General features: G+C 30.2%; 20 protein-coding genes across 28 annotated transcripts in view; 9 read left to right on the top strand and 11 right to left on the bottom strand.

Moving 5' to 3' along the window:
* LOC124926517 (ACT domain-containing protein ACR4-like) overlaps positions 1 to 478 on the bottom strand; it is a 2,903-nt gene extending 2,425 nt beyond the window's left edge. Inside the window, exon 1 of one of the 2 annotated variants that reach the window (XM_047466759.1) lies at positions 331 to 478. The gene's annotated coding sequence lies outside the window, so the exon portion shown is untranslated. Of the gene's footprint in view, positions 18 to 330 lie in introns of those variants that run through there. The other variant, XM_047466758.1, reaches the window with a different exon arrangement.
* An 8,473-nt stretch (positions 479 to 8,951) lies between these two features.
* LOC124926619 (translin-associated protein X) lies at positions 8,952 to 13,100 on the bottom strand. 2 transcript variants are annotated; one of them, XM_047466881.1, is made up of 7 exons: positions 12,960 to 13,100; positions 12,795 to 12,875; positions 10,226 to 10,305; positions 9,882 to 10,023; positions 9,656 to 9,808; positions 9,358 to 9,559; positions 8,952 to 9,280 (listed from the first exon to the last, which is right to left on the bottom strand). In XM_047466881.1, exons 2-7 carry the CDS (start codon positions 12,858 to 12,860, stop codon positions 9,180 to 9,182), a joined length of 744 nt encoding a protein of 247 aa, XP_047322837.1. In that variant the 5' UTR covers positions 12,861 to 12,875; positions 12,960 to 13,100; the 3' UTR covers positions 8,952 to 9,179. The 2 variants fall into 2 exon arrangements, with proteins under 2 accessions (XP_047322837.1, XP_047322836.1); XM_047466880.1 differs by having other exon boundaries at positions 12,795 to 12,880; positions 12,960 to 13,099.
* Positions 13,101 to 16,193: 3,093 nt separating this feature from the next.
* LOC124927282 lies at positions 16,194 to 20,102 on the top strand. The gene is made up of 5 exons (XM_047467674.1): positions 16,194 to 16,680; positions 17,518 to 17,617; positions 17,902 to 18,808; positions 19,312 to 19,682; positions 19,767 to 20,102. The coding sequence occupies exons 2-5, from the start codon at positions 17,553 to 17,555 to the stop codon at positions 19,873 to 19,875; spliced, it is 1,452 nt and encodes a 483-aa protein (XP_047323630.1). The 5' UTR covers positions 16,194 to 16,680; positions 17,518 to 17,552; the 3' UTR covers positions 19,876 to 20,102.
* A 2,930-nt stretch (positions 20,103 to 23,032) lies between these two features.
* LOC124928231 (phosphatidylinositol 4-kinase gamma 7-like) lies at positions 23,033 to 25,848 on the top strand. Its single transcript, XM_047468764.1, has 2 exons — positions 23,033 to 23,218; positions 23,502 to 25,848. Exon 2 carries the CDS (start codon positions 23,621 to 23,623, stop codon positions 25,523 to 25,525), a length of 1,905 nt encoding a protein of 634 aa, XP_047324720.1. The 5' UTR covers positions 23,033 to 23,218; positions 23,502 to 23,620; the 3' UTR covers positions 25,526 to 25,848.
* Positions 25,849 to 25,994: 146 nt separating this feature from the next.
* LOC124928232 (thioredoxin-like protein AAED1, chloroplastic) lies at positions 25,995 to 28,052 on the top strand. Its single transcript, XM_047468765.1, has 4 exons — positions 25,995 to 26,527; positions 26,605 to 27,203; positions 27,278 to 27,386; positions 27,452 to 28,052. Exons 1-4 carry the CDS (start codon positions 26,375 to 26,377, stop codon positions 27,791 to 27,793), a joined length of 1,203 nt encoding a protein of 400 aa, XP_047324721.1. The 5' UTR covers positions 25,995 to 26,374; the 3' UTR covers positions 27,794 to 28,052.
* A 5,102-nt stretch (positions 28,053 to 33,154) lies between these two features.
* LOC124924081 (WPP domain-interacting tail-anchored protein 2) lies at positions 33,155 to 35,708 on the top strand. 2 transcript variants are annotated; one of them, XM_047464132.1, is made up of 4 exons: positions 33,155 to 33,322; positions 33,545 to 35,073; positions 35,153 to 35,242; positions 35,330 to 35,708. In XM_047464132.1, the coding sequence occupies exons 1-4, from the start codon at positions 33,310 to 33,312 to the stop codon at positions 35,540 to 35,542; spliced, it is 1,845 nt and encodes a 614-aa protein (XP_047320088.1). In that variant the 5' UTR covers positions 33,155 to 33,309; the 3' UTR covers positions 35,543 to 35,708. The 2 variants fall into 2 exon arrangements, with proteins under 2 accessions (XP_047320088.1, XP_047320089.1); XM_047464133.1 differs by having other exon boundaries at positions 35,153 to 35,246; positions 35,330 to 35,531.
* LOC124924080 (pentatricopeptide repeat-containing protein At5g66520-like) lies at positions 35,629 to 37,689 on the bottom strand. 2 transcript variants are annotated; one of them, XM_047464131.1, is made up of 2 exons: positions 37,392 to 37,689; positions 35,629 to 37,262 (listed from the first exon to the last, which is right to left on the bottom strand). In XM_047464131.1, the coding sequence occupies exons 1-2, from the start codon at positions 37,681 to 37,683 to the stop codon at positions 35,800 to 35,802; spliced, it is 1,755 nt and encodes a 584-aa protein (XP_047320087.1). In that variant the 5' UTR covers positions 37,684 to 37,689; the 3' UTR covers positions 35,629 to 35,799. The 2 variants fall into 2 exon arrangements, with proteins under 2 accessions (XP_047320087.1, XP_047320086.1); XM_047464130.1 differs by having other exon boundaries at positions 35,629 to 37,689.
* A 19,876-nt stretch (positions 37,690 to 57,565) lies between these two features.
* Positions 57,566 to 59,437, top strand: LOC124927149 (ASC1-like protein). The gene is made up of 6 exons (XM_047467509.1): positions 57,566 to 57,910; positions 58,016 to 58,245; positions 58,319 to 58,474; positions 58,553 to 58,738; positions 58,839 to 59,038; positions 59,139 to 59,437. Exons 1-6 carry the CDS (start codon positions 57,779 to 57,781, stop codon positions 59,171 to 59,173), a joined length of 939 nt encoding a protein of 312 aa, XP_047323465.1. The 5' UTR covers positions 57,566 to 57,778; the 3' UTR covers positions 59,174 to 59,437.
* A 1,191-nt stretch (positions 59,438 to 60,628) lies between these two features.
* On the top strand, positions 60,629 to 61,214 carry LOC124927151. The gene has a single exon (XM_047467511.1). The coding sequence runs from the start codon at positions 60,639 to 60,641 to the stop codon at positions 61,068 to 61,070; it is 432 nt and encodes a 143-aa protein (XP_047323467.1). The 5' UTR covers positions 60,629 to 60,638; the 3' UTR covers positions 61,071 to 61,214.
* A 163-nt stretch (positions 61,215 to 61,377) lies between these two features.
* On the top strand, positions 61,378 to 61,913 carry LOC124927150 (probable calcium-binding protein CML16). Its single transcript, XM_047467510.1, has one exon. The coding sequence runs from the start codon at positions 61,378 to 61,380 to the stop codon at positions 61,864 to 61,866; it is 489 nt and encodes a 162-aa protein (XP_047323466.1). The 3' UTR covers positions 61,867 to 61,913.
* A 148-nt stretch (positions 61,914 to 62,061) lies between these two features.
* LOC124927148 (putative phospholipid-transporting ATPase 9) lies at positions 62,062 to 67,824 on the bottom strand. Of its 2 annotated transcripts, XM_047467507.1 has the most exons (12): positions 67,676 to 67,824; positions 66,904 to 67,491; positions 65,528 to 66,816; positions 65,123 to 65,233; positions 64,743 to 65,019; positions 64,585 to 64,673; positions 64,396 to 64,504; positions 64,114 to 64,317; positions 63,913 to 64,038; positions 63,737 to 63,835; positions 63,450 to 63,641; positions 62,062 to 62,839 (listed from the first exon to the last, which is right to left on the bottom strand). In XM_047467507.1, exons 2-12 carry the CDS (start codon positions 67,291 to 67,293, stop codon positions 62,189 to 62,191), a joined length of 3,537 nt encoding a protein of 1,178 aa, XP_047323463.1. In that variant the 5' UTR covers positions 67,294 to 67,491; positions 67,676 to 67,824; the 3' UTR covers positions 62,062 to 62,188. The 2 variants fall into 2 exon arrangements, with proteins under 2 accessions (XP_047323463.1, XP_047323464.1); XM_047467508.1 differs by lacking the exon at positions 67,676 to 67,824 and having other exon boundaries at positions 66,904 to 67,639.
* A 3,903-nt stretch (positions 67,825 to 71,727) lies between these two features.
* LOC124925923 (tRNA(adenine(34)) deaminase, chloroplastic-like) lies at positions 71,728 to 77,244 on the top strand. Of its 2 annotated transcripts, XM_047466060.1 has the most exons (5): positions 71,728 to 73,861; positions 73,982 to 75,926; positions 76,012 to 76,099; positions 76,284 to 76,411; positions 76,749 to 77,244. In XM_047466060.1, exons 1-5 carry the CDS (start codon positions 71,938 to 71,940, stop codon positions 77,062 to 77,064), a joined length of 4,401 nt encoding a protein of 1,466 aa, XP_047322016.1. In that variant the 5' UTR covers positions 71,728 to 71,937; the 3' UTR covers positions 77,065 to 77,244. The 2 variants fall into 2 exon arrangements, with proteins under 2 accessions (XP_047322016.1, XP_047322015.1); XM_047466059.1 differs by having other exon boundaries at positions 71,728 to 75,926.
* On the bottom strand, positions 77,211 to 80,618 carry LOC124925139 (phosphate transporter PHO1-1-like). The gene is made up of 11 exons (XM_047465108.1): positions 80,322 to 80,618; positions 79,979 to 80,240; positions 79,838 to 79,886; positions 79,676 to 79,747; positions 79,472 to 79,601; positions 78,659 to 78,779; positions 78,324 to 78,573; positions 78,092 to 78,241; positions 77,865 to 78,017; positions 77,506 to 77,784; positions 77,211 to 77,423 (listed from the first exon to the last, which is right to left on the bottom strand). Exons 1-11 carry the CDS (start codon positions 80,614 to 80,616, stop codon positions 77,211 to 77,213), a joined length of 1,974 nt encoding a protein of 657 aa, XP_047321064.1. The 5' UTR covers positions 80,617 to 80,618.
* Positions 80,619 to 93,819: 13,201 nt separating this feature from the next.
* On the bottom strand, positions 93,820 to 95,948 carry LOC124926133 (piriformospora indica-insensitive protein 2-like). Its single transcript, XM_047466308.1, has 2 exons — positions 95,254 to 95,948; positions 93,820 to 95,087 (listed from the first exon to the last, which is right to left on the bottom strand). The coding sequence occupies exons 1-2, from the start codon at positions 95,485 to 95,487 to the stop codon at positions 93,858 to 93,860; spliced, it is 1,464 nt and encodes a 487-aa protein (XP_047322264.1). The 5' UTR covers positions 95,488 to 95,948; the 3' UTR covers positions 93,820 to 93,857.
* Positions 95,949 to 99,909: 3,961 nt separating this feature from the next.
* Positions 99,910 to 105,850, bottom strand: LOC124923776 (nuclear matrix constituent protein 1-like). Of its 3 annotated transcripts, XM_047463748.1 has the most exons (8): positions 105,398 to 105,527; positions 104,988 to 105,188; positions 104,640 to 104,849; positions 104,144 to 104,397; positions 103,790 to 104,060; positions 103,614 to 103,697; positions 101,108 to 103,113; positions 99,910 to 100,139 (listed from the first exon to the last, which is right to left on the bottom strand). In XM_047463748.1, exons 3-8 carry the CDS (start codon positions 104,826 to 104,828, stop codon positions 100,130 to 100,132), a joined length of 2,814 nt encoding a protein of 937 aa, XP_047319704.1. In that variant the 5' UTR covers positions 104,829 to 104,849; positions 104,988 to 105,188; positions 105,398 to 105,527; the 3' UTR covers positions 99,910 to 100,129. The 3 variants fall into 3 exon arrangements, with proteins under 3 accessions (XP_047319704.1, XP_047319702.1, XP_047319703.1); XM_047463746.1 differs by lacking the exon at positions 104,988 to 105,188 and having other exon boundaries at positions 105,398 to 105,850; XM_047463747.1 differs by lacking the exon at positions 104,988 to 105,188 and having other exon boundaries at positions 99,910 to 100,133; positions 105,398 to 105,850.
* A 2,536-nt stretch (positions 105,851 to 108,386) lies between these two features.
* On the top strand, positions 108,387 to 112,893 carry LOC124926420 (protein decapping 5-like). The gene is made up of 8 exons (XM_047466643.1): positions 108,387 to 108,654; positions 109,203 to 109,303; positions 110,107 to 110,178; positions 110,271 to 111,233; positions 111,843 to 111,908; positions 112,088 to 112,282; positions 112,364 to 112,474; positions 112,565 to 112,893. Exons 1-8 carry the CDS (start codon positions 108,510 to 108,512, stop codon positions 112,718 to 112,720), a joined length of 1,809 nt encoding a protein of 602 aa, XP_047322599.1. The 5' UTR covers positions 108,387 to 108,509; the 3' UTR covers positions 112,721 to 112,893.
* A 176-nt stretch (positions 112,894 to 113,069) lies between these two features.
* LOC124926421 (clavaminate synthase-like protein At3g21360) lies at positions 113,070 to 114,310 on the bottom strand. The gene is made up of 3 exons (XM_047466644.1): positions 113,945 to 114,310; positions 113,617 to 113,870; positions 113,070 to 113,538 (listed from the first exon to the last, which is right to left on the bottom strand). The coding sequence occupies exons 1-3, from the start codon at positions 114,308 to 114,310 to the stop codon at positions 113,193 to 113,195; spliced, it is 966 nt and encodes a 321-aa protein (XP_047322600.1). The 3' UTR covers positions 113,070 to 113,192.
* Positions 114,311 to 114,945: 635 nt separating this feature from the next.
* On the bottom strand, positions 114,946 to 120,699 carry LOC124925531 (transcriptional repressor ILP1). Its single transcript, XM_047465566.1, has 6 exons — positions 119,454 to 120,699; positions 118,487 to 118,654; positions 116,651 to 117,318; positions 116,242 to 116,521; positions 115,533 to 115,822; positions 114,946 to 115,258 (listed from the first exon to the last, which is right to left on the bottom strand). The coding sequence occupies exons 1-6, from the start codon at positions 120,675 to 120,677 to the stop codon at positions 115,075 to 115,077; spliced, it is 2,814 nt and encodes a 937-aa protein (XP_047321522.1). The 5' UTR covers positions 120,678 to 120,699; the 3' UTR covers positions 114,946 to 115,074.
* Positions 120,700 to 127,023: 6,324 nt separating this feature from the next.
* On the bottom strand, positions 127,024 to 127,554 carry LOC124927884 (small polypeptide DEVIL 6-like). Its single transcript, XM_047468378.1, has one exon. The coding sequence runs from the start codon at positions 127,455 to 127,457 to the stop codon at positions 127,305 to 127,307; it is 153 nt and encodes a 50-aa protein (XP_047324334.1). The 5' UTR covers positions 127,458 to 127,554; the 3' UTR covers positions 127,024 to 127,304.
* An 8,931-nt stretch (positions 127,555 to 136,485) lies between these two features.
* LOC124925494 (serine/threonine-protein kinase STN7, chloroplastic) lies at positions 136,486 to 140,231 on the bottom strand. Its single transcript, XM_047465507.1, has 10 exons — positions 139,688 to 140,231; positions 139,526 to 139,612; positions 139,305 to 139,424; positions 139,111 to 139,209; positions 138,866 to 139,034; positions 138,705 to 138,798; positions 137,570 to 137,663; positions 137,403 to 137,459; positions 136,907 to 137,320; positions 136,486 to 136,824 (listed from the first exon to the last, which is right to left on the bottom strand). Exons 1-10 carry the CDS (start codon positions 140,126 to 140,128, stop codon positions 136,663 to 136,665), a joined length of 1,737 nt encoding a protein of 578 aa, XP_047321463.1. The 5' UTR covers positions 140,129 to 140,231; the 3' UTR covers positions 136,486 to 136,662.
* Positions 140,232 to 140,646: the final 415 nt, after the last annotated feature.

Raw genomic sequence — 140,646 nt, 5'->3', positions numbered from 1 at the left:
CATATACAAGTCAAAAAAAAAAACATAAATACCTTGAAAAATGGAATTACATAATTAAAAGATGAATAATTCAGCACAAAAAAATTGAAAAACTGTTACCTCAAATCCCTAGTTTCACTTTTCATTGAAAAGAGAGGAGATGAAATGGGCAAAAGGCAATTCGAATCTCAAAAGAACAAAAAAAACTTAAAAAAGAAGAAAATCAGAGCATACCCAATATTATAATTACACTTCCAATGAAAGTGTAAAGTGTATTGAATCTAATTACAGACAGAAAAACCCGAAAGATAGGAATTGAGATCTCGTAAACGAGTATCCGATCAGCTTTACCTGAAGAAGAACGATGAGTAGTGAAATCGTGAAAATTACACGAAACTCGAAAACCCAGAGTCTGAAAGTACTAATGAAACACAGAGACCTTTCTTTCTTTAACCTTGTCTGTTTGCAGTTTGTCTGTCATCTTTCTTATACGGAATTGTGTTCTAATTTTATAAATGCGTATGAACTCTCCTCCTCCGATTTCTAATTTCAGAGAGGTTGGGTGGGCTTCTTGAAAATGAAAGTCGACAATTTTAAAATATATAAAGAAAGGGCCATACTGCCGCAGGCTTTCCATGACCCACGCGGCCACGCCTCGACGGTCGGCGCATAACAACAACTACATACTTAACCTATTTTAAATATTATAATTTCTATGTATTCAATATTGCATTCATTTTTATAATTTTATTTAAGATTAAATCAATTGAAATATAATTTCAGATTCATTTATATGCATGTGTATATAAATTACTACATAGTTTGATCATTTTGGGTTTAATGTGGTCTATCCTAATATTTACAAAAGAAATTATTAATTTTCTTAATTATTTAATATAATTGTTTAAATAATCTTAATACATTTTAAATCAAACTTTGTTATTTTAAATATTTTATTTGGGTTTTATATAATATATTCATAAATATATAATTTTTTAAACCAAAAGTGGGTTCAATGGTGTAGGTCGTGATGCATCGTAATTGTGTGTGTAATTGTGTGTGTAATTGTGTGTGTAATTGTGTGTCGTAATTGTGTTATCTACTTAGAAACGAAGAAATATCATTATCCATGATCTTGTATTGTTAACCTGCTACCTATAGTGTTTAAGTATCTAACTCTAATTTTGAGAGATTTAAAATATAATTTAATATAATTTATATTTAAAATATATATATATATATTCTTTTAAATTAAAAAAGGTATGAAATAAAAACAATTTGAGTTGATTGATATGTATAGTGGTAAAAAGGAGTGTTTATTAGATTTTTTACAATTTCCAACATTAAGGGAAGGGCAGGTAATAGTCTGATGGCTTAATTTTTATTAAAAAAAAATATGAACAAATACAAAATATTTGAAAAAATATTAATTGTTTCTTTTTTATTAAATATTTAGTGATTGAAATTATCAACAAAATCAATAAATATAACAAAATCATTTTGCTCTAATAAGAAAAAAAATAAAACTTAAACGCAATATATTATATAATGATGTGTTTTTTAATATCATTTTTTTAAAATAAAATTTAATTTTTCTTTTAAATAAAAATTATAAATTATAAAAAATATATTATAAATCAATTGTCCATATTTAATTATTGATTTATATTTTATAGTAAAAATATGTAATATAATATTTAAAATTAATTTTAAAATAATAATATTTTATTATTTATATGATGAATATAATTCAAAATTTAATTTTATTTTTAAATTTAACCGTAGATCAACCTTAAATTAAGCTGAGTCGTTTTCTCTAACTAAACTATGGTTGTGATATTATGATCCATAATTTGAACATATTATATATATAATATGTTACACGTTTATCAATTTATTTATTTATTTATTTTTATTTTAAAATATAAATTAATGTTAGTTTAGATGGTTCAGGGTTATTAATATCGGAAAGTAAGCGACAAATGAGTCAAGTTACTCGTGAGCTGCTTACGAGCCATTCAGTCAAAACTCGACTTGAATTTTACTTTAACCAAACTCGAGCTAACTCGTTTAATTTTCGAGTCGAACTTAAGCACATATAATATTTGTTTGATAATTTGTTGAACTTTTTCAAGTCTAATGCTAAATAATATATTTTTTATTCACTCTTTTGCCGTTCAAAATTTATATGTTAGACTCACAATATTATTTCATATTGTTCCTAAAATTTCAAAATTATAACCATAATCTATCATTGGTAAAATCTATTATATTATTGTTATAATATAATATATTTCAAAAATATGTTTTATAAATATATCTATTGAATATATTATAACAATTATATCATTTATTTTTATTTTTATGCTTATTCTTTTATTTTACATTTTTTTCTCATTTATTCACAAAATATTTTTTTTTTCTTCATAATTTCTCTCACTTATTCATAAATATACTATTCCTCTTTTTTATATTACTTCATTCAATTTAGTTTTAGTTTGTATTTATATTCATTGAAAGAAATGGTCGAGTCAAATCGAGTTTGTAGGTAAATAGTCGAATTGAGCTCGAATTTATAAACTCGTTCAAGCTCAAGCTCGAGCTGACTCGTTTAATATTTGAGTCGAACTTAAGCACATATCATATTTGTTTGATGATTTGTTGAACTTTTTCAAGCCTAATATTAAATAATATATTTTTTATTTATTTTAATATTAAATTTAAAATTTAAAACAAATATTTTTTATTCACTCTCTTATGTTCAAAATTTATATATTAGACTCACAATATTATTTTATATTGCTCCTAAAAATTCAAAATTAGAACCCTAATTTCATAATCTATCATGTTAGAATCTATTATATTATTGTTAGAATATAATATATTTCAAAAATATGTTTCATAAATATATCTATTGAATATATTATATTATAATAATAATAATATATTCTAATAATTATATCATATATTTTTTATTTTTGTCGTATTCTTTTATTTTACAAATTTTTCTCATTTATTCCCAAAGTATTTTTTCCTCTTCATAATTTCTCTCACTTATTCATAAACATATTATTCCCTCTCCTGTCACTTCTTTTTCATATTTCATTCAATTTAGTTTTAGTTTATATTCATATTCATTGAAAGAAATGATCGAGTCAAGTTGAGTTTGTAGGTAAATAATCAAGTCGAGCTCGAATTTATAAACTCGTTCAAGCTCAAGTTCGAGTCGAACTAATAAATACTTAATTGAGTCAAACTCGAGTTTAAGCTGATTTGAATTCGACTCGACTTATTTGAAGTGAGACTATCATAAAATAATATGTTATAACATGGACTGTTTGGTTCTCATGTCTAGCTTAAGTAATAATAACTAATTTGTTTGAATGCAATTTCATAAGTTAGTTATGAAAATAAAAATAAAAGAATAATAATGAATTGTTTTAATGGTTTCCAAATCAGACCCAATATATTTATTAATCAAGTGGATCTGTAAGCTGAAAGCTCTATTAACAAGAGGAATCTATGCTGGAAATATAAAGTTTTATATACAAAAAATATTAGGTAGAGTAGACCAGTCAAATACTAGTAAGGATTTATGGAGGCAATATTAATAAATGTACATACACGTAGTACACAATGATAAATAAATAAATGGTTTATTTGTATAAAATCACAATAATTTAATTTAATAGTAAATAAATTTGATTATCTAATAAAAATAATTGTATGGTTAAACTTGCTTATATTATACATTATTTGGACAAATATGATGGTCTAAAATTAATATGAACATTATGCAAGTCTTAAAGTCATATAATATAATGTAACTATATTATGACAATAAATAAATTTGAAATGATTTTGTTTATTTATGTGTTTATTAAATTTTAGTTAGTGAATTTTTCAAAAGATGACAGTTATTAGAATATATTTGTTAGTGTATGATAATTAATGTGGGCACATGGGTTTTGTTGAGGGGCAGGCATCACAGTCAAAGGTGTTAGTGCTACTCCACTTTATTTAGACTTTAAAGACACACCCCCTTGTCTTAAGGTACCATGCCCTAATTATCTCTCTCACACACATATACAAACACACACTCATAGTTTGACAACCATTTATATGACCAGAATAACGTGAGAACTTTGTGATTCATGGTACAAGACTTGCCGGCCATCATTCTCCATTTCTAATAGTTATAACATATAGTTAAATTTAATTACTTTATAATATTTATTTAATGCAAGTTGGTTAATAATGGTGTGGTGTCCAATTAAATAAGAAGGTAGTAAAAATAAAAATAAGGACATGAAAAAAATAATGAAATAAACTGGGTTGTGTTTAATTAATTATTAGTGGTGGACACATAGATTTGGCACACACCTATAGCTGTTGCCTATGTCTATGCATGCAGCCAAACACTTTGGCCACTTGCATTCTGCATCTGCATGCACCTAATATTTATTATATACGTGGAACAAAGACCGAACGAGGAGGATACTTGTTTTCACACCTTTCAACTTTCAATTTTAAATTGTACGTTTTAACCTTTTCTTTGAGCTAGTTTGATAAGAAGTTAGTTTTAAAAAATAAAAAAATATGGAATAGTACTTATGGTTTTGGGTCTTATATGGCACAAGCCTTTCGGGATCTTTATAATTAAAAAAAATCAAATATAAAATAATCATAACATTATAATATATATATATATATATATTATTTAATAATCTAAGAACTAATTTTTCAATACTTATACTCAATTCAACTTTAGATCAATTCTTTTATTTTTTAACTATATAAAAGTTAGTGATTTCTCCCTGATCCCTTCAATAATTGTTTTTGTTTTTTTTAACAAACGGGATTGTTTTTTTTATATCACTCAAATTTGAGAAATGTTATCTTCTTTTTTAAGCATATTTTTAGTTGAATTAAGTTATCGTTGATTTTTTTTTTATCAAAATAATATTATCAATAATGGTGGGTGGATTGTATTAAATAAAAACCGTAGTGGATGTCTTTTGAGATTTCGGGTCAATTGAGATTTCGGACATATTCTTTTAAACCTCACCATTTGAGACTCTTTATTGTTAAAATTATATAAATTGATATTTTGTCTTTAACGGTTTCAAACATTGTTATCTTATTATCTACGTGGTATTTATAAATAAATAAAATATTGTTGTCACTAATTTAACTATCGAATTTTGGTATTTAAATTAGTGGCTATAAATGTTACGTAGATAATAAATTAACGGCGTTTAAAATCGTTAAGAAGAATTTCATTTTCTATAATTCTAACCATAAAACAAAAATTGTGAAGTTTTAAAATAAATGTCTGAAATCTCAGTTGACTCCACTAAATAGTCTCAATTTGACAATTCAACAGGCCTATATAACACTATTTTTTAAATCAACTAAATAAATTCCAAGATTATTTTAAAATAACTCACTTGTTATTCAAATTCAAAACAAAAAATTAAATTTAACTTGTCCTTTATTAACATATATATTGTTAACCCAATAATAATAATAATTCATTCATCCAAATATTTCATCATTTTTCATAAAAATGAAATAACATTGAAATTTTTAACATGATAAAAACATCTCTATTATTAATGGATAAACCACATTAATTAAAGTTGTTATCTTAAAAAAAAGACAGATTCTCCCATTTGAGCATGAAGTTTGTAATCTCATACATAATTTAGGATAATTTACATTGTTAAACCAGGCAAATGCACAACTTGTAAACCTAACTCCAAAATCAATAAAAACAATTCATTGTTTTTTTTTTAAGTTTAAACCCTAAAATAACTACCTACCTAATGTACTAGATAGAACTATGGCAAGATTAAAAATTAAGCCTATCATTTATTTTATTAAAGCTAGTTTGGTTTGAATTATTTTAAATAACTCAAACTAATTAAATATTATTTAACTGTCTTTCTCATTTATCGTATCACTTAATTCATTAATCAAAATATCAAAATACTAAATATTTTAAATTAATATTTATTATTACATATTAATATATTTAAGTCTTTTTACCTAAAAAAAATTATTACCTCGTCAAAATTACTACTCATCATTATCATTTTTATCTTTCCAAATTAAAAAAGAACTCAAATCCAAACAAGTCCTTTTGGGTAAAATTTTGTTAGAACGTTTGGTTCTATTTCTCTTTCGGAGTGTGACTAATCCACGTGAGTTAAACACATTACCCGCAAATCTATTTAACCAATTTAACTAGATGAGCGAAACTTGTCGTCTTACATGCTCGAACCCAACCTCTTTTTGCCACTAGACTAGAAGAGGGAAGGGTGAACTTTTATTATATATAATGTAGTGAAGTTAATAAAAATAACAAAACTGACTAACTTCAAACTCCATCGAATACATGCATTAGTTTTAGAGAGTGCCATAGTAGAGGAGTTTATTTGAAAATATAAACAAAATTTAGAGGTTAATCTTGGCCCTGTTTGATCTAGGATTCTTCTCAAAATCTTGTTTGTTTAACCCTCAAATAACACAAAACTTGACATTATTTCCTGTTTGGAAACGTCCATCTTTGAAGCTGGAGTTAGGTTTGGGAAAAAAAATATTTTTTTTAAATATTGTATTGATGTGTTAATTTAAATTAAATAATGTTTAAAAATATACTTTAATTATTTAATTGTGTATATATTAACTTAATAACATTTGTTCTTTCAACTTACTCTGTATATTTTAAAACCAACATATTTACCAAATTAATTGTCCAAAAATTGATGCAGTTGAGGTGTAATTCTTTCACCATTAGTTAGCGATTGTCCAAAAAAAATGGATGAAATTGAGGTATAATTGTTTCAGCATTAGTTAGCGAATACCCTTTAAAAACTCCAAATTTAAGAGTTACATTGATTCAAACACGGTGCAGGAATGTGGGTCCGGTCGGGTGTAACAAGGGGGACGGATCCATCCATCCACCGACCTGGGAAATCTCATTTCTCGTGTTGGGAATCTCACCCATGCACGTGATACAAGACGTGCTCTTGTCTGCTCACTTCACCTATTTAATTACTTTACTCTCCCTCCCTCCTTAGTTAGTTAGACCCTACTTTTATTTTATTTAATACACATTTTCTTTTTATAATTATTTTTATATTAATTAATTGCCTTTATTTTAATATTAACAAAAATATATTACAACAATAGGCAAGCTATTGAAATAAATAAATACGTCTCTATTATTTATTTCTTATATTAACCAGACAGACAAATCTCACATGTTCAAGTTTCTCTATCTCAGCTTCTTTCCTTTTCTTTTTCTTAAATAGGAAATATATACTTTCAACTCATTTTTAATCTCTCTTAATAAGTAAAAACTATCTGATTCAATTGGATTTATAAGATAAAACTTCAAATAATCACAACTATTTATTCAAACAAAAATATGTTTAATTAATATTCTATAATTTCAAGACTAATCATTGGAGCTTATATTATATATTGAAAAATATAAAAATGATTAGAGGATCTGGCCTTTGGGACTCACCAAGAGCCGTGTAACCAATAAAAGTTTGACAGGTCATCTTCCACGTCAGAAAGAACAAGAACTAAAATAAATTTCCTAGCGTCAGTCTCTGATCTGAATGATTCCTATCACAAGACTTTTTCTAAATTACAAAATTCTCTTTTATTATAAAATAATTTAAATTTTTAAAAAATGTGATAATTATCTATTTCTAACTGTAATTTTGACAATATATAATTTCTATGAAATCATATGATATATAAATAAATAGAAGTGTGAAGAAAGAGTTAAATTATTATTATTATTAAAATAATGTTGGAAACTAGCTAGTTAGGGTAGCTAAAAAGAGACAAGAGAATGAATAAATAAAAGTGATGGGAAAATTGAAATGACAAAAAAGGAAGGTCATAATTAATAATAAGATGAAAAATGGTCCACAAAATCTACACACAGGTCCAGCCCCAAGATTCTATTATAAATCTTTCAAGAAAAACAACACCAGACAGATTCATTCATATATGTGTGGGGACTCGTCTTTTTCATGTGCAACTTGCAACAAACAATGCTGGTTGGTTTAATTTCTAGTTGCAATAATTAATAATATTTATATATATTTATATCTTCAATCTGCCTGGAGACATTAGTATACATCTCAATCTGTTACAGAGTTTGGTCCCAAAAATTAGTTATAAATTTACTCATTTTGTATTATCTATCTATCTATATAAATATATAAAGAGTATGATTAATAGTGATATTGAAGTTTGACAATGACAATACATGCTGTTGCATGAGATACACATTATCTCAATTATTCATTTTATACATACATAATTACCTACCTTTGCATAATACAAATATACTTAATTTATTAAGTTAGTGTATGTATAATAAATGAAAAAATTAAATAAAACCCACACTTTCTCTTCAATTGGAACTGGTGCACTATAGACTCTATTGTTTGTTTTGAAAACTAGCTATTTAAAATGATTCATTTGTTTTTTTTTATTGGCTTTAACTAATTTTTATACTATCTTTGCCAAAATAATTGATCAATAAATAAAAAGAAATTGAAGGGCTATGCTTTCAAATGTTCTAAGATGGGATGAAATAAGAAAGGAGTTAAAGTTACTTGGTATGGAACTGAAAAGTGGTATCAAGATTCTATGGCTGACAAAAGAGAAAGTATATAAAAAAAGATCGATAGTCTAAAGTGGGCAAAAAGGAAAATAAAAGTTTGGATAATTTATTCTTTAAATGTTGTTTTTCCTCCTATATATCATATGTAAGTGCTACAAATTAAAAAGTCAAGAGATGGATATTAATTATTAAGGTTAGATATGCTGTTTCTCAGCTTATATTCTTAAAAGTGTCTTTCCAACATGGATTTAATGCTCTTAGAATTAATGTGTTATCATACAAAGTAGAAGTTGGGAAAATTAGTCAAATTAATACATATCAGAATTGGCTACTCTATATTAACTGCCAATGGGGGAATGGGATATTGATATGTGAAAATTTCAAGTAAGTTTAATAAGCATGGATAGCAGTTTGTTAAGCCATAGAATCAAAAAAAGAATCCTAAAGAGTAATATTTTTCCCAACATGTAAAAGGTGAAACTTTCCTCCAGAATACTGAGTAAAATGTAGTCTCAATTGGAGCAAAGATTAGGTTTGGTTAAGATCATTCATTATCGGGTGCGCCTAACAAGGAAAAGTAACTGGAATCACCGGATCCAAGATGAGGAATGTATTCTGATCCTCTAACCCGAACACTAAAGCAAGCTGCGCGCACAAAGAAGAATAATATATCAAACACATAACAACTTTCAGTAGTATATATATGATAAATGCTCGCTTACCATTCTCAATTTTCATTACACTTTGCAACATAGTATCCATCTTTTGTTTCATGTCAAAATTGTCATCCATTCTTGGAGCAACCAAGGTTAGCTCTCGATGGATTTCACGTGTGAAAGAGCATATCTCCTCTGCAAATTCAAGTTCTCCATCCGAAATCCGTCCTATAGCCAGCCTCATAAGCTCTCCTGTCAGGTCTCCTATCTAAACAAATTTACTCAACACCACACATCATGAATTATTCAACAAACTTACAATACTAATTCCACTCGTCTTCCAAATAATTTTATTGACACTCACCCCCAAGACATAATCAAGAACATTTATTTCCAAAGGCTTCAGTGATGGATCAGTAGTTAATGCCAAAAGTGTAGCATTGATCTCTTCAAGTTTCAAAAGAGTCCCAAATCTACAGAATTTACAAAATGTTGCTGCTTCAACATACTCTTGTACCTGCATAATAAAGCCCAAATACCAAATTTAACAATTCTTTTCATTCTAACTAACTAGCAATTTGTGGTAATACCCCTGGAGAGTAAGCTCTTCTTAGCTTCCAAAAATCAGTTCCTTGGAGTTCTTTTACGAGTCGAGCAACATGCTGATTTGTCACAACCTCAAGATCCTTTTCAGCTTTCTTCAAAACTTCCTCTTTATTTTCTTTACTGATTCTAAAATTTCAAAAATATTAACGAAAAAAATGAAAGTAAAGATTAATAATAAATAACATGCAACAAAATCATAGATCGATTAACATTTGTGTGACATTCACAGAAGATATTCATAAACAAATTTTGACCGTCCAAAAGGCAGATTGTTAACTACAAGCCCACATCATGAGTTGTTGTTAGCTGAGAAAGAATGATTTGATACCTGTGCACCTGAAATATCACCTTCTTACTATTCATTGTGATGTCACGACTTGCTTTTACCACTCTTTCCCGCTTATCATTCTACGAAATAAATTGTAGTATCACTCAAAATCAGATCACATCAGTAAGGAAATTATAATATTTCCAAAGAACTAACTAGGATATCTAACCCAAGGAAATTATTATTCTACGGAATAAATTATAGTATCACTCAAAATCAGATCAAATCAGTAAGGGAATTATAATACTCCCAAAGAACTACCTAGGATGTCTAACCCATGTGCTTAAGGTGCTCAAGGAACAGAAAAATACCTTTTTATCTATAGCTGATACATACAATAAAACACTAACAAAATCTTGTCATGTGGTGTAACTAATAAAAAAACATACAGAGGATCCTTCCAGTTTATCATTTTGAACAATTAAAAGATACCAAGTTCTGAATGTTTTCAATGAATTATCAAAAGGTTTCACCATTCCTAAATAATCCCCATTCCCATGTGATTACCACTATTAACCACATCTTTTTGTGTGTGTGTGTGTGCACATTGATGCTTCATGAAGAAGGAATGTGAAGACCACAACAGCTTAGGGCTTTTGTTACCTATGGTGTAGATATAGTTGAATTGCTTGAAAGACTGATGGGTTGGATCAGACTTTAATTATGCATAAGTGCAGGGCCTTCGACAATTCACAAAACAAGCCCAAATGGAGCCCAATCCAGTTACAAATAAATCAGGAGTATTCTATAAACGAGATGCTTAACAAAATCAGATTCTCTTATGCCTGCCACAGTTAGAATTTGTTGTAGATATTCTAATTCTTTTTCCATTTTTTTTATTCATTAACTCTTTTTTCATTGGCAATTGTATATATGAATTCATTAATACAATTCGAGCTTAATTGAGAGCTCTTAAATCACTCTTGTGTATCTGTTTTATGGTATCAGAGTTAACCGTTAGAATTTGTTGTAGATATTCTAATTTTCTTTGCTCTTTTCTTTTATTCATTAACTCTGTATTCATTGACAATTGCATATATGAATTCATTAATATAATTCAAGCTTAGTTGAGAGCTCTTAAATTACTCATGTGTGTCTGTTTTATCAGAGCTAGCAATGGGAGGCAACAGTACCACTTCCGATTCCACTGCAATCACTATCACCTGCAACAAAGATCCCACCCCACATGCAGACCTCTGATCATCTGGAAATGAATATGGTGACAACTCCATCGACTGAGGGTAACTATTTGAGCTGGTATAGAGCTAATCTCAAGTCGGCTTCAAGCTCTTTTAAGGAACCAGCCTGGGAATCAAAGAATTTCGATCAATGGACTAGGGTGGACCTATATGGTCCGCTCCCGGATTTTGAACTCGAACTTAAAGGAGTTGGTGTTCATTTACACCAGCACTGTCGAAGATCTTTGGAACTAGTTGTCTTAGCGATATGGACAAAACAATGGTCCATTGGGAATATCATCTGCAACAGGAGATTGCAACCATTAATCAAGGAACTATGAAGCTTGAGAAGTATTCTTGGAGGCTCAAACGTTTCTGGGAGGAGCTTCAATGTCTGTTTCACCCAATTTGTCACTGTCCTGAGACTATGGAGGTGGCAGATTTGAACCAGCTGTTCCAGTTCCTGATGGGTCTGAACGAAACTTGTGATCAGGTAGAAACAAAATCCTGATGATGGATTCATTGCCGACGGTGAATCGGGCTTTCGTTCTTGCGCTAAGTGTTGGAAAACAGTGTGATGTACTTTCGTTTTCGCATGAAATACCACAGTGCGCGGTCGAGGAACTTTTGGAGGAAGAACCGGTGGCAGGAAGATCAACAAGTATTGTGATCACTGTAACTCTGAAGGTCATCTCCAGGCTATCCGCATCAAACTTCATGGCTATCCGCAGTGGTTCAAGGAATTGAAGAACCAGAAGAAAGGCAAAGTGGTGGCTAACATGGCTGACACTCAATTCTACTATGTGGATAAATAACCAAACTCGAAAGATATACTAACTGGATGACTCAGAATGAAATCCAGAAGATGATGAAGGGAAAGTTGCAAATTTGGGGGACGGTGCAACTATTTTAACCATGTATTTAATGTTGTTGATTCTATAAATTCTAGTTCGTGGATCTTAGATATAGGCGCAAGTAGTAGCCATATATGTTCAAATTTAAACATTTATGGAAGAAACCGACCCTATGATTTTACCTATGACAGTTCATCTACCCGATGGTTCTACACATTCTGTCAAAAGTATAGGTTCAATAACTGTTGGAACTAAACTAAAGTTAACTAATGTATAGATAAAATAAAAAAAAAGAGGAGAGTTATATTGTAGAAATGGTAATCTGAAAACAGTTTGCAGGATTAATTCACAGCCTTTATCTAAATCCCCACTAACAGAATGTATGTCTATTTTGATTTAATCAGAATCCCCCAACTTGGAAATGATCGATTCATCTCAAATACGTGATTATATCAACATTTAGGGTTCCAGTCCAGTTCTAGAGTGAATGAAAACAGTGACAAAATGACGAAAAGTAAACAAGAAGAAGAGACGAACCAGTTTATTGAGATACTCAGCGTATTTGGCGAAAGCGTCTGTCATGGAGGAGCCAACAGCAGCCATTGTCCTTGATCCAAGCTAAGCTAGAAAAGAAATCGACAGTGACAGTCTGAATAATAAATAATATTTAACAGAGAGCAAGAAGGGGGGGCTAAGGCTAACCGTGATAATGGCTTGAAAAGGGTCTATCTCGAATGTTGGCTTAGACCTTTCAATCTGGTTCCTTGCCGCTGCTTGGAGAAGAGGAAGAACCCGATGGGGTCTGGGTCTGCTCAGTGGTAGCTAAAGCAGGATGAAGAAGTTGAGGAGCTTTTTATTTTATTTTATTTTTATTTGGGTTCACAACATTTATTAATAAAAACTCATAACTTACTCCCAATTTTATTTTATTTTTTATATTTCCCTATAAACATTATATTTTTATTTATGAGAGCACGACCGAAGATGATTATATGATTATGGTTGACACAAGTATATTATTTATTAACAACAATAAAATAAACATAACAAAATTTTAAAAAATACTATTAAAATCAAATCCAACAATCATAAAATATCAACATGACACTATAAATAAATACTAGCACAAATTGGGGTATTTATATATATATATATATATATATATATATATATATATATATATATTTATATGTGATGGAAGACATGTTGAAAAATACTATAGATTTTATGTTGTAGCAAGAGCTGTCCTTAGAATTAAGTATATATTTGCTAGGTTAATATTAACTAATATTATGCTGGTTAAAAAGAGTAATAATATATAATTAAAATGAATGAAATCTTACACCCAAGGCAAGGCAAGTATGATATAAGTTCTTACTATTAGAGGTCACATAAAAATAAATAATAAATATATAATACTTTTTCAAAATTCAAACTATTCATCTATAGTCACTAAATTTATAAAAAAAATAAAATAGCTAAAATTAACATAAATTAGTTTTATTAATTTTAAAATTAAACTTGTATACAATTTTATATTACTTTATAAAATATATTAGAAATATTACATAAGGCATCCATCAATATTCAACCTCCTTGACTAATCTTTCTACGTGACACCAAAAGTCATTCCAATACTTGTAGAATTATGTCATTCTAAATGAATTTATACATATATAATTAAAATAGGTTGAATTTAAAACTCAAATTTAAAAATATTATTTATTTTTAATTACTGAAAATAAGTCAATATTAAACTGACGAGCTACAGCTGCCAAAATAGTGATCACCAAATAGTAGGTTGCCAACTGCCAAGAGAAGTTTATAAAATAATAAATAAGTTAATATATATAATTATATTGAAACAAGAAAGATATGATAACCAAAAATTTTGAAGGAGAGGAGAGCTCTTAAATTGTATTTTCATTCTAGTAGTTAAACCCTTTAATTTTATATTTATAATAATAAAATTTTTATTAATTTATAAATAATTTTACAATTTTATAAGATTTTACATTAAAAAAAACATATTTATATTTATAAATTAAAAATATATATATGATAAAAAAAATTATATAATTATTTTTATAAATATAATATTTTATAGTGTACTTTATTTATTATTATTATTATTAATTAATTATATATATATATATATTTAAATAATTAATTTATAAAATATTTAATTATATATATATATATATAATATTATATAACTAATATTTTTTAAATTAAACTTTTAGCCACGTAAAATCTTAATTTTATTTAGTTTGTAAAGTCTCAATTTTGACTTAATGAGAGATACATTTTCATACCATATATATTATATATTATAATTTATACTTTTTATTAACAAAATAAAATTTGGAAAAGTTAACCTCTTTTTTGTAAGCCACTTCAGCTTCAGTTTGTGTTATTCAGTTTTCAAAAAATATATAGATCTCCAATCATGATTTTTCACTTAAAGTTCCATGACCACTAAACAAGTATTGATACATTATTTTTTATTGTTTGTTGATAAGCAAAAATGTAAAAAAAAAAAAAACAATTATTTGAAAAATGAAATAAAAAATTGTACTAACGTGTTTTTGTTAATGGGTCATTGTTGCACACTCAAAAAGTCAACTAATAATCACCTCTAATTGAGTAGAAAGATTTATTTGTTATAATACAGTATAATTCATTGTTTGCTAATTCCTAAACATTATCTTATGAAGTTTGTACATGATTGAAATTTAAGAAAAATTATATGATTGATAAGATATGTGATCTACGAATACAATATAAATACAATATAGCATGACCAAATTAATAATTAACAAATAATAGAACCAATTAGTTATGTGATGACTCTTAATTTTAATTACATTAAAAAAAATCTCTAAAGATGGAAATGGGTTTAAAAAAACAAAGCTAGACAAAATATCGAGTTTCAAACAACTTAATTATATAACAAACAGAACAACAAACAATTGAATTACAAACAAATTATCAAACAAAAACTATTTGAATATTTTTTCCTTGTAATAATTTTATAAGAAATATTTTATATTTGACTTAGCTTTCAACTGTCTTTATTAATCGGAATTCTCCTCCTCCATGTATCTATGAGAGCGTTGCCATCAGAGACAATATCATCCAAAACTTTTCTTTCCGTTTTCTTATTCGTACTATGAATTATTGTATTTCTTTATCTCCAGGTATTGTAGACCTGAGCTCCAAATAAACATTTGAAAACATTCGCGTAAAAGCTACCGCTCTTAGCTTTTTTCTTTACAAGCTTTATGATTTCGTTCCAGATACATTAGATACAAACGCGCACTCTCAAATAAGTGGTCAATGCTTTCCTTTTTTACTGCACAAATTTGGGTAATTGACGCCTGAAATATTAATATATTTCTTAATTATGTCTTTTGTCGCTAATATTTTCCTGAATGTCAGCCAAGTGATCATGAATTAGTGTCGATGTAAAACTTTTAAAATCAGACTACTTCATGTCAATCGACCATCACCTCCTTTGTTATAATTATCTCATATGTTTTTCCTGTAATGAACTTTTCATTCATAATATTATCTCAGTTTTTTTATCGGTGTTTCCATTAAATTGGATCTCTTTCTGAAATACTCTTTAAAATAGAGCTGCATTTTATTTCTTAAATATCTTTACCTGATTACCATAGACAATTTCTTATGATTATGATGGAATTATTTTTTTTCCAAATGAATTATGGAATTATTTTCAAGCTATGGAAATTATAGTCTAATATACTCCCTCATTTGTTTCTTAAATTTTTTAAAAGAGCATGCTATTTCATTTTTATTTGGCATGTTAATATTTATTAATTAAGTTCCATAATTATTTATGGAGATCAAATACATAAAAAAGTTGCAGGTACTTAATGGAGTGAAAATGAAACTTTTGAGTTATATGGTAATGGCATATGCATCTTTCTTGACAATCTGACCACCGGAATTGTATTTATCGGTGGCCGGCCCGTCGACAAGATAAAAGAATAGATGGCTGACTTTTTCGTGGTCGGATTGTAGTGGCGCAGCGCAGACGGTGGATCCTGAGGTGGAGCCGGAGAGTGCGGAGAAGAAAGAAGGAATTGGAATTGGAATGGAATTGGAATGGAATGGAGATTTGGGTTTTATGGGCATTTAATATGATGATGTGGAAGGTTCTTTCTCGGGGGCGTTAATATCTTCCAACCCCCCTCTCCATTACCATATGCGCGCAGTAGTAGTATTTATTACATGGACAGAGTTAGTTGACCTTCTTTAAGTGATTAGGGTTCTTTTATTATACAACAACAACAACTCTCTCCTGCCGGCCGGCTCAATTTCCATTTCTTTTTCCCTAATCCATTCGATCATGTCGATTCCCCCTTATGCTGCGCCATTCACTTTGGAACGGTCCAAGGTTCTCTCTCTATCTCTTTCTTTCTTTCTTTATATAAATACGTGACTACTTCTTCTCCTTCATCATTGTCTTTCTCTCTGCGATCGTGAACAAGTGATTTTTCTTTACATCTGCTTCCTTCTCTATAGATTCATTCATTGATTTCTGGTATGCAATTTGCTATAATTTTTGTTTTCCCTGAGAATTCAATTGAATCGACTGTCTATTCTGAAGCAAACGGGACTCACTGATTGACTGCCTGCTCGTTCTTATTACTAATTAAACAGGTATTTTGTGTAAATGGGTGTTGACAAAACCCTCCTTTTTCATTGTCTTGTGAATCCGGATCTCAATTTTTGTCATGACTTGAGAGATCTGATTTAGATATCCTTACTCGTCTTTTTCCTTCTTCAAATTATAGAGAGTAACGACAACTTAAAGCGTAGTACCTTTGGCATCACAGAAAGGATTAAATATTAATCCCTTTTTAACTGGTTCAATAAAGACTTTGCTTTCTGATCCAAAGTTGACAGACATCTGAGAAAAGGTGGAGGAGGAGGACCTTATGATTTTAAAATCTCCCAACTCAGTTGCTGTCTTTTTGTTCCATACACAATTCTCTTTTGTCAGATTCTTCATATATTTTTATCCTTCTTGACCTTGCTTTTTTGCAATCATCTATTAGAGTAGCAAAGAGAGATTGAAGATTTACTATTTCTTTTCCCCGGAATTGGCCATATTGATTTCTTCCTGTTTTAATCAATTGGCAGGCCATACTTTCATTCTTATTTAATGATATTCAGTTGTCTGGGATATTTTGTTAACCTGAAGTTTCCTTTTTCTCTTTTATCATTTCAGAGTTATCTTTTAGTTGGTTAACTGCAACTCAGTTGATGTTTGCCTCACAGCTTTTAAGAATTCTCCAAACAGTTCCGTCTCAAGTAAATAATGAAACCCGGTATGTTTTCTATACACCTCTTTTTCATCTTGTGTTGTTTACGTCTTGAAAAGTACTTTACAAACTTTTCTTGCTGATTTGAGAGAGTACTACTGATTACTAATGTTCATTTAGATGTGCTTATTTAATAATTAAAATCCCTTTTTCTCTGAAATTGTTTTCCTTTCGTTCTGTTGAGTGGCAAAAGTGTTTGTTTACCTTCAATTTCTGTACTTTACGATCATTAAGATTTTAGTTAATGCGTATATAAACATTTATGTAAACCCTTGGACTTTCAACTGCAGTGCTTCGGACTTGGACCCGATGGGGCAAATCATGAAGGATAACGGGAATAGATTCCAAAGCAATACAAATATCTATGAGAATGATAGTGATAGCGATAAGGCCATTCCTATAAGAGAGCAAAAGGAGGAAGAGGATGTAGGACCTATAAGAGAGAAGGAGTGTGCTATAGCACCTTTAGGGTCTAAGTTAATAAAGCAAGAAGCTTTTTTAAACACTCCAGAACTTGAACATAGTGTGATTGAAGAAGTTTTCATCAGTGATGGAAAGTACTCAAGGGGACAAAATGAAGCAAGAGAAATGGATCCGTCCCGAAGTGATGAAAACGAATCAAGTACGAAAGTTCAATTGAGGGATTCTGTTGTCCCTGATGGAAATAATCCTTTCATTGGAACTGGATTATTTGAGAATAAAACTGATCTATATGTTGAAAAAGACATTCCTGGATGTGAGCTACCAGAATTGGTAGTTTGCTACAAAGATAGTACCTCTTATGGTGTAAAAGACATCTGTGTACGTATTGAGGATTCTTCTAAGGACCAAAACTCGATTGAAACAGGTGATGAGAATACAGTCCTCCAGAGTCTCACCCCTCTAGGCGATGATAACAAGAATCTAACCCCTTTGAATTCTTCATTATCAAATAATCAAGCCGTTGATACTGATGAGAGTGGCACCAAAGAAAAGATGGACGACATTTGTACACCAGAAAGTGATTTTGGCACAAGTACTGCTGAAGTCCGTTGTTCTTCAAATCCATTTGTTGAAGATGTCGCTGACATGTCAGGGGAGATGATTTCGCAAGAAGGCACATATTTCTTGGAAGAATTTGGTAAACAGAAATCTCTCAACCCGTTCCTTGATTCTGTTGACTCCAATGGTGATGATGTTGAATTGCAGTCTGATCAGGTTTGCAAATTCTCCACTTTCAGCTCCTTTACCCATGATTTGGTCTTTCTACCTTAATTCTGTCAAAGAAATTGTTTTTATTTAAGTTCCATCTCTCTGCATTCAAAAGTTGCTTCAGAATTGAGACAGTTTTAGCGCTACTACTTGATTTTTCAATGTGCAAGTGCGTGAGAGACTATTTCCCCATTTTTAAACACTTTGGATTCTTGATTCTGATCTGGTATAGAAGCTGCCAATAATTTTTTGAATCTGTGTCACACTTAATTCATATACATTTGGATCCGTTTCAAGATACATAAACTAAATTTAGTCAGATACGTATTCAGAAATTTATTTATGTTTCTGTATCTTGAACTGGGTCCAGATATAAACAAAAACAATAAGTGTTTCCAATTGTGATCCGATCTTGATCCACAAATTTGGATGTGAAAAAATCTGACATAAAGGGTGTTTTCAAATGAACCCTACATATTGGAGACATGATTTTATCATTTGAATTGCAGGTTCGCTACTCTGAAGCAACAAGTGAAAGTGGAAGGACTAGCCCTGTCAATAAACTGTCTTACAACAGCAAAGTTGAGAAATCAACTATCATTTTCGATTTCAATTCTAAAGCAGGAGGAGGAGGAGGAGGAAGTGGATCTCGAAGCCCTGACAATCATCTAAAGGCTCAGAGGACTGGCGTAGACGGTTCTCACCAAGTTCCAACTGACTTGAACCATGTACGAGGTGGTGATCGTGGGGAGTCAAGTTTTGGGATGAATGGTTCAGTTTCAGGTCTAATAACATACACTGGGTCAATAGCGAATTCCTGTAACACCTCTCTTCGATCTGATAGCAGTGCCACAAGCACTAGATCATTCGCCTTCCCAATGTAAACAATCAAATCTCTAATCATCTCTATAATCAATTGCTTTTACTCGAAATGATCTTGTATATACTTGTGGGTTTTGCACAGATTAAATGCTGAATGGAACAGCAGCCCAATTAGAATGGCAAAGGGTGACAAAAGACTTCTCAGAAAACACAAGGGCTGGAGACAGGGACTTCTTTGCTGTAGATTCTGATCACTTCAATCATACTACTACCTTTTTTCGGCTTCTTAGAGAGGTTACTATTATTTGTTTTCATCTGACGGTTGTGGGCAAGACCATGTCCTGTAGATATAGTTATAGAGATCCATTGTTTTTCTTTTCAAGTATAAGCGTTTTGGAGGTGTGATGTGTGCAACGGTTAAAGAGATGGTTATTTTTTCATTTATTTTATCTCTGGAAATTTGATATTTGTTGTTGATATCTAAAACGAGCAATTTATATCAAGTATATTTTAATGATAATATGTTTTTATTTATCACAAATGCTGGTGGTGGATGTAACAGCTAGCTTTTGAACACAATCCCATGAAAAAAGGGGACATGTTCAAATTTGATGATGAGCTTTCAATGTGAAATTTCATTGTTGGCCTTAATTTTGTAAGTACGGAATCTTGAATTCTTGTTTTGAAGTAAAGTAAAACTCATTTGAGTGAATAAATTTGGAAGACAGAAAATGAAAAGCGACAGAACAACAACCAATGAATCATGGGAAACAAACGGCCATGGCAGCCCACCAATCCACCTCCACGGACCCAGCCTGTTTTCTCTTCTTTTTCTCTCTATAACATATCAGACAATTTGACTCACTTTTTGTGGATAAGAGAGAAAGACTGAATTTTGCTACTCATTCGATGTCCCTCTTACAAAAAAACAATGCTGATGTGGCATGCGATTCTTCATTTTGTCATAGGTGTTGTCTTTTCTTTGATTTTCATATTCGACTTCGTATGACACGAATGATATTTTATTTCTTAAAAAAATTGAGTTTTTTTAAATTTTTAATACACTTAACATATTATTTTTTTTTCAATTTTATTGTAATTAACAAAAATATAATAGAGACATCTCAAGTTATTAATTACCATTTATTTTTCCTTTCATCTAGTCAAACTGAACATATACAAGCACTGAAATCTTTCAAAATAGTATACACAATCATTATTGGAGACATATAATTAATTTAATTGGTGATCAAGTGGTAATTTAGTATAGGATATCTGATTATATTTAAGTAACAGATTTGATACTATATATTAATTATTAACTAATAGATGTGTTGGGATCATGTTAGCTTTTTTAGGTTAGGAGTTGGCTTTACTTAAAGAAAAGGCAAGTACCATTTTTGCTTATTTTTTAATTCATTTACAAATTGCAACTTGTAAGAGCTTTCCATCAATGCTTCTCCTTGGACCCTACCCACAATTACTACCTTAATAATGCATAGTTAACATATGAAAACAACTTAAATCCATAAAATAGTTGAAATAATTATCCAGACAAATATTTTTAACTTATATATATTTATTTATTTATTAAGATGAAAAATATATATTGGTGGTGGAGTCGGTTTTAGATTTGGGACCTATCTTAGTTTTTGTCCATGCTTGGTCTAATCCTAAATTATTTATTTATTTATTCATTCATTATCCACTTGCTATATATATATATGCATCTCTATCAATTAAGAATCAAGTCTTGTTTTATTATTAATACATTTTTACTGTGCTATCTGACTTAATACCAGATTCTTTCAGTTCATCGTGAAAACAACACATAAAGATTTGTGTATTCATCTAATTTTAATTAGTGTTTCTTTTATGTATGTTTAAATTAATTAATTAAGTTCAACTTTATGATAAAATATTTGACTACAATATATTACTTTAAATGGTTCATAAAAAATAAAATGTTCATGAAAAAGATTACACAACAAATTAAAAATAAAAAGGAAAGAAAAACAAAGAAATTAAAAAACTAAACGACTAAACGAAAATAAAAAGACAAGATTACTGAGCACGAATATCTTTCAAGAGGGTAATGAGATCACCCGTCGAGTCCACATTCTTACCAGACCTCACATCAGATAACGTCATTATAATAACAACGTTGTGAATGAACCTGCTTGGTTGTTTATAATTGTCAAAATTGTTCTATTCCTCACTGCCAAATAATATATCAAAAAAATAACAGGAATACAAGTCACAATTTTTTAGACTAGCCAATTTGGCTACTCCACATAAACATCCTATTACCCGTGGTTTTAGTACCATTTTTTTTGTTGAGTTGTTTATATAAAAAAATAAAATTTTAAAAATTGATTTTATATTTTGCACGTGCATCCCACGTAGCATTGACTTCAACTTTGGTAACACATACCGAGCTAACCACAAATTAATCAGGGCTCGTTTATTTTATTTATTTGGATTAAACTTATATTCTGATTCATTATAATTGTTAATTTAAAATTAGTTTTGTTGTAATATAAAATAATAAATACTTAATTATTTGTATTCTACAAATAAAAATAGAACTAGTCAGCTTTACACGTGACAATGCATGCAGATAAGAAAAACCTGTGATTTTGAATCGCCAACGCGCGATGTTATGATAATTAAGCGGTGAGGAAATGAGAATTTTCCAGAAGAATACTGTAATAGTGTGCCATGTGACAAATAAGTTAGCTGCCTTCTCCTCCTTATCTCCTCGTCACCTTCCCATCATCACTATTATCACTTCATTGAATTATTTATTTATTTATTTTATTTTGCATTTTTATTAAAATTGATTTAGTATTTCAAATAAATAACTTTTCATTATCAGTCAATTTAGATATGGGTTGGAATTCAATTATGTGGTCAAAACATAATAAATAATTTATAGAGATAAAAAGTGATTTTTTTTTTATTTTTTTTGTTATAATCAATTTTAAAACCAAACAAATAAATTGAAAAATAGTTATTTCCTTTCTTTAATGGTCTAATTAAAGAAAAAGAAATAAAATATTGAACAAGCCCTAAATAATTTAAGTTTTTATTTTATACAAGTCCTTCAATTTTTTGATTTAGCCATTAGTTTTGGAAATCTTGAGAATAATAAGTAATATTCTTCTGAAATGTATTAAAAAAAATATATAAAAAAACTTGAGATACTTAAATGAAAATAAAAAGAATGAAGAATTGTATTTTGGGCAAGAGTTTAGGGTTTGTTTATAAATATTTAACCATGGTAGTGATATGTCTGAGAATCTAACTAGCGGTGTTTACTCCGACCGTAGTTTAAGAACGTTCACAGAAGGTTCCAAATATATAAATTAACCTTTTAAGAGAGAGAGAATACTAAAATCTAGTCATAGAAACAGTGAGAGAGGGAAGAAGAAGAAGAAGAAGCACACAGCAAACCCCGATTTTCTCTGGCTTGGAGGATAAGTTTTGGCAAATCCGTCGAATCCTAAAGCCGGAGAACTGTCTGAAATCAACATCTTCTGTTTGCCTGTGTTCTTCCATTCGGACATCATTCTTCCAGATCTCGGTAATCTAGTGAGTAATCCGATTCTTTTTCTTTTGCATCTTGTACTGGACAATGTTCTAATTAGGATTCATTCATTCGTTAGATTATGTTTATTGTTCTTCCACTCATTCTGCGGTGGTACAAGCCTTCATTCGCTTGTTTTATATTTACCATTGAAGCGGCGGATTTTGATGTTTATCATGTTTGTGATTAGGTGCTGAATAGGTTTCACAGGATTAGTGTCTAGATTTGCATAAATGTTTCCATTTGCTCGTTTTTCTGAATCGTATCTTCTTATTGATGATCTTGTAGGCCTCCATTTGTGCACATTTATAGTTTGGTGCTTGTTTAAGAGGAGAGAGTGGAAAGCTCTCTCTGGTCTCTTCCTCATATTCAGAGTTTGATTCGCTCCGTTTTTTCCTTGGTCTCTTATGTCTACTGACCTTGAAAACAGCCCTGTTCAGACTCAAATGGCTGTGGCACTTTTCAAGAGTCCGCTTCGAGGTGAGTACCATGGAAACAACAGGATTGAAGGAAAAGCTGTTGGGAGGAGACGCGTATTTGTTCAGACTGAAACCGGATGTGTTTTAGGGATGGAGCTGGATCGAAGTGATAATGTACACACTGTGAAAAGGAGGTTGCAGATTGTCTTCAATGTTCCAACCGACGAGAGTTCACTGACATTCGGAGATATGGTGTTGAAACATGATCTCACTGCTATCAGAAATGATTCCCCTCTTCTGTTAACAAGAAACACCATCCATAGAAGTTCCTCAACTCCTTGTCTCTTTCCAAGTGGAAAAGATCTCCAGCAAAAGGATTGGGGTGGACCAATCGAGATATTAGGGAAACCGAACCAAATATCTCGGATTAAACCACTTGTTAAGGAAATGGTGAAAGCGATCAAGCTGGGAGTGGACCCGCTCCCCGTTCATAGTGGACTCGGAGGAGCCTATTACTTCAGAAACTCCATTGGCGAGAGTGTTGCCATTGTTAAGCCAACAGATGAAGAACCATTTGCCCCGAACAACCCTAAAGGATTTGTGGGCAAATCTCTAGGGAGCCCTGGTCTGAAACCGTCGGTTCGTGTTGGAGAAACTGGCTATAGAGAAGTCGCAGCTTATCTTCTCGACCATGGCCGATTCGCTAATGTGCCCGCCACTGCACTAGTGAAGATCACCCACTCGGTTTTCAACGTTAATGGAAACAAGAACAAACCACCGCTTCACGAAAAGAAGCTCGTTAGCAAGATTGCGTCTATCCAACAATTCGTCCCACACGATTTCGATGCCAGCGATTACGGTACTTCAAGCTTTCCTGTGGCTGCGGTTCATCGCATAGGGATATTAGATGTTAGGATCTTGAACACTGATAGGCATGCTGGAAACCTTCTGGTGAGGAAGCCTGACGGTGTTGGGAGGTTTGTCGGTCAAGTCGAACTCATTCCGATTGATCATGGACTGTGCCTTCCCGAATGTTTGGAGGATCCTTACTTTGAATGGATTCACTGGCCTCAGTCTTCAATTCCGTTTTCTGAAGACGAGCTTAAGTACATAGAAAGCCTAGATCCCATCAGGGACTCTGCACTGTTGAGGAACGAGATTCCGATGATTCGGGAGGCCTGTCTTAAGGTTTTAGTGCTCTGTACGATTTTCTTGAAGGAAGCTGCTGCTTTCGGTCTGTGTCTTGCTGAGATTGGCGAGATGATGAGTAGAGAGTTTCGTAGTGGTGAAGAGGAGCCTAGCGAGCTTGAGTTAGTTTGCCTTGAAGCAAGGAGGAAGCTGATGGAAGAAAGTGAGGTGGCGGTTGAGTTATCAAACGAGTCTGAAGAAGCCGAGGAGTTTCAGTTTGACATGGACTATGATGAAGAGGAATTCGACTTCACCCCTAAAATGTCGGACTTCTTTGAAAGAGCGCCATTACAGTTTAGTGGTCATAATCATTATCCACTTTCTAAGCTGGAGGAAAGTATTGAGGAGGAAGAAGAGGGAGTAGAAGAAGAGGAAAAGGGATTCCCCAATATTTCGAAGCTGTCAATTTCGCTGAAATCTGAATTGTCTTTGGGTGGTGATAAGATGGGGGGGAAGTGTTTGAAGAAGCAGTCTGGAGGAAAAATTCACGTCCCTGCTTCATCATCGACGGGGGATAGGAGGAGTGCGAATGAGCAACTGCCTGCTAGTGCGACTTTTGTGAAGGTAGCAGACATGAATGAGGATGAGTGGTCGGTTTTTCTAGAGAAGTTTCAAGAGCTGTTAGGCCCAGCATTTGCCAAGAGGAAGTCAGTGACGCTAGGTCAGAAACAGAAGCTGAGGCTTGGAACTTCTTGCCAGTTTTGAGATTTGATTACATTTATTGGTAGAAGAAGAAGAAGAAGATGAAGTAGAGGGTTCCAGGTTTGCATGACAGAATTGCAGTCAGGTTCTTAATTTTTTCTTTCTTTATTGGTTTCTTAGTTTAAGTAAGAAGAGTAGGACAACCATCTTGTAAATATTCTTTTAGGCAGATCCTGACTTACTTGAAGTCAATTGTCTTTGATTTGTTGTTCCTTTCAGAACTTCTTGGTGACATCCATGTTGATAAATAATGTAGAATATCCAGAAGAAATGTAGATGTTTTTTTGTAGATAAGTTCAGATTATGGGTTTTATTGATTCCTTCAATTGCTTGGTAAAATGGTTCATTCATTCTTTTGTTTTTCTCTGCAACTTTGTGGTGGTAAAGCAGCAGCAGCAGCTACAGTCCTGCATGAAATCTGATATAATTAAAATTAACTATTATTGATAATGATAATTTTGGTCAATGGTTAAGACTAGTATTATTATAAATAGCTATATATATACTGCATGCCGGACTCTGCCTGCAATTCAACACCCAATACTCTCTTACTGTCATTTTCCAAGTTAAACTTAGCCCTAATCTAATGGCAACCAAATGCTTAATTGGTCTCTGTTGAAAATTTCAAATTTACTGTATGATATGACAATAAGATAACACCAAAAAGAGAAATTCAGAGCATTCATCTTGAAGTTGTCAATGTCAATTTTGCATTTCTATAATAATAAGATAAAACCCAACTTTGTAGGTCACACCTGCAATAATTAATTAACCTTTTCCTTCATTATTAATCTGCCTTTCATATTTTTAGACACAATCAATTCCTCCATCCCTCTTGCTCAGAAGAAGAGAATGGCTTCATTTTCAGTTGAAGATTTTGTAGGAAATGGATCTCTGAAGGAACTTCTCCCAAAGCTATTGGATGATGGCTGGGATGATGTTCCTTCCCTCAAGCTTATGAATGCAGAAGACATGGATTCCATAAATATGACTCAACAACAAAAGGTATTATAATTTCACTTTCTTTTTCTTTTCATAATCACAATTTGTAAGCTTATAGTCTGATGATCATACATAAACAGGATGCTCTGGAAATTCGAAAGTACCTTCATGACCGTGTGTTGATGCAATATAGTGATAAGCTAGAGGCATCGAGACTGTCTCTTCCCGAGCTTCTAAGCCTAGCTACAGGAGATCTCTTATCTCAATTCGGCATGAAGAGGGGCCACATCGCCCGCTTCACAAACCGAGCTGCTTCATGTTCAACAGATCCTTTGCCATCATCGTTCACCCTTCCTTCAAGGAGAAGGGAACCTTCTAGAAAGAACAGCATCATCTCTAACAATTCAATGAAATACCAAAGCATGTCAAAAAGTTCAAAACACGACAGCTCAACTATCGAGCAATCAATAGCCGATCTAAGAACTAACGACGGTCATATCTTTAAAGGTATTGTGTCTTCTGTCCCAGCAGAGTCCAGGGCATGTGGATGCGTGCAACCGCCGCCAGTCGTTGACCAAGTCGCTCCATATTCTTCCATGGAGAACCTTTCTGTTCAGAAGATAACTCCAGAATATAAGATTGGGATTGAGCAGTTAGTCAAGACAAAAGCACCTCCAATGAAGGCCTCTGAATTATGGCGTGATCAGCCTGCTCTTTTCCTTTGTATCCGCAGGCCCGGGTATATTTATATCAACACAAATAATTCTGCATAATCAAAATTCTAATTATCATCTTCTGAAATGAAATGAACAGGTGTATTATGTGTAGAGCCGAGTCGCACCAGCTTTATGCCAGAAAGCCTATATTTGACGCGCTGGGGATTCAATTATTCGTTGTTCTTCACGAACACATAGAAGCTGAGGTATTTTATATAAGATTCTATAGTAAAACTGAATTGGGTGAAATTTGAATGGAAATGGGTGACAGGTGAAAGACTTTTGGCCTAGATACTGGGGTGGTGCGGTCCTTTATGACAAGGGAATGGGATTTTTCAAAGCTCTTGGGGGAGGGAATCTGATGAAGGACAAGTTCATATCGGGTTTTTTGTTTAACAGTCGAGCCCGTGCGAATTACAAACGAGCCAAGGCAATAGGAGTGGAACAGAACTTCAAGGGAGAGGGTGAAATAAAGGGTGGAATATTTATAGTTGGTAAAGGAAGAAGTGGAGTTGCTTACCAGTTCATAGAGAGGAATTTTGGAGACTGGGCACCTCATTCCGAGATCATTGAGATTTGTACGAGGTTGCAGGAGAATCAACCACTAAATTAGTGACAACTTATTTTGAAAGTAAAAATCATCTTTAAAAAGGAAAAAGGTATTGTATTTCACTACATTTGTTTACCAATTTGAACACCTTGTTTACATGTTTGCAAGCAGCCTTGTTGGTTCAAGTTACATATTTCAGGCATAAGAAACAAAAACTCATAATCTCAAAAGCCCATTATATATGTGTAACCTGAGATTTCATCAAACCCCTACTTATGTGCATCATCAATTTTGACAACAATGTCTGTCTTGAGAGGGTCAATATGTCTTGTCAGTTTCATATTTGCAAGATTTTTTTTTCAAAAAAACTTTTGTGGTGCCTGTCTTGAGATGGGTAGTTTTAAATTTCTGAAATATAGAAGTTTGTTCTTTCAATATGTGAAAGTGTGTGTGGTGGGGGGACAGTTGGATTTAGGAATTGTATTTGTCAGTATTTTATGGAAAACAACAATAATGTGGTTTATCAATCATTCATTATAGACAGGTAGAACCCACACCACAATGAAATAAATTATATGCATATCATGAACTATCTCAGCTCAGCTGTATGAATCATTAATCTGATTGGAGTGTGGGACAATTTTAAGTGCCATATATAATTTATTTGCGGGACATCCTTACCAAAAAAGAAAATTGTGGTCCCTTTTTATATGAAAAAAATTAACAACAAAAAAAATCATTTGAAAAAAAAAGAAGGTAATTTGGAAATTTCATTTTTCACAATATATATATATATATATATATATATATATATATATATATATATATATATATATATATATATATATATATATATATATATATATATATATATATATAGTTACATACAAAAGTAATTGTCTTCTTAATTTTCATTCTAGAAGTAGTTTTTATTAAACTTTTATTTTTATATTGTAATAATTATTTAAAAATTAATATTACATATGTATATCTATTAATTTTATATATTCAAGTTTTCATTTTAATTATAACTCAAGTAACTTTAAATATAATATTTTATTCAAATATATAAAAATAAAAATCTTATTTATATAAATAATAAGTACACATATTAAAAAAAAAATTCAAAATAAGTTTGGGGGCAATGAGTTTCAAGCACACCATCAAAGTTAGCTTATTCATTTAAATTATTGTAAAAAATTATTGACAATCAATCTCTGTTTATTAGCCATCACTCTCAAACAGGAAAATGTGTAATACAAGACAAGAAAATTAGTAACAAAAAAAAAATTATTTAACAATATTTATATGTTTTAGTGAAAAAGTTTTATCACACATTTTTATGTTAAAGATTTGTGATTAATTAATTATTTTATTAATAGTTTCGATAAGAAAAAACAAAATATTTAATATATTTACATAACATCTTACCTTTAGAGTAGACGTTAACACTACTATTATTTTTCGTCAAGTTTGAAGATATAAATATTTTTTTTTGATAAATAAATAAATTTGACACTTTAAACCAAGTTCATTGATAAATATAATATTTTTTTTAATTATAATTGTTTGGTTATATTTTCAAATTTACTTTTTGTGAGGTAAGAAATTAATCTGACATGTAATTATGAACACCACTTCAATTTATGTTATTTTAAATGATAATCTAATCCTTTATATTTAATTTCTTAAGACTATTTAATTTCATCCTATTGCAATATATTTTAAAATCCCCGCCTATCATTTTCCAACCTATAACTTATATAATAGCTGACCCTTTGGACCAGAAGATTAACTATAATTCTCAAATTTATAACAGAAAAAACACTCGTATGTTTTACACATTGCCTAGTTAACCTAACTTAGTTGTAGATAAATAAAAGTTTCATATTAATAATTTATATTGCTTAATTAAAGCAGTTAAATTTGAATTGAATCTTGTCGCTCTTTTTCATTCCTCGCGAGGAAGAAAAAATATAGTAAGCTTTAGTAAAAAAAAATTAGACTTTTTTTAGTTAAATTTTTTCTAATAAATCCTTCAATCAAATGTAATTTAGATATGGCAACCACGTTTTATTTTAGACCAACTAGTAAGAGTACCAAGGACCTCTAACATCTGTGATCGGATATCCCATATGCAGGGCTAGATTACCGCCTTGACGTTGCACTAGCTTCATCGTCTCTCTGAACTGCTCTCATCGGAGAATGTACTACTTTTACTACTTGACATCATTGGCTCGACCAATCTTCTAGGGTAAGAGTTTCTCGTGTCTTATCTACTTTTAAGTTACAATATTTTGACATTAAAGTATATTTTTGTGAAGCATGTCAACTTGAAAAATTCAGACTCTCATTTTACTTATCAGATTCGGATGTTTGATGGAAGAATGACGAAACATATCCCAAACTAGGTATGAGTCTACGCTAGTTCAAACGCTGGTTCGACTTAACTTAGGGTCGATCCTTATTTCTATGCACCAATCAAAATGATAATTAATTCATTTTAAGATATAAATTTTCTAAGATTTCTGTCAATTAGATGAGATGCAAAAATAATAAATTGTCATATTTTATCATATAAAATTGAATAATTCGTATAAGCCATTACTAGTAAAATTCTCATAGTTTAGATTCAAATGATTAAAGAACACAAATATATATTTTCAATATCAACTATCATTTATATTTTTTGTATAAGATCTAAAATTTTATCAAAAAATTATTTTATCATTAATTTACATAATTCATCTTTATTCAAATGAAAATAAAATCAATCACCTTTTTCTTTGACAATTTAAAAAAAAATAACTATAATTGTGATTGTGTTAAAATATCTAAGTTAAAATATTCAGTATCTAAGAGATAAAAAATTACATATTAGATTTTTATTTAAAAAATCTTAAATTGAAGTAGATAATGAACATGTGATAACTTCTTAAATAAAAAAAAATCTTTAAACTTGGACTCGTTGTTTTTTTATACTTCCAACAAAAATAGACTTCATATTTAATCAGAAAACAAGTAAAATTTTAAAATTTGTTTAAACTCAATACTAACACTAAAGTTCAATAAGGAGTTGCAAAAAGTAGCTTTGGATTTGCATCAGGCTTTTTTATTTTCTTTTAAAAAAGTTGCTTGTTGTTGCAAAAAATAATATAGATGCTGCAAACGGTTAGTTACTTTTTTTTAGTGATATGCATCAAAATTTATGATTCTCATATTTTATTAACAATAAAAGCAATGTTAGTCTTTCATATGATTTTCAAACCATTTTTTGTTCGAGAAGATAACTCTTCTCATTAATTAATTTAATCACAAAAATCACAATTAAATAGGAAAATACTATTAAAAACATTTATAGTTCAAATTATGACACAAATGCTCATAAATTATTCGAAAATAACTCAAATCTATAACAAAAATATCATCAATAGTAATCACCAATTAATATGAACTTAAAACTTTTAACCACAATAAAAAACCTCACTCACCACCCTCAATTAATAGTTTATATTTGTGTGAAGTTTTATACTTTTATTTACTCCATACATGGTTGAGTCTTTTAATGCATTTAACATTTTCATGTGTTAAATTTTTCATCAAAATTATTTTTTCCATCAGTATGACACAGTTTAAAATGTACATGTTTATTGACAATATTCTTTTAATTCAATAATAAATTGAGACTTTATACACCTAGCAGTATGTATGTATGTATGTATAAGATTAAAGATTTGATACCATGCTCCAAATTTAGGCTTGTTTGGATCGAGGTATTGTTATAACTTGAATTATTTAAAAATAATGATTGGAAATAATTTTAAAGAGAAATATAAATTTTTTGATTAAAAAATCTAAATATAATAATGTAATTGAAGAGACGAAAAAGAAAAATATTTTTTATATTTCAGTTATTTAAATAACTAAAAACTAAATAAGGTCTTAGACACTGGATTAATCCAATTTAAGGTAACTTCTGAATAAATAAGGTACAATTCACACTAAGAGTCATTAAAAAAAAACTATTATTTTTGTAAAGACTACTAAAATTATAACAACTTGAGTTGAACATGAAACAATATTTTCATAAGCTTTATTCTTTAAAATCAACCAGCTACGTAAATTCAGCTATATATTGTCTTGTTTCTGCACATCTGTCAATTTTAAATCAATAATTTATTTATTTTTATAATAATTTTCAATATAAAATTGAGTTTAAAAAAACTAAATTATTCTCTGAAAAGCACAACACTAGCTGTTTGCAAATTGCAATTCCCCTCATAATTATTGGAGATCATGGGGACTTAAGGACTAACCTGCGCTAGCTATAAAACCCTTTTTATTTTATTTTATATTTCGGGTCCCACTTCCTTCCCCATTAAATTGCTTTATTTATTTCTTCTATATGATATAACAAATAAATTGTTTCATGTCGTGCTCGTGAGCGTCATAAATAAAAGATGAATACACGTACTCTCACAAATAAATTAAATATATATATATATATATATATATATATATATATATATATATATATATATATATATATATATATATATATATATAAATGATAGTAGTTGTAGTAAGTAGGAACATATAAATTTAAATTATTCTCTCACAGCTCAGCTCAAAATTAACGTTGTACTATAATATATATATATATATTTTTAATTATTATTTACATGGACGAATTTAATGAAAAAAATTTAGGATTGCTTAAAAAAATAACGAGAAATTATGAATAAAATTAGACTAGATAAATATAAGTTTTATATATTTTTTTTAAAAAAATTAGATGAAAAATAGTGTATTAAATTAAATTTTTTAAAAATTATGAAGTAATGTCACATTTATACCCTACCTCTATATAAATAATTTTTTTTTTCGGGATGATCAACTTGATTATTTATAAGCAGGTTGTTTCAGTAAAATTTTTTTATTCTTCTATTTAGAAAAAATTATATATAAGAATATTATAAATATAAAAGTGAAACAATTGATGCCTTAATTATATTTTAGATACCAAAAAATCTAAAGATGATTGTGCTCTAATTTTGTTTCCCTTTACTAATATAATGTAATTATGAAAATAAAAGAATAAATTATAACAAAATAAATGCAATAAAAGACAATAAAATAATAATAGAACTTGAAATGGAATTAAAATGATGAGAATGATAGGACCAATCATGGATGAAATGGAGTTAAGAGTAAGCCATAAGCCACAAAACAAAAAAATCAAAATAAAAACAAAAACAGAAAAATAAAAAATAAAAAATAAAAATAAGATATTATGGCTCGTGAGTGAATTGCAAGGTTGACCTGTTGTGCGCACTGTATGCGCGCGGCTCAAGTTAGCACATTCTTCTTTATTGGATCTTTCAAACAGAACCAGAAAAAAAAAGAAAGTCTCTTCATATTTTATTTATTATTATGAATGAATCGACTTCTTCAATAACTGGCGAAAATGGAAAGACTCTCCCTGTTATATATAACCACGTTTCATCATTTCTAACGATGATGATGATGATGATGATGATGATGATGGATTGAAGATTGAAATATCTTTCCTCAACCAGATGGATTTCCGAGGTAATTCTTTCTACTCAATTTTCAACTAATTATTATTATGCAATTCTGATGAAAATAGGGTTTAAGACTGGAAGTTTGATTTGAATCTCTAATTATGTATGTTGAGACTGAGACGACTTTGTTTTACCTTTAAGTCTTTTTGTTCCTGATGATGATGAGATCTTCTTGGAGATGTTTTTATTAAGCTTCATTTTGAGTTTGAAATCGATGGATTGATTACAGATGAAGAAGTTGTTGTGAGATCTGGACCGATGGAAGCAGCTGAGATAGGGAACGCTACGGAAGTTCTTACTAGAGTAGACATAGACTTAGACTGCTCCGGCGAGAAATTGAGTAATTTAGACATGCTTTTGATGCACGTTTTGTCTAGCGAAAATGACCTGGAGGCCATGGCTTTGGATAATGAGGACGGATTTGTGGAGAAGGCACTGTTGTTTGATCTTCTATCTGGCATTTTGGAATCCGAAGTCAATGAGCTATCGGATTTCCTTGATGTTATACAGGAATTGGTTTTCGATGCCAGACAGAAGATTTCGATATTGTTTGAACATGAAAGAGATTTGTTTTTCACTATGGAAGATAAGTTGAAACAGTCGCAAGATCAGGTCGACGAGATTAAGAAACAATCTGCTAAGTTGCAGAAAACATCCTTAACTTTTAAGAACAATGACTGCAAGACTGTTGATATGGATAATAAACCGAAAATGCAGACAATTGAACAGAAAAGGCATATCCTGAGGATGTTGGAGAAATCCATAGCAAGAGAGATTGATCTCGAGAAGAAGCTGACTGAATCGAAACAAAACGAAGAAGATCTCAAGCTGAAGATACGATTAACACAACGAGTGGTTCTTTTCATGGAGGAAACTACAGAAGTCGTTTGGGGAAGGTTTCTGGAGTCGGATATCGCTAGAGAAGTGCTAATGGGAATCTCAAAGGAAGTCGTTGGACGGCTTCAAATTACCCAATTCACCTTGAATAATCTGATGAAACGGGAAGATAATTCCAAATCCGATCTCCAAGTTTCGTTGGAAAAGATTAAAGACAGAGAATCCGCTCTGTTAAAGCTCGAGAGCCACAATTCCGAGCTTGTTGTAGAGAATTCTAAAGTGAAGTTGCTTGAAGAACGGTTAAGAGAATCCGAGTTGCAGCTGAAGAACACAAAAGCCTCTAACGAAGAACATCTAGAACAGATGAGGGAAATGGAGAATCTAATTGATTCCTTGAAAGAAAATTTAGACATTATAGAAAGTAGAGCAGAGAGTGCAGAGACAAAAGTTGTGCAGTTAACCGAAACCAATGTGGAACTCAGCGAAGAGACGAGTTTTCTCAAGAACGAACAAGATAACAATACGAAAAAGACAAGCTCCCTTGAGAAACAAGTAAGGAAATTGGAGAATCAGCTACAACAGGCGAAAGCATCATTTGAAGCTGGTCAAGAACAGCAAAACATGCTGTACGCAGCTATATGGGATATGGAAACATTAATCGAGGAGCTGAAATCTAAGGTTTCAAAATCCGAAATCAAGTCTGATAATGCAGAAGAGGAATGCACTGTTTTATCTGAAACTAATTTACGTCTTAACAATGAACTGACTTTCTTGAGGACTAAAGTAGAAAACTTGGAGACTTCACTTGAGCAAGCTAATGAAGCAAAAGTTGAAGCCTCAAAGGAAATCAATTTGAGCAGTAAATTTATTAAGGACATGGTCACACAGATAGCCTTCGAAAGAGAGCGAATAAAGAAACAGGTTTCTTATAAATAAACTTCAAATCTTCTATTTTAGTGGTGAACTGAAATGATGTATTCCTAATATTTTCTTGTGGCAGTTATCTTCTTTAACAACAGCGAATACGATGTTGGTTGAAAAGTTGAGTAAATCGATAGGAGCCGAAACATCATATGCAGAAGAAGTTGAGGCAGGTGCATATATGATTTACTTTTTTTGCGCTTTTATAGCATAAAAGAAAGGTGGAAGTTTGTATAATGTAATTTCTATTATCTAGGAGGATGAAACAAGAAATGGAACAACAGATCAATTTAAGGATAAGGACGACGCCCAGGAATCTTCTTCATCTATGGAATTGAAGGTGGCGAAAGTGGCGTCAGCAGGGCAACAGATGTATGTATTTGTGGCAATAGTAATGTTAATGCTGTCGATCCTGGCGACTTATTTGGTTCAGAAGAGATCGTTCAACCCTTTGGATGTTGAAGAATAACATTTTCAGACACATCTCGATGAATATATTTGTAGCAGTCATTTGTTTTTTATTTGTTTGATTGATTTAGCTAGTGTGGTATTGTGTGTATATACATAATCCATTATTTTCTGTTCTCTCAGGAGAGAACAAGGGTGTGTTTTTTTGAAAATATTATGTTCATTGTTGATTGTTTTGGTTTTAAATATATGATCTCATTTGGATTCAAATAGGTTGTGTATCATACTTTTACAATTGGACCCATTGTATATATAGTATCACCAACAGTCCAAACAAGAGCACGAACCATTCCCAAAGTAATGAAACCGGCTAGAATCCCTAACAATTATATCTCGTCCATAGATACCCGAAAATATCTTGAATGAAGAATGACAATCGCCACATATTCTCAAATTCTTAATCACCCGAATTGTCGTCCCAGGTCTAGTGCTAACGAATCCAAATGCAACTGCCAATTTCTCGCTGTGATGACCCAATGATATCTGCTTCGTTTCTTCATCTTCTATATCCAGCAAAACCTGGTCAGTCTCATGCTCGTGTCCAGCTTCCTTCAACCTTTTTCCCATCTCATGAACCATTTCATAAATTTCTTTCTTCCGTTCATGCCTTACATCTCCAGCTATAAATTCATGCACAATCCCATCCACTTCAATCGAGCTACAACCAGGTCGAGTCTTTAAACCTCTGTCCAACACATCTTTCCTCAACCTATGAACTTGATCCCATCGATTTCCAATCGCATACATATTCGACAAAAGAACATAATTCGCATGATCATCCGGGTCTTCCTTAATAAGTCGAATCCCAACTTCTTCACCCATTTCAAACTCCTTGTGCGTTTTACAAGCACTTAATAAAGCTTTCCACATCACAACATCAGGTTCCATGGGCATTTCCTCCATGATCGCCTTCACTTCATCGAACAAACCAGCACGACCCAACAGATCAACCATACAACCATAATGTACTATATCTGGTATAACCCCGTGTTTTGTTTTCATCTCGTTGAAATACTTATACCCCAGTTCGACCAGTCCTCCATGGCTGCACGCTTTCAGTACGCAGGCAAAGGTAATTGCGTCTGGTCGAATATCCATCTCGGAGAAGAGATCGATAGCCTCCGAGGATCTAGCGTTTGCAGCCAGACAACCAATCATGGAATTCCAAATGTCTAAATTCTTTTCCGACGTCTCTTTGAATGCCTGAACTGCTCCGTCTAGATAACCGCACTTTGAGTACATGTTAACGAGGGCAGATCCTAAGTTGCCGTCAATTTCCATTCTTTGCTTCTTAATATACATATGAAGCCACTTCCCTAACGAGAGGGAACCCGAATGGGCGACTGCTGTTAGAACGCTGATTAACGTCACCTTGTCTGGTTTTTCTTCTCCTTCATCTTGCATTCTTCTAAACAACCGAACAGCTTCTATATACATACTTTTCTTAACAGAGTATGAAATCATTGTATTCCAAGACACTGTATCTCTGCAAGGCATTGAATCAAACATGTGATAAAGCGATAAACTATCTCCATCACCAGCGTATACCTCCAGCATTGTGTTCCAACTAACAATATCCAACTCAGGACTTCTATCGAACACCTTACGTGCATCAGTAACTGATCTAGACACGGCATAGAAATGAATCAGCTTGTTACGAACGAATAACCCAGATTCGTTCCCCAATTTAATAATCTGGGCATGAATTTGCTTTCCTATATCTGAAAGTGACAACTCAGTGCACACTTTAAGGATTAACGTGAAAGTGTAATCATCAGGCAGTACAGAATTGGATAACATGGAAATGTAAATTGAAATTGCTTTCTGGGGTTGTTTCCTTTTAGTGTTACCTCTAATGAGAGTGTTCCATGCGAAAGTGGAAGGTTCCTTCATAGATAATACGATTCTTTCGGCATCCTGAAGGTTTCCGTGGTCGGAAATGGAGTAGATTTCGGCTAAGCGGCTGAGAGGATAAGATTCAGATAATTGGGAGGTTTTGACCATAAGAGCGTGAACTTGCTTGGCGTGTTGAATAGTAGTTGAAAGGCTTAAAAGAGAGGAAACATTGATGCTTAAAGATGGCTTCTTTGTTTGCTCTGCAATGGATATGGCCGTAGGAAGGCCTTGCAACGATAACGCCATTTTAGATTCAATCTCTGTATTATCTGTTCCCAATCTTATAACTGAGTAATAATATTAAAAATTCCATAAATAAATTAAAAATCAAGTAGAATATCATTATGGGATGATTTTTTTTTTAAAATCTAAAAAAATCTATTAAATTTATAATAGTTTAAACGTTTATGTGTGTGGTGATTCGGGTTAATTTGTACCATTAAGATATTATTTAAATAATTATATAAGTAATTTTAATATGAGGAGTGATAGAGAGAGAATTTTGTGAGAGAATTTGGTGAAGGAATAAATTGTCATCACTTTGGTTGGAAAATGTAAAAGTGGGAGGAAAGAGAGAAAAAAGAGAAATTATTTAATTTTGTCAGCAAATAAGATTATGTCAAGTCATTCTCTCACTTAATCATTTCTCTTTTAATATTAAATAAAATAATTATTGGTTTCTTATATTCATACTTTGTAATTAATTTTTAATATAATATATAGTTAATTTATTATAATTGAATAATTTTAAATTAATAATCTTGAAAGTAATATTATATAGTTTGATAGTATATAAATTAACCAATGTAATAAATTATATAACTTATCATTTATATAATAAAATAAATTTATAACGTTTTTAAATAAAACTAGCATTTAGCCCGTGCATTTGCACGAGTAATAAAATAAAAACCGTGAGTGAAAAAAATTACGGATAACATTTTTTATTTTATTTTTAATCGTTTTAAGTTTATGGGTGGTCAACACACAATCCGACCCAAGTATCAATTTACTCAACATCATTATATATTAGTTAGTTAAAAAGTTGAACTTATATTAATATTAAAACGTCCCGCGTTTATCAAATTTGGTGTTGAATTTAAAATATAAAGTCTTTGTAGCCTAGTTGGTTAAAGAGTTGTACTTGTTTTTGTTAGATTGCAAGTTCGAAACATACCTCTAGCATTTTTAATTTTATTTTTAACCGTTTTAAATTTAAAAGCGGGTCAACCCACAATTCGACCCAAGTATCCAAATTAACCACAACTCTCGACCCGACAATCCAGACACTTTAAAAATTAAGCATAATTATATATATATAGATAACAAAAATAATTAAACAAGATAATATGTTATTATGGTTATTTAATTAAGAAAAATGATTGCATGAATAAATTTGGAAAAGAGGATGAGTTGATAGTTGATATCACTTAGAGCATCTCCAATAGTGCTGCAAACGCATACCCAAAATGGGTTTTCTCCTCCAACCGAACTGCAAAACCAAACCCAAAATGAGATTTCTCATTTTCCCTCTTCAAAAAACCCAAATATGCGTTGCTACTGTTCACAAACGCATATATATATTTTTTTTTTGCATTTTAGCCCTTTAACTTTTACTTAATTAATTTTATATATTAAACTTACTTATATAATTTATTTATATTTTAATTTATTTATATTTTAATTTGTTTATATGTTTTATTTATTTATATGTTTTATTTATTTATATTTTATTTTTATCTTATATTTTATATTAAGTTTATTTATATAATTATTAATTTAATTTATATAATATTTTTTATATAACATAAATTTATAATATAATTAAAAAATTTATAATAATATTAAAAAAAATATTTTAATATATATATATATATTATATATATTATTTTAATAAATTTTTATAATTAATTTATATTTAAGTTTAAAATATTTGGATGATATTATAATATTGTGGTGTAATTTATAAGTTTGTAAAAGATATGGGTGATATTAAAAAGTTATAAAAGTTGATGTAAGAATGAATATTATAAGAATATTCTTTTGGGTTTGAGAATGGGTTTTTCGGTTGGAGTAGAATTACTATTTGATGTGACATTTACACTAAAATGAGTTTGAAAATGGGTTTTTTGGTTGGAGATGGTCTTATTCCCACTCAATTCTCTTCCCAAAATTTCCTTCATTATCATTCTTTATTAGTTAAATATAGTTTTAAATAAAATAAAAGTATTGATACATATCAAGATTTTTTTTGTGAGAGGGTTGGATGATAGCATCACCTGGCTATAGTATATAATATACACATCAATTTAATTAAAAAAAATTTAAGTAAAAATCAAACTTATAACCTTTAATTTATTAAGTAAGTTAAGAAAACTTGTACAATTAAAAAGCATAAAATTTGTCATAAAATTACAAATATTCAATTTAAGTATACAGCAACATAATATTTATTCACTTTTTTTTTTTAGCTGTACTAAAGAATTAATAATATCCTTCAAAGTAATAACTTCAATCATACTCTCATTTCAAACATTTTTACATTAGGAAAATTGCAATATTTGATCTCGATGTCACTCTTCATTATTGATCTTCTACACTTATTTCAACCATTCTAGGGGAGATATGAATATATATCACGTGGATAAGCAACCAAAGATGTCTTACACTCTTGTATATGTCGCTTTACAAATTTCGATACTTAAGACTAGAACCGTCAATTTAGGTTAGGCCCGTTGGATTGGCCCGTCCTGCTAAACAATTTAGACGGGTTGGGTTAAAATATTAACAATCCATTTGGAAGTGAGCCTACACGGGCCAGCCCGCTCCGGTCAAGAGCCTAGGCCGGTCAGGCTTGGATTGGCCTGTTGATTGACCAAAAAAACTAATCTGATTTATAGCCTTATAGACATATGCCGCATAGCCCTACCGTTAATACTCAAGACTGGATATGCTATCGGTAGTTTTATTTACAAAATTTTAATTATGTTCTTGATTTATTTGTGACTTGTGATTTTATATATTAGTTTATTTTTAACTGCCTTCATTTTTGTGTATTTTATATGTATATAAAAATAAAAAGGCAACGTAATAGTTACATGAATATTGTCCAAGCAATGATTAAATGTTCTAGAAGATGTTGATGCAAACATTGAAAAAAAGGCGATGAAGAAGAATGATTTGACATGGATTATATCGATTGATGATATTTAAAGAATGTTGACTTTACTGAAATTTATATTTTATGAAATTTTCAAATTTTAGTTATTTTGTTGAATTATTTAATTAAATAATATGTAATGATAGACAAGACTCTTGTTTGGTGTGTATTATGACTATTTGATCATGTTCTTGAATTCTTATTTTTTAGAACTATTAATAATTTTAATTTGTAGTGAGACAACCCGTGGAATGACCCACCTAACTCGCAATTCACCTTGGGTTGGGTTGGGTTGAAGATTTTCAGCCCGTCGGGTTGGTGGGCCGGGCCGCCGTCAACCCATCAAACAATGGGTTTTAGTGGGTAAGCCCACCCCGCCATGAGTTGGCCTGTCTGACCGCCCTACTTAAGACATGCAAACTAAAACAAAGAATTCATGGTCTATCCGGTAGTGAAGGAGAAGAACTTTCAATGAGCCCGTCTAGAGTTTGAGTTGGGTCCAAGTCTAACTGAGAAATCGAAAAATAATTGAATGATAGCATTTTTTTTTTGTTATATTTGTTATGAAGAAGTGTAACTAAAAGTTAGTTTTTAATATATATATATATATATATATATATATATATATATAAATATATATATTTAATTAATTAAAAATGACAACATTTTATTATAATTTAATAATATAATAAAAATAATTTATTTTTTAAAAGATAATCTAAATTATATTTTAGACTTATAACAGTCTGAGCAATATTACTAACGTGTTCACTAGTAAAAATAATTTTAAAAATATTTAATTCTTAATAAATGAAATAATAAATTTTAAATTGAGTATATTAAAATTTTAAACTAAAAAAAGTTTAATCAAGTTAAAATTAAGGTAATAAAACAAAAATAATATATTAAATAACATTATAATATTTAAATTGTGACTAAAACAATATTCTTATATTAAACAATAAATTTATTTTGACAATTAAAATATAATAAATTATAATAATTTTCAAATAAATTTTTGGACCAATTGTATACAAAATAATACTTTGGATTAATAAAAGAAGCAGATCCATCAATTAACATCAACCGTTTCCAAATAAAATCTAATTTAGTTCATTAACTAAGTGCAATTGAAAACATTATGTGTTGTAAATTCATGATATAGCTTTAATTTATGGTTGATCTCAATTATTATATATGTGTAAATTTAGATTTAATTTATTATTTTCTTAACTAAATTAATGCGATTTATATTTATGGTGTTTCTTGTCGTTACCTAAACTAAATTAACGAGAATTTAAATTTTGTCGTTACTTGTTGTGAACTAAGAAATATAGCTGGTTGTTGTTTACATATAAATATGTAACAATAATTTTGTAGACGATGAATAAACCAATTTAAACATAGATGCATGTAAAATAATATATATTTATTGTTTATTAATATCTTTTGATTGAAATAATATGGTATAGATGTTCTTATATATATATATATTAATATTAATCATTTGTTATATTTTGTAATAAGCATTTACAATATATCTAATTTCAATATATATTTTCAGAAATAATGGTCACATGTAGTGAATCATTTTATAAATTCAAAATGAATTCATATCAAAATAATTTCAAAATTGAAGGGCCATATCTACAAAAGGATGGGAGCATTAATGGGATTGGCTAAACAATATTATAAGATTGGAGAATTTAATTACTGTACAGTCTGTACCTCATATTATTCATATATAGTTACTCAAGGATGACTATTTAAGGTAAAAAATCATATTTAAATACAATTAATTAAAATCCTTTTATAATTACATATAATTTAATGTTGAATTAAAATATATGAATACAAATTCTTTTTATAGAAGATATTTAATTACTTATTCATTTTCTCAAAATCAAGTCCAATCTCATCCACCAAGTAAAATTTATAATTCAAATTCAATTAACTTTGAGACTATGAATTTGATTTAGTTAGAGTAATATTTTTATTGATTTAATTAAAAAGTAACTTTTCTATGGTAAGATAATTTTAAATTGAATTACAATAGATAACTAATAATTCTAAAAGTTGAAAGAGTAGTTGGTGAAAATAATTATAAACATAAATGTGTTGCCACTTTTTCCTTTTTTTCTCTCCTTCATATTTTATAAATCTGAAAGAAATATTACACCAGATATTCTTTAAAAAAAGTATATATATAGTATATGAGTCCAATGAATATATACACTTGCTAGACTATCATTATTATAATTTACAATTGTTGATTAGAGAAGAGAAATTAAGAACATGTCAGGAGATAAGGAAACTGTGGAGGGACAAACAACTCGATTGTTCAAGTGGAATCAGAGATTCTACAACTATACCCGTGACAGAATAATGCCCCTATGCGGGATATTGGTTTTCCATTTGAAAATCGTTCTCCAATCTTCGGGAATCGACGTTTCAACCAATGAAGGGTACGCGGCTGCCATGTTCATCCCATCAATTTTCTTTATGTCCCGTGAAATGGCGGAGGGCATTCTCCACCTTCAAGTGGCATTCCTAGATGTCTCGTTGAATACTAGAGACATTGTGGTGAAAAACATGTGCGACTACCTCTTCGGGTGTTTTAATATAAACTCAGATATGTTCCAATTTTCAGAACGCCTCACTGTTATTGTATCAGATATCTACCTGACTAGGCAAAATGGAGACGAGGAACTAGGCCATGTGGGTAAGCGGAAAAAGATATCTTACATGTGTGGCTTTACCGATATCAATAACGCTGTCAAGAAGCATATTTGTGATTATTACTACATTTATTTTGTTAGAGAAAATATTACAACTAGAAACAAGGGACTCCTTCGAGTTTGTCCGGCATTGAAGGAAAAGAACTCTAAATCTAAATCTGATGATCCATCATGTACCATTTGTTTGAAGGGGTACAATAGAGGACAGCCGGTCGTGGTTGGACCTTGCTCGCACAAGTTTCATAGGAAATGCCTCTTCAAATGGCTTCCAGGTTCTTGCCCCATATGTAGAGGATCAATGACTAGGGATTTTATATAGCTTTATATAGATGGAATGTATTAGGCTTTGTCATTTCAAAATAATATGGCTTTAATTTGTGGTATTTCGCAATGATTATGGGTACATCTAGATTTAATTTATCATTTGTCGCGATCAAAATTATGAAAATATATATCTTGACTTTCTTGTTGTTTCTTAAATGAATGATTATCTAAATTTTGTCGTTATTAATTGTCGTGTTCAAAGCTAAATTTTGTCGTTACTAATTGTCGTGATCTAAGCTAAAATAATGTAGTATAGTTGATAACATAGACTTATTTTTTAATTACAGACTAATCTAGTGTATATATTACAATAAGTCTAATTACAAACATTTTTCAGAAACAAAAAATAGTCTTATAAAATTGATTTGTATCAAAATAGTTTCAAAGCTAAACAACTTTATAAGACTAGCTCCAAAAGTCAAATTTTTTTAAGAATTTATAAATTATTTAATAATTATGTACTCATAGTTATTAAGCATGACTATTAGAGTTGTCATTTAGGTTAGGCCCGTTAAGTTGGCCCGCCCCGCCAAACAATTTAGACGGGTTGGGTTGAAATATTAGTAATTCATTTGGAAGTGGCCCTACGGGTCAGTCCGCTCGAGTCGCGGGCCTAGACAGTTTGGGCTTGGGATGACAAAAAAAATCTAATATGATTTATAGCCTCATATGTATATGCCACATAACCCTAGTTTTTTTTCTCTAACAGGCATCATTGCAGAAGTCAATACTCAATAATTCGATAAGTCAATACTCAATAATTCGATCATCGGCCGCCGATTACTTATATTTTTCGTCTTTCTTCTCTTCGTTCTCGCTTTCAAGGGTTCGTGGATTCAAACTTGGTTCCAGACTGTAACAGTCAATACTCAAGACTTCGCCCATTGGCCGCCGACTACTTATTTGATTCGCATTTCTTCTCTTCGTTCTCGCATTCAAGGGTTCGTGGATTCAAACTTGGTTTCATTTCTAGAAGCTTCACACTGAAAGTCTGGAACTTAATATTCTGTTAAATAACAGATTCATTTTTGAAATGGACTCCTCTCAAAATCAAGGTATTAATTTGGATGCTGATGAATTTGAAAGTGCTAAGCATGATGAAGGGTCATCTAAAAAGTTTAGAAAATATTCTGATATTTGGATGTATTTTAAGAAAATGAAAAGTATTGATAATGTAGAAAAAGCTGAATATAATGGATGTAAAAAATAGTATAAATGTGGGGGTAAACATTATGGGACTTCTACATTGTGGCGTCATGTTAAAACTTGCAACAAATTGAAGTTTCATGTTAAAACTTGCAACAAATTGAAGTTTCATGAAGTTCCATGACGTAGGATAAATGATTCTTGATCAAGATGGAAAGATGAAGTCTAAGAAAATAGACAAAATGATTTCACGTGAGCTACTGATTTGTGCAATCATTAGACATGATTTACCATTTATATTTGTTGAGTATTCTGGTATTAGAGCATGGATGAAGCATGTAAATCATGATGGTGATATTCTGGTATTCATGTTTGATGTGTATTATGACTATTTGATCATTTTCTTGAACTCTTGTTTTCTAAAACTCTTATTTTTAGAACTGTTAATAATTTTTATTTATTTTTATTTGTAGTGAAACAACTAGCGGGCTGGCCAGCCTAACTCGCAACCAACCTCAGGTTAGGTTGGGGTGAGGTTTTTCAGCACGTTGGGATGGGGGACCGGCCCACCGTCAACTCGTCAAACGATGAGTTTTGATGGATAGGCCCACCCCGCCATGGGTTGGCCACTTGGCCGTCTGACCGCTCTACTAATTAATTTATGGTAAAAAACAATATTTTAAAGCAATTATATATTCTTTTATAATTATATAGAATTTATTGAAATTATATAAAAAATAATATCTTTTTAGAATTACTCACTTTAAAAATTGGTAAAGTAAAAAGTAAAAGTAAAAAGTGAATAAAAAATATTTTTTTATAAATTTCTAGATTATGCTAACAAATATTTAATCAATATTTTACCAAACATATTTTATTTTTATTTTTGACCAAATGAAAAAAATTACATATGGACTAATATATTTGAATAAAATTATATTTTAAGTGATTTTTTAAAATTTATTTTCTTCCCAATTTCCTATTATTTATATTAACATTTTACCCATTAAATTAATAAAGAAACTAACTATAACTATTATAAAAAGTTATGTGAAAATCAAGTTTAATGAACCACAAAGTAATATTTTTTGCTTCAAAATCAATTAATTTTGACACTATTAATTCTAAATTTAATTAAAAAGTACTTTTATAATAATTAATATATCTTGAATTAAATTATAAAGAAAAAAATAAAGCTGAAGAGTAGTTGGTAAAGGTAATAATAAATTCGCTCTTGTTTTCTTTTTTATATTTTTATATATTAAAAAATATATATTATACTTTATTCTTTCAAAACATATATATAATTCCAACAACTTAATAAAAAGAGGACAATATGGTCCTTGCAATTTGCAAGGCATGTAGAAAAAACTTATTTATTCAAATGAAACTAAGGCTTGATTTTTTTTTGTTTAGTTTTATAAATAATTTTAAAATTTTCAACTATATCTTCCTTCATTCGCTCATTAATTATATTAGTTATCTATTAAAATATTTTTATTTTATTTTTTAAAAAATTATTATTTTTATTAAATATTAACATTCTTGAAGTCTTTGTATTAAAAAAAATCATTTAATACATTGTCATTGGAATGCAGTTAATTAAGGTGTTACAATACTATTTGCAGCCACAAATAAGTAAATATAAAGTAATGTAATGTATATAAATTAATAATCATATTTGATCATTTTTATTATCACATCAAAATTTAATATATATAAATAAATAAATAATAAAATGAGTGTGTCAAGTCACGATTTTGTTGACAAGATGGCAAAATCTAGTCGGAATAGCATGTTGATACCTCTTTTTCTACTAGTGGCACGAAACACGAATTTAAACACGAGTTAGCACAACACGAATAAACTCGTAGACACGAATAACACGATACGAAAAAATCCGTGAATCATAATATTTTAAGTGGGTCAAGACACGATACGACATGGATAAGATTGAGACACCACACAACATGACATGATTAAGAGTCTAACACGACTTGTCCAAGTCGAATACGAACGTTTATGCACGATGCCCAACTGTGTTACAGGTGTTAGGTATTGATATAAATATAAATTTGTTTTCTAATCAGTGCCTAATCACATGTATATTTCCAATCAACATTTATAATATATTTTTTCAAAAGATTTTCGAAACAAATGTTCATATAAAAAATCACTTAGATCCATATCAAAGTTAAGGGCTAAACAATATTGTAAGATTGAATTCCATAATTCATAAATATTTTAAATATTTAATTCCTTAATAATTACTCTACACCATAGTTAAGTAATGGAGGATGACTATTTTATGGGAGAAAAACAATGTTTAAAAACAGTTATAAATTAAATTCTTTTATAATTATATATAATTTAACGTTGAATTAATAAACAAAATTTTTTCTTAAAGATCTTCTGAGTCAAATATTTATTTAAATGTATTCAATTTGTTCATAATTTTTAAAATGTATTCAATTTGTGCATAATTTTTTTTCTTTTATGTTATCCTTTCATGTTAAACGATTTTTTATTAAATGGACCATTTAAAAAAATATTATTGAACAAAAAGTTTATTTATTCATTTTTTTCTTAGTTTTCTATTATTTATATTAACATCTTACATATTAAATTAATTTTAAAAAATCATCTAAAAATAACTATCATTATAAGAAGTTCTATCAAAATCAAGTTCTCAAACACAAAATGATTTTCTCTAAAGTTAACTTTGGCACATTAATTTGAATTATATTTAGTGTGATTCTGTAATGCCTTAATTTTTAACATAATTGAAATGTAGCAAGACTTAACAATAATAACCTTCTATTATTACTCTATTTTCGAACATTTTGAATCAACCCACCCTATATTACCGATCTTCAATCTACTCTCATTTCAAAAAAATTGCAGGATTATAAAAAATATCTTACATTTGTGGCTTTTTAAATATTGATACCGACATCAAGGTATGTTTGTAATATATACTCCATTTGTTTCTTAGTGATGATATACCAACCAAAAAAAAACAAAAGAACTCAAGTGAGAAAAACTCACAATCTAAAATTAATGATACATTTAATGTCATGTGTTTAAATTGTACAATAAAAGGACCCGGTGATGGTGGGTTTGCTCGCAAAAGCTTAAGAGGACTAGGAGTTTGTTACTTATGCCTTGTCAATTTCTGGTTGGCATCAATTATTATGTGTAGATTTAATTTATCATTTGCTTAACTAAATTAATGATAATTTATATTTTGATATTTCTTGTCATTACCTAAATGAATGAAAATCTTGATTTTGTCGTTATTTGTTGTAAACTAAGAAAAAATATAGTTTGTTAACATGATCTTATCGACAATGAATAAGCTAATTTAAACATATATATGTATAATGATTATATATTTGTTGTTTATTAAATAACTTTTGATTGAAATAATGTAGTATAGATGTTCATATATATATATATATATGTTCATATATATATATATATATATATATATATATATATATATATATATATTAATCACTGTGGTATATTTTGTAATAAACATTTACAATATATCTAATTTAAATATTTTTCAGAAAATAAAATGGTCATATGTGGTGATTCTGGTGAATCATTTTATAAATTCAAAATCGATTCATATCAAAATAATTTCAAAATTGAAGATCTGCAAAAGCATGGGAGCAAATGGGACGGGCTAAACAATATTATAAGATTATTTAAAAACTTTACATCATATTATTCAAGGATGACTACTTAAGGTAAGAAATATTAATATTTAAAAACAATTAAAATCCTTTTATAATTTAATGTTGAACTAATATATTTGAATAAAAAAATATATAAGAGATTTATTTATTCATTTTTTAATAGTTTCTTATTATTTAAATTAACATGTTTTTTTTAAACTAAAAATAACTATTATCAAAATCAAGTCCAATCTCATCCACAAAGTAAATTTTAAAAATCAAATTCAAATAACTTTGACACTATGAAATTTGACTTAGTTAGTGTGAACGTTTTATGTACTTTATTTGAAACTTATTAATTAAAAAGTAACTTTTCTATGGTAAGATAATTTTAAATTGAATTATATATAGATAATTAGTAATAACTCTAAAGGAAAAAAAAAAGTTGAAAGTGTTTAGTTGGTGAAGAGAATAAACATAAACGTGTCCACTTTATATTTTATAAGTCTAGAAGTAATATTACACCAGATTTTCTTTCAAAAATTATATATATTAATATTACACACATGCAGTCCATAGTTATTCATTAATTAATAATTACTCACATTTGATTAGAGAAGAGATTGAGAACATGTCTGGAGATAAAGAAATTGTCAAGGGACATACAACTCGACTATTCAAGTGGAATCAAAAATTCATCTCCAATACTCTCAACATAATGTTGCCATTATTGGGGATTTTGGTTTATCATGTTAAAATCATAATTCTTCAATCTTCGGGAGTCATCCAATCAACCAAAGAAGGTTACGGGGCTGCCATATTCAACCCAGCATTGTTTTTTATGTCCCGAGAATCAGCGGAGTGCATTATCCAAACACATGTTGCACGCATCGATATCTCACCGAATGCTAAAGACAGCCTGGTGAAAGATATGTGCGACTACATCTTCGGGTGTTTTAAGATAGGATCAAATATGTTCCATTTTTCAAAACGCCTCCCTGTTATTGTGTCGGATCTCTACCTGACGAGACAAACGGGAGACGGGGATTTAGGTGATATTCATGTGGGTAAGCGGAAAAAGATATCTTATGTGTGTGGCTTTACAGATATCAATGACACTATCAAGCAACATATTTGTGATTATTACTCCATTTGTTTTGTTAGAGAAAATATTACAACTAGAAACAAAGGACTCCTTAGAATTTGTCCTGCATTGAAGGAAAAGAACTCTAAATCGAAAATTGATGATCCATTATGTGCCATTTGCTTAAATGGGTACGATAGAGGACAGTCGGTCATGGTTGGACCTTGCTCGCACAAGTTTCATAGGAGTTGCCTCTTCAATTGGCTTCCAGGTTCATGCCCCATGTGTAGGGGATCATTGACCAGGGATTTTATAATATAGCTTTATATACAGTACATGGAATGTATTAAGCTTTGTCATTCAATAATTAATAATATGACTTTAATTTGTGGTGTTTTGCAATGCATGGTTATGGGTAGATCTAGATTAATTTATCATTTCTCGTTATCAAAATTATGACAATCTATATCTCGATCACTCTTGTCATTTCTTAAATGAATGATTATCTAAATTTTGTCGTTACTCATTGTCGTGATCTAAGTTAGAATTTAGTTTGTTATCGTTTACTAAGAACGAACGATTAATGTGTTACAGTAACTTTGTCTCGACAAATAATAAACAAATTTAAGCTTATGAAATAGTTATAAATTTATTCTTTAATCAATACTTTTTGTGTTACAACATAGATTTATTTTTTAATTAGTGACTAATCACGTGTATATTTCACAATAAATCTAATTCCTAACATTTTTCAGAAACAGAAGTAGTCTATAAAATTGGTTTGTATCAAAATAGTTTCAAAACTAAACAACTTATATAAGACTAGGTTCCAAAAGTCATTTTTTTAAAAAATTTATGTAATTAAGGATTTATAAATTACTTAATAATTACTCAATATATCATAATTATTGAAGGATGACTATAATTAGAAACAATATTTAAAATCAATTATATTCTTTTAAAACTACATAGAATTTATTAAAATTATTTAAAAAAATAATACTTTTTTACAATTGCATACTTTAAAAATTGTTAAAGTAAAAGTAATTATGTGACTAAATTAAATAAAAGAAAGTTATGTGAAAAGTGAATAAAAAAATATTTTTTTTATAAATTTCTAGATTATGCTAACAAATATTTAATCAATTTTTTTACCAAACATATTTTATTTTGATTTTTGACCAAATGAAAAAAGTTACATATGGCTAATATATTTGAATAAAATTATATTTTAAGTATTTTTTAAATTTATTTTCTTCCTAATTTCCTTTTATTTATATTAACATTTTACCTATTAAATTAATAAATAAAAAATGAACTAAAGATAATTATTATAAAAATTTATATGAAAATCAAGTTCAATGAACCACAAAGTAATAGTTTTGCTTCAAATTCAATTAGCTTTGTCACTATTAATTTGAATTTCAATGTTAATTCTTTAATTTTTTTAATTTAACTTAATTAAAAAGTATTTTTATTATAATAATATATTTTGAATTAAATTACAAAGAAAAAAATAAAGCTACAAAGTAGTTGGTATAGGTAATAATAAATTCGTTCTTGTTTTCTTATTTATATTTTATATATTTAAATAATGTACATTATACTTTTTTCTTTTAATATATATATATATATATATTATTAAAGTATAATATTATATATATATTATTTAAATATATAAAATAATATATATTATTAAAGTATAATTTATATATATATATATATATATATATATATATATATATATATATATATATATATATATATATATATATAACTCCAACAACTTAATAAGAAGAGAGACGGGCAAAAAAATGTCATTGCAATTTTAGGCTTAATTGTTTGGTTTAATTTTTTTTAAACAATTTCAAAAGATTCTACTATATTTTTTATCATTCTCTCATCAATTATATATTATTGATCTATTTAATTATTATTTTCTATTTCATTTTCCAAAAAAATATTTTTTAAATAAATATTCTGTAAATCTTTGTATTAAAAAAATCATTTAATACATTGTCACTTGGATACATTTAAGGTGTTGCAATAATATTGTCAGCAACAAATAAGTAAATATAAACATATTAAAGTTGTAATGTAATGTAAATTAAGAAATGATTATTAATTTATTGTTTATTAAATATTTTTTGGTTAAAATAATATAGTACAGATGTTGACATAAATTTATTTTCTAATCACATGTATATTTTACATTAATCAACATTTATAATATATTTTTTCAAAAGATTTCAGAAACAAATGGTCATATCATGTGGTGAATCATTTATATATATATATATATATATATATATATATATATATATATATATATATATATATATATATATATATATATATATATATATATATATATATATATATATATATATATATATATATATATATATATATATATAATCAAACTTAGATCCATATCAAAATAGTTTCAAAATGGAAGGGCTAAACAATTATATTATTAGATAGAATTCCATAATTCATAAATATTTTAAAGTTTTAATTACTCTACACCATAGTTAATTACTTAATTATTTATTGGAGGATGTCTATTATATGGGGAAAACAATATTTAAAAACAATTATAAATCCTTTTACAATTACATATAGTTTAATGTTGAATTAATATATTTGAAAAAAAAAACTAAAATTTATTCATGTTTTCCCAGTTTCTATTATTTATATTAACATAGTACATATCAAATTAATTAAAAAAATTAACTAAAAATAATTATTATAAGAAGCTCAATTAAAATCAAATTCTCAAACACAAAATAATTTTTCTCCAAAGTCAATTAACTTTAATACTATTAATTTGAATTATTTAGTGTGAATTCTTTAATGCCTTAATTTGTAATTTAATTGAAAAGTAGTATTTATATGATAAAATAATTTTAATTGAATTAATAAATAGATAGACAAATAATTCTAAAAAAATCACTTAAAACGTATCAAGTTTAAATGAAGTTAAAATAGTTAGATTTAATTCAGTTATTTATATAAATAACTTGATATATTATTTATTTTTTCAAAATGATTTATAAACATTAACATTTTATAATATTCTAAGTGTCTAATGACTAATAATTTGTTTTTGACAACGATTTTATGTTTTTTTCTCTATATCTTATGTTTTTACCAATATTCTCATCAAACAAACTAGGCTGAAATCCTAAATTATATTTTTATATTTCTTTATCTATATAGTTCGTATCACTTATTTAAAATTTAATTAATTTAACTTATCACGTTTTCTTAATCTAATTTTTTTTCAACTATATAATTTTAAATGTATAAATTTATTTTTTATATCGAGTATTTTATCACTTTTTTAAATTTCGTATATTTATTTTATTTTATTTTAATAAGGATATTATTAAGATGTTCACTTATTAAGTGCAATAATGGAATACATATAATCTTTACCGTTTAAAAAAAAAATCATGTATTTGTATTTAGGCTATTGTAAGGGGAAGGTATCTTAATAATATGTGGCTTTACAATTAGTGATGCCTCTATATAAGTATTTTTGTAATGATATTTTATTTGTCTTTCTTATGGTAGATATACAAACCAAATTAAATGACTCCTTGTAGTGTGAAGAAGAATAATTTTAAATCTAAAAGTGATGATCCATTATTTATATGTCATTTGTTTAGAAGAGCACTATAAAAGAGAGCCTCTGACGGTGAGACATTGCTCTCACATATTTCACATGACTTGCCTCTTTAAAATGGCTCTCCGAGTTCTTGCCCAAGATTAGGGAATCATTGTCCAATGAGTTATTATAAGTTATGTAGAGGAAATGTATTAGGCCTTGTCATTTCAATATAGTTTTATTTTGTGGTCACAATTATTTATATGTAGATTTATATTAATTTGTTAATTTGGAGTTAGTGTGAGTTTAAAAATATTAGCCGGGTGAACTTAAATTTGTTGGATGGGCTTGAAAAATAAAAAATAAATAAATAAAATAGTGAATTAAATTAAAAAAAAAATAGAAGGTAATTTAACTTTGTTTTATAAAAAATAGATTGAGGGCCGGGATTGAGCCCACTATACCCACGTGATCCATCTCTCATCTCTGATTGTCGTGACCTAAATTATTGAGAATATAAATTTTGATAAAAAAAAACTTTAATTACTTAACTTAATAATGCACATTAGATTTTTGTCATAAAAAATAATGATTAAACTTAAAAATATATAGATTTTTTTTTGTTGGAAAAAAACAGTTTTGGTCGTCAACCTGGTTGGTTAGATAAACTTTAGTCCGGTTAGACTGAATTTTAATAGAATTATATAAAATTATAATTTTATATAATATATTAAAAATTTATATTATTATATAAAAATAAATAAATATTTATCGTCTTAACCTTGTAAATCTATCTACGTCATATAACAAGACCGGACTTAAAAATTGAGTCTAATACAAATTTAGATTTTGTGGCACTATTTTTTTTTAATTAATAATTTTAAATTTATAATTAATATTTATATATAATATAAAATGAGTAATATATTATAATACGAAAAAAGATTTAAAAAAATGAGATAAAAATGTTATATATATATTTTATAATATATATTTAATATTAAAAGAGGAAAAAAGGAAAAAAAAATAATAATATAATATATAATTAATAATATTATTATATGATAAATTGGGGCTATAAAGGATAAAGGTGGAACCAATTTTCAATATAATCTTATTTACATTTTCAAAAGTTTACTATTCAAACTCAGTATTTATTTTTTAAATTAATTTATTTATTTATATTTTAACTCATTATTATATATATATATTTAAATTATTATTTTTATAAATGTGATATATTTAAATTATTATTTTTATAAATTTTATTATTTATATTGGAAGGTTGAACGGAAAACAAAGTCATATTGAGAAACAAAGTAGGTGGAACCGTGAAAGGTCTTATGCAACTATATAAGTTGTCTTACCACTAGGTCTAGATTTAGCCCTGCATATAACAAACTCAACGACTACCATTTATCCACGTGTTCATTTCATAGTACTTAGACTATGTTCAGGGCCGGTTCTAAGCCCTCGGATTAGGACAGCTCACTTCTTAGGACAACCCATTTATTAAACTAACAAATTTAATTTTATAATCATAAAATGTTATAGCACAATAGTTTAAGATAAAAACTTGTCGGCCCCTCCTCCTACCCGGAAAAACAGTTCAACACCTAGTGAACGGCTGAATTGGTTCTTTAGTTACTAAACGTGAACAACATCATGAAGAAAGTGTTACAGGCACACGCTAAGATATTGATGTGCAAAAATGTGCTTGGGTTTATCTTATTCGATAATGGAGAGGTCGTGGACAAGGTCATGTGAGAAAAACGGAAGTTGATTAACGACAACAATCTGTTGTGGGTCATTACTACCTTAGGATTCGAGAATTGTAAATCGATAAACCTAATAATCCAGTTACAGAGAAAAGGGTTCTTCTATTTCATTGATAGATCTCACCGATGATAAAACCCTGGTTTGGATCTTAAGAGTTGTTTCACAAACAGTTATTAGGCGTTTGTCAGGTGAGATTCACAAAGGAGAATAAAACCAAAATATGACTTTGGTTTGAAAGGTAATTGTATTTACCTCCAATTACCTGTTTCGCTGGTCAATTGCATATTTTAAAACCATGAGAAAAAAGTAATGGTGATAAAATTTTAATAATTTAACTTTTTAGTTATAAGAAAGGTATATAGAGTAAATTCAAAATATTGTAAGCATTTCTCTAATTATGTAGTGCTTATTTACACAAATAAATAACACTTAAAATGGGATTAACTTTAATATTAATTAATTCCTTCTTTCTAGCGATAACAATAACTGAATATCTCATCCTCTCTGAGGTTCTGGGTTTGAGATTGTCATGCGACAAATTATGCGCCTAATTAAATGTGTTTGTAGATTATGTATTTATCTCGCGGGAATTAGTCGCACTTGAAAAAGAAACACGTTAAAATTAAATTAAAGTGATTGTGTAATTGTTCATTGAAATGAAAATATATAAACATTATAACATGTATGAATATATTAATTAATATATTGATCCATAAATTATTCATATATATTTATACCTAAATGAAATGCAAAGAGCAAATAATTAAGCATTATAATTTATAAAATAAATTAACTCTGGTTAGTGGATAATAATTATGGGCAAAGAATTCAAAAGCAAGATTCTACTAGGACAAGTCATTTAATTTTTTTTAAGACTTCCTACCAACGTTTTCATCATTATTGATATGATATTATTGATTACTAGTTTCTATGCACTTTTGCATTATAATATTTGAAATCAATAATCTGAAGTTAATTTAAATTTAGATATGAATATGAATAAAAAAGTATTTTAAAAATTTCTAATTATTATTTTAAGCTTTAATTTTGAATCGTTTACATTAAATAAGACTTGAACTTTGAATAGTATCGTATGTGTTCGAACTATCGTAAAAGTTTTTCTCAAATAGATAAATCGTTCGTGATCTTATTTTAACGTAATATTTTTCATTTTTAATTAATTTGTCATGTTTTTAAATAGAATAATATAAATACGTTTTAGAAATAATTTTTTAAATTGAATATTATTTTCAAGATTTACGCATTTTAATTTGTCGAAATCAAAGTGACTAAAAAATTAAAATCTAAAAAATATTTGAAAAAAATTGAATAGAAGATATACTTTTATATAGTTTAAAAAAAAGTCTTTATTTTGACATAATTTTGTGTAAGGTCTATGACTTATTTATTTTAAATTAAGTAATTTTTTTTTTTTGAAATGTATGAATTTAAAACTACCCATACAATTAAAATGTCTTACAAAATAATTGATTAAAAAACAAATAATATGTTAAGAAAAAATTAATTTATTTCACCTGAAAAAAAAATTAAAAGAATATGACAAAATTCAAAATCAAAGGATCAACTTGTAAAAATGAAATTTGAACCAACAAAAATTATTTTATTATTTTTATCATTTTTCACAGAAATGTTAATTTTATAGCAATAATTGAAATTTTATTTTTTAACTTGGCATACAATTGTCAAATTGTTATTCAAATATGCAATGTTTAATTTTGCCCTCAATACTAACTAACAAGTCAATACATTGTTTATTAATTTTTAATATATTTGTTTATTAAATATTTTTTATCGTTATATTTTTTTTATTTCTCAATTTATGTCTTTTTATTTAATAATATTTAATATATATATATATAATTAATTTTTTTATTTTGTATTAATTTTTTTTTAAACTATTTATTAACTAATTTTTGAATAAATATTAAAATAATATATGCTAATTATTTTGTTTTAATGTTTGAATATATATATATATATATATATATATATATATATATATATATATATATTAAAAGTAAAATATTAGTGTTCTAAATGAGAAAAATCTCTTATTAATCACTCTTATCTCATAAAGTACTAGTGAGTTTTTTATATATTCAAATATATATATATAATATTAAGTTATTATTATTAAATATAAATAATAACTAATGTTATTATTTAACAAAAACAAAAAATATTATTAAACAAAAATATTAATCGAAAACTCTTATTGTTAATAAGGATTTAAGCTTAAGTGGGTTATAATTATGAGTTTTTATTATTTTTAAATTATATATATATATTAATAAAATAATGAAAGAAAAAATATATAATAAAAATATTTTTTAAAAAAATAACAAATATAATAGTAAAAATATATTTAAATAAAAAATGTAGGGAGACATAAAAAAATTATAACCGTACAACCGGAAGTGTTTCCAATGGTTTAATTAAGAATAATGACTTGTTAATTCTAATCATCAAACTAAGTTGAAGACAAACAAATAACAAGATCCCAAAAGAAGGAAGCTACGTACGTACGTTGCTTACAAACATCCAATAAAAAAATTGGGTCGTTTCGGCTCAGATTTACTCTGCCCCCTCATCATCAGCACAGTCCACACTTTGGCCGGATACCGATAATATACAAAAACATGGAAGAGGAGGAGGATGAAAGAACGAGGGTTGTGAGAAGAAGAAGAAGAAGAAGAAGAAGAAGAAGAAGATTAAGATTAAGAAGAAGAAGAGACATCATCAGAATGGTATTGTTCCTTTAAAAGATTCATCTTTGAGATCAGAAGTGTAATGGGTCTTCTTCCCGACATTTACTACCAAGGGGGGGAGAGCTACCCAGATTATAAGGATTTTGTGTTTGTTCCACTCTTCGCATTCTTCTTCCCATCAGTTCGGTTCTTCCTCGACAGATTTGTATTGGAGGTACCCTCCTCTTCAATAATTAATTAATTAATTAATTAATTAATACTCTCTCTGTCTCTAGCTAGCTAGCTAGCTAATAGTCTTAATTTGTTCTTGTTTTTGTAGAAATTGGGTAGGCGGTTGATATTTGGGAAAGGGAAAGAGAATCTGGAAATTGAGACAGATGAAAGGGAAAAGAAGATTGGGAAATTCAAGGAATCGGCATGGAAATGCCTTTACTTCATATCTGCAGAGATTCTAGCACTCTTTGTAACTTATAATGAACCTTGGTTCACCGACACTAAATATTTCTGGGTCGGACCTGGAGATCAGCTTTGGCCAGATCAGAAACTCAAGTAAGTCTTTAGTTTATTCCTACAAGCAGGGGAAAGGAATTTGAAATTTCATTGTGCTTGATTCATTTTTCAGACTTAAATTGAAAGGCTTGTATATGTATGCTGCTGGATTCTATACATACTCCATATTTGCATTAGTATTCTGGGAAACAAGACGCTCTGATTTTGGAGTGTCTATGGGTCATCATGTGGCAACTGTCATTCTCATTGCACTTTCTTATATACTCAGGTATGTATGTGTCAATTGGAACACTGAAATCATTTTGAAACAATTTAAACATAAATTTGTTATGTGTATTGTATGTAGATTTGCTCGAGTGGGTTCAGTTGTTTTGGCTATTCATGATGCCAGTGACATATTTCTTGAGATGGGAAAGATGTCCAAGTACTGTGGTGCAGAAACGCTTGCCAGCATTTCCTTTGTGCTCTTTGTTTTGTCTTGGATTCTCCTTCGCCTTATTTTCTACCCTTTCTGGATAATTTGGAGTACAAGGTTGGAGTGGAGATAAAACTTTCTCATATTCTTTCTGTTGATGTCGTTGTTGTTTGGATGTTTGAGTAATTATGTAGTTTTGTTTGTTCGACACTTACAGTTATGAAGTGATCTTGGCCCTGGATGATGAAACACACAAAGTGGATGGGAGATTCTACTACCACAGAATCTACTATTACGTGTTCAATACTTTACTAGTATGGTTGTTTATTCTTCATATTTATTGGTGGGTACTCATTTATAGAATGATTCTAAGACAAATTCAAGCTAAAGGCAAAGTCAGTGAAGATGTTCGATCTGGTCTGTTTTCTCAACACACAACTTTGAAATTTTTTATTTAGTTTTTTTTTCTAATTTCCCAATTGAGAAAATGTCTCTCTGCCTGCCTACCTGGTGACAGATTCTGAAGAAGAAGATGAAGAACATCAGGACTGATCATTCAACAATAGAGAGATTATGCACACCATGTTTATAAAATGAGACAGACTGACATTATATAAGAAGAAGAAGAAGAAGCAGCAGCAGGGGTTCATATTCTCATTAATTGGTCCTGTTCTTATTTTATTTGGAAATTTTCAGAAAATTTTGAACATCATCTAAGCTAAAACAGTGGATTCATAACCCTGAAACTTAAAACTAATGTTGATTGATGTAGTGTAAGTTTATTGTTTTAGTTATGCGTCGCTGAATTCTTGACACACATGTTCTCTTTTATTTTTTATGATCAGTGTGTTCTAATTAAATTATATGTCATTCATATATCTTAATTTGTTTAGCATTTTAATTGAAAAACTTATGTGTTTATATATACATATATATATATATATATATATGTTTAGTTATAATATGTGTTAATACAAATAAATAAAATAATTTCTTAAATTTAAAAACATACAATGATATTTCATGTTTAGAGAAAACATAAAATGTAAAAGTATTCAAATCTAAAAAGTGAATAAAAAATTAGTTACATCAAAAGAATTTCATCACATTTCTTATATTGAAAAATACTAATGTTGACAATCTTTTTAAATAAAATTGTATTTTAAATATGATCTTAAACTTTAATAAGATTTTGTACATTTTTTTACCATAAAATTAATGTAAAGTTTTATATTAAATTGCAATACAAGTTAGATTACATGATACAATTTCAAATATAATCTTATATAAATTATGTAAATTTATATGGATTTATGTTCTTATTTCATATATAGTTGACTTAAAAAGTTTAACTTCTCAAGTTTAATTCCGTTAAAGTAAAGTGTCGTAATTATATACATTCTTAAAAAGTTAGAAAATCTCAAGACGGAAAAGTTTTAACTAAATAGATTTATGGTCGATAATATTTTGAGAGCATTTAATTTTTAATAGGACGTTCCTTTGTCAAAGATTGATTATGATAAATAATAAATAAGTAAAAAAATGGTTAGTTGAAATGTAGTTTTAGGTGAGGATGTGCCATATATGAATGTCAAAATTAGTAACCATAAAAGTCAACGTAAGATATATGTCCCCGTCCTAAAACTACATTAAACTTGAGATGTTCATGTGATTTGATTAAAAATATAAATAAAAGTGATATATTTTCTTTTAAAGTTAAATTATAGTTAAAAGAAAAGGTTAAACTATAAGATTTGTTAAAAATTCATAGAATCATTATCCTTGAAAAAAACACGCACACACAATTATATAGATAGATTGTTGAAGACTCAAAGATTATATATTTTCCTTACAAACTTTCTCAAATTAATTGTTGCTTCACCCTTCATACTACCTAAGCCAGCCATCAAACTTATTCCTTTACAAGAAATGTCTCCTTCCTCATTTCCTTGATGATCAACATTCAACAACAACAACATCTTCTCTTTGATTATTATAATTCCTCCATCCAATTTTCATGGCGACACAAGACGACGTCGACTGTAACATGCTCTCAGCTGATTGCGTAGTAATCTCGTGCTGTTGCCAATGTTTGATCTTACAGCTCATCATCGTCGTCTTTCTCAAGCTTCCATACAAGCTGCTCCAAAAAACACGTAGATATGCTAAGAGAAAATTATTTGCCCGAAGATCAAAACATAATAAGCCAATCATCATAGTAGATCAGATGATCATCGCCCCGACATCCTTGATCAACGTTCAGCCTGAAATTGAAGAAATCCATGACCACTGTTTTTGTTGCATGGATCAAGTCGACAGGGTCATAGAGGAGATGTCTAACAAGGGTATGTTTGGATTTGGAAGTTTCTGGAATAGAGAGGAATTAGTACGAAGTTTTAGCCATGGCAGCCGCCGGTCGGAGATCATTGGCGACACACCACGTGAATAATATTATTAATTAATTAGTTAATTAGTTAATAAAGTACTAACTAAAAAAAATCTAAGTTTAGGATATTTTATGTTGGGTCCATCTTAAATTTAGAAACCAACGGTTTTTATTTGTTTGGAGGATATAATCAGAATAGTGTTAATTAATTACAGGGGATGAATGAAAACAAATGTGTGTAGAATCCAAATGATCTTTGTTTTCTGCATGCATTCAAAGATCCAATCTTTTTAATCATTCATCTCCAATACGCCTTCTTGTTCTCTATCTTTCCCGCCATCTAATTATTATCTGCGCTGTCGTCGTCGTCATGGCGTCGAGGCTAGAAACGGACCAGCTGAACCAATTCAGAGAAATATTCGAGCGCTTCGACATGGATTCCGATGGCAGCTTGACCCATCTCGAACTCGTGGCCCTCCTCCGGTCGCTCGGCATCAAGCCAACCTCAGGCGATCAGATCCACCGTCTATTGGCCAACATAGATTCAAATTCAAACGGACTAGTCGAATTCGACGAGCTCATCGACGCAATCATACCTGATGTCAACGAAGAAGTGTTGATTAATCGGGATCAATTGATGGAGATTTTCCAGTCGTTCGATCGCGACGGTAATGGGTATATAACGACAGCGGAGCTGGCAAAACAGATGTCCAAAATGGGTCATTCATTAACGTTTAAGGAGCTGTCGGATCTGATGACAGATGCCGATGCTAATGGAGATGGCGTTATTAGTTTCAATGAATTTGCCACAATTATGGGCAAATCTGCAGTTAACGTCATTGGCCTCCCCGATGCATAATAGATCAGTGATCTAGAAAAATACATAAACAGAAAAAGAGATGTTTCCCCATAAAATGTTATTGAACTTATTGGTTCTTGTTTTTAATTTATTTGAAAAAGATTATCTCTTGCTCCAATGGCCAGAATCAATGGAAATTGACTTCATATCAATTGCATGCCTTTTTCTTTTGTATATATAAACTTCATTAGACTATCACCCAATTCTTGTCAATTTTCTAATTCAACAGCTCAAAACATCAACCAAAATACCATTTTCAAATAATAATAATAATCTATTCATTATATATTTATACCTGAATAACCATGGGTCAAACAAGGAGTTAACCATGAAGAGTGTTCAACAAAGTATCCGAATCTTTATGCAGGTTTTCTGTTTGCTGCTGCAGCAGCTCTGTATCCGTATATACATCAGAAGAATAACTATTCAACGAAACTGCATCTTCTTGTGTCTCATCCAGATCCAGTTGACCCATAAACCTCAACCATTGTAACTTCTGATGATACATTGGGAAAAACCACATCTGAACCGTCGAATACGAAATATAAGGCATCAAAGCCGATATCACCACCAAGGGCGTTACCACGTAGAAAAACGGGGCAGGAGCGAGGCTCTCGACAAACACTTTGTAGGCGGTGGTGGAATGAATAGGAGGAACAGTTCCGTAAACTAACATGAATTGATACCAAAAACTGATGGCTCCCCATATGAAGATGTGTTGAGGCAAAGTAATGTAGTTAAGAGAAATCGCCATTTGACAGTTAACTACCCAGACTACACAGGTGTACATTGTTGCCCCTAATATCTGTAAATCTGAGATCATCCCGCCATTATTAAAAGCTTGAGGATTTAGTGCTGTCGTGCAGAAGAAGAAGATGATCACTGAGCTGCAAAGTCCGTTCAACATCCAACCTAGAATACGACGCCAGCTGAATAGGATGTTTTGCACACCTTCTTGGTATAGTAAAGGGAACTGCAGCAAAACCAGAATATCCAGAAAATCAATTTTTTTTCAAAGTTTTGTTTTTCTTGGTCTCTGATTCTTCTAAAGCCTTGTTCAATCTTGGATTATTTGGATACTCAATAGGCTATTTCAAAATAACCTTGTTCAGTGCAATTATTGAAAATGAGTTATTTGAGTAATAAGACATTAGGGTAAAACTGTAGAATGAAAATATCTTTTAAAAGGAGACACTAAAATAACCAAACAACGCAGATCGATCGAACAAGGTCTAAGATAGAAATTTATTTTAATTCCTCAATTTGCATCAAAAACTGGTTTTGCTTCCCAAACTTTTAAAAATAGCTCATATTATTTGAATGTCTTTAGTTTTGTTAAGTTCTTAAATCATATATATATAAGTTTTGCAGTTCCTTGATCTCAATGTTTTGACTAAAAAAATTCTTGCCAAAATGCATATCAAGACAATAACATAGTCATGTGACAACAGGAAGTAATTTTTAAAATTCAGGAAACAAAACGAGTCTAGCACATATTAAGGAAGCAAAATGAGTTTTTGATACAAGTAGAAGAAATAAAATGAACCTCTTATTATTATTATTATTATTATTATTATTATTACCTTGAGACAATAATGAGCAGAAACGTCCTGGTCAAAAATCGCCAAGCCAATGACAGGAAGCGAGGTGAAGAAGATGCTATAAAAGGACAAAAACCAATCATTGTATGCTGCTTTCCCGGAGAAAGAGGCGTGAGATTCGTATAAGTAGACAGTGAAACCAAATGTGATGTTTTTGTAGAAGAAGTAGCATATCTGAATGAATCAATCAATCAATAAAATCACAATGAAGAGATATTCCATTAGTAATAACACAGGAGAAGAAAAATAGGGTTGAATTCAGTAGGCACCATTGAAGAGATCCTTCTGTAACACCAATGTCCATGCACCAGAAGCAGACGTTCCAAATATCTGAATTGAGCAATTGCGAAGTCGCTCGACATGACTGCCTGACAGTTTTTCGTATCACAAAATGTAAAATTGTCAAGAATAAGATAAAAAAAAACTTCAAGAGACTTGTTTTTACCTGCATTCCTTCGGCTCCACTAATACCAATCCCAATATCGGCTTCCTGAAGCATCCCAACATCGTTAGCACCATCACCGATCGCCAATGTTGTCTTTCCTGTCCCAAGCTTGACAAGTCTGGTCACCTGTATTAACCAAATATTTTATCGTATCTACATATTCTCAAAAGACGATTGAGGATGAAAGGAACTCCAACTCACTAATGCCTTCTGTTTTGGAGATGAACGGCAGCATATAACGGATGCACAATTGATTGCAAGGTCTAGAAATGTCATTTTCAAGTCATCTCCTAGAGCATATACTAATGAATTTCCATCGATTATTAAAGCAAAAGCCACGGAGCTTGATTCTGTAACCTTAGCCATTCCTTCTGTTATCTGATGGAGAACATATTCCTTCGAAGCCTAAAAGACGAGATTTTTACCAACTATATAACCATTTTTTTCCATGAAGAATGAAAATCACAAAGCAATAAGAATCACCTTAGTAATTGCATTCTTATCACCTGCTTTCTCCAGCATTTTGATTTCTGGTGACTCCAAACTTATTATGATTTGTTTCATCTCATTTCTAAGCAGACGACAAGCATAGCTGCAAAATTCAACTTTCTCAAATGAGATTTGTTCAACAGAGAATCAAAAATTAATAAATAAAAAAGATTTTCCACACACCCTATATTAATGGCAGTCTCCATCTTATCGCCTGTCAAAACCCAAATCTTTATTCCTGCTCGAGAAAGCTTGTCTACACACTCAGGAACCTAGTAAGATGGAAACAAAATTATTTAAAGCTGGCACTTAAAATCTTACATAAACCTTTTAAAACTCACCCCATATTGGAGTTTGTCCTCCACGGCGGTTGCCCCAAGAAGAATTAAATCTTTCTCTATGGTCTCAACTACTTCGTCAATCAAAGCCTCACGATCTGCACTGACAGAGTTCTTGGCTACTGTGAATTTTTTGTTAAACTCTTCATATTCTACCTCGGTTAGTCCACGGTAAGCAAGTATGAGAGTCCTCAAGCCTGCATCAGCATATTCATTTACATGTTTTCTGGTGTCTTTTTCAAATTCTCTTCCATCTTCTGCAAGCCTTTCAAACATGACACTGAAAATAGAATGAAAACAGAACAATAAGAACTGGTTTCTTCACAGTACTTTTGAAATTTTGATTGGAACAAAAGAGATGCATGAATCATCATCCTACAAACCTGTCTGCACCTTTACTAAGTAATATTAGCTGTCCTTTCTCATCTTGTATAATCACCGACATTCTCTTCCTAGAGCTGCTAAACTCCAACACATTCAAAAGTTTATACTCTCTGCCAAAATAAAATAAAATAAAAGAGGTAAGAATCAAGCAACATTTTTGGTAGATGATGAAGGATAATCAAATTGCTAGGTTTTTTAGACAAGTTTTTATTTTTCCTGAAAGAGGCTAGCACACTTTCTCATCGCAATGAACTCCTACTTTTCAATTAAGATGTTTTCAGTGAATCGAACATGAGACATCATCCTCTTATCTCAATAATCTTAAATCTTACCATTTGAGCTATGTGGGTATTGAGTATAATCAAATTGTTAGAAAGTGAAAGGAAAAAAGAAGAAATGTTAACCTATCAACTTTTTGACCAGATGAAGGATCCAGCTCACGCAAAGAGACAGCCGTTTGTGTTCTTTTGAAAAACTCAAAGCCAAGTTCCCTGGCTGCAATGACAAAGGCTGCCTCATCAGGCGACTCAGCTTCGTATGAGATCCTTGCATTGTCCTCGTCCACATCAGGTATGACAGTATGACAAACCGCCAATAAATTAAGAAACTTCTGAATGACATCTGAACGAGGTTCTTTAACCCAATTCCCATTCATGATCCTTTCATCATTAAAGTTAAAGCCTTTGACAGCTGATTTTGAATCAGTCATGGCTGCATACTCAACTTCTGTCAGTCCGCAGCCATAGGCTGTCCCTGCGACAGAACACTTTACAAACTCCATCAAATTGCAAGTTAAAGTTCCGGTTTTGTCTGAAAGTATAGTGTCAACCTGACCAAGCTCCTCATTCAAATTCGAGGTTCGAGCAACTGCTGGTTTATCAGCTTCTTCATAGTACATGTGAATATCTTTATTGATGAAGATGATTTGAATAACTTTGACCATCTCGATAGATACATAAAGAGAAAGCGGAATGAAGTAATTGTACAACATAAGAGCCGTCAGGAAATGAAACATCCCAGCATAAATCGCCAATTTTGGATCAAAGAAAACTGTAGCATCATCGGGTCTTAAATACCATCTTTTCAATTTTCCGTTTTTCAAGTCATTCATGGTTGTTATCCCAAAGTAAATTGACCCAACCGATGCCATTATAGATAACATAACAAACAAGAAGCAGATTATTATATCCATTTTTTTCTCACTCCGGCTCCTCTTTGAAGGAGGAGGAGTCGAGTTCTGTATAACTTTTGTATCGTAACCTGTGAAGACGACAACCCCATATATGTAATCAGTGTTTCGGAGCTTGGAATCTCTAAGGAGAAGCTGTTGTTGGGTAAGAGGATGTTGTTGTTCCTCGAATTCAATGCTTCCAACAAACGAATACAAGTTAGCATTCGGGTCCTCACATTTCACAACAGCCATGAAATCTCGGAAGAAAGAATCATCATTTAAAAATGAGGTTGCCTCCAAACCTTGTTTTAACTTCAGATTTGTCTCCCCATCTAAGTTCATCGTTTCGACATAGCAAATAGCATCATCATAGCAAGAAGAGAGCAAAAGAAGGTCTGCAGGAAAAAAATCATCCTTGTCTACTTTCACTACATCCCCAACTCTCAGATTCTTCCATTCAGTATGCTGAAATACACCATTCCCTTTGTGTGCTTTAACCTTTCTATTATTCACTTCAATGTCCTTTTAAAAAAATACAACCAAAATAAATCCCAACTATCTTTAAAAACAACAACAAATTGAATGGAATGGAATGGAATTGAATTCTACCTGCTGTTTTCGGCGCCAATCTTCAATGCCTTCCTTCATCATACTGATGCCAATGACAATGGTTAGAGGGATAATGGCACTTCCAGCATTATAAGGAGCAAGAGGAGTAAAAGCCAAAATACCAATAACAAGAAAGTAAAAATTGGCTATCCTCCTGAACTGCTCAAAGAGGGATTTGGGTAAGAAAGTGGCGAATGTGTACTTTGTAGTGCTCACATGGTTATCAGGGTAATTTCTAATATCTGCTTCATCTGGCTCATTACAATAAACCACCCTGCTGAACCCAGGGCTACCAATCTGTGAATGTTGATCCACAAAAGACGCCTTCCCACCACATCTGAATGAGTAGATCTTGCTAAAATTCAGCTTCTTTCTTCTGCTAGATTTCATTCTCTCCTTCCTTCTAGCTTATCCAGTTACCACCCACAACCCAACCCTTAAAAAAACTCAAATATAAAACACTATTCAAGACTGCTCTCCTCTTCCTCCGATTTCAGCTGCTTCAATTCAATATTTGAATCAGAAAACGAAGTCACAAAATTGATGCAGGTAATCCTCCGATTGATTACTCTCCCGTCCCAAAATCCACTGAAAACGGATAATTAAATCGTACATTTAGTTTTTATAGTTGACCGACTTGAATTCGTCTCATTAGTCTCACGCAATCACGCGCATTTGAACAGAGAGGTTTATTTAATTTAGTGATTCTTATAGCTAGAAACACGTTACTTTAAATGATGAACCAGTGAAAGCAAAGTTGAGTAATTCTCACCGAGAAAGATGAAAGTTATTGCAGAGTCACCAAAGCATATGATTCGCTTAAGCTTTTCTCCAATTGAACATCATCATCTATGGCCGGCCACTCTCCTTTCTCTCTCCTCACTTCTACTTTTCTACCTACCATTACCATTGCAATTAATTCCGCCAAAGATTTTTAAGGTATCTTTATATTTCCATAATTAGGTGCTTCTCAAAATAAATATTTGTTTTGTTTTGTGTATATATCATTTCTTCGCAATTCTATGTACTAGAATATTAACCATTTAACTTAAAACGTTTTAAAAGAGAGTGACGGATGAATACAAATAAAATAAAAAAATAATTTGTAATCAATGACTTGTCAAATTCATAGTTTGCCAAAAATGTGTATCAAATCATTGGGAGAGGTTTTTGCGTGACAAATACGGAGTCTAAATTCCTACAATCGGGCGTGGAGGCTAGTATTCATTATGTTTTTATTTGACTTTTTACTCTATAATCCTTGATTAAAATTACTTTTAAATTTGTTTATATATCCATATATATTTCTCACAAAATTTCTAAAGATTTCTTTATGTGATTCAGATCTAATATTTTAAAAGAAATAAGAATATTATACCAAAAATACAAAATTACTCTGAATATATTTTATGACTCACTTATTTTTTTAAAATAAATTAATATCAAAACATTTTTAATGAATTTAGGCATATAATAATTAGTACACGTCTAGTATAACGGGTTACCATTTTCTATAAATCTTCATTACCATTTCTTAGGTTTATTAAATACTTCTCTCTTCATTTTATGAAATATTTATTAGTTTTGTTTTAAGGATTTTAAAGAAAATATCTTTGACTAATAATACCCTTTGAAATTAGTAGAGTAAAAAGATAAGTAATATTAGAAAATTGTTGAAAATTCATAAAGAAAATAATGTTATATTTAAAAGTTGAAAAAAGGAAATCACTTTATATTTAAAAGGTAATAATTCAATAAAATAAATTAATTTTGTTACTAAACTAAATTAGGAATTATATTGTCGAAAGGAAATATAATATAGCATGGAGATTTTATTAAAAAAGAAAATTATGTTATGTTTAAAAATAAAAAAAGGGGAAATCAATTTATATTTAAAAGGTAAAAAATAATTTAGGAATTTTTTTCCTAAAATAAATTAAGTATTACATTATGAAAGAAAAAGATAATATAGCATGGAGAGATTTTATTACGAATTTTTCTTTTTTATCTTATTTAAATTAATATTTTCTTAACAATATTCGAATTAGAAATATTAAAATAAAATGTGATAAAAAAAAAAAACTCAAAATTGATATAGTATGAAAAATTGTTAATTGTTTAAAGTGATAATTTAACCATATCTGCCAAATTGTTAATTTTTTTATTATACTACAAAATTAAGAAAATTGCCCATGTAATTTTTTTTTGTCAAGCTGACATAAATACAAACCCATAACTTATTTTTGTTTTAATTATTGAAATGGCATTTAACATTTTGGAATTTTCATACTAACAAAATCACATTTTCTCATGACATATTATTATTGTAATTTATATATATATATATATATATATATATATATATATAAAATAAAAAATTAATTCTCGTTAAATTCTTAAGAGTTACAAATTAAAAGTTAATTAATAAATAATATAAAATAATATTTACAAGATCAAAATAAATAAATAATAATCTAGACATCAAAACTGTATAGACAATTTTAAAAAATATATATTTAATTTATAAACACCAATCAATAATTCATAAATTAATCAAATAAATTTATATCGAACAAATCGTATAAGAATTACTTTCATTTGTTGAATAAGTTCAATAAATACAACTGAAATGGAAATAAACAAATATCAAATATATTTAAAAAAAAATTGAAGGAGGCCCATATAAGACATATACTTTACGAGCTTATCATTTTATTTTTATATTAAGTAGCAAACTTTGTTTATCTGGAACATTTTACTTAAGCTAAAGGATGGTAATTCACCATTTGTACGCAAACAGATGATTACAAAAAATCTCTTTAAATCCTACTACTTGTTTTTACATAGTTAAAAATGTTCATAGTTAAAATAACTACTCATATGGTTAAAATCTCGCCACTTAGGTCTTGTACGGTTGGTTTATTCAAAAAAAAAAATTCACAATTAAACATCACTCTATTCATTTTCACATCAATTATTATTCAATTAATGATTAACTAAAAAAAAATTATTAGATGATCAATGGGATAGACAAGTTCAACTGGAATTTTGACAAGTCATTGAATAAATTATTTTGACAAGTCATTGAAATTTTGACAAGTCATTGAGATAAATAAGTTTCACTAACCTAAATTGTTGAAGATGTATTTTAGAAATTATTGTTGTAAGAACTTGTTAAATTTTTAATTAGTATGATTTTCCGTTCTAAACTATTAGATAATCAATGTGATAGATAAGTTCAACTAGAATTTTGACAAGTCATTGGAATAAAAAATATTTTGACAAGTCAATGGGAAAGATGAGTTCCACTAATCTAAATTGTTGAAACTGTATTTTAAAAACTATTGTTTTAAGAACTTGTTAAACTTTTTTTTTTTTTGATAAATAATTAAAAAGAAATATATATATATATATATATATATATATATATATATATATATATATAATTATTCAGTAAATCCCTTCTTTAATGTTGAAAATGGTAGGACTTTCACAACTATTATTATATTTTAATTTAAGATATTTTAAGTGAAAATTAAACTCGTAACTTTTATTCTCTTAATAACCACTTTTATTATAAGTCACAATTAATAAAATAATAGTTAGAACAAACAAATCATTAATAAATATTAACAAGTAACAGTGAACAAAAACATATTATCTTTGATCAAATCAATGAACAATCGTTCATAAATCATCCTCCTATAACAAATTTTCATTGCTAACAATTCAATTATCTAAATAATTAAGTAAAAAAAATTAAAATTTACCAGCATTCAAACTTGTTAAGGTTTTGTCTTAATAAAATTTCTAAAAATAAAATAAAATTCCAGGCTTTTGCCCGACTTTAACACTTATTTTTTTCCAAATTTTGGCCATAGAATTTTTACTCAATCTTCATTGATGCTTGTTATGTAATAGGGCAACTTTGAGCTAAAAATCAACCTGTTTAGTTTTTGAAGTCTTACAAAAAAAAAAAATTGAAGATGCCTAGTGAACAAAATAATTTATGGCAGCTTACTGTTTTCATTTATTTATTTATTTATTTTGAATGCAATCAAGCATTTATATTTAGATATAGACTCATCAATTCAATTTATTTTGAATAAGAATTTCCCTTTGAACTTAGGCATTCAATTTATTTTGAATAAGAAGATCCCTTGGAACTTAGGCATTGTTATATATGAATTATTTAAATAATTATAACTCAAAAAATTATATAATTTATTTTCTACTCAATTATATCACTCAATTGATTATCTAAAATATTAAAATATTTTTCATTTTAAATTATTATTTTTTATTTTATTATTATATATTCTTTAAAAAAATTTATCAAAAAAATCATCACCTTCTTAAAAAAAAATCCCCAATAGTTATTTTCTAAACTTAAATAAAAAAACTGAAAACATTAAAAATGTGTATGACAAAATTTCCCTTTAAATACTTTAATAGCAAAGTTATCTTTTGAGCACATTTCAGAGAAAAACACTAGAATTACCTGAGTTATTTTTTTTTTAATTTAGAATTTCACTGTCACCTTTCAATGTTGGTGTTTTTATTGTTGTAGTTGTTAATTAATTTTTTATTTTTATTTTTTATTTTTTTTGAAAAAACTGTTAATTTTGTTGTTGTTGAACATTAATTTTATTTTATTAAAAAAAAGGGTATTTTTATTTTTTCAATATTGCTGATTTCATTGCTATATTTGGGAAGAATAATGATATGGGAAGAACTGTTTATCATTTGGGAATTGGGGGTAATAAAGCTGTTCATACTACACACCCAGTCAGAAACAAGCGAGATCCGAGTCAACTCAGCGTTTATGAAATGTGAAAATTGAACTGAGTCTCCCATCTGAGATTCCGATCTTCCTGATCTGCACATACCCTTCTCACTGAACCCATGAGACATTCAGCTTCACTAATCTAGCATACCCACAAACTCAATTCACGTTCGGAGGTAAAAAAAACTCTCTCTTTCTCTGTCGATTTTCCTGTAGTAGTGGTCTGTGCGCGTTTGAAGAACCGAGATATGCAGAATTATTACATTAATTCAACTATTTCTCTTAAGTGGAAAGATCCCCTTTCATTTTCATTAACCGACTATGATTGCATATTGTATCATAGATATGATAGATGTCTTCCTTTTCCATCTTCATTGCCATCGTTCTGTGCTTGTTGTGCAAATTCACTGTACCATAGATTGCCTGCAAACCCTTACTTCTATCATGGGTTGAGTCGCTCCACTTTAATTCACTGTTCAGCTACTAGAAAACTGACCTTGGGCGTAGGAAACCGATCCTATTCGTCTCCTGCTTCGAATATTACAGAGAGCTGTTGCTGTGGTCATAAATGCCAATGCCCTCTTAAGGAGAGAAATCTTAGTGTTAAGGCAGGGGGAGGAGGAGGAGGAGAAAGAAGATTTAGGAACATGGTCTCGTTGGCCAAAGAAGAAAGTAGACGTTCTTATGATACTGAGGTTATTCTCAGTTTGCTGACAGAGGAAGAAAGTGGTGATGAGTTTTATGGGTCCAGAGAAAGAAACAGAAATAGATCTTCTAAAGTTGTAGCGGAGAAGATTAAGAGAAGAAAGGATGTTGTGGGCTCGTATAGAGGGAAAGTGGAAAACGTTGGTCAGAATTTTCTGGGGAGTAAATCAAAAGGTGAGCTTGAATCTATTAGGATTCGGAAGAAGGAGGAGGGCTGCAAGCTTAAAGAAGATATCAAAAGAAACGAAGATGAATATCATTCTCATTCTAAAGGACATCAAAATAGGAGAGAAGGGTCAGTCTGTTCATCTTATTACTCGTGTTCTTCTTTAGATGAATTTGGAAGTGACAATGAAGATCAAAAGAGCGAAGATGCTTATGATGGGGAACCACTGAATAAGATGAGTACAGAATCATATGAACCAGTCAGTTATAATGCAGAGACAATGCAGAATAAAGAGGGACAAAGGGGCGAGTTTATCAGAAATGGGAAAGCTGTAGAGTCCTCCTATGCCAATGAGTCTGATTGGAGAAAGAAATCAGAAAAGAAATTTGATGATGTTTCGATCGAACAGAATGAGACAAAGGAAAGTTGCTACAGAAAGGCTTCTAATTCTCACAAGAAATCTCTTGATAAAGAACATAATCTAAACCTGGGCATCCATGCTGAAGAGCAAAGAAAGCAATATAGTTGGGAAGATAGCCAAATTACTGGATTAAAGGAATCAAGAACTAACCATCAACATTTTAGTGAGATGGAACATTTTAGTGAGATGGAAGAGAACCGCATAATGGATTCTGAAAATACTACTTATATCTCAGGAAAGCGGTTCAGTAGCAGGGAAGACAGTTTGGGTCAGCAGACAAAACAAGAATCATATAGCAGAAAAGGGGACAACAAAAGGATATCTCATCAATCAAAACAAGTATCAGAAATTCAAGAAATCAAAGGAGGAACTTCCACCTCAGAAAAAAGATCTGAAGCTGCATCGAGAATTCAAGGAGGTGAACTGGCTGCCAGTTCTATACGGGAGACAAAACAAGAATCATATAGCAGAAAAGGGGACAACAGAAGGACCTCTCATCAATCCAAACTAGTATCAGAAATACAAGAAATCAAAGGAGGAACTTCCACCTCAGAAAAAATGTCTGAAGCTACATCGAGAATTCAAGGAGGTGAACTGGCTGTCAGTTCTATACAGGAGACAAAACAAGAATTGTATAGCAGAAAAGGGGACAACAGAAGGACCTCTCAACAATCCAAACTAGTATCAGAAATACAAGAAATCAAAGGAGGAACTTCCACCTCAGAAAAAATGTCTGAAGCTACATCGAGAATTCAAGGAGGTGAACTGGCTGCCAGTTCTATACAGGCGACAAAACAAGAATCGTATAGCAGAAAAGAGGACAACAGAAGGACCTCTCATCAATCCAAACTAGTATCAGAAATTCAAGAAATCAAAGGAGGTGAACTGGCTGCCAGTTTTACACAGGAGACAAAACAAGAATCATATAGCAGAAAAGGGGACAACAGAAGGACCTCTCATCAATCCAATCTAGTATCAGAAATTCAAGGAATCAAAGAAGGAACTTCCACCTCAGAAAAAATGTCTGAAGCTGAATCGAGAATTCAAGGAGGTGAGTTGGCTGCCAGTTTTACGCAGGAGACAAAACAAGAATCATATAGTAGAAAAGGGGATATCAGAAGGACCTCTCATCAATCCAAACTAGTATCAGAAATTCAAGAAATCAAAGGAGGAACTTCCACCTCAGAAAAAATGTCTGAAGCTGCATCAAGAATTCAAGGAGGTGAACTGGCTTCAAGTTCTATATATGATAATAAAGGTCAATTTGTAGCAGATCGAATGGAATCCAAACAGACAGATTCATTAACTGAATTACACAAGGAACATGTCAATAGAACAGATCACAAATCTAGTTCTAAGAGGCTTTCGGATACTAGAGTGAAGACCCAGGAAAGTACTTCAAGCATGGTTGTCCCTGATTTGGTTACTAAAACTGGAAAGCATGTCCAAACAGGTCAAGAGGTTATTGGCCAAATACATTCCAACAAAGTATCTGAAAATGAAAACAATGTGTCAATGGTTCATTCTACCAATATTCAGGTCACTAACATCAGCAGTCAGGAAACACATTCAACAACAGTTATGCAGTTGACTGGAGAAACTTCCGAGAGACATAATCGGACTTATAAAGAAGCCCTTCAGGTAGGACCAGAAAGAGAGGAGGATCAGAAACTCACTAAATCGTTGAGTTTCAAAGAGGGTAGTTCTAAAGAATCCTCCAGTTCACAATTATCTGCAACAATGAGAGGTAAGATCTCACAATCCATGGTGGTGCCTCCACCTTCTCAGTCGGTTTCAAGACCCCATGACTTTGAGATGGGTGGCAATGTTGTTGATCAAGGGACTGACGGTGAAGGCAGCAGAAATGATAAGGGTCATTGGGAGCCTTTAAATTCAAGTTCTCATGGAGATGCATTGGAATCAGTTGTTCGTTTACAGAAATCATCCATGCACGTCATTGGAAAGTTTATTGAAGAGGGGTGGCATGAAGCCTCTTCTTCCAAAAGCCAGAAACAGAAGACAGTTCGCGAAACAGAATTGAATGAGAAAACCTCTGATCAGAAGATCTCTGTAGACTTGAAGTCAAAAGGGCCTTCTGATGAAATATGGAATTTGACAGAATCTTTGGAGGAACGTTCAGAGATGGTTTTGCCAGAGATTGCTACTCCATCTACAAGCTCTGTTGGCAAGCGAACAGGTAGATCATTGTGGAATATCCTTACAGATGTTGTTAGGCTAAGGTGGTCCCCGCATACTGAAAATCGTAACTCAACAGAAAAATCTGGTGGAAAGAAATCATCAAATCAATCTACTAGCAGTGAGACGTGGTTCTCTGGTCACGAGCAAGATGAAAATGACGTAGATCTTGTTAGGCTGAAAAGCAGTACACCTTCTGATTCTAGTCAGGCGAATCAGCAGCTTCCGGCTTTGCTGAGTGTTTTGGAAAGTGGTTCACATCTCAAAGGCACTTCTTCTTCAGGTTCCAGTCACGCTGAAAATTCTGGCGGACTTCTGGGGAAAACAAATCAAAGTAGTACTGCTACTTCCATGGTAGGGTTGGAACCTTCCAGTTCTGAGCCTATACAAACGGGAAAATCTCAAAAAGCTGACGAGTTTTTAATTTCTGAGAAGACTACAACATCTGCAAGTGAATCATTGGTGCAATTAGAGCAACCAACTGGCGCTGTTAAAGATGCAGTATCAGAGATTAATCAAAATGATGGAGAATTGAAACGCAGAAAGCTTCAAAGAACCAGTCAATTCCCAAAGGATAGATTCGATGAGTGGGAAGAAGCATATAAAATCGAAAGGGAGCAGCGTAAAATTGATGAATTATTCATGAACGAGGCTCTCTTGGAGGCAAATAAGGCTGCTGACATGTGGGAGGTTCCTGTAGGTGCTGTACTTGTACAACATGGAAAAATAATTGCTCGAGGATACAACCTGTAAGATAATATACACTCTTAGACTCAACTGACTATTTTCCAATTATGTCTTAGGATGAGCAATTTATGTTCTCATATATCTCAGAGTGGAAGAAATGCGGGACTCCACAGCCCATGCTGAAATGATCTGCATCCGGGAGGCTTCTAACCTACTTCGCTCATGGAGACTTGCTGTGAGTTTGTTTATTCTGTTCCTTATGTTCTGCTGAAGTGAAAATTTCTTGTGACAATTCATGTTGTTGATTGGACAACATATAAACCAACTCCTATGTCCATTTTGTGTAGAAGTTATTTTTTAATGAACCACTCATAACTTAAATTCATTGTTTCTTTGTGGGATGTTTTTCTCTCCCTAAGGATACTACCTTGTATGTGACACTTGAACCCTGCCCAATGTGTGCCGGAGCTATACTTCAAGCTAGAGTGAACACGGTTGTGTGGGGAGCACCAAATAAGCTAGTCGGTGCGGATGGGAGTTGGATAAGGTATGCTTTACACATAATAGTAAGAGCTTTTTTTATATTGTTTATTGTAAAGAAAACTTTGTTTGATGAAAATTTGGTTATTTTGGATTCAGTGACTAAAATAACATTTGTATTTAATATTTAAAATGTTATAAAAAAAATAAAGTAAGGGTAATTCAGTTTTTGGTTAATAAAGTGATTGATGACGGGACCAAGGAGTTATTTGGAAAATTCAAATAATCCTTCATCAAACAAGGCCTACAAGCTCAAATTCATATTCTCAGAAGAAAGTGTTTCATATGATCATCCCCTTTTTTCTCCATCTATTAAATCTATTGTGCTTGTGATGTTTTTGAAGGCTCTTTCCCAATGGAAGTGAAGGTGGAATTGGATCGGGACCAAGTGATAAGCCGCCTGCACCAGTCCACCCTTTCCACCCAAACATAATTATTAGACGAGGAGTGTTGTCAGCAGAGTGTGCAGATGTTATGCAACAATTTTTCCAACTCAGGAGAAAGAACAAAGAGAAGAAACCAGAAACCGAATTGGAAAATGAACAGCCCACACAGCCTTCACATCTAACTACTACTACTACAACTAGGACGCATCATCATCACCCTTCAAAGCTCTTCAGCAAGCTGCACCACACATTCCACGTCCTATTCTGTGTGTAGTAATTTTTCTGGATAATTATGATTCGACCTGTTCGAGTTGCAGGTATTTTTAAGATTCTATGTGTAAGCATTTATCGATATAAGAACTAAATTTGACATGGGTATGGCCTGTAATTTCAAAAGTAAATTTGATAATTTCAAAATCATCAATCATTAAAAGGAAGTGGAACTGTATTCACATCTCTAAATCTTCCTGCATTAGTTATATGTTCATTCTCCAATCGGTAGAAGTTCCATTGCCCTCTTCTAATCACCTCAAGCCCTGCTAAAACAAGTTCTGTTATTCTATAGTCAACATTCCTCAAGTTATAATGGACAACACTTTGCAGCCAAGCAAGCCTCAGAATTAGGTTCAATCCCTGAAATATTATAACAATCATTTTATTTATTTATTTAATTAATTTATGAAAGACAATATTCTAAAAATGAAATCAGTTGTACCATGGATAAGTAGTAAATCCATTTTCGACGAAGAATCAGGTTATCCCTCAACCACGGGTTCTTAGACCCAGATTGCAGCAAGCCCCAGTCTTTGACAAAATCCCAATACAGTTGGTAAAAAGTCGCAACTGTTGAGGCGATCAAAAGTAGGGAAAGCCATCCTGCATTCTTTTCGTTGTCGTAGGCCATTTTAGATCCAGCAGCCACCATAGCGGATACATACTTTCCTAAATTGACAAGATGAGTCGCTTCCCCTTCATCGTACCATCTTCGTGCACACTGCCAACCATCCGTAAAAAAATAATTACTGATAACATTTTCTTCCATTTAAACGAACAGGTTTTGGACTTAATTTAAACCTGCATAGCTCTCCAATAATAAGGTAGAAATGAAACAATGTAAGCCAGGTTCCTGTTGTTCTTGTTCATCAAACAGTATTGCCAGTCTTGATTCTTGTAGCTCCCAGTTACATAGTAACATGCCAAATGCTCTAGGTTCCTAAGCATCGGCACCTGATAATGCAGATCTTGTATTTTAGTTTCACCCTGACTGATATATTGCTGATGATATTAGGACGATGCCTTACCTGGCTACAAAGTTGATCGGCCAAGAAGAAGTCCAACATGACAACTTTGCATAGTGGTGAAAAACAGATGTTCCTCATAACCCTAAGGAAACGGAACCTGGCTGATTTGTATAATATGTTGAATGGATAAACAAGGAGCAATAAGAAACCCTGCACAGATAATAAAAGAAAAGTTAGAATCTTGATGAATTGTTTGTTTCTTTTATTTTTTCTGTAGTATGAGCAAGATTACCAGTAATAAGAAGGAAATAATTGGTTGAATATGGGAATAAGGATATCCTTTATAAAGAAGGACCAAATGGAAAAATAACACCCCAATGACAACAGTCATTGAAGTGGCACAGATGAAGAAGACGTCTCTATATTTCAGTTCTTCTGCTGGCTTAAGCTCAAAAATGTAACTATGGTTTATCCTGTTCTTTCTCCACATGAAGATGTTACATCCATAGAGGAAGAAATGCAAGAATATTAAGCCCAATATGCTGCCAAAAAAAAAGGCAACATTTTTCATTAGTGTCTTGTTGCATCCATAATAACATGAAGTTTGAGAACTCAAGTCATGCTTGCCTTGGAATTGGGTAGACAGTTTCCATATATATTGTATCAGAATGCTGTTCATATGTCCCAAGGAAAATTGCCAATATGATGTATCCAGCCAAGAGTGCCATAAGAGTCCCAGTAAATAAGCCTGTAATTTGCAGGAACAGAAGACAAATGGACAACAATGTTGGTCACAATGGAATGCAAAGTCCTCAAGTTCAGAATAAATAAATAAAACTAGGTCAATGTAGTCAAATATGTGCGGGCAGGAGTCTTTAATGTTTAATGTTTCAACATGATTCGATTCCTACTAAGAATAAAACCTAGTCGAAAAAAATAAAAGTTTTTGACATGATTTCATACATCAGGTGTGTTTCCTAAATGGTAGTGGGCAAGGATGGAAATTGGCTTTATTATCCCCCTCCAGTTAAATGAAGCTGGTGTGGCCTTGTGATTCAGAGTCCCATTGCCTTAGTGGGATTACTTTCTACTTTCCATTATTTTTTTTTATCTTTTTCTTTTAAGTTCTTAAGCACCAAAAAGTTAGTCTATATATAGTTGATTGATTATCCCCCACTAAGAAATCTTAATTTTTCAGCTTTTCTTTTTTTGAAAAACATAATTATTCATTCATTCATTCATATATTCATGTATGCAAACAAAAAAGAACCCATAACAAACACAAGTTGTTCGGCTTTTCTTTATATGATTGAAAAGTTTTACAGACGAAATGGAGTACGAATTGCCACATAAAGATAAAATAATCATGCAGTGACTTGTGATTGTGATTCTTCTGTTCTATGTTATGGTCAGACTTACAACAAATAAAGCAACATTTACCTATGAAGAATGTCAGTCCATGTGATTCTTTACGCTCAATGGGCTTAAGGTATTTCATGGCCTTTCTTCTGTCTCCATTGACAAAGTGTTTGATGAAGATCTCTTCTACTTCTTCTTTTAATTTCATAACCTTGAAAAGAACCCATTATTTAAAAAACTTAATCTTGAAAATTGTTTTACAATACAAACTTTATTTTTACATACCTTATCTGAGCTGTTGAAATAGGAGCTCTCTACAACTTTATGAGAAATGTCACGAACTTGTTTGTTAGTTACCTGAGAGGAAATCCAACAAGCTTCCAACATATATACATAGTCTAACAAGTTGTTTTCATAATTCAAATTAAAAAAAGACTCATTACTTACCTTTTCGAATTTCTTCATAATCTTCGTAAATGCAAGGATGTTCAAGTTCCTGAAAAAAACATGTTGAAATAATCACTTGCAGATATGATGGTTGGCTTTGGATCCACATGAAGATATATAATGAGAAAAAAATGTTTGTACCTGTAAGTATCAAGGCAATCTAAAGCTCTATAGAGCTCCACAAAAGCTTTCTTAATCATCTTCTCTGCAAGACGAAACTTTGGCCTATTGATATGGAGTCTTCTGGATGCACCTCCGATTGCTTCTTGCCATGGATTGGTCAGAGATTCTTTGAGTCTCAAGTTCTTCTTCTCGTTTTTCTCTGCCTGTTGCTTTGGTCCACTTCCCATCGTCCTCTGTTCTTGCTCTGTTGTTGTTCTACACTCTTCATCTGTAACCAAACCTATTCATTCAAACAGCGAAAAGGATATTAAGAAACCAAATTCTATGAATTGAAGATATATTTGTTGAAACATATGATTACCAGATGATGATGATGATAGGGTGGTGTTGAAGTCTGTAAGGATTTGCATTTGGTTTCTGAGTGATTGTCCTCTGTTAAGAAGTTCATTCTCTTTGTCTCTGTAGAATTGGTTAACTTTATTGAGCTCATTATCCAAACAACCAAAGAAATCAGAGGCTGCTTCAATGTCAGTTAGTTGCTGATCATCTGTTAATTCTATTCTCTTCAACTCCTTCTTAAACTTTGAATAATCAACAAATGATTCTTTCCATTCTGGAATTAGCTCAGCTTCAAACTGTTTAGAGAATTTCACCATTTTTGTTTTGTTTGAAACTCTCTTGCTAATTCTTTATCTATTTAGAGAGAAAGAGAGAATAGAAAGAGAAGCATGCATTCGACTACTTATGATGGAGAAGATCAATATTTATTCTATTAATGGAGTTTGATCTTGTAAGATGCTCTACACATTATATAAATTATTTACAGACATTAATAACTCTATCTTGTACGTAATTCACTTAATTATATGCATGCTTTTTTTTAATGGAATTTTATTTTTCAAGAAAAAGAAAGTTAATTTTTTTTCAAAATCTTTTTAAATAAAAGTTGTAGAATAGACAATTTTAACCCGACACGAAACATGAAAAAAATCAGGTTACAATCATGTATTTTTTGATTCAAGTCGAAATTAAGTCAATTTGTTTATCAACCGGTTAAAATCAGGTTGACCTGAAATGACATAAAGTAGACTCACAACGTATTTTAGGGTTTTGTGTTTGTTCTTTCCTACTCACTTATTAATTTTTTTTTAAAAATTTTTCTCCAACGAATTTATAATTTATTTTCATTGGTCTGACGACAATTACATCGAGTTAAATTATGCTGAGTTCGAGTTTGATCAGATAATCCGGTTAATTATAAACAAACAAATCAGGAACTTGTTAAATTTTTTACTCCTTAAAGATTTTAACACGAATTATTAAATAGTTGAGGTTAATCGTCCAACCGAACTTAATCTAATTGACATCCTCAAAAATTGAATAAAATGATTATTCTTAATATTTTAAATATTATAACAAATATAATAAGAATAATTTAAGTATTTTAGTGATTATTTGAATAATGAGATTAATGTTAATTGATGATTAAATAATTAATGTATGAGATATAATTTATTTAAAAATAATATAATTTTTTAAACTCATATTTGCTTATTTGAAATTTTACTTTTAATTTATGATGTTAGAAGGAGGTTGAACATATGAGAAAGAGTTCTTCTTAAATAAGTTAATTGAATGGTTAGGGGTGGATTAAATTAATCAGTATTATTATTATTATTTATTTAAAAGAAAAATGATGAAAGAAGAACACAAAACTCTACTCTAATTAGACCAGCTCCATCTCCACTAAATGAAGAGATAAGGAGCGCACTCTTCATAATTTTTCATTACACTTTTCCCACTATCCAATAATTTCATTTTAACTACTTTTAATTTCTATACCTTAACATCAAATTACATATTATATTTTTCAACTCAATATTGGAAATTGGTTATAGTCTTATACATATCTAGCATATAAATATAAATTATTTCTATTGCTCTAAAAAAATAATTAAATAATCATTCTGCCTGTTCAAAAGCCAAGGATTTGCAAACAAAATAACCAACACAAAATTCTTTAAAAAAATTTATTTATATCACATCATTATCAATTTAATTATTAAATCACTAATTTTAACAACTAAAATATTAAATATCTACATTTTATTTTTATAAAATTTAAATTTTAAATATAAAAAATCATTAATTTAACCAATTAAAAATTCAAATAACTTAATTTTTTTTTATCAAACAATGTTTTTTTTAATAAATAACCCACATAAAAAAAGCTCTAAGAGTTTAATATTTGAACAGGTTTTTTTAGATTTTTATGAAATTTTACTTTTTTTTTAATTCTCTCTTTTTATATTATTATCATTTTAACTGCACATTACTCGTTTAATAAAAAAAACTAAAATATTCATATTTAATTTAATTTTAAATACAAAATGTTATTTTAGTAAATAAACTAAGTAGAAATTCAAATATATTTTTTTATCAAATGAAAAAAATTATTTAATATTGTCAAACAAAAATTTCAAACTACTCCATGCTCATTTCATATCTAGCATATTTAAAACAACTTAGGCATGTTTCGGATTAGTACTTTTTTAAAACAGAGATAAAAAAAAGAACGATGATTAATGATAAAAATATTTAAAAGGTATTAATATATAAATAAAATAGAGTATTTTTGTTAATGAAATGAGTTATATAATTGTTAAAAATGATGGATTGAAAATTTGATTTTATTTGGATTTTATAAGATTTATTTAGAACAAAGCCTTAATTTTTTTTTTCTTACTCAAGTTTTTTTTATTTACTGTGTGAGAAGAAGTGGGAATCGAATCTATAGTCTATGGCCTATAAGACAAGACTGATTGTCCCTTTAACTTTTGCTTATTGCTTAGTGGACTAATTCACTGAGTGTTTGAGATAAATAAAACTAATGTAAACATAAAGAATAATTTATTATATCATTTTCAAATTAACTAATTATGTTTTAAAGAACAATAAAATTTTGTTTTATTACTCAGAGTAAATTAACTGAAACCATTAACCCACTTAAATAAGAACTTTTTATTCATTAGCAGTTGTCAATTTTATACATTACAACAATAAAGAAGATTAGTTGTAACTTGTGAGGAGACGATATTCAAATTTATTTAAAGTTTAAATACAACAGTATTCTAAAATATTTAGAAAATGTGAGTTTGAAAACAAGTTAGTATATATATATATATATATATATATATATATATATATATAATTAAGATCCAACTGTATATATTACATCATTTAAATTCAAATTAATTAAAACAAAATCATTTTTTCTAATTTAAAAAAGCAAGTTGACACTATCCATATTTATTGTCCACGATTTTAACTTAAAAAAGGTTTTTAAATAAAAAAATTTATCACTTACTATGTTGATGGATTAATCATCTCACATCGTCTCCTAATCATTAATTTTGTCTTTTATCACTAAACTAAATGAACTTTCATAATTTATTAAAATACTTATTTTTATTTTTCATAAACATTTTACATGATTAAATTCTATAACAAAAAGTTACATTCTTTTAATTTTTTAAAACTTAATACTGAGTATATTTTAATCATTGGACACACCTGATAACTCATATTATTTTTCTTAATGGAATATTATTTCTGTTTTTTCTCAAAAAAAAAAAAAAAACTTATTTCAAAATAATAAGCCCTTTATAACCACACGCATTTATATAATCAGCTGATAGCCATATATGTGTGCTAAAATCACAATTTCTGCCATTGAATTAATTTTAAAAAACCTATATACTATTATATTTATTAAACAATCTAAAAATATATATTACATGAACTCATGAATTCAAAACAGGTAGGTAAAGAAAGAAAATAACAATATTAACATCAACAAATTGACAAAGGAAAAATAACAAATTTAAGCATCAAGTATATTTTTTAAAAAGATAATAAACATTATATAGAGGTTAATAGGATGTTCATCGGTTGATTTTTGAGTTCCTTAATTAGAATTTTTCAAATTTTTATTATTTTTAGTCAATTTAAAAATCGAATCGAATTCAAATATGTTTTCTCAAACCGAATTTGATTTTTTTTTAATATATTATGTATAATTATATGTAATAAATTATATAATCAAAGATAATTAAAATAAATAATAATAAATGAATTCGGTTTTCAGTTTGGTAATTAAATCGAAATTCGTATTTAAAATTGAATTAATTTAAAATTTTATTCAAAAATTGAAAATTAAATTCGAATTCAGTGGGTATTTGGTTTAAACCAAATATTATATCTATGGGTGAATGATAGAAAAATTCTATATTAGATATCATTTAACTAGTTTTTAATTATGTCATTATTTTTTTTATTTTTTTAAAAACTAGAATTTGAATTAAAACAGAAGTTATATTGAATATACATATACCTATGGTATAGTAGGATGTTTTTGCATTGTAAAGTTAAAAACTACTTATTTTAAATAATTTAATCATATATAATTAACAACACAAAATTGTCATAATTAAATATTAGATAAGTTGTCGAGAACAAAATAAAATATTTTAAAATAAAAGTATAAAAACTCAACTAATTAAAATAAAATATAAAAATTTGGTGAGTTATAAATAGAAATTAATAAGCTTGTTATCTAATCATGTAACATGACATATATGTCCGAGCCAATTTTCATATGGTTCTTGTTTAACTTATCAAACTATGTTACCTAAATTAGTTTATTTATTTTCAAACTAATCTATTTAATTATTCAAACTTATTTTTTATATTTTTTTTTTACTTATTTACATTTAATTTTATTATTAAATATATATATATATATATATTTAAATTATTATTTTTTAAATTTAATTATTTATATTTTGATATATATATTTAAATTATTATTTTTATAAATTTTATTATTTATATTTTAATATATATTTATATTTAAATTAGGGATGAGAAAAAATATATCGAAAATATCGATTTTTAAGGTATACCGAAAAAAATGTAAGGTATGATACCGATACCGAAATTATTAGTACGGTAAAGGTATGCGATTTTTAAAATTTTGATATATCAAGATATACTGAAATAATATTTAAAAGTTAATATATATATATATATATATAATATTTATAAGGAAATAATTAATATTAATTTAATTATAAAAATATAATTTTTAAATAATATCAAAATATAATTATACTGAAATATTATTCTATATATGTTTCTCTACCTCACCGTGAGATTAATTTTTTTTAAGTTAATATATTGTTTAGGTATCAAAGGTATAATATCGATACCGTATTGAAATTAAGGTATACTGAAATCAAGGTAGGGTAAAAGTATGCATTTTTTGCATACCGAAATTCTAGGTAAAATATAAGGTACAAATAAAACATTAATGTATATCGTATCGACTCACCCCTAATTTAAATTACGATTTTAAATAACTTTTTATTTATGTTTTAATTTATTTAATATTATATAAATAAGAATCGTTTAAATTTAATCACAAAAACACGACCGTTCAAAGTGTCACCAAACAAAGTCGAATCATAACGATTTTAAGAATTTGAGAAACGATAATAAATATATAAGTCAAATATTTCATCAACGAACAAACTTAACAAAAAAAAAAAAAATTTAGCATTAACAATGTTTAAGATATTAAAAAAAAATAATAAGTCACTAACCTTTCACCAATTTTCCAGATGAGAGGTAACAATATATTTAAATTATCATTCTCATCAATATTTACTCAATTTAATTTTGATATATACAGTAAAATATATTTAAAATATAAATAATCAAATTTATAAAAATAATAATTTAAATATTTTAATAAAAATAATAATTTAAATATATATTTAATAATGAGTTTAAATATAAATAAACAAATAAAAAACAATTTTTTTTTTAAAAAGTAGGTTAATTTATAAATAAATGATTTGTTAATTTTAGTTTGGGAATTAGTTATATATTCGAGTCACAAAATAGTTAAAAAAAACAGTTTATAATATTTTAAAATTAAAGATAAAAAATTCAGTCAACTTTATGTTATTTTTTAAAATAAGTCTCTCAAATACATTAATTATAAATAAAAAAAAATAAAAATTGACATTTAATAGAATAAAATTACTTATATAATCATCTAATGTATTTGTTATTAGTAAGCTAAAACTATTTCACATATAATTCACACAAATCTACATCAATATTAGTATCAATTTATTCATTATATTTACATTTGTATGGAATATGATTATTTTAATAATTAGATCGCTCATGATTTTTTTAAATTTATTTATAAGTTGTGTATGCGTAAATATATTTTGTAAATGAACTTTTAATTCGAATATTTATCTATATTGATCTGTGAGTTAAATTGCAAAACAAAAATATAATTTTTTTGTATATAGATCTTAAATTGTAATAAAAAATAAAAAATAAATTCAATTACCTTGATTGTTGTGTCATGTTATATCGATATGAAATAATATATATATATATGAAATAATATATATATATATATAGTACTATTGATAAGAGAAAATATTTATAATGAATAATGTGAAATAGTGATTAAGTGGGATGATTAAGCATAATTCAAAATATATTTTTTTCATTAATAGTTTATCTTCTTTCCATTAATACATTTTTATGAATGAGTCTTAAAAATATTCGGGATAAACTTAAAAAAATTTAAAAAAAATTATAAATAAAAAGAGTGGATAAAATTTTATTTTATAATTTTTTTACTTAGAAAAATAAATAATGAATTAAAATAAAAAAAAAAATTGAGAAATTATGAGGTAATTTCATGATTTTATAGTAAAAAAATTAAACTAGACTGAAGTCCATCTAATCTCCTTAATAAATCCTCACCTTGATATAACGTGAATGCTATTGTTTCATTTTTATTTTAGACAAACAAAATTATCAAATTTCGTCAATATAAATTTCGTGCATATATATATATATATATAAATTTTATTATTTATTTAATATAAATAATTATTAATTGAGCTGGTCGGAATGTTCTCTTATTAATACAAATGGTACAAATTCTTTCTTATAACTTTATTATATATATATATATATATATATATATATATATATATATATATATATATATATATATATATTTAACATCAATTAAAATGGTGAATTTTATCAGTGTAAGAATTAATAAACCTTAAATCTTATGATCAAACCTTGTAAGGGTTTATTTTTTTCAATAATTTTAAAAGGTAGTGGAAAATCATATTTAATGAATGGGTTAATTGATTTGAAATTCGACTTATTTTATCTCATACAATATTAATGCGTTATAGTACTTACATAGTTAATTATTATTATTATTATTTTTAATGAATATAATTAAAATTATTATATTAGTTTGTTTATTTTTTCTTTAAAAGTATACCTAATTAGATAATGAATGAAATGGAAGGCTAGTAGTAATAGAGGCGTCACGGAACCATACAATAATTATATATGGTCCTCCTAGTAGGACTCCATTTCATTTTCGATCCTAAAAAACTTGTGACTTGATTGATGGGATATACGTACAAGCTATATATATATTAATTATTAACTAATGAAAATATATATAATTGGAGGATTGTTAATATTCTCATATTCTTTTTATAGTTTTAAAATAATTAGTTTCAAAAATAAACTTCCTTTCTTTAATGTCTCGTAGACACGTATTAGATTGTAAGTGACCAAAGCCCAATAGAGTTGTTGGGTTTTGTCCTTTGATCCACCATTCATCCTTCCATTTGCTATCTATCTAGATTGTTCGATATGCCTGAATCGGTGTCAATTATTAGCTATATCTTTATAGTTTTTTTTTTTTTAATTTTATGAAATTAACCCATTTCAAAATACTCGTTTGAGTTATTTTAATAACTCAAATAAAAAAATAAAACATAATTTTATTTATCATTATCTTTATCACATTAACTAATTCAATTCATTCATCCAAATATTAAAATATTATTTATTTTACATTATATTATTATATATTAATATATTTTAAGTTTTTTAACAAAATAAAAATAAAATTATACATTTACAAAAAAACTCATATCTAAACTATGCCTTATTTTCTTAGTTTGAAAGTTAGTTTGATATAATATTTTTTAAGTTTTCTAGAATTTTATCTCAAAATCCAATCATAATTTATAGAGCCGGTTAAACGGTTTCGGTTAAGTTCCATTCTAAATTTTACAAACCGGTTAATCGACCAGTATTGGGATTAGTTTTACCGGTTTTGGAATCATTGGTTCCGGTCAATACCGATCGGTTAACCGATTTAACCGAAATTGATAATTCAATTTTTTAAATTAAATAATTTTTAATTCTTGTTTTTATTATTGTTTTCACTTCTTCGAACACATAGATGTCAAACCCCTTCTTTTTATATTTTAAAAGTATCTATTTTTAAACTGATAGTCCTATAAATTAATTTTTTCTTAAATAATTTTATATAAATTATAATTTAAAATTAAATTATTAAATATTATTTATAATATATTTAATATTTACAAAATAACTAATATAAATATATATGATTAAATTATTACCGATTTACCAATTAAACCGTTAGAAAAATAGTTCAACCGAAAACCGAACCGTTTAACCGGTAAAAAAAACCGGTTAACCGGAACCGTTATAACCGGTTATAAAATGAAACTTGTAAGTTATCGGTTCGGTTAGATTATCGATTTTCCGTTTTTTTTTCATCTATCATTTCAATAATTTAATCATTCATTTTATATATTGAAATACCAAAATGATCATTTATTTAGTTATATAAAATTAATTTATTTACAAAAATAAAAGTATTTTCTACTTTTAACCATAATATACTAATTTTTTTAAAAAACTTAATGAAATATGATTTTTAAGAAAAAAAATTGTTATTATTTTTTATTTAAATTTTTATTTTGTTATATTATAAAAATTAATAATATTGTATTATGTTTAACCTAAATAGTTTAATTTAATTAATTAAATGATATAATATTTTTCTAGTTCTCAATTTCAAACCTTATTAATGTAATTATTTTTTTTATAAAAGATTTTAGGCCCCTATGCCTTATGGCCCAATAGGGCCGGCCATATATATTATATTATATGCATACTTCATTCAATTAAATTTATTTGAAATAAAAAAATTCAAACTAAATAAATGAATTATTTAACAAATACAAGTAAACTCAAAATTAATAAAAAAACTAAAATTTATTTTATTCATATACATATTTCTTTCTATAATTTCAATCAAACAAAATTTATAATATATAAAAAGTTAATATTTAACTAGCTAGATAAATATTATAGATGCTAATTAATTAAAACAATTTTACAAACTTCCATATATTTCAAATTAGTTTATATTTATAAAATTTCTTTATTCATGGTGTGGATCAAATATTTTTCAGTTTAGATATTCGGTGTACAGATAATTTGGATCAATTTGAATGTTTACAGATAAAATTAATTACTCACAAAGTAACATACTTGATTTTATTGGATTAATTGGTGTTACCACTGTTAGCACCAAATAAAAAAAAAAAATCCAACTTGGACAAATCAGTATTGTCGTCCTTACCAAGCACATGGTGTGGAAATGTGACAATACTTAGTTTCAGCGTTGAATGAGTTTAAATTTAATATAAAAGTAAACCTTATTATATTATCAAAGATTTATTAGTCATAATTAATAACATTAGTAATTACAACTTGCGACTAAAACAAACCGATAATCTAAGAAATAATAAAGAATAAATTAAATTAGCATATATAAGCATTCACCTACTAATTATAAAAGAAAAAAGGAAACGTGTTTAGACCAAGTCTTAGTTAGTCTATTATTAAAATAATTAAACTAACATTTCCCAACCTAAATCATGCATGATAATCATGAACATGTACCGGCCAGAATATGATCATGTACATACTTCGTTTGTATACTTTCAACCTATAAATTAAAATTATTTTATGTCTTGTCTTTTTTTCTAAGAAATGTGCATGAGCCTTTTAATTAATTTACGAAAAACAAATAATAATATATATAGAATATTATCAACATGTGTGTTCTAAAAACAATTTTAAGAGAATGTTGTAAGATTGATATCTGATTTTCAATATATATTGTAAGATAAGAAAGTGAAATATATTTTTTAACCTATTTATTATTATTATTATTATTACTTTACTTTTAAATAACACTGCATTATGAAAATGAGTAGTACGAAATAATCAAACTTCCCTATCTAGACATAACCCAACAAATAAAAAAGATTTCAAATACCGAAATTGCAATGGAATTATATGCAATATCCAATAGAGAAGAAGATAAGAAATTTCAGAATTCATCTAAGAAAGAGATATATACTATTTGGCCATCACAGTCAATATATATTATTATTAATTAATATCCAGCTGGTTCTTTAATTTGCCGGTGAAAAAAATGAGTATTCCGTGTTTATTAATTATATATATATATATATATAATATTATAGCTAACAGACATAAATAAATTAGAAACGCGTATTCGGAGAATTTAGATCTCTTTCTCTCTATATATATTATAGATGATGCTTGGTAGTCAAGTACCAATTATATATTTCGAATTTACGACGAGACGATGTATGTACTATACTTTGACCACATTTTTAAAGTGTTTTTTCTTTTATTTTCATACATTATTAGAATAAAAAGAATAATTATATTGAATTGTTATTTAGAGTTAGATATCATGTTATATATAAATATTATATTAAAATTATAAAAAAAATATTATAATATAATATTAATATTATCATTACTTATCCTATATGATAATATTTTTATATTATAACAAATTTTATTTTAATTTAAATTTAAACAAATATGATCTAGATAGCTACTAACTAAACCCTCCAGCTTACAACAACTACTTTCTTCATCAACACATCATGCATGATTAATCTTGTTATAATTATAACATGCATTAATTCAAGCATATTAATTAGGAAATTGTCTCCATCCTAAGAACTCTCTTTTGATCTTTAAAGTTTTTTTTTTAAAAAAAAATTATCTCTTTATAATATCATTTTAATCAATCATCAAGTAACTTAATTTTAACATTTTAATAAACCATCCTACAAAAATCTCAAATAACCATATTTTATTTTTATATCAAACAAGGATCTTTTCAAATACAAAAAAAATCCTACAATCCCAAGATCAAACAAGCCCTCGTATATATGTAAATATATTGTACAATACACATTAATATCACGAATCAAAATTTATCATGAAGTGCATGACAATTCTGAGAAAGTCAATCACGAGATGTTTTAAATAAATAAATAAACCAATATTATTACAATTAATTATACAATATTAATTCTAGTGTGTATATATAATGTATTGAAAAGAAAAAGAAAACAATAATGTATGTGGAATATAGATATATATATTCAATTTGGAGGTACAGAATTATGGCGTCTAGATGGACCAGAGACTGGGACACGGATGCCCTTAGGCAGCTTCTGCAGAACTAATGTCGACGTGATCATGAGTCGCCGATCTGAATCCTTTTTATCATCTCCGGCGGCCGCCTTCATCGTAGTAGTAGCGCACGGTCGAGCCGCCAACGAGGACCCAAGAAGAAGGGTCATCATCAATAGAAAGATAACAAATATGCGATTAAGAGACATATATATGATCAAGTAATATGCGATAATGGAGTTTTTAGTAGAGAGAGAAACAGAGTGTTTTGTAAGAAGAAGAAGAAGAAGACGATGTAGTTTGTCTGTCTGTCTTTCTGTCATGATACATATATATATAGGATCTAATACCGTGTGAAATCTTTGAAAGAGAGAGACTAACTAGCTAGATTGTTTTGCAAGCCACAAAACTCTAATTAAACTAAAGTCAACGGTTTTTTGGGTTATGCGACTTCGTTTGGTTTCCATATTATTATATACGTACAGGCAGAGCCGTTTGGGGCCGGGCAAAAAAAAATATATATAACTTTTATTTAATTTTTGTTATATTGAAAATATATAATAATTTTGTATTAAAATTAATAAAAAAGTAATTTAATTCAGTTGAATAAACCTATTAAGATAATCCGACAAAGTGGGGGCCTTAAGCCAGCTGTCTAATGTGTCACTTAAAACGGGCCGGTCTTATGTGGCTGCCTAGCTAACTTCACCCTACTACCTATGTTGATTCTGCCCATAAACAAGGCAACTCCATTTATACTTAAAAAAAAAAAAAAAAAAAATTGACACCAAATGGTATTTTACTAAATTGAAAATTTTGAGATTATCAAATGAGAATAACTAATATTTTATTTTGGAATGACATAAATTTATAATTTGAAGTGGAGTTATAAAATAAATTAAATTCAAATAAATGTAATGAAGCGGGATGGGGACCGAGGTTCGTTCGTAGTACTAGTGTTGAGCAAGTGGAATCATACCTAGGAAACTCTCTAGTCAAAGGTCAGCTCTCATGAGTTAATTTGTACTTTTGTATATTTGGTCGTGTCTGTTTTTTAATTAAACATCAAAATAAAATATATTTTATCATTATATATTAGTAAATTAGTACAAGTTAATATTTTTTTTTTTAAAATAAATAAATAACCCACTAGAAGTCTCATTTTCATTATGTTAGTCAATTTATCATAATTAGATTTTGTATCCTTAATTATATTATGTTATTTAATTGTAAGTAGAACATATATAATTTTTATAATAATTCCCAAAGTTAATTATTTCTTGCTACCATAAGATCCTTTCAATTAGTTCTCTCTTATATATAGCAGCTCCAAACTCTCTATTAAACTACATTATATATATAATATATTTTCACATTATCAGATAAAAAATAATTTTATTTAAATATACATTTACTTATTTATTAATAATGAAAATTAAATCATATAAAAAAATATTAAGACGGTGGGTCTGTTTGAATTCGAGTTTGAAGTTGAACTTGTGTTTGGATGGAAAATCAAAATAATTTTTAAATATGTTTTGGTTGTATTTTAGTATAAAAAGTATATTGAATGAATATATATATATATATATATATTAGTAATAATTTTTTAGTTCAAATATATATTACTTTTATGGATTTTTTTAATAAAAAAATTATGATTGACTATATTAAATGTTATGAAACAAAAAAAAAAGAAAGAAAAAATTCAATAAAGTTATATGAAGATGCAACATTAAGCCATAAATTAGAAAAATATACAAAACTATTTTAAGAAGAGTAAGAAAAGATAAGAGAAATGAGATTATCTATTTAAAAATAATTGATCAGTCAATATATATAAACAGAAAAACTAAGGGTATTTTTTGTCAATAAACACTTAATTTTTTTTTTAATTATCAAATTGAGATTTGAAAAACAAAAGATCAAATGGAGCTCTAAGAGAGATGAGTGTGTTAATAATGATAGCGATGGATCATACATATTTAAATGATTTTTTTTTTAAAAAGTAAAGTTAATAAAAGATGTAGAATGTCTCTAATTGATTCGGCTGGCTTCACTTAAACTTTTTCATAGGACCCCCAAAAATCTAAAAACCAAAAAAAAAAAAAACAATCTAAAGATGCTCGAATCATCATTTTGTATCCATAAGTAGGAAATTAGATTTAATATTTTAAAAACAAAAGTTTACCATATTCATTAATAGAACCAATAATCTTAAAATATATTATTGTAAAAAAAAATAAGACAACAAAAATCAACAAACAACTAATTAACTTGAAATATTTGATATCAAAGTAACATACAATACAAATGCAATAATAATAATAATAATAATATTGTAACTTAAAAAGTCAACAATAGTTTTTTCCATTCCAACATTTACTGATCATATGAATTAATTATTATAATATCATTATTATGATATCCTTATTAGTAGTAGTAGTAATAACATGAATATACAGCACCAAACCCCATTAACTCCATTGATGGAGCCTGTCGACGATGATAATAATAACTCCTTCCCCAATTTGGAAACTTGACTCAACTTCCTCCCCTCCTTTCCCGAATCGGATCTTGAACTTGAACCAGCTTGCTGACATGGGCTTACCCCATATGGAACAGTGCCTGTTGATTTCAACCAAACCGGGTAACACATATTTGGGTTGCCCCATGCCCCGAAACGCCTCCCCATTTTCCCATAAAACCATCCAGAGAATTTAAGTTCCCCTGTCAGGTTGTTCCCATTTACGTACATTCCTCCCAATCTTGGCAGATCTCCAATCTTAAGGGGTATATTCCCTGTGAGCTTGTTCTCATTCATTCCCATGTACCTCAGCCACCTCAGCTCGGTGATCGACTCCGGTATGCCACCTGTCAGCTCCATATTCCCCAGGTCTAATATCTCCAGACCCTCCATCTTCTTCCACTCCACACTTGATAAATTCCCTCCTATTGAGTTGTTTGATAGCATCAACTCTTTCAACGACCTCAGATGATGAACCCCCCAATTCCCTAGATCACCACAAAGCTTGTTTCTGCTGAGATCCAGTAAAGTTAGATTCTTTAATCGACCCAATTCACACGGGATTTCTCCTTCCAGTTGGTTCCTGCTGAGATCAAGCTTCACCAACGAATCCATGGCTCCTAAACTACTGGGTATCGACCCTGAAAATGAATTCCCGCTTAAATCGAGAATTAAGACATCTCTCAACAACCCTCCCAAACTGATCGGGATCCGACCCGTTAGCCTGTTTTGAGAAATGACCAATCTTTTCAGTTTTTTCAAGTTGCCGAGGGTAATGGGCAGTTCTCCTGTCAAACCATTCTCTAGCAATACAAGAGATTTAGCATTTCTAAGGGTGCCAAGTATTTCTGGGATGGGTCCGACAAGGCCCTGGTTTGACCGGAATTCTAAGGATTCAAGGCTGCCGGAAAGCATCTCCCAGTTTGCAGGAGGGATGGAAATGGGATGGCGGTGAGGGGAGTTGAAGCAACTGAAGAATGATAGAGACTTGAGGTGTTGAAGTGAAAATAACTCAGATTTGAATTCTGGGTTTGAAGAACAAGTGAGAGAGTTATCATGAATGGGACCAATATTAAGGGCGGTTACATACCAAAAGCCATCAAAAAAATCGCAAGAAACACCCTGCATATATTTTTGCATTGTCAATCATTCTGATGTTTGGAGAATCTATGGAAACATATATACTACGGAACACACAAAGAGATTATTCTTTTCTTGTTTAGCCTTACCCACCTCTAAATAGTAAAATAATAAAAAAGAAAGAAGTCATACATGCATACATACATACCTGAATTGGAGTCCAGCCACAAGGATCTGGATAAAGATCGGATCCATTCCACCATTTCCCCACAAAGCCCTGGATAACAGTGTACATAGCCTCTCTGTCATTCATCTCCATTGGAGCCAACATAACTCCTTCATCTCCTTCTCCCCACACACGGGAAGATAACATAACCAAAAGGGAACATCCAATAATGAATATCAGACCTTTCATGGGTGTTTTGTGATTGGACATCATCATAATCCAGTAATCATAAAAATGAAGTAGAGAGAAACAAAGAAAAAACAGGGGGAACCCACAACCAACACAACAAAAAACAACTCAAATATATGGAGAGAAGAAGAAGAAGAAAAGAAGAAAGAGAGAAATTAAATTAATATTAGGGAAGAAAAGGTATGCAGATGTAAAGAGAGAAGATATTGGTGCAGCAGGAAAAGCGAGACAGTAGTGTATAGCAGCAGCTAGCACAGTTATCTATGCTGCTTAAAAGGTGATAATAATAATAATATTTTATATAAGTAAAAATTGGTAGCAGCAGAAAAGGATGATGATCAAGAAGAAACAGAGCATCATTAAAAGTGAATGCTGCTGCTATTATACTACTTACATCTAGCTACTCGGGGGGTATTTAGGGTGAGAAGCATTCAATACTTGTTTCTTTCTATCAGACATGCATCTTTCTCCATGATCCATTAACTTCATTCTGATTATAACTCTGTTTTCGTTGTCCTTTCTTCTCTCACATTATGCATGCAAGTCGCTTTGGATTTCAAACAGGATATATTGTTCATGATATTTACACCTTGCCCACTGTTCTGGCGCCATTATTATAATAGCTTAATTTTTCAATATGATATTTAAGCAATATATGCCTGTTCTTCTGATCTTGTAAAGCTTCTGCATCATCATCTTCTTCTTCTCTTAACAGTAATTATGACATTAGGTAAACTTTTCAGTTGAAAGCTAAAGTACACTTACATACAATATATGAGTTATGACATATGGGAGTTGGTTTTAATTAAATACGCGGGAGTTGTCTTTTTCCTTGTTTTGTTTAGTTTAATTGGCATCTATCTATCTATAGCTATATATATATATCATTAATAAACAAACAATGGTCAAAAGAAAAGAGTCCGGCTTGGATATGAAATTTAAGAGCATTTAGCTAGGAGGATTAGGGTTTTGGGACCTCTTGTTTGATGAAGTGATGGAGATGGGGGGATAGATGATGAGGGGCTGGCTGGATCTAGTTAGGTAGGTTCTTGACTGTTGTGGGTGGGTTTTGTCCTTTTGCTTCTTTAATTTCTGGGGCTGTTGGGATCATAAATTACTCTCTGCCAACCAACCACAGTATAGTTGGAGAAAAGACAACATATGAGAAAACTGGCTTCTCCAGTCCACCTCTAGGGGATATCCTTTGTATTTTGTTGGCTCAAATCTGCATCATGCATCTATATTATAAACTTTTTACATTTTTTAATTCAACCCTTTTCTTTTCTTTACTTTAAAAAACATGTTATTAATTCAAAAATATATATATTAATGCAAGGGAGTTGTATTCCTCCAAATTGTTGGTGAGGAGAATGGATCAATTCATGTACTAATAACTCTTACATTCTTTTTCTCAAATTATTCAACTTTTCATTATCATTTTTAAACTATTTACCTTCTTTCTCTAATTAAAAAAAAAAACTTAACAAAATTAAATATATATTTTATCAAAATAATATATTATATAAATATTAAAATAAAATACATAAATAAGCATTACAATACAAGTCTTAATGCAAAACTTATTAAAATAAAATATTTTAATGTTTATGTAATATATTTTATTTTATTTTATTGTTCATATAATATATTTTATTTTAATATATAATATAAGTTAAAAAAATTGTTTAATTTTAATTATTTAACTGAGTATGTTTAATTATATATAAATATATATTATATTTATAAAATAATTAATTTTTAAATTTATAAGGAGGACGGGGTTAGCTTAGATCATCTCCAACTCACCTGCAAACCCATCTCCAAAATAGGTTTTAGCCTTCCAACTCACCTGCAAACTCAACTGCATTTTGAATTTTCTTGCAAATTCTTTCTCCTCCATACCCAAATTTGCAGGGACACTATTCACATACTCAAAAGTTTTCAAAATTTTCATTTTAGTCCTTTTAGTTTTCAAAACTTATTTATATTTTAATTTGTATACCTATTTTATTTATTTATATTTTAATTTATTTATATAATTTATTTATATTTTAATTTATTTATATGCTTAATTCATGATAATTTTAATTTATTTATATGATTAACTTATATTTAAATTTGTTTATATTTATATTTTATATTTTTTAAGTATTATAAATTTATAATAATAAACAATATTGATAAAAAAATAATAAATAATAAAAACAATTTTAATAAAATAAAACACATAGAACAACCAAAAAAAGTATAATAATTCAAAAGGTTTGTTTTGTTGTATTTTTTTGTTTGTAAAATGTAATTTGTGTTTATTTAATAATGTTTAATGTAGTTATATAAATAATTGATTTATAATTAGAATTTAAAAGTAATTAATAAGTTGTTGTAAAGTTATGAGTTCAATTTGTAATTTTAGATAAATATATAGATAATATTGAAAAAATTAAAAATTATTATAAAAAAGAATATTCTGAGAATATTCTTTTGAGTTTGAGTTTGGATTTTTGAATTGAAGATGAATTATGTTTAATGGGATGTTTACTGCATTTTGGGTTTGAAAATAGATATTTGGGTTGGAGATGACCTTAGAAAAAAATAGATATTTAAGAGAGAGAGATTAAAAATCATCAAAGAAGTGAACCATTGTAAGAAAAAAAATAGAAATAAAAATAAAGACACCAACTCAAAACCTATACCACAAATCAGGATCGAATATGCTTTATCTCACTAGTTGTACCTGCATCAAAATCCTTCTCTCTATGAAAAGTTAATTTTTCTCTATGATTTTTGAAAGATTTTAAATCAGAAACATCTCACTCTTTACATTATTAATCACACCACATTAATAAGGCCAATAGAAAACTATAAATTACAAAATTACAATATATATATTTTTGGAAAATAAGAGAATTGTTTTCCTCCAAATTAATCTTAATTGGTAACAATAGATCCACTTATTTTCTATCCACTCTTTTATTATTTTAACCAACTTTTTTTTCCTCATCTTTAAACTATTCACATTCAAATTCTCTTTTTCTAAAATTAAAAGTGATTTAATTTTATAAATATAATATATATAACTAAAATATAATAAAAAATAATTTAAATATTTTATAATAAAATAAAATACATTATATAAACATTAAAATGAAAATAATCACTCGTGTATAATGAAAATTGTTAATAATTAAATATCTCAATCATTCTAAACATTACATTTTCAAAGCGATAAACCGTTAATAATTAAATATATTAATCATTCTCATTCTAAACATTACATTTTACGAAGTCTCAATGTACATGCTTGCATCTTGAACCTTTTATAAGTATCTTAGATGATGATTCACCAATGTAGTTTCCTGCAATGGTTTATTTGTCATTTTACTTTCGACCTTAGTGTTTTGCATCTTTATTTTGACTAGTTTTATGTTTTGTTTAGATGTTTAATTCGTAGCTAAGAGGTTTTTTTGTTATGAAACATTGTAAGGATTTGTTTTGTTTTTCTTAAGAAGCAGACAAATTAATTTATATTATATAGTTATGAAATAATTATTTCTTCAAAATATATATAATATAATATAATATATGCATGAATCTCAGAGAGCAGATAGAGGACAAAAGCAGCAGCAGTACAGGAACTAGAAACATCAATTACTCAATTTATTTATTTATTTTTGTTAAGAAAATTTAGTCAAGACTAATTTAATTCAATTCAATTTATTCATATCATATCAATATTGATTATAAGCTTTAATTTATATTTCAAATTATCAAACTGTTTAATTTTAATTATAACTTATTAGCTAAAAAGTAGTTTATTGGCTTAGCCTTTAACCCTAATCAACTTAGTTACTTAGCCCTCCTATCTATCTATGTCTGGTCCCTTTCTCCATTTTCTTCCCCCCGTGATTCTGATTTCTGCCTCTGCCCATGCACCAGATTATAATTATTTTATTCCATTTCCCTACTCCCTAAATAACACCCCAAAAAATGATTCACAAATCACAATATACTAGTTACTATCCAACTACCGCTAATAATTTTATCGAAAAATCAAAGATTTTGAATTCGATTCCAACTAAAGATGTCTTAAGTCCAGAAGACCTCTATTTCCTTCACCTAGATGTAATATGCCTTATTCAAATACACTGTGTACAAAAAAGCTGCATTATTCTTCACAAGAAAATTATCCATAACCCTAAAGCCTAACCAAAAGACAATAATAAAGTTCAAAGAGAAAGGCTAGAGAGATTTGTCAAAAACAACTAGTTTTGTGGATTCAGTGATTTATGAATGAAAGACTGACAACAATAATCTATCATCAGTTTCCCCATTTTACATTCGAATCAACTAAAGCCTGTCTCATCAAAAGGGGGGATTTCTAGCCAGTGTCAAACTCTGAGGCTAAACGCCACTAAGCCTTTTAATACACATTACATTACAGACGGTTGGAAAAGGAATAGATATCTATTTAGGAAATCATAGTAGCAGCAGAATCATCAAAAAGGCATGCTGTGGAATAAAGAAAACAAAAAAAAAGTACAGATCTTCTTCCCTATTGATGTTTGACACCGGATCATTTCCATTGATAACATCTTGCTTCAGATCCAATAGTTTATCACAGAAGAACAATCCATTCTCAAACAACTTTGCCGCATCCACGTTCTCATCTTTAACTGCATCTTTAACATGCATAATCAATCACTTCACATATTTGGGAACACCTACAATTCTACCTTTTTAACTTTTTTCATAACCTTTCAGATAACCCATGATCCTTCCTAGTTATAGTCCACAAACTACTTACAGCTTTTGTCACAGAAATAATGGGCATCATTCATTTCTTCTAGGCCTTGTTTGATGTGGGTTATTTGAAAAATTCAAATAACCCACTAATAATCAACCATCTCTACTCATCAACAAAAATATTTATAACTCTAATGTTTTTTTTACCCAAATAGCCTACGCGTTGTTCGATTATTGGCTATTTGGATAACCATGTTTGGTTTTGGTTTGGGGTATTGAAAAGTGGGTTATCTGGGTAAAAAGACACTATGTGGGTATACAATATATAATGAAAAAATAAAATTTCTTTTAAAAAAAAGTAAGGGTGTCTAGGTTGATGATGATTAATGATGTGATTGATGTGGGGATGTAGAGTTATTTGAGATTAATCTAAAATAACTGAAAATCGGACAAGGCCCTGATTTTCAATCAGATTTTGATTATTTGGAAATAACCACTTGGTTATGCAAATAATCCTAGATCAAACAAGGCCTTAGTCTATATAACCATTCAAAATAGCATTACTAAGTGATGGTTAAGGTGCTACTTCAACCGGATTAAAACTTATTTTCTTTTGTCATCAACTTTAGGCTGAGTCCCTAAAGTTGTACCTCAGGTTTTATAAAATCACTTCCAACTCGGTCTAGAGATAATAGTATGGGACAATGTTATCCACAAAACTCTTTAGACACGAAAGTCAGAAATATTTATCACTAACCAAAAAGTTAAATTCAGCCACTTTTAGCAGTAAAATAGCTTTCCATAACTAATAAAGAAACCAACAATATGTATTCTTATTTAACACGATATAGCATATAAAAATAAGTGTATTTGCATGAATAGGATAGGATATTCTGGGACTTACGGCTTATGCCTCCTGAGATTATAACGCTTCTCGCCAGGAGTAGTTTGCAGAGCAGGAGTAATTGTCTGGCGACGTTTCCTTCTTCCAGCTGTAGTCACACTCCCAGAATGTGCTTCACTATCGCAATCATCCTGTTGACTCTCTGAAAGCCTCCTCTTCCTTTGAGAGTTTCCAGGTGCTAACTCGGTGCGGCTAGAATCTCCCATACTTGCACTCATGTAAGATGATTCATTAGGTTGCTGGTCAATGAGTTTTTGCTGTTCTGAATTCTCCCCCATTATCTTTTTGGAATCTTCATCCACCACAGCCTTAACTGGAGGTGTTCTAGATACGCGTGCCTTAGTTTTTGTCCCACGTTTGTTCTGAACACTCTTTATTTCAGATTGTTGAGAAACTTCTTGAAATTCTTCTTGTTTGTTCTCCATGTAGCTTTGAGTTTCAGAATATGGAGTGTTTCTTACATCAACCTCTCTAGTTTTGCAAGCTGATGCTTGTAGCAGAGCATCAGAAGAATTATTGATAACATTTTTAGGGTTAACTGCTCCAGAAGTTGGTAGAGTAGCAAAATCAGCAGATACAGGTGACTTTACGTCCTGGGAAGCACTTCCTTGCTCGAACTTAACAGGAGTCAATTTGAAAATCTTAGATGTGCATTTCTGTAACCAAGAAATACGGCTTCTAGAATTAAGAACAGCCTCATCTTGAGAGCTCTGAAAGTGATCAGTTTCTAGACCTGTAAGTGGAAGTTGCTGACAATCATCCATTTCGACAAACATGTCTGACAACAAAAAATTCTGTGCAACATCGCCACAATTCTTGCAATTTTGAAGACTCTCGACGAACCCAAGAAACCTATTTCTCTCCTCAGCAAACTTTTCTCGCTGTTCTTTGAGATTTTTGCTAATTGTACCAAGATCATTAATGTCTTTGTGCATTCCAAGTTGATGCACTTCAAGTTCTTTCTTGTTCAAACCAATCTCTTGCTTGTCCTTTTCAATCCTAGACCTCTCAAGCTTGAGTTCCTCCATTTCACTTTGGACAATACCTTTTAAGTGGCTGATATTCTTAAGCTCATTTTCCCTTATTTCTTCAAATGCCCTTTCTTTGTCCTGCAAGATTTTGACCATTTCATCTTTCTTCTTTTGAACATCAGTCTCCAGATCTTTTTTCCTCATCTCAAATTCATGATGCAATTGAGTGTGTTCATTTTGGGCTCTATCAGATAGAACTGACTGCTCGTGCTTCATTGTTGTTGCAACTAATTCTTTATCTATTCTGGCAGCTTCCAACTCTCTCTTTATGTATTCTTTTGCAGTAAGTTTCTCCTTCTCAAGCCTGTCTTCCTCCGCTGTTCTAAATTTTTCCAACTTCTCCTTTTCTTCATCAAGTTTCTTCACCTCTTCATAGACAAAAGTCCGCCTCTCATTCAACGCTTCCCACTCTTCCTCAAACTTTTTCCTATCATTCTTCAAATCTTCATGTTCCTTCAAAAGTAGCTCCTTCTGAGTTCTATATTTTTCTAGTTCTTCTTTCAACTCTGATTGCAAACGTAAGTGTTCTGCCCTTTCTTCGCCAGTAACCCTAAGTTTCTCAGTTTCTTCATGTATCTGCAGTCTACGTTGATTGGTGTTAGTCTTCAACTCTTCAAGCTCATCTTTGAGGGCAAACAAGCTATCTTTATCAGCAATAATTTCCCTCTTCTCTACTTCCAATCTGTTCTCAGCCGCTTTCAAGGATATTTCTTTCTCCTCCAGAGCCTTTGTCCTTGTTTCAAGGTCGTTATCTTTTTCCTTGTGTCTCTCTGACTTCATTTCCAAAGCTTGCTCTCGCTTTCCCAGTTTTTCCTCTATGTGCTTGACCTCCAGTTCCTTGTTCTGTAGTGCCTCTTCCTGACCTCTCATATCGTTGTAAAAAGCTTTTCTCTCCTCTTCCATCTCAAAGTCAAACTCCTGTTTCTTCCTATCCAACATGGCCCTGTGCTCGACAAGAACATTCTGAATCTCTACCTGTAAAATACAGGACCAGAAAAATTATGATTTTAATATCTAGGATTCTTTAACTAGGAAGTTGTGTGCTCCCTTTAATACTTGACTATAATAGGGTACTAAGAGCACAAATTTCCCACAAAGAACAGAAATAAAGAAAATTTCCTTCCATAACCTTTTGATAAATACATGGACCAAGTTAAAATAACAAGTTTCATATTCTAGCACTGCCTTCATCTTCACTTGGATAAGCATACTTTCACACATCTTTTTCACCTCATTGTATTTACAAAAATGAATTTTGAAATCCCCAACGCCTAAATAGTCATATATCAGTACCTCTGGCCTTACTGTTTGTGTTTTCCATTCTTTCGCTATTGCATATTATATCCAAAGAATCAATAAGAAAAACAAGAGCAGTGATTTCTAGAGAGATTGTGAAAGCAATAATTATAATACTACCAATGTGCATATAGCTTTACAACACTCAATCAGAAACAAAATACTAGTTGCAGGCTTACTTTTTCTTTGACACTTATATTTTCTGCCAACACATGCAATTCCTTCTCCTTAATTTCCAACTTGCTTCTAAGAGATTCGACATCCTGGTCACATATAACAAAAAGTAAGATATAGAGAGTTTGAAAATTTAAGTTATCAGCATTTCAAGATGTTGGAACCAGATTAAGAAACTTACTTTCTCTTTTGATAATATCTCTGATAATCTAGCATCTATGGTTTCTTCCTTCTCCTTCAGAGCACGTCTGGTAAGCTCGGTCTTCTTTTCTGTTTCTTCAAGCTCCTTTTCTTTCAATTTATTATTCCTGTTCAATTCATTTATAATATCCTCTCTTTTGAGTATGGTTCTACTGTCTTCATTTAATTTCTCTTCAGTTTCCTGCAGTTTCCTCTCCCATTCATGCAAATCTTCTTTATGTCTGCGAATGGTAGCCTCATGTGCTATTCGCCTGATGAACAAACAAACAGAAAGCAAATCAACATATGAAACTCAACAATGTGTGAAACATGTTTTGTTAAATCTACAGCATACTCTGAGCTCAATGACATAAGCTCCTTCTGTAGCACACTATCACGTGTCTCCACCTCCTGCAATTTCCTCTCCAATTCTGAAGTCCTCCTGCTTGCCTCTGCCAGTTTTGCACTAGCAGCAATCAACTTTTCTTCAACCTCTTGAGATTTTCCCTCTATGTCAGTAACCAATTCATTTGCATTAGCCAATTTTCTCTCAGAAGTGACCCTGACTTGCTCATGCTCTGCATGGATCTCACATAAAGCTTGCTCAAGCTGCAACAGAGAGTGAATGTTTGTAACCAAATACATGTAAGAGGACGAACCTAGCCTATCATCATACAGAAACGCCAAAGTGTAGGAACTAACACTTGAAGAAATAAAAGAAAAACAATACGGTGCTTGTTTAAGGGTAATGGGGATTCTTAGGGAGAGTTTATGCTTTAAGCCTTGAAGAAAGTACAAAGCTTAAAAGATATTTTAGTTTGAGTAATATAGTATATTAGAATTCCAATTACCTCGTCCACACATTGCTTTTCAGAATGTAAAGCTTTCCTCAAACTTTCTTCTCTGTGCTTGGCTTCTGACTGTACCATTAAATGTGCAGCCTGCTCACGCTTTAGAATCTCTCGAGTCTCAACTAGTAATTCCCCGAGTACTTCATTCTCTCTTGTGTATTTCTTCTCATCAATAAGTAGAAGCCCCATAGTATGTTGATAATCAAAAAGCTGTTACCAACACCAAAGAATCACAAGGATAGAAGAGAATGTTAGCCTCACCTCAAATTGTTTTATTTAAAAAGAGAAACGGGAAGAATCGTCAAATAAACTAAAAACATATCTCTTCTAAAGATGGAAAAAGTATACCTACTTGACAAAAGTTCCAGGCAACATTGTTTAGCAAAAGTTGCAATGATTTAAAATGTTGGCATAGCATAGTCAACACTCTTAACATGCAACTCACTGAAATGGCAATTACTTGGATGAAAGAAAAGACCATTCTTTCAGCTTCCATTTTATACATATGGTAAGGAAATTGCAATGAAATATACAGGATACGTCGAAGAACTGTCCATTGAAGCAATAATTAGTCAATACTCAGACTCCATATTGTCAAGAGAGACGGAAGGAACAAAACACTTCACATGATTATTTTGGGTTTTGAAAATATTTTCATTTTTCTAACTACACTTACTCAATCTATGAGAAAAGTAATTAACTTTCAAGCATCAATAAAAATATTGGGAAACAGGAGGAAAAATTGTTTTCTGGTCGACCTCTCTTTCAAGCTTTGCTATTTTATCCTCCAATGATTGTCGGTATCTTGCCTCCTCCGTATCTTTATCCAATAAGCCAGAATTTATAAATGTCCTCCAATCATTCATCTCTGATCCGTCGACTGCCATCTTCACCCTACAGTTGCTCAATGAGTTCAAGCGTCAACAAAATCCGTTGCTTTCTCTTTCGTCCAAGCTTTTTAGTGTTGCACCAGCAAACCCAGTTCCTATGGTCTGTGAGTTCTCTCTCAATCCGGCTTCCTCTATGACGTGAACATTACGAGACTGTTCAATATGCTGTTCAAAATCAACAGAAGAGAAAGCACCCCGAATATCCAAACTTTCTACTGAACTAAACCGAACCGCCTGAAATTGTACAGTTGGAAAACCCTAGCACCGGAATATCTAGCGAGGAAGATTGAGTAATCAAATTGAGCACTACGTAGTCAGACAGGAGAGCGAGCGTGTGGAAATTACAAAGAGAGAACGCGTGAGCATCAAGACTAAGATATATAATACCAGAACGAATTAGGGTTGATCCTAATTTTAAATAATTTATTTTTTTGTTCAAAAATTCTTTTTTAATTTTATCTAAAAATTGATTTTTCATATCAATAATAATAAATAAATTTTTATTTTTCACTTATATATTTTTATTTCTAATTGTAATAATAATAACTCAAATTATTATCTAATATATCTACATATTATTTCTCTTACTTTTAATACCATTCTTATACAAATAAAATAATGTCAGAATATTTTCCCATTATCTATTAATTTTTTAAATGAAAGTAATTATTTTTTAGTATAGTCTATCTATATATAATATAATGACAATATATTCATATTTCAAAAAGTTATCATAACTAAAAAAAATACTAATTCTTACTCAAATTAAACATGACAAAACTAAAATGTAAATTTATCATAAAGATAATGAAAAAAATAGAATTATCAAATATCAAGTTAATCATGCAATGTATAACAACAATTTCATATAATATCATATTCATTGAAAAAATATTGTCATATTTCAAACTTACAAGGAATCAGATAGGGATACATTTTTTCCTCTTTATTTTTTCTTTAGTAACATAAGGTCTTATAAAACTTATTTATAACTCTATTCAATCTGGTAAAATTACAAGAATCGAAGTAGAAAAAACGAACTGAAAATGTCACATTTTCTTTTTGCAGACGATGCATTAATTTTTGGACAAGAAAATTAAAAAATCCATGGTCGTACTTAACAAATATTGTCAAGCATTAAGTTAGTTCCTCAATTTTAATAAATAATGTATTATATTTAGCACTAATACACTCAATGAAATCCAACCAAATTTATTTATATTTGTAAACATACATTTGAGTACATAAGCTGAGATTATTTAGAATTCCACTTGAACGGGGAAGATAAAAAAGATTTTTATAATTTGTTAAGAAGAGTTGAAGAGTGTATAAAGATGAAAACAAAACTTTTGTTTTAAACAGAAAAAAAAATTATAATAAAAAATGTTATAATATAAAGATAATATATATGTAAAAATAATATGTCTGGTAAAATATTATCACAATTTATCATATCAATATTATATTATATTAGTTTTTATTAAAGGTCTAATCTAATGTCTATATATATTAGACGTAACTTGTTTAACTTTAAATATAACATTCAATAAAATATTTTTTCTTTATTCTAACATGATATTAGAGTCAAAATTTTGTTCTTGAGTTACAAATTTTAGTTTTTCGCTGCATCTTTAGTCATTATGTATGTATGATAATATATATGTAAGATAATATATTTATTATATTGTGATAATATTTTACAAATATATTATTTTATATATATATTATAAGTATTATTCAAAGTTTACCAAATTATCTAATGGATATCTTTAAATTCTCAATTTCGAATACTAAGAAAATTACAATATGGATTAATCAATTTTGGTGGAAAACTAGAAATGAAACTAAAGTTATAAGTGGGTTAAATAGAAAAACATGTTTAAAACAAAATGTAATGAGAGAATGAGTTTTAAGGATATCCAAAGTGTGAAGAAGGCAATGCTTTGGAAGCAAGCTTGAGATTGATAAACCAACCTGAATCACTTTGGGCCAAAACATTTCTTACAAAAACAAATATGTATGAAGTATCCACAATAGCAAAACCTCAAGCATAAGTTAAAATTCAGTTCAAGAATAACACATTCATTGTACATACTGACGCAACTATTAATAATGATGCAAACACCAATCATATTGCAGTTATTATTAACACAAACAAAGGGGAATTGTTTGCTAGCAAGACAAAAGAAATTAATGGAAAAAAAAAAACGTTATTAACGCTGAAATGAAAACAATCATTGTGATCATCACCGCCAAAGTCCTAAGACTCAATGACGTTCATATTTTGTTTGATTGTCAAGAAAGTATTAATGATATAAATCCTATGAACAATCTCCTATTGGCAAACCAAACTAATCCGACATGATATACATCATTCTCTTCAACAAAATCAGGAATACAGAAATGAATGAAATCTTAGAAAAAAAAATCTCATTGCACATTGAATCGCAAAAAGACATAAAGAACAAAATATGTCAGAAGAATGGACCAAACAAGATCTTGATATATTTAAACTTCTACTCTTGTAAGACATTCAGCAGATACAAAAATAAAGAATAAAACAAACAAATATAAGTCTGAGCACATATAGTAGTCGACAAAATTGTGCAGAAAGTAAACAATATCAGATGAAGTGAGAGATGACTTATCCAAAAAGTAATCAATAAATCACTCAAATTCTCATATGTTGTATTCGTAAATGTTATGAAATATATATCTTTGAAAAATATAATTATTAAAATAAATAAAAAATTTGATGTTATCTCTAAGATTTAATTCTTAAAAAATGAAAGAGATGAGATAATGACAATCATTAAAGCTGAAAGAAGCCCTACATTTATGTTGAATAATTGAAACTGGTCAACCCAATCTCCCCTTGAGGAACCTCTTCTCTTCTCTTCTCTTCTCTCCATCTGCGCTTTCTCTATCTACAATGGAAATGAAGTAAACAATTCCAGTACTAAGATTTCTCACTGCAATCATGGCGGCGGAGACTTCTCGACCCGGTGCATCTGCCGATTCCTATGTCGGCAGCTTGATTAGCTTGACGTCCAAGAGTGAAATGAGATATGAAGGCATCTTGTACAATATCAACACTGATGAATCGAGTATTGGGCTCAGAAATGGTAACGCCTCTACTCCGATTGTTTATCCGATTCTTAATGCACGGTATACATCTGTTTGCCGATTGATTGTTTTCTGTCCAGTTTGTTCGTGGTTGGTGACAACTGACAACGTTGCATTTTATCTATGAGATTGCACTTGTGATAGAAATGATGTGTAACTTGAAAAAGATGCATACGTGATTTGATTGTCAATTGAAGTGAATTTTGCAAAATTGAGTTTCATGTTATTGATAGTTTTGTTGTGTCCGTTCTATATCCCAAATTCTATGTTTTTTATTCTTCTTTCCAAGATTTAACTTGAATACAGGGTGTTTACTGAGACGATTTTTGAGCTGAGAATGTCTTTGGTTAATGAGCCAACAGAGTGAATGCTTTTATCTCATTTGAGTTTTGAGCATTGTTTACATTCTATTGAGATATTTGTGAGTTAGAGCTGACATAGTACATATTACATGAGATATATAGTTTAAGTAGTTTGACATCATTTTAAGCTTTAATAATCTTTTCCCAATGAATATCAAGTGTTGCTTTTATTAAATCCATGGCAGTGAGATCATTTGGGACTGAAGGCCGGAAAAAGGATGGTCCTCAAGTTCCTCCAAGTGACAAAGTGTACGAATATATATTGTTCCGAGGAAGTGATATAAAGGTATGTCGATGGAACATTTTTGAATTATGTGAATTCTACTGCACAGTGTTTAAACTTTCTTTCTTTTATATTTTGTGTGTGGAATTTGCTTTAAATCCAGTGTTTTGAAAAGTATGCTTAACTTGAAGTGTTCCTTGTAGCTTCTAATGAATACACAACTGTTAGATGATGAGGAGCTTATTTGATCCAATGTATTAAAGTTCATGGCTGAAATAATATTTTTTGAAAATTGATGATCTTTTTTGTTGTTTGGCTAAAGTTCATTGAATTTGATCTTCCAAAACAATAAGGATGAAATGTTATAATGTCATTGTGTTTGATCTTCTCTCCTTCAAAGAAACTATACCATGGCTCAGCAATGATTACACTATGAACAGAAATTGCAACCCTTAGTTCATTTTTTAAATTGGAAGGATTGGTGATGCCGAGATTGACTGAAACTGACAAAAGCTTCTTTATTTAGGATTTGAATTTGCATTTATCATATAAGTTCGCTTACATCAAAATTCGTAGTTATCAGAATTGCAGTTATGACCAAGCTCCTTCTACACAGTCTAGTATAATCTATATTTATTTATTTGGAGGTTCGATTCATTTGGCATTTTCTTTTGAAAAATATATTTCTCAATTTATTTAAATGCCAGAAACCCTCGTCATGAAAAATCACACACACATATATAGACGGGTGGAATGGATGAGCGAAAGGTGCCATATATATATATGATTTTTCATTCTTTTGATGCCCCATCCTTGCCTATACAATCTTGTTTCTTGTGGTGATGTCATTTATTTTCATCATGCAGGATCTACAAGTTAAAACTTCTCCACAAGTGCAACCTACCCCAACCATAAATAATGATCCGGCTATTATTCAGGTTGAATGAAATGAACATTTCATTTATTTTTGCAACAAGTTGATGATGGATAGAGAGAATCTATTAATGCTGGTTCTGTTCTTCTCATGCAGTCCCATTATCCTCAGCCAGTATCTACATCTTCTAACATGCTGCCAGTTGTCACTGGGTCCTTGACAGACCTTAATCCTCATACCACACAACTGGGCCAAACAGGTTCAAATTTTCAAGGTGCTTTGCCCTTGTATCAACCTGGAGGAAATCTAGGATCATGGGGGCCTTCACCACCTCCTCCAAGTGCAAGTGGTAATGGTTTAGCTATGCCCATGTACTGGCCAGGATATTATGGTCCCCCTAATGGGCTCCCCCCTCATTTGCACCAACAAGCTTTGTTTCGCCCACCACCTGGACTATCGATGCCTCCTTCCATGCAGCAGCCTGTCCAATATCAGGGTTTTAATGCCTCTTTATCCTCCGGAATCTCCAATTTTCCAGATTATGTCTCTTCCCCGGTTCCACCTATTAATAGTTCCCTCAATTTGGCATCTACATCTTTACCTGCGTCAAATTTGGCATCTACAATGTTACCACCTTCAAATCTAGTATATGCTCCAGCTCCGGTTCCTCCTGTTATCTTGTCTCCTGAAACCTTGCCTAGCTCTAGGCTGCCTACAGCAACCGTAAGTGGAAACATGCCTTCTGTTTCCCTGTCAAGAACATCTAGTCAGGATGTGAATGTTGTTTCATCACTTACCTCTACTAAACCCATATCAAATTCTAGTCCAGCTTTACCCTATCCAACTGTTTCCCATTCCATCTCATCTATTGTGGCAGACAACACAAGTCAATTAGAAAATCCGATTTCAACACCTTCTCTTATAACCCCAGGTCAATTGCTGCAATCTGAATCAGTTGTGGTTCCTTCAGCTCAGACTTCTCAATCAGCATCTCATAAGGATGTGGAAGTAGTTCAGGGATCTTCCTCATCAGCAAAACAGCCTACTCCAGTTTTAAAAGAACCACAATCACCGCCAATTTTGCCACTACCTGAACAAGTTTCACATGCAAGTCAAAAGGTACATTTCTTGTTTTTTGGCAGCACCTACTGAATGAGTGAATGATTTTACTGATAAATATTTTGAATGTCTCCTCTTACTGTCATGTGTTTCTACACTTTTTTGTCTTGTCAAACTATAATTGCAAGGAATCACACCACTCGCATACAATTATTCTCTCAAGTACGGTTCTATATGTTTAGGCTTCTTTTAGTCAACATGCCACTCATATTGTGAAATGTGCCAGTATTGGCAGTTTATTGTGCTGCATTTGTATGTTTTAATTGGATCCCTTGATTTATCATGAGAATGCACCTTGTGACCTTGATTTATTGCCAAAGTTCAAATTGAAAGTGATTTTTTTCGGTTTGGTATAAGATTGTTTTGAATTGTAATGTACTGTTTTGAGTTGGTATAAAAATCATGATCCAAATTATTTTGTCAATCATGATCTGACATGGTCTAGATATTTTTTCTAGATCTTTGTGAGTTTCAGCCAACATAACAAATGTAGGTTTTTCCGGATCATATTGCAGATAGTAAACGTGATAACAAATTGGCTCAATGCTTCTTATTTTTGATTAGGATTAGACTGCAAATTGATTAACATCACTTTCCTCTTGCTTTCAGTTGAATGGAGCTCCTTACCGTGGCCGTGCGAATTATAGAGGGCGTGAAAGAGGGAGAGGATCTTGGGTAATATACAGTATTGATATAGTTTTCATCTCATGTTCTTTGGTTTTCTCTGCTCTTCTTGTTGAGGCATAGATTATTACCTTCTGCATGAAGTTGAAGCTGTTATCTGTTTTAGGATTGTTGAAAAGATAGTGAACTTCTTCTCTTGACTTTTTATGTTGAAACATGTGGTTTTGCAGAGTTCACGTCCGGTTACAAAATTTACAGAGGAATTTGATTTCATGGCAATGAATGAAAAGTTCAATAAAAATGAAGTATGGGGTACTCTTGGAAAACACAATTCTCATCTAAAAGAGGATGGAGATGAAAATGGAAGTGGTGAGGATGATGAACAAGATGAATACTATGCTGCACTTGTGAAACCTGAGGTCAAAGTAAGGGATTTTTAGTGAATAATATCATATAGTTTCTCAATTCATCCTACTATCTATCTCATGCAATTATTGTATTTTTAGCCACTTTACAACAAGGACGACTTCTTTGACTCCATTTCCTCGGGTGCTGTCGGTGGTGAGCAATATAATGGAAGACCAAGATTCTCAGAGCAAATGAAGTTAGACACAGAGGTATGGTTATTATTGTTGGATGTGGAACTTGTTCTCTTGTAAATACTAAAATATCTTATTTATTCCTTTTTCTTATGTTAACAATGCCAGACATTTGGGGATTTTTCTCCATATAGAGGTGGCCGCGGATATGGTCGTGGCCAACGTTCTCATGGTGGTTACTATGGAAGGGGAGGTGGTTATGGCTACAACGGCCGAGGCCGAGGCCCTTCCCGCGGTCGTGGTATGTCAAACCACGCTCTTTAAATAGTGTATGACGCCTCCTCCTTAAGTAATATGGTTTTTATATACATGATTTTAATCTCTTCTCTACTTGAGCGAAGGAGGTTTTCCTAGACTTGTAATTTCTTTTCAAAGAACAATAATAACTTATGATACTATCAACTATAATGATCGTCATCCTGGGTTAGTTTGATTCAGTTTATTATGTGTGTATGGTTGCATAGTGCTTATTTGCATTGCTATTGTTGGCACCTCTATTAGAGGGATACTTTCGAAGACCTATTTGATTGGACAACGGTTTTGGCTCAATTATTGTTGAAAACTTATTCATAGCGTGCTCGTCGCACAAGTCCAACACCTTACATGTTTAGCGGGTGATACCCCGCCTTTTTATTGTGAGATATAGCATTACAAAGGGAAGTATTAGTATTAGGAATAGTAAATAGTGTGATAGAAGAAGCGAAAATTAGATAGATAGATGCATCTGGGTTGGTTTTTACTTGCAGGTAGCAACAAGGACTCTTCTTGGAGGAAGGGAAGGCCTTCTTCCATGGAGCAAAGCCATGTTATCCAAGAAGAGCACATCACCTTTCTCCCACTTGAACTGAATGCTCTCTTCCTCAATGATCTCTCCGCACCTCTTTACCACTTCATCGGCTATGAGTGTCCCGTCTGCCATTGTTGCAGAGCTCAGCTCTTTCCCATGCATTCCAACCACAGTATTAAACCACATCTTCCTCCCTTTCCTACCCTCAAACACTCTCGTCAGTTGTCGTGGCACCAATATCGTCTTCACCCCACCGTCTGGGAGCCATTCCATGTCCATCCCCAGAGCTTTTGCCCTGTAAATCCAAAATCAGTAAGGGGTTTCCAAAAGGGATGTATATGCTTGGAAACAATGTGAATTTGAGACTACGAACCTTCTTTCGGCTTCTTGACGGTCGGAGGTTTGAAATGCATCTTCCCAACCCCTGCCTCTCATGGAACCAGTGTTGTTCTTGCTGAGAGCAGTGAAAGTGTACATGAGACCTTTCTCTTCCATTTCCTTTACAGCTTCTGGAAACTCTTCGATCATCCTCTCTGCTACCTTGAAGCTTGGCACAAATGGTGTTTCTCCGCCTTCTGGTGGTGGAACCTCACAGAATAGTATCACTTTCTTGGGATGTTCTTTTATCTATGGGGCTCATTAAAGAAAAGGATTCAAATCATTGAAGGGTCATTGGGTAAAACGAGAAAGAAAGAACTCACCAAAACCATCTCATGGTGGTAGTAAATAAATTCAGATAGAGGACCCTCGTTGGCTGTCCAAATCCGCTTGTAAATATGAGTGCGTGGTGCAGGGCCGACATAACGGATGTCTTCCCAACCGCAAACATCAACGATATCATTGAACTCCTCCGCATTCCTCACATCGAATCCCCGAAGGAGAACCGCGCTGTTCTTTATGATCATCTGCTCGAACCATTCCTTGTTCTCTTTAAGAGCCGATACAAGAGATTTAACTTCCCTTTCTTCGATTCCCCGTGGATTCAGTACCAGCGGGATTGTCTCTCCATCAACCAATTTCTCTCCCTCGCATTTACCCACCTTGAACTCCTTGCAATTGTACTCCATCTTGATCTTAAATTAGATTGTGTGTCACACTTTAGCAGTTACAATTAATTTATATAGTGGGTGGGAATTGATCTTCTTCAGAAATGGAATCAGTGTAAAATATTGTTAACTGGCAAAGAAAGATACTTACTGTTGTCGTTATGTGTGAGTATTTGGAAAATGTTAAAATTACATTTTGGAAATGGTGTAATACATAGTTTTCTTAGTCTGTGGGGTATAACTTGATTTGGATGGATGCATTATGTTTCTTATGATAATCCATCCGTCTTTCCACTTTGGGGGCGATGGATTTAATGTATTTTTTAGTATAACAACTCACAACCACTATTTTTTTTATTCTTTTTCTTATGACCATTTTTTGGGTTATCTTTGTTAATCACTATTTAGTGTTTAAAAATATCATAGCAAATAAAAAATGTTTATTTAAGTAACAATGGTAATTGTCCACAATGTTGCCAAACAAGGTATCGAAACAAGACCTAACAAGTTAGTGAGGTCGCCATGTCAAGAAAAGTATCTTACAAACTATTTTTACATCCAAATCATGCAAAATGTTATCCCTAATATTGTACTTTTAAAAGCCCTAATGCTGCTGTAAGGTTGGGTTGTGGCCGGTAGTTTGCACAATATGTTAAAAAGCTTACAAATAAATTTTCATTTTGGCAACAATGCAAGAACAATGTACAGTAGGCGGTGTAACAACTAAACTATTTCTACTCACAAGGCTAAAAAGCATTCAAAGGTACAAAAATCGAGTATAGATCTCAAAGGGCCTCTTTAAGATTGAATGTTCTAACGATGTCTCTAGCATGGTTGTATTCATTGAGCTCCACCAGCATCTTCTTTAGCTTTCGTGCAAGTCCAATCGTCCCACTCTCACTTATAGGTCTCTTTTCCAGTTTTTTCCCCAGTGTCAACAAGTAATCCACAAAAGGTTGCAACTTTGGGCTGCAAATATACATCATAAAAAAGTTCAGCATAGTGTTTTGATTTCAAGCAATCAGAAAGGATGAATGAATATTCTCATCACTTAACCCAAATAAACCTACATCAAACAAGCTCTTAAAGAGTGCAACAAATTTAAGAAAAGGTAACAAGATTTGATAGATTTGATTATTCACAAGGCATTGCAAAACACAGAAGTTGGCTAATGCCTAGAAAGATTTTTTGAAATGTGCATATATATGCCAACTGAGAAGATATTGTACTAAGATGACAGTACCTGCATTGCCCAGTTACTTGTGGACCTGTCCAGACACCATGTAATGAAGCAACGACCCTCTCTGTTCGTGTGATCGCATCATGCAAATTGGATTGGATGCTTCGAAGATGAGGAAGAATTTTATAATTGAGAAGTTCGTCAAGAGCAAGCTTTTCAAGTACAGGCAATGCAATAATCTTATTCCACATGCATATGTTCCTCATTAGCCGAACTGACATGCCAAACTTATGTGCTGCCAATCGGGCTGCATTTGGCACAGCCTGCATTACAACCGGACTCCAAGTTGGGACCTACAAATGAATAATTGATGGGAAAAAAGTTATAACACTACAAAACTGATTACCTTAAGATGCAAATTATTCAGCTACCAACAAACAGATTTTTATGCTCAAATATTAAGACCTTTCACAAGAAATTGAAACAAACGAAAAACGCTTGACTAGTACAAAATAAATTGCCTAAAAAAATGCAAGATGCGTTAAGAAGGAAATTTTGTTCCATCTTAATTGAGAATCTAATTTTTATAGAATATATAAAGAGGGATTATTAAAAAAAATAGTAAACATGCCACTTTAAAATTTCCCCTAATTGAACTCTACATTGTTAATCGAAATTGAGCATATATGTATGCGGATTTTTTTAGATAATTTATTGACTAAAATGAACTTTCCAAATAATCATGATATAAGAGAAACAGATCATTTGTTACCATGAGCTTAGAAACACCATCAGCTAAACGCTCACGGAGGTCAGCTACTAACTCGAGGAGAGCTTCACTTGAAGCAGGAACATATCTTAAAACCATATCTGCAGCCAAGACAGCATTCTTCGTCTCCCTAGTACTCAGCATATCCCAGCAATGAGCTATCTCATGATGCAAAATGGGAATTGCAACTTTTTCCACAAGTTGGGGGACAAGATTCGCATCAGCATCATCAGGACTGATGTTATCTTCATCCTCAACGCCATAATTATAGAGCAAGGAATGCCTGAAAGTAAAATAAATGGATATCAGAAGCATGATTCTCTGATGTAAATAGGATCACTGATTCCCTAACGTGACGTTTCCACATACATAAACAATTTTTTGTTTCTAACTCTAACCAAATTAAGCATACCAGTTCATGCTGATAAAGTCTACATCTTCGTGAAGCGGGTCCCACTTTAAGAGCTCCAACCTTACAAATGGAGAGAATATGGATGGTGCAGATAGGGACATGTAAGCATCACGGTAACATGATGGATATTTCTTTTTCCATGTCTCAAGCCTTTCTATTACTGATGAAAGTTCAGAGTATTCTTCAGCTGTATCACTGAAAACCTGTTCAGCAGTGTGAAGCAGCATTTCGCGGTTGGATTGATATGCGGCGGTCTCACTATCACTCTCATCTGTGCTCGACTCTCCTTCTACGTGCTTATTGGAGCCATCGACATCCATAGATGTTTTCCTCTTGCTATCAGCTCGAGCTCTCCTGCGTTCTCTTGCCTCTGCCCTCCTTTCCTTATCCATTCTCTTTTGCAGGTTCATGTCTCTACCTAATTCATCTAGTTTTTGAGGTAGATTCTTTTGTTCTTTCATAGCAGTAGAAGCTTCCTGTGCAGCACTAATGGCCTTCTCAATACCACCATTTCCTTTCAAGATGGACATGGCTGCATTAACAGCAGCTTCAACTTCCACCATTTCTTCTTCATTATCAGCAGATCTTCTTTCCAAGATACTTGTTGCACGTTCTTCATGAAGCTTCTGCAGTTGTTCTTCAAATTCCTCAATGAATGGAGCCTTGTGCTGAGAGAAAATGAAAGAAAAAACAGAAATTCATTTGTAAGAGGCATCAGCCTTGCTCAGGGGACAATAGAAAGCACATAAGCAAGAAGAACCAGTCATATCAGAACACCACTATGAGCTCAGTTTGTTTGGTTAGGAATCAAGCAGACAACAAAAACTAAATTGAGATCTTCTCAAAATGAGGTTTAATGAAATTGTTCCATCCTTTCAAGAAAAAACAAAAACTGAATTGACATTGTTGAAAGCAATGTCTTAACATCCTCCCTTTATAAAATGTACACATAATTTAACACTTGTTGATTAAGTAACAAACAGATATACTAAATAATCCCATATAATACATCTAACTAGGGCTGTATATTTGCTTCTACTTCATTTGAGCATATATCATTAACAAACATCCTAAGGCTATGTTTGGATAGTATAATTGGAATAATAATTAAAATTACAATTCCAAATAAAAAGTTTGAAATTGAATTAAAATTCAAATTTCATGCTTAAAAAAATCACATATACAATTCAAAAGTGAGAATAATGGAATTGAAACTTAACAAATCATATATATTCAATTCCATTGGATTTAGAATTTCAATTCCAGATCCTTGTAGTATCAAACAACAAAGGATTTGGAATTGGAGTCCCAGTTCACATTTTAATTCCAATTGCACTCTAACAAAACATAGCCTAATAGATTTGCATATATAAAAGTTTAAAACAATAACATACGTCTTAAGAGGAACAATTAGACCAAGTTGTTAAGGATTATTATTCTAATATCTAAACAGTAAAATAATGGTTTGATTTTGCAGAAACCAGACAGCCAACTCTATCAAAAAAATCTTGATCAACAAGAATAAAGGAGAAAATAATAAAATGTTCATGTTCACATCTATAACATCCCCAACTAAAACAACATCAATGAAGAATGAAATATAAGCCCTTATACATGGGCATTAACCAAAAAGCAGTCTATTAAGAACAAATTCCATTGGAAGACACATTTAACAAGGTTCCCATAGTTACCCACCAAATATAAAGGAGAAACACTAAAAGGAAAGATACATACATGTCATAGGAGTTCCCCACATGCTATTGAGAAATTAGTCAAGATTCAATCATATCAATAACACAAAGCAATATAAGACAAATAGTTAAGATTTATCCATACCTGTAAAAAAGAACATATAATAGAAACGTAGTCGCAAAGCTTTTGCATAAAGACGAACTTCTGATCCGCAGCAAATAGGGACTTTTCAAGAGCAGTGATATTCAACAGTGAAGTCGTTAAATTTTCATCAGTTCTTGTCAATGTTGCAATGGTTCTGGCATGAGAATCCTGAAATGTCGTGTGAATTCATAACATAAAGGAAAATTCAGTTTCTAGATTAATACTCAATAAACAGATTTCAGAACAGAGGAATAAAAGGTCCAAAGACATTTAGACATATGGCCCACATGAGATTCAACCCAATTATGAAGAAAAAATTGTAAAATGGCACATTTAAATAGAGTGAATTGAATACAATGCTTCAGTCAGATACTTGGAAAGCTTAGAAAAGATTGCTACCTAAACCCAATCAAGTAATTTTATGTTCACCTAGTTTTCTGACACTAAAGTCCAAAAGTATAATATTGGATTATTTATGAAGTGACCAAAGATGTGCACAATTGTAAGGTAGTGCATAAAGGAAAATGTGGAAAGAATGAGATTTTTAAACCATCTCCTCGAAGATTCCTAAATAATCACAATGAGCTTGGGTGGATATTGTAAATTACAATTCCTTTGAAATAAAGAATCAACATAATAACCATCCTCGGTGTTAGATTGGCGGATAGGGTGTCTTTTAAGCACAAGGTCTCAGTTCGACCCTTACCATTCAAAAAAGAAAGAAAAAACGATATCATAATCATATACTGAACGTCTAGCAAGGCTTTTAAGGTTGCTCACTGCAATCCTAATATATTTTGATGCTCAAACATTTCAGAATTCACAAGAAATCCAGGAAAAGAAAGAGCGAAAAGGATAATTGATATTCATCTTGCATGAGAACATGTGTGTCCCCAAAGCTACAACTTTCCAAATTTATCATATAATAAGATACCATAAACGCGTATATATTGCAGATAAAACGCACCTTAAACCTTCTCAAATTATCATTCAAAGCCTTCTTAGCAAGCTCAGCCTGCTGGGATATTGACATTGTATCCAGACCCGACATTCCTCCAACGTTAGGAACAGTTGACGTAGAAGACATGGAAGAATATAGAGTTGCTTGAGAAGGATATGCATATTGTTGTTGCTGCACACTCTGAACTTCAGACACACTTGGACTCGTCACTCTTCCAGACCCATCATCCATTCGCTTCGCCCCTACTGCTTTTCTAAACTGTTCCTCTTCCCAAATCTTATCCTCTTCATCTTCATCTATAACATCTTCATCAACTTCATTATCCTTCTTGAACCTTCCCATACTAGCCAACACATCAACATCCTCGAACACACCCTTCTTGCCTTTATCCGCATTATCCCCAATGAATCCAATCCTGCCTCGAAACTCAGGCTCTTCGTCACTCAATCCCTCTGCCTCCCCATGATTACTACCCGCATCTAACGCTATATAATCCGGAAGTGCAGTCCGCGATGTCCGGAGCCGTTCCCTTTTTGCTCGAATTGCATCTATAGTTGCTTGATCGGGAAATGAAGATCCAGGCGAGTCCTTCAATTTGGTAATCCCAATCGAGGCCAACCTAGTCGCTGCATCGTCTTTCTCTCTCCTGAACAACCTATCTCCACCATCGGTTTTTCCTTCATCGTCATCCAATTCGTCAATCTCCTTCAATGTATTGGCAATTGGATCGGATTGGGAAAAAGATTTGAGAAGGCCTTTCAAAACGATGACAGGTTCGGATGCAGGGGTCTTAGCGGCTAGAGAATGAGAGGGACGAGAACTGGCTAGGGTTTTGGTGTTCTTCTGAAGCTCAAGGAGAGCTTCTTTTGTGTAAGCTCCAGCCTGAGGCTGTACGTTGGAAGAAAAAGATGCCGGTCCATGAGAGAGACGATCCCTTGATGCGGTGTGTTTGTGAGAAGAAGATTTAGTCTGCCGAGAAATTGACGATGATTTGGACGAAGAAGGACGAGGAGGAACGGGAGATTCAGTGTCTTCATCGTCTGCAAAACTGAGTAGCTTCTTAGGAGCTGGCTGACTGGGTTTCTTTGGCTTACTGGACGCAGCCGCCGCGACGGAGACCTTTGGCGTCGTTTTTGTAGTGGTTGAAGGAGGGACGGTGCCGTTAGCTTCGCCGTCATCGTCTTCATCATCACCGGCGCGGCGGCGGAAGTTTCGATTTCTACTGCTCATGTCTGGTTCTATGGCGATTGTCCGTAAAATTGTAAAAGAAGAGGGAATCGGTTTCCTTAACTAATAAAGGAGGGCCCAATTATTAAGCATGGAATTCAACATTAAGGCCCATATACAACTCGTAGACTCCACTTTATCTAAATGGGCCTCAAATTCAGGAAGAAAACAACAAATAAGTATCAAATTATGGTTTGCAAAGGTCCAAACCTACCAATCTACTAATATTGGGAGAATTTTGGAAGATATTTTTGTAGGGACACTTTAATTTAAAGGTTATCTTTTAATTTTGAGTGAGTTTCATTCAAATTGCAAACAAGTTGCAATTGCTTATTAAATTGTTTGAGTGATTTTAAACAATGATCTCATATAACAAGTTAAGCTACTTAGGACACCCTACCTAGATAAAATAAATAAACTGCCAGAGTTATGAATCTCGGCTTGTAAGAAGCTTGTTTGAGCTCCTTCATTTTTATTAACGAGCTCAACTCAAGAACATTTAAAAGCTTAAAATTTAAAACAAATGCTCGTTTATGGACTCACGAACATATTCGTTTAGAAGCTCGTTTAAATGTAACTTATAAATCATTATATTAAATCATACTTTTATTTCGTTTAGGAGCTCGATTAAACTTTAAACTAGCTTTATTTCATTTTGTTTTGCAAGTAAAACTTAAATTAGGCCCAACCAAAATATTAAGAAAAGTATTTTATTAACTAGGGAAGTATGGAGGGTTGCTACAAGGACACCACTAGCCCGTGTGAAACGATTCTTATCTTCGTCCATAAAGGATCAATACTAAGGGAAGAGCCGAAGATTGGAGGACCAAATCTTCCCAGAAGAAGTTGCTCGTGAGGAGCCCTAGTTAGAGACGAGAATCGAGTGTTGCATTTGTTTAGACTATTTAAGTTGGAAGAGGGATGCAAAATCAAAGGAAAAATCGTAAGAAAAAATCACATCGCGATATCCGGTGTGTATGTGAGATATGAAAATACAACGCATTTACTTTAGTTAATTTGGGCTTTTATGTTATTCTAATTTATATCACAATAATCATAATAGTTTTTTTTATTACGATTCCTGAAATATAATAGCTCGTCAATGTACTTTCTAAATGTGTTTTGTAGGAGTTGGTCGTGAGCCCAACTTAATACATATGAGCTCGAGCTCTATTTTAAAAAATTGGACCGAACTTGAGCCAAGTAAGTCCAAATAGCTCACCATCCTTGTCACCACCTAATTAAAATACTGCAACATCTCCATTTGACATTTTTCCAAATGAATTATATATATAAGATGATGGATGCTTCTGATCAATAGAACAAGAAGAGGTAAAAAACGAAAAGAGAGCACCAACCTTTCTTTCTATACATTTACGTGGATCAAAAATAAATGATCAATTATGAAAACTATTTATCAAATTATATGTGCTGCACATGAAAATGGACCATCTTATAGTAATAGTAGTGGACTCTCCAAATAGCTAATTAGGGTAAAAAACATCTTATCTTACCCCGGGTGGGATTTACCAAACTATTGTAACAGCAAAAGATTGGGTTGCGGCTATTTTGCTATGTGAAAGATTACTACAAAAGTATATATATCTCATTAAATCAATTAATTAAAAAATCAAATAATATTTATTATAATATTATTATTTTTAACTAATAGAAATTTCAAAAATCTATCAACAAACAGTTAGGTTTTTATAATAAAAAAAACCAAATTTAATATAAAAAAAATATTCTTTTTTTAAATTATTTAATTACCCTTAAATAATAGTACAATAAATTAATAATAAAATTATACAATATATAAATAATAGAGTATTTTATATATTTAAAACGATGATTTGATGATAAAAATAAAATAAATTGGAATTTTGAGGTTTTGGGCAAAAAAAACCAAAAAAAACAAACCATATAGAACGAGCTCTAAAAGATCTCGTTTGATTGATGTGAATTTTGTATTTTTTTTTTTTAATTTACTTATATTTTATAGATTTTTTTTATCCAATGAAATATTAAAATATTCTTATTTTATCTTTACAAAATTTAAATTTATAAATTAAAAAATAAGTAGCATAACTATTTTATTTTTTACATATAAAAAAAACCCTCAAATAACCGATATAAAGTAGCTCTAATGTGAAATAGAATGTATGAAAATGAAAATATAAAGAAAATAAAAATGTAATTTTGGTAGTAGGACAGCTGATGGTGACGGCGCACGTGGGGAGGATAAGGTTGTCCACTTTCAATTCAACCCTCCATAGCTGCTTGCTTACGTGGCCGACAACAGAATATAGGATTAGAGCATCCCATCCTTGTACCCATACATAGGTACAAATATGTGCCACATCAGCAGCCACATCACAAATAAATTATACCTCTCAATTTATACCTCTATTCCACAACCATCTCAAGTACAATTGTGGTCCCACCATCCACATCAACTAATTCATACAATATTTTTTAATTCAATAATTCAAGTAATCTTGTTTTATTTTTTATTATATTAATTTGTTTAAATTAATAAAACTAATATTTATAAATTATATTAAAAAATTAAAAAAAATCAATAATTTTTAAAAATAATTTAGGAAATTATCATCACAATAATACTTGAAAAAAATAGACTACTAAATCATATTTTGTTAAATAAAAAATTAAATAAAACGGTTTATTTTTTAAAAATTTTAAATGTTTATTTTTTTTATATAAAAAAGTGGGGTGGGGACCACTTTTTTTTGACTTTTTCTCATTTGTACCCAGTAGCAAAACTTTGCTACTCAATTTTCTCTCTCCTAATTTGTACCCAACTCTCCATTAGTGTACCCAGGTACAAATTTTGTCCACATCAGATTTGTACCTACCGATGGGGATGCTCTTAGAGAGAAATTCACCTCCCCTCCCCTCCCCCCTAGACAATACTACCCCTCTATTTCTTCAATTCTTTTTATTTTAATCATCTATTAAATAAATATGTAACAAATATATCGCATAACTTGCTTCCAAATTAGTTTAGACTTTAAAATTGAAATTATTCAAATATCAACATAATCGATAATCTCTTAATCTCTATGTAACATAAGTTGTGTCTTGTTCCCTAACTTTTTTTTATTTTATAATTTTTTGTATTAAAGTATATCAAACAAAATTATATTTATTAAATAAATAGTTATAGTAAATATGTATATTATCAAATCAGGAACACCGTGTCTATACAATAAAAATAAAAATCATAATTGTTTTTGTCCCATGTGATATTGTATTTTTTTTTTGTAAGATTGGTCCCTCGTGCTTATCTGCACTCCATCTAATTCATTGACAGTTCACCATCATAGTATGTTTGACCCAATTTCAGCCATACATAACACCAATAATTCATCCGACTCTTAATTTACTACTTTCTAAATAGTAACAAATTAATTATTTTTTTGTAATATTTATATAATTTACAAAATCAATTATTTCTGGTTTTAAAGTTGATAATGCTGCTAGTCACTTCAGGACTAATCTAGCTAGATCACAAAAAATATTCTAAATTTGTACAATTTGATAAATGACCTTTAATTTGTTTTATGTTCTCTTTAATAATTGACTTAGGCTAGCTAAGCATGCATGTAGTGACAGTGAGTGAATTGGTAAAATAAATGATGGATTCACAACTTCCAACCAAAACACCATTTAGGGCTTTTAATTTCTAATCTATGCCTTTTTTGGTATAATTATTTTAAAAAAAACTTAATATCATCTCATCAAATATATCACTCAATTTATCCAATAAAATATAATATTCTATTATTTTTATACTCAGAAAAATCAACATTTAAAAAATTTCTATTGATTAAATAAATAATTGATTTATTCAAATAAATTCAATCCCAACTACTCCTAGTGTGGGTCTAGTAAAATCTTATAACTTGAAGTTCTAAGATATTATAGTGTGTATTTATTTTATTCTGGTCTCGATCCAAACTAAAAATAACTAAAACACAATTAAAACATTTTTTTTAAATGTAAAGTTTTACTCTGTTGAGGAAACTAACTAACTTACTCCCACATAAATAACCTCATTTGAATTTATCTCAGTGTTCAATTAGTGTCCATGTTAAAATAATTTTGTCTCAGAAAATATTGATAATTAAAAAGAAATATGATGGGATAGATGAATTTTAGTAAAAATTCAAAATAATTTTCAAAATAGGTCCAAAAATGTAATAATTGGTGAAGCAAACAAAAATTGTAAACGCGTACGCATGGCCTTATCCAATTATTGGTTAGGAATCGCCACCGGCTACTACGAGCCAAAGAAAAAAATAAAAAATAAAAATAAAATAATTGATGAAGGGTAGCTAAACATTGGAGTATCCCCAAATCGGCAGACTGGCAGTGCCTGCCAGCCAGCGGGGCTCCCTTCAGGCTCAGGGCCTTGACCAGCAACATTTATTACTAATTCATCAGTCAAATAATGGACTCAAAATTTACCAACATTTTATTTTATTTATATATAAAATTCAAAATACCTGGATTGAATTGTAGTAATAATTGAAGTGAATCAATTAACACTATGAGTTAGTTGAGGTGTGCCATAAAAATTTATATTACAATTAAATTATTGCTCAACTAAACTACAGGAGAAGGAGGAGAAGATCTTTCTGATCAATTATTTGAGTTTTTTTTTATTTTATTTAAATATTAATAAAAAAAAATAAGATTATTTTAATAGTTAAAAAGATAGTAATTATTTGAATAAGATTTTTATTTTCCCAAGCTTGAGAGACATAAAATGCCTTTTTCTTAATTATCAATAATCTTAATTAATTATGATAATTACGAGGTTACCTCTTCGGCAAAGCAAATGACTAGTCAAAACGTTATAAGGACAAAAAGTGACAATGTTAATTGCTTATTACCAAAGCTAGCTAGCTAGCATCTAATTATAAATTATTTAATTAATTAGCTTATTGCATATATAATAAGCTAATTAAATAATTAGCCAAATTAAATAAGGTATATATGGTACTGTGAGTCTCGTGACCTCGTAACTATCTAAGATTCCTTCATTCTATTCTAGTCAGAGCCAACATTAGTATTATTATAAAGACTTTATTCAATTATTTTAAAATTAAATTAATATTATTATTATTTAAAGTATTATTATAAAGATAATAAAAAAAAACTTAGAATTAAAAAGAAAAAATATGTTAGGCGGTCCACAATATCTTTCTTCAAAATTCATTAGCATAAATGGAAGTTAAAATTTATTATTTTTCTGAATATTTATAAGGAATGTATGTGTAAACAAAACTTTAAATAAAATATATATTTTTTTATCTATTCTTATGAAAGAAATGGTAAAATATAATAAAAATCTAAATTAATTAGGGAGATATAATAATGAATTATTAACTTTCTATAAAATTTGATATATAAATTAATTAATGAAATACAATGACTAGCTAGCTATTTATTATTTTGATGCATATATATTATTAATGGAGACAAAAAGAGGTTCTAGCTGCTAATTAGACAAAAGGCTATATATATATAAGTTGAGCTAGTACTAACAAATTAATATTAATAATCCCGCCCTAAAAATAGACAAATACTACAAAATAATCTGCAAAAACTTTTAACGTTTTCTCTAGTAATAATTATTGCACTATATAGATAAGCAGCGTACTTCATGAGTCAGGAAAAAGGGGTTATGTAATTGTAACAATTAATTATTCAACAATGTACTCAGTCAAACCTTTATCTTGTACAATTAATTCTAGACTCCTTTTTCTTTTTTAACTTTCTCTCTATTTGTTTCTTGGGTTTTTATTCAAAACTAAATTGTGATTAAAAAATAATATATTTTATACAATGGTAAATGACATTTAATTACCCGTTTACTATGTTAAAAAACGTCCAATCCAAAACCAAATTTCATCTACCGACAGTCACAAACTCACAATCTATAATTATAACGTCATGCCAGCTACAACTAAATTGAGTTGCTGAGTTAATGATTTGATTTTGCTTATACATAGATATGATTTATTGGGTTTAATATTGCATAAACACATAATTTGTTTGACAAGATGCTAACATATCAACAAAAGACATTACACTAACTTCAGATCTAAATGGGAATCGAATCCTTGACTACTTTAGTGAGTTTTTAAAGTTGATCATAATTAATAACACATCCTGAATTGATGATCTTTTAACAATAAAATACCTTATAATTGGTGATTATAATTGAATGATGATATATTAAGGACCCAACTCAATTTTAAGATGTAATTAAATATTGAATAATTTTTTACTAACTACTTGATAAACAGAGATAGGTAGATAGATAAAATATAATAAAGATTCAAGGGTATAATTATATTATTACAAGGATTCTTCTTAGTTAGATTTAACAGTTTTCAGCATATGCTCCTTTGGTTTGGTTTGGTTTGGTTTGGTTTTGAACATGGGATGATAGTGAACGCAACTCCGAATATGGGGCTGGCGAGGCTGAGGCCTTAGTGGTGACAGGCGGGACTCAGCCGGTTGGGGCCAGATCTGAAAGATGGGTGGCCGGCGCGGGCGCAGGGGTGATGGAATTAGCTAGGGTTAGAGGTGAATTGGCTAGTCATGCCAGCAGAGGAGCATGACTACACATCTCTTAATGATGTAAAGTCTGGCCCTTTGCTCTCTAAGTGCCCCTCCAAGACCTCTGCTTGAAATCCTCCCCCTCTTCTTGTTGTTGTTGCTGCTGCTGCCGCTCATCTTCATCATCATATGATATCTCAGCTGTCTGAGAGAGAGAGAAAGAGAGAATGGTTTTGAATGAATGGTGTGGTATGGAATTTGTTGGATTAATATTTTGCTAGTTTGAAAGAGAGGGGAAGTCTTATATAGAGAGCTTGAGGCCTGTGTGGTCCTTTATTTGGGCCATCCAACTGTGTGCTCGTCTCTTTCTCTCTCACACACAGTTAGCTGCAGAGTCTATTCCCACTTGCAATTAATTGTTTATTAGAAACTTATAATGTTAGAAATTCTTAGGAAACTACCTTAATGGGGGTATTCATTTCAATAATAATATGATTATAAGAAAATAGAATTATTATAGGATGATTGGATACTTTTGTTTATATACCTTACAAATAAGATTTTGTCCATCAAATACAGTTAAACCTTAATAAATAAAAATTTATTAAAATTGGAAAATAAAAAGTGAACACAAAAGTTATTAGATCCAAAGATATCTAATATTTGAGTCAATATTCTAGCATGGTAAGTATTGGATTTTTAATAAAAATACATTATAAATGGTAAGATGCAATGCTAATTTTGAGGTTAATTGTTTTATTACACTTAATAAATCCTGATATTTTTAGTATTAAAGGACAGTAGTAAAAAGTGTTCGATGATTTTGGTCCATCCACTTTTTGATATAATTCTTATTTAAAATGTGAAATTCAATCGTATTTGTATGAAATTAAAGATTATTAAAAAAAAATAAAATCAGATAAATTATATATACATTAATTATTAAATTAATTATATATGTTTAAATATATGTTTTATTATTATAATAATTATAATAATAATTATTTAATAATATATATCTTTTTCTTTCTCACATGATAAATTTAACTTTATATGCCTCTTCCTTTTATTTTTAATCAAAATAATATTATATTATTTTTAAAAATGATTAATTAATTATAATTACATTTAGATAATACATAATAAATAAAATATTAACAAAATAAAAAAAATGTATGTATTAAAGATTTTGCCAACTTAGTTATTAACTAGAACAAGGAGAGAAAATTATATATTATTTTGATTTTATAATTGTTAAGAGAATTAGTAGGAGGCATATTTTATAATTGTTAAAAAATATTAATAGAATGAGTTTTTAACTATTTTTTTATTTTAATGTATAAATATTAAATATGAAGATAGAAGGTATGCAAATTATTTGTTTTAATGATTATTAATAAAATAGTTAAGTGTTTTAAGAGAAAAAATATACATAGAATAAATGAAAAAAAAATGTTAATGAATTATATAAATAAATAAAAATATTGAGAGAATGTATAAAATAAAAAATTATTAATGAATTATATGTTCAAATAGTGATTTTTATTGGAGTTAATTGAAATTTTAGATATCTTTTTTCACCTCACAACAATTTAGGACTTATTTTTCTTAAAATTATATAAAATAAATTTTTGTCTTTAACATGTGAAACGTTATTAACTTATTATTTATGTTTCATTTATAAATAAATAAATAAATAATATATTCATATCACTAATTCAATTACCGAATTTCAGCTAATTAAGAGTTTTGACTATTAAATTTTAAAAAATTAATAGTCAAAACACTAGATTCACTTAAACGTTGTCTTTGTATTCGTCAATATTGTCTCTATTGTCTTAATCTTCTTTGTCGTCAACATCTATGGTCTGAATAAAAAAGTTTTCAGTGGTTCAGAAGTTTAGTAATCAGCTCCTCCTCTCATTCATTTTTTAACTTGTTTTTTTTCGAGAAGAAAGGATAATAAATTTGATGAAAAAACCCTCAACTCATTTCATTTATTTTTATTCTTAGTTTGAGACTTTTCATATCATATCATTTAATTATTTTAATCGGTTTGTTTGATTTGTGGATTAAGTTAACCCGATTTGATTTCTCCTACAAAATATGTATGTGCATTATGGTGTGGGGTTATATATTTAATGAGAAATGATCGAGAGATAATTTAGGAGAGAATTACGTGGCATAATGTGATTCGACAATTTTTTTTCTCTATTTTCCCCTTAAACTTCACTCCCCTGTGCCTTTTATCAAATTTCCTCCCTATTTCCAACTCAAATTAATATCATTTTCCAATCTTATAAAATTTCCCCAAATCCTTCTGGTTTGGATCCAACGCCTCATAGTGTGCATTTGATATCCAAATTTAACAGACAATCCAAACTTGGCCACGACAACCCTCAAGCACATAATATATATATAAACTTTAGTGATTCTTTTTATGTTTTGAAAATGATAGAAAATATACATTTATAACACACACACTCTCTCTCACACACACACACACAGAGGATGCGTCTTAAAATTGAATTGGGTAACATGGTAATGTCATTCTCCATATCCTAATATATATGTGCAAGCGGCATTACCACCAACATAAGGGGTCGGCTATTTCCTTATTCAGGTGGCACAGGAACATAATAAATTAAATTTGTAACACCCCAATATCTTAAATGTTGTCACGATCAAATTGATCAATTATAACATATAGCGTGACATGTAGAATTATTGATATTTCTTTGGTAATTAATAATGATATTATGTTAGGTACATAAAATAAAAGCTAGCTAATTATTAAGTGCAAATCCCTACCAGCAAAGTTGGTTGAATCCTAGCTAGCTAGCTAGCGCCACTTAATTGATTGCATGTCATGATAACAACACCTTAACATATCTCATGATCTTACATTCATATAAATATTCCTTTGTCAGTGTCCGATTTTAAATTCTTTTATTTCCATTATCATAACCCTATTCTATTATTATTAGAAATAAAATATTTTGTTTCTTTTTTAAAATATTATTAACTTAATAATTTGTCACTAGCTAGGTAGTGCCATATATATTGTATTATTATAAGCATTATAATTAAGTTTTAACATATAATTTATCTAAAATTGTACACCTACTCCTATCATTTTGTATTTAATTTATTATTATTATTATTAGTCTCATCTAACTAGCTAACTTTGGCAGGTCAAGACTTAATATTATTTGATTTGGTATAAAGTGATTGAGAGAATATAAATTCAGATTTTATAAAATAAGCTTATTTTATTTGTTACTAAAGTATGATGAAAAATAAGAAAATATTTTTTTTACTTCTTCAGAAAAATAAGTGAATGTTTAAAAATATTCTAAGGTTCAAATATATTAAAAATGAATAAGTATGTTAAATAAGATTAGTTGGGAGCCAAATCCATTCAATGATTGATGTCGCTTGTTAGCTAGGAGGGTTGACCATTCAACCATGACTATTTTTGAGCATTGTCGGGCTCTTATTATCTCTAATTATGAGTTTTATTTTTCATGCTTATGCTTCTTCTATTTTTTTAACTAACATGTATATTTTTCCCATCCAAACGCTAGCCTTCTTTTTTTTTATTATTATAACTGGTCACCAACAAATTCTTATCCGCGCAGTCCAAATGTTTAAAGAAAAGTTCCTCTCATTGAAAGAAAACGAATCCAAATTGGCCACGTATGTCGGATGAGAGAAAAAAATATAAATAAATGAAAGAGTGAAGCGCTTTAAACGAAAGTGTGAAATGCTTACATTAATGTGTCAATCATTTTAGCGACGGTATAAATTCCAACTTTCCAACTTTAAAAATTGTATAAACAAATAAATTAAATGATTATAGCTTATACAATAAATTAAATGATTATAACAACTTATGACCTAAGAACAAGTTATTCACATTACAATGAAACACTTCAAATAATGTATGAAACACTTTACATGAAGGTGAAAATCGTCCTACATTAAACCGTGATTCGCTTAACATGAAAATTTGTTGTATATATTTCAACAATTTTTTTATTTATTTTATCTCTCGGATTATTTATCTTTCGCTACTAGCCATTAGTTGTTTTCAATCATTTTTTAATAAATTAAATAATTAAAACAGTAAATATATCTTAAAAACAAGACTTTTAACCATTGAGGGGTCCTAGTGGTTTGATAATGTAAATTTGTTTTCACTTTGATTAAAAATACAAATAAATTTTACATATTCCCTAATTTTAAATAATTTTTGTCTCTATTTATATTACTACTCTTCCAACCATCAAAACACTTATTTTATTAACTAAAATAACATTATTTTATTTTTATAAATTTTAAAGAGAAAAAAACATCATAATAATTCAACTAAATAAAAAATCAAATAACATACTTTTTATTTAAAAATAAATATTTATTTTTACAAAATCTCAAATAATCAAACATTCAAACCTATTTCTATTGACAAAAACATGTATATTTATTTGAAAACTTACCTAGAAATCCAAAAGAGTCTTGCTTGTCAAACATTGTCTCCATACTCAAATATAATATGTGATTTACAAATAAAATCTTAATTAGACTATTTTAGAAAATAAATATATTAAAAGAAATGGAAATAAACTCTTAACTAGACTATTACATGACATATATAAACATTAATTAAATTGAAAAGAATAAAACATGTAAAATATTCCACTTGTGCTTTTTTAGATTTCTTAGTACTAAGAATAAGTAGGAGCTATCTAGGTTAATATTCCACTTGTTCGAAAACCTGGCTATGGACAACTTAATTACGTACTCCAGCATTCAAAATAAAATACTTACACGGGACAAGAAAAAAAGAATAATAATTAAAATTGAAATGTAATTTAATTAAAATAATTTGTTAATTTACAATTAATATATATATATATATATATATATATATATAATATTAAGTTTTGAATTATAATAATATTTGTTGAAGTGGTTGGCATTCCCTCCCATAAATTGATTATGATATTTCATTTTCAAGTTTGGGAGTGGTGATCGAGTTATTATTGTTAGTATTTAGTAGTACGTGTGGTTGTGATTTTGCTTTTTAATAATTGGTTTATCATCGTTCCCCACATAATTAATTATTGACGTCGAAACTAAGAAAAAGACTAATCTCTCTCTTTCTCTTTTATGCCTATAATATATATATATATATATATATATATATGCCCACCTAATTATTATAATTATAGTTAAAAGGGGGTTTACTATTTTAATTAATTAGTTAATCAACTTCTAGACAATGTGATTAAGCAATAATAAAATTGGCCATTCGGGGCTATGAAAGAACCAATTATCAGTTTATAATTAGTTAATGGTCAAAACACTAACAGAGATATCTATCTATATATAATTAATTAAGTTGGTTTGACCCACCTGAGTGTCACATAATTGTCGTTTAATTTATCATTAATTTATACTAATTACTAAACTCCATAAAAGCTAGCTAGCTAGCTAGATGTTGAACATATTAGAGAAAGAAAAGCTGGCGGTGGACCTAGATCACTTTGGCCTTGGTAATGAAAATGACTCTGAGTTTTGGGCTAACCCTCGCATGAACCGAGCTGGCCATCACTGATTTCTAACCCGACTTAAACATTAATTGGACATCGAATCAATAACTTAAGGCATTTGTATAAGATGTTTCGTTTATCCTATCCTATATCTTGAAATTTTATATTTTGAATCACATGTTTTTTCACTAAATGTCCTAAAAATAATTTCTCACTAAAATTAAGAATGTTTTAAGGTGCAATGTCTTGTGTACAGTTTTAGTTTTTAGTGGTTTATTTATATATATTCAATCAAACCATTCATGTACATTTTTATTTATCAGTAGTACACAACTAAATTTGTTCTATTTCTATAAAAAAAAATGGTTAATCTAGGTATTCATTTACTTGACTGATTATATAAAATAAAAGGATGAGAATTATTCTTTTTTATTTTATCTAGTTTGTATTAATGCAATTGTGTATATATTTTTTATTATTATTGTTACTTTGAAGTTTGAATTAGCTAGCTAATAATTAGTGAATGTGTATAATATGGATTCTGAACTTAGAACATTTTTTACTTTTATATATATTATCACTTTTTTCTTTATTCATATATATTTATTAGATAAGTTTATTAATGGGTCTCAATTAACTATTGTATTTTAAGCCCTTCACATTCCAGACCATAAATGTTGACGACAAAGAGGATAATGAAGACGATGAAAACAATAATGACACCAAAAAACGCGAGTATTATTTATTTTAACTTTGCAAATGTGATTTTATTTATCTTTGCAACAACAGATAATTATGCTAGTATTTAATTATGACACATAAAGTCTCCATTGATCCAGTGTGTTAAATTATAATTAGAATAATCAAAATAACACAAAAAACATATATTCTTTCATTAAATTCAATGATCAACATGAAATAAACCAATGAGGTTTTTCATATATAGGTCTATGTAAACATGCCTCATCTCCTCTGTATTTGTATGTGACTAAAAAATGGAAAAGGCCAAATCCAAAAATATGTACTTAGATCATCCGTTGATCCATCCATGGATCCATCATGTAAAGTAACTTTACATATATACATATATCCTTTAGGATCGGATACCAAAAACTCGCGACAATCTGAATCGCTTAAACTTATACATAGTGGCACTTGCTGATCAATCTGGATCGATCGACCCATAAGTCTGGGCTTAAGCAGCTTGGGATCTTGGAAAAAACCAGCGAAAATTGAGGCGGGGCGGATTACTAATTTGATATTAGTCAGTCGTGCCAGCACAAGAGCATGACCACACACCTCCTTATTATGTAGAGTCTAGCTCTTAGGGACCCTCCTCCAACTCCCGATCCTCTATTATTTGACATAACCACCCCCCTTCTCTTCGATCCTCCCACGTTGTTGTTGTTGCTGTTCATCATCATCATCTTCATTAGGTTAGATATAGTTTTGTAAAAGTTTGAATATATATTTGATGATATAATTCTATGGAGAAGTGGTCATATTATTATTTATATAGGGGGGTTGGCGATTACTGATTAGGGTGGTGGTCCTAATTAATAAGTTAACTTGCATTGGTCAATTAAAGAGCCCAACTCTTAGGGCCAAGTGGCCAACAGTGGGGGTCAAATGCTTCCTATTCTCTTATCACACTTTACTCTCCTTGACCCTACCCCCACACCCACTTGGACAATATATATGTGTATTGGATTCCTCCCAATTTCCCATTGACTTAATTCTTTTTTGTAAGCGTTAATTTATTAGTGGAATTTTAAATAATCTATTAACTCATAATTTTATTAATTTTGTGTGTGATTAAATAGATTAATGTGGGAGTGTTTTACCGAAAGTAGTAAGTTCAATAAATGCATTTAAAATGAATATTAATTAAAGGGTCCATCCATATTCTCTATCAATCAATCAATAATCACACACACGCATGCACACATTAAAGTTGATGATGATAAGTCATTCTCTGCCTAGTAATATCTATCGACACTACTCCTCCACCACCCAACCAAACCAAACCAGCACAAGGGGTCACCCATCACATCCATTAGCTACAATTAAAATGGCCTATTTCATTTTTAAAAAACTTTAATTTATTAAATTTCAATAATTAAATTAATGAGATTGATCTTTTATTTATTTATAAATGTTAAGTAAATAATAAATTGATGACGTTTAAAACTGTTTAAACAAAACTTTATTTAATATAAAATAAAATGGGACAACGAATTTAGTATATATGTAACCGAAAACACACTTAACCATTTAACCAGGTTCTCAGAAACTTAGGGTTAGTATTCATTTTCTTATTATCGTTTGAAAAATTATTTAATATACCTTAAACCATAAAAATTCCCAAAAATATGTCAGAAAATTTTAAGGCATAATATAACCAATAAAAAAAAATTACATGCCTGTCTTGACATCCAAACTTCGGGTGCCCTCACTGTAATCATGGGAAGCGGGAAGCTCATGTAAGGGCATTACCGAAAATAATGAATAACTTATTCTTAAATATCATTAAATTAATTAATTTATTAATTAAACTATTTAAATATATAATTTTTTATTATTAAATATTAATATCATTTTGAGTTTTTTTTTTTAACAAAAATTTTCAAATGAGTTATTTAAATATTCAAATCCAAAGATTTATTAGATATCGAATTTGAGTACTTTAACTTTGATAAGAGTGGTATATTTAATTAATTCCTGATTGTTAATTAATTAATTAATTAATTGTATCTCACTCCAAAGTCCTAAGGGGCGAATGATTAGGCAACCCATTCCAGCCTCCAGGGGGCGCTAATATAATATATATATGTACACTTTATAAATTCGATAATTAATTAATATAAAAAGTGCTCAAACTTTGAAGCAATAAAATAATAATAATAATAATAGATTGGCTCTGGCTCTGTTGATTGCTTAATTAAACCGCATGCATGCGCTCTCGTACGGTAGTCGGTGATATCTTGCAAGTTGTTGTATTTAAACAACGAGAGAGAAGGTAATTGAACCACTGGCGGCACTGCATGCTTTAAGTTAGAAGAAACCATTCAAATCTATTATGATTTTCTCTTTATCAAATCTTATTTGATTTTAATCTCAATTAATTCATCATAATAAAATATCCTTTAAAACTTGAGTAGAACTTTCTAAACTCTGTTCTTGGAATTTGCTTAATTATATAGGAACTTCACATTCAAATGCAAATGGATGAGATACAGACAAAGAATTATGGAACAAACCGTGTAGGCCATATGAAGAATAAGCTCAGAAAGAAAGAGTTTATTTTTCAATCATAACTTGAATGTTGTGAAGACCATCTTAGCACTAGCAGACAAGCAATGATGGGTATCATTACATTTCAAATAGCCCAGCTAGCAGCTATAAGAAGAAGAAGAAGATCCATCATGAGTACATGCATGCACATTATATACTTTATTGATTACCATTCAAGAAAGTAATGAGTATATCTATTGAATATGAACCATCTCAAGAAGGTCATTCCTCATTTCTCCGAGTTTCACGCACTTGTGGAACAAAAAGCTTAAACATGATTAATGGTGGGGGTCAAGTACAGCATTACAGTCTCGATCACTCGCTTATCCTGTCTATATATGATTCAATGATAAAGATAATGATTATTTAAAGCATATTCATTCAATGTATAATTCTTATATATAGCCAGAAAGCTTATATCTTCCCCATTTGTCTTTAATTTCTCAATCATTCCATTTTAATGAATGACTTGGTTTTATAGATAGATACCTGCACAAGAATTTACACCCAAAAATTTAAAATATATATATATATATATACAGATTTCATTCCTCTCTAGGGATCCATCTGCTCCACCATAGACTCTTCCTCCGTTGGTTAAGTTCACCCACACTCTCATTCAATGTTCTAATGATTTTCCTCTGCACTTTCAAAGCAGATGCAAGAACGTTCCTTTCTGCTGTTGACTTCTTACTCGGCACCATCTCCTGTCATATATCACATATTCAATAAGACATCAATTTGTAACTGCAAAACAAGATAAAAAAAAGAAAAGAAAAAGATACAGACCCTTAACTCCTGAAGTTGTGCTTCAGTGAACCCTCCATCTCGTTCTGTACCAGATTTAGCCATTAACTGAATGATCCACTTTGCAGCTTCACCATAATCCTGCTGTGTGGCTCTAAAGAATTGAAGCCTTAGATTCTGCATGATGGACAGCGCTAGCTGACCTTCCCTATCAAAGTATGGATGGGCTAAGGCTGCTTTTGCACTCAATCTCTGCCTAGCTTTGTATCTAACCATTGAAGTCAGAAGCTCCCATCCTATCCCACCATCTAAATCCAGTAACTCAAACCCCCTGCGAAGATCCGGGCTCGCTCTGGGTTCTACTGTCTTCCTCCAGCTAACCAAATCATAGTCGCATCTCTTCAATTGACGGTTGAATTGTATTAGGCTACTGTCGCTGCGAAAACATGGGAATGCCTGCAACAACAGGATAATAATAATAATATTATTAATACCAATTCAGGGACAATTTAAGAACATCTTCCATCTCAATGATTACCATCTGCAGGAAAATGAGCCCAGTACTGTAGATATCGAACCTGTCTGGCAGATTGAGCTGCTTGTTCAATTATGCCATACATCAACAATGGAAAAATCATTGAGCAAATGAGCTTAAGAAAGCATAAGATGCTAAAGAACGGGTGTTTATGACAGAAAGTGGTGAACCTGCCATAGAACTGGGGATAGCACTGTTGCTACAGGTGCAGAGGGTGCAGAAGGAGTCTGTGTGCTCATAATGTATTGCTCTGGAGCAGCATATCTATTAACATTATTCACAAAATACAAGAAAACAAAACATTACTTCTGAAAGTTATGCACAATTTCATTTTTCTATTAGAATAAATAATAGTTTTTTTTTCTAAATAGCCCGAGTGTGAAGACTCGAACTCATGAACATGAGTTAATGAGTTCTAAGCTGAGTCTCCGCGATAACTAATAGCTTTCTTTTAGTTCTTCTTATTATTTAGTTTGTCCTCTATTTTGTTTGAGTTAAATAGTTATATTTATTTATGTTTTATGGTCTTGCTCAAACAACTTTTTATGCAATGACTTCTGTTTTAAAAAAAAAAGTTTTCTGGATCAGTTAAAAAATAATATTTTCTGGATTCAAGATTATAATATAGTTTATGGATTCATTTGCTTTAAAATATTTTCTATAATTCAGATTTTAATTGTGATTTTGGATCATTATTCATATTATTTTATGGATCATGATCCAAATTCTTTTCTAGATACTGGCAAAGATAACAAATGTAAAAAGAACACTGTATCAGGATCCAGATAAAAAGAAAACGAAGTGCATTACCAAGAGCTCTTTGATGAGTGGTTTTTTAGGTTTTTTCTTAGAAAACTTTGATCACATCACATATATTTTCAACCATCAAATTACTCAATTCATTAATGAGAAGACTAAAATACCCATATTATTTTTACAAAATTTAACTTTCAAATAGAAAATGGCATATTAGTATTAACTTTTTCATCAAACAACAATTTTTTTTTTAAAAAAAAGAAGCCAAATAACCCAGATCAAACAAGCTTTTAAAATGTGAAAAGCCCATCTTGGATATTATCCTCCTAAAAGCAGTAGATCACCCCATAGTAAGAAATGTTCTTTGGGGGCATCATTAATTATGCTCATGTTTGATGACATGTTTTGAAAAGAAGCAAAATCATCTTAAAAGGTGACCGAAATGTAAATCCATAGGGTAGTATCATTATCCATGCTTTCACAAGTTAGAAGAATTTAAGACATTTCAAATTTTCAACCATAGACAACATTTCATCAAAAAGGTCATACCTTGGATCTAGAAGAAACTCCTTTGGTATATAATTGATTCCAACTCTCAGATCGGTTGCAGCTCCTAGATCAATTATCTTGAATGTGCGAGACCCTGCATCAAAATTGAAAAGCATTGATGATCCAAGGAATTTTAACATTTTTGAAAAAGCTATACTTGCCTTCAGAGAAAATGATATTCTGGGGCTTAATATCTCTATGAACAATTCCAGTAGAGTGCAGCCCATCAAGTGCAAATAAGAGTTGTCTGATGATTGTCTGGATAATTCTGTTCTCCCTTTCTATTCCCTTGGGCAAAGACTGCACTTCTCCAAGAATCATGGCTTCCACCTGAAGCATGTTCAAACTATGTGAGCTTTCTTTCTTTCTTTATAAACCTGTTATTTAAAGAGAAAAAAGAACCAACATTGTATGGAAAATCTCTACTCTGCAACAGATCTGCTAGCGTGGATTCACCTTCGTACTTCCATATGAGCCAATATTCAGCTCCTTTCTTTGAAGAATTCTGTAGTAACATACCAAAGACTCAAAGAGTAAAAGAACCACACAACAAAACTAACCTAATAATAGCTAAAAAATCAGACATAATAGAGGCAACACCTCAAGGAAGCCATACAGGAAATCGGCACAGCTACTTGAACAAGCTCTTCTTGCACGCTCGTTCATCCATATCTCTACTGCACCATATTCAGTAGCCTTCTTCAACACTAAATCACCTTCCTTCATCAACAACAACCAAAACCCCCAACCCCAAGATTATTATTAAACTTACATTCTTCTTCTTCTTCCCTATTTTAGCCTATGAATGAATGAATGAATACCTTGGAATTTGGCTTCTTAGCCAGTGAAACTCTGTAAACCACACCGAATGATCCCTCACCCAACTTCTTCCCCAACACAAAATCATCCTGCATATGAAATGAAAGCAAGATTAAGAAAAAAAAAAAAGAGGAAACAATCAATCAATCATTGAAAGAACCAACCTTTTTAAAAGTGGGTCGGAAAAGCCTCTCAATAAAAGCGAGAACGAACATATCCCAGAAACCCGGAGCAACACCCGGAGTAGCCCATAGGTAAGAAATCGCTCCAAGAGCTAAAATACCACCAGGTACAGTTAGTGTGATTGCGTTCGATCTGGGAAGTGTGCTTCTATAAATTATATCTCCACACTCCATTACTGTACAAGGAAGCCCCACGCCAACGCCAACAAATAGGTCGTGGACGAAACCACCGAGGAATTCGACTCCGGCAGCTTTAACCGTCGTGGCGGGGAATTTTGGCTTCCAGATGATGGAATTTGAATTGGGTCTGATCAATTTGAGCTTTTTTCCAAGAAAGAGAGAATGAGATGGTGGTGGCCTGGGTCTTACTCCTCCTCCTCCAACAAGTCCAGCTCCTCCTCCTCCTCCGGCAACAGTAGCCATGGCTGGCAGTTCAAAGGGTGAGTTTCAAAAAATAGTTTGTATTTTGATTCAGCTCTTTTAGACCATTCAAGACTCGTCCATTTCTCGTACTCTGGCCGGCATCTATATCTCTTGCAGGCAGTTATTTAATTTTTGTGACTCATGTAATTTCAAATGTTTTTGTTTGTGGACCAAAATGGTTGTATTGACATGATTGGCTATACTATTGACACGTGTTATTTCCTTCGGGGGCTGATTTCCATTTTTCTTTCCTATCCTAATTATTATGTTTGGGCTTTTTTTTATTGACCAAAGCCCAAATCAAACGGACTTCCCTGGACCCATTACTACTTTTGGTTTTGGGTCATACCCAAAGCTTTTCTTTCTTTTAGATGATGATTTTTCAAAATAGATATGAATCCAATCTCAAGCAAAAACATATTTTTTTTTTAAAGAAATTTAATTTATTTTATATGAAATTTAATCCAAATAGACTACATTTGACAACAGTTTCTTAAAGTTGGTTGTAGAGGTCATCT

Source organism: Impatiens glandulifera, chromosome 2 (assembly GCF_907164915.1).
Source record: "Impatiens glandulifera chromosome 2, dImpGla2.1, whole genome shotgun sequence".
Lineage (NCBI taxonomy): Eukaryota > Viridiplantae > Streptophyta > Magnoliopsida > Ericales > Balsaminaceae > Impatiens > Impatiens glandulifera.
The sequence above is the reverse complement of the archived record's forward strand: the minus strand, read 5'-3'. Positions and strand labels throughout refer to the sequence as shown.

What these genes read in the sequence shown, in the direction of transcription:
- LOC124927148 (XM_047467507.1), bottom strand. Translation starts at nt 67,293, where the DNA reads ATGAAATCTAGCAGAAGAAAGAAGCTGAATTTTAGCAAGATCTACTCA. An exon ending in TCTGGTCAAAAAGTTGATAG is followed by an intron (nt 65,234 to 65,527) that starts GTTAACATTTCT and finishes TTATTTTGGCAG; the next exon opens with AGAGTATAAACTTTTGAATG. An exon ending in AGGACAAACTCCAATATGGG is followed by an intron (nt 64,674 to 64,742) that starts GTGAGTTTTAAA and finishes CCATCTTACTAG; the next exon opens with GTTCCTGAGTGTGTAGACAA.
- LOC124925923 (XM_047466059.1), top strand. Translation starts at nt 71,938, where the DNA reads ATGCAGAATTATTACATTAATTCAACTATTTCTCTTAAGTGGAAAGAT. An exon ending in ATTGCTCGAGGATACAACCT is followed by an intron (nt 75,927 to 76,011) that starts GTAAGATAATAT and finishes CATATATCTCAG; the next exon opens with AGTGGAAGAAATGCGGGACT. An exon ending in TTCGCTCATGGAGACTTGCT is followed by an intron (nt 76,100 to 76,283) that starts GTGAGTTTGTTT and finishes TCTCTCCCTAAG; the next exon opens with GATACTACCTTGTATGTGAC.
- LOC124927149 (XM_047467509.1), top strand. Translation starts at nt 57,779, where the DNA reads ATGGGTCTTCTTCCCGACATTTACTACCAAGGGGGGGAGAGCTACCCA. An exon ending in TCGACAGATTTGTATTGGAG is followed by an intron (nt 57,911 to 58,015) that starts GTACCCTCCTCT and finishes TTGTTTTTGTAG; the next exon opens with AAATTGGGTAGGCGGTTGAT. An exon ending in GCACTTTCTTATATACTCAG is followed by an intron (nt 58,475 to 58,552) that starts GTATGTATGTGT and finishes TATTGTATGTAG; the next exon opens with ATTTGCTCGAGTGGGTTCAG.
- LOC124923776 (XM_047463746.1), bottom strand. Translation starts at nt 105,526, where the DNA reads ATGGCAGTCGACGGATCAGAGATGAATGATTGGAGGACATTTATAAAT. An exon ending in AAAAGCAATGTGTGGACGAG is followed by an intron (nt 104,398 to 104,639) that starts GTAATTGGAATT and finishes TCTCTGTTGCAG; the next exon opens with CTTGAGCAAGCTTTATGTGA. An exon ending in CTTATGTCATTGAGCTCAGA is followed by an intron (nt 104,061 to 104,143) that starts GTATGCTGTAGA and finishes TTTGTTCATCAG; the next exon opens with GCGAATAGCACATGAGGCTA.
- LOC124924080 (XM_047464130.1), bottom strand. Translation starts at nt 37,683, where the DNA reads ATGGCGTTATCGTTGCAAGGCCTTCCTACGGCCATATCCATTGCAGAG.
- LOC124928232 (XM_047468765.1), top strand. Translation starts at nt 26,375, where the DNA reads ATGGCTTCATTTTCAGTTGAAGATTTTGTAGGAAATGGATCTCTGAAG. An exon ending in ATATGACTCAACAACAAAAG is followed by an intron (nt 26,528 to 26,604) that starts GTATTATAATTT and finishes ATACATAAACAG; the next exon opens with GATGCTCTGGAAATTCGAAA. An exon ending in CTTTGTATCCGCAGGCCCGG is followed by an intron (nt 27,204 to 27,277) that starts GTATATTTATAT and finishes TGAAATGAACAG; the next exon opens with GTGTATTATGTGTAGAGCCG.
- LOC124927884 (XM_047468378.1), bottom strand. Translation starts at nt 127,457, where the DNA reads ATGATGATGAAGATGAGCGGCAGCAGCAGCAACAACAACAAGAAGAGG.
- LOC124925531 (XM_047465566.1), bottom strand. Translation starts at nt 120,677, where the DNA reads ATGAGCAGTAGAAATCGAAACTTCCGCCGCCGCGCCGGTGATGATGAA. An exon ending in ATAATTTGAGAAGGTTTAAG is followed by an intron (nt 118,655 to 119,453) that starts GTGCGTTTTATC and finishes ACGACATTTCAG; the next exon opens with GATTCTCATGCCAGAACCAT. An exon ending in GACTTTATCAGCATGAACTG is followed by an intron (nt 116,522 to 116,650) that starts GTATGCTTAATT and finishes TTTTACTTTCAG; the next exon opens with GCATTCCTTGCTCTATAATT.
- LOC124926133 (XM_047466308.1), bottom strand. Translation starts at nt 95,487, where the DNA reads ATGATGATGTCCAATCACAAAACACCCATGAAAGGTCTGATATTCATT. An exon ending in GTGGCTGGACTCCAATTCAG is followed by an intron (nt 95,088 to 95,253) that starts GTATGTATGTAT and finishes AAATATATGCAG; the next exon opens with GGTGTTTCTTGCGATTTTTT.
- LOC124925494 (XM_047465507.1), bottom strand. Translation starts at nt 140,128, where the DNA reads ATGGCTACTGTTGCCGGAGGAGGAGGAGGAGCTGGACTTGTTGGAGGA. An exon ending in TCCTGTATGGCTTCCTTGAG is followed by an intron (nt 139,210 to 139,304) that starts GTGTTGCCTCTA and finishes ATGTTACTACAG; the next exon opens with AATTCTTCAAAGAAAGGAGC. An exon ending in GTAGAGATTTTCCATACAAT is followed by an intron (nt 139,035 to 139,110) that starts GTTGGTTCTTTT and finishes AACATGCTTCAG; the next exon opens with GTGGAAGCCATGATTCTTGG.
- LOC124926421 (XM_047466644.1), bottom strand. Translation starts at nt 114,310, where the DNA reads ATGGAGTACAATTGCAAGGAGTTCAAGGTGGGTAAATGCGAGGGAGAG. An exon ending in ACCACCATGAGATGGTTTTG is followed by an intron (nt 113,871 to 113,944) that starts GTGAGTTCTTTC and finishes TGAGCCCCATAG; the next exon opens with ATAAAAGAACATCCCAAGAA. An exon ending in CGTCAAGAAGCCGAAAGAAG is followed by an intron (nt 113,539 to 113,616) that starts GTTCGTAGTCTC and finishes TTGGATTTACAG; the next exon opens with GGCAAAAGCTCTGGGGATGG.
- LOC124927282 (XM_047467674.1), top strand. Translation starts at nt 17,553, where the DNA reads ATGTTTGCCTCACAGCTTTTAAGAATTCTCCAAACAGTTCCGTCTCAA. An exon ending in TTGAATTGCAGTCTGATCAG is followed by an intron (nt 18,809 to 19,311) that starts GTTTGCAAATTC and finishes TTTGAATTGCAG; the next exon opens with GTTCGCTACTCTGAAGCAAC. An exon ending in AGATCATTCGCCTTCCCAAT is followed by an intron (nt 19,683 to 19,766) that starts GTAAACAATCAA and finishes GGTTTTGCACAG; the next exon opens with ATTAAATGCTGAATGGAACA.
- LOC124925139 (XM_047465108.1), bottom strand. Translation starts at nt 80,616, where the DNA reads ATGGTGAAATTCTCTAAACAGTTTGAAGCTGAGCTAATTCCAGAATGG. An exon ending in GATTGCCTTGATACTTACAG is followed by an intron (nt 79,887 to 79,978) that starts GTACAAACATTT and finishes TGTTTTTTTCAG; the next exon opens with GAACTTGAACATCCTTGCAT. An exon ending in GGATTTACTACTTATCCATG is followed by an intron (nt 77,424 to 77,505) that starts GTACAACTGATT and finishes ATAATATTTCAG; the next exon opens with GGATTGAACCTAATTCTGAG.
- LOC124926420 (XM_047466643.1), top strand. Translation starts at nt 108,510, where the DNA reads ATGGCGGCGGAGACTTCTCGACCCGGTGCATCTGCCGATTCCTATGTC. An exon ending in ATGATCCGGCTATTATTCAG is followed by an intron (nt 110,179 to 110,270) that starts GTTGAATGAAAT and finishes CTTCTCATGCAG; the next exon opens with TCCCATTATCCTCAGCCAGT. An exon ending in TTTCACATGCAAGTCAAAAG is followed by an intron (nt 111,234 to 111,842) that starts GTACATTTCTTG and finishes TCTTGCTTTCAG; the next exon opens with TTGAATGGAGCTCCTTACCG.
- LOC124926619 (XM_047466881.1), bottom strand. Translation starts at nt 12,860, where the DNA reads ATGGCTGCTGTTGGCTCCTCCATGACAGACGCTTTCGCCAAATACGCT. An exon ending in CTGAGTATCTCAATAAACTG is followed by an intron (nt 10,306 to 12,794) that starts GTTCGTCTCTTC and finishes TTTATTTCGTAG; the next exon opens with AATGATAAGCGGGAAAGAGT. An exon ending in TGTAATGAAAATTGAGAATG is followed by an intron (nt 9,281 to 9,357) that starts GTAAGCGAGCAT and finishes TTGTGCGCGCAG; the next exon opens with CTTGCTTTAGTGTTCGGGTT.
- LOC124927151 (XM_047467511.1), top strand. Translation starts at nt 60,639, where the DNA reads ATGGCGACACAAGACGACGTCGACTGTAACATGCTCTCAGCTGATTGC.
- LOC124924081 (XM_047464132.1), top strand. An exon ending in GAGAGCGAATAAAGAAACAG is followed by an intron (nt 35,074 to 35,152) that starts GTTTCTTATAAA and finishes TTCTTGTGGCAG; the next exon opens with TTATCTTCTTTAACAACAGC. An exon ending in CATATGCAGAAGAAGTTGAG is followed by an intron (nt 35,243 to 35,329) that starts GCAGGTGCATAT and finishes TCTATTATCTAG; the next exon opens with GAGGATGAAACAAGAAATGG.
- LOC124927150 (XM_047467510.1), top strand. Translation starts at nt 61,378, where the DNA reads ATGGCGTCGAGGCTAGAAACGGACCAGCTGAACCAATTCAGAGAAATA.
- LOC124928231 (XM_047468764.1), top strand. Translation starts at nt 23,621, where the DNA reads ATGTCTACTGACCTTGAAAACAGCCCTGTTCAGACTCAAATGGCTGTG.